The 143,085-nt window shown below is 42.7% G+C and overlaps 3 protein-coding genes across 9 annotated transcripts; 1 reads left to right on the top strand and 2 right to left on the bottom strand.

Moving 5' to 3' along the window:
- Window positions 1-17,447: 17,447 nt before the first annotated feature.
- Window positions 17,448-47,689, bottom strand: C14H8orf89 (chromosome 14 C8orf89 homolog). Of its 6 annotated transcripts, none has more exons than XM_061438989.1 (7): window positions 47,346-47,679; window positions 34,533-34,682; window positions 31,901-32,054; window positions 28,761-28,857; window positions 26,427-26,481; window positions 19,740-19,778; window positions 17,448-17,744 (listed from the first exon to the last, which is right to left on the bottom strand). In XM_061438989.1, exons 2-7 carry the CDS (start codon window positions 34,657-34,659, stop codon window positions 17,596-17,598), a joined length of 621 nt encoding a protein of 206 aa, XP_061294973.1. In that variant the 5' UTR covers window positions 34,660-34,682; window positions 47,346-47,679; the 3' UTR covers window positions 17,448-17,595. The 6 variants fall into 6 exon arrangements, with proteins under 6 accessions (XP_061294973.1, XP_061294971.1, XP_061294972.1 ...); XM_061438987.1 differs by having other exon boundaries at window positions 34,533-34,699; window positions 47,346-47,677; XM_061438988.1 differs by lacking the exon at window positions 47,346-47,679 and adding an exon at window positions 39,965-41,123 and having other exon boundaries at window positions 34,533-34,699.
- Window positions 47,690-52,603: 4,914 nt separating this feature from the next.
- RPL7 (ribosomal protein L7) lies at window positions 52,604-55,892 on the bottom strand. Its single transcript, XM_061438986.1, has 7 exons — window positions 55,809-55,892; window positions 55,025-55,133; window positions 54,590-54,756; window positions 53,972-54,109; window positions 53,763-53,872; window positions 53,222-53,431; window positions 52,604-52,654 (listed from the first exon to the last, which is right to left on the bottom strand). Exons 1-6 carry the CDS (start codon window positions 55,820-55,822, stop codon window positions 53,223-53,225), a joined length of 747 nt encoding a protein of 248 aa, XP_061294970.1. The 5' UTR covers window positions 55,823-55,892; the 3' UTR covers window positions 52,604-52,654; window position 53,222.
- Window positions 55,893-56,120: 228 nt separating this feature from the next.
- Window positions 56,121-86,118, top strand: RDH10 (retinol dehydrogenase 10). Of its 2 annotated transcripts, none has more exons than XM_061438985.1 (6): window positions 56,121-56,276; window positions 59,444-59,635; window positions 80,302-80,400; window positions 81,591-81,736; window positions 83,571-83,702; window positions 83,809-86,118. In XM_061438985.1, exons 1-6 carry the CDS (start codon window positions 56,121-56,123, stop codon window positions 83,930-83,932), a joined length of 849 nt encoding a protein of 282 aa, XP_061294969.1. In that variant the 3' UTR covers window positions 83,933-86,118. The 2 variants fall into 2 exon arrangements, with proteins under 2 accessions (XP_061294969.1, XP_061294968.1); XM_061438984.1 differs by lacking the exon at window positions 56,121-56,276 and adding an exon at window positions 57,148-57,776 and having other exon boundaries at window positions 59,400-59,635.
- The last annotated feature ends 56,967 nt before the right edge of the window (window positions 86,119-143,085 follow it).

Below are 143,085 nucleotides of genomic sequence, written 5' to 3' on the forward strand. Positions count from 1 at the left end.
TCTGGCCCCGGTAAGCTAAGGGAGGAAACAATTTTTGTTCAAGGAAATACATGGATAAGCCTTTTGGGCATGGAAGATGAGACCCTGAAGATTCAAGTAAGCAAGAGAGGTGGCCAGACTTCAGAGGGTTAAAAAGCAGGCATTTGGGGTGGGAGATGAGCAGAGACTGGGATATTAACCAACTCAGTGCTTTAGGAAAAGACTTGAAAACTGGGGTGGCTATTAATTTTATGTCAATTTGTCTGGGCCATGAGGTTCCCAGATATGTGGTTAAACATTGTTCTGTGATGTTCCTGTGATGGTGTTTTGGATAGACTAACATTTAAATCAGTGGACTTAAAGGAAAGCAGATTGCCCACCATAGTGTGGGTGGGCCTCATTCAGTCAGTTGAAGATCTGACTAGAAGAAAAAACTGACATACACACACCTTCACACACACCCCAACAAGAGGAAATTCTGCCAGTGGGTGGCCTTTGCAGTTGAACTGCCCCACGAGATCTTTCTTCCATTTCATTCTGTTGGCCTTCAGACTGAAACTGCAGACTTAGGACTTGTCAACCTGCAGCCAACCTGGTCAACATGAGCCAATTCCTTAAAATCAATCTCTAGATAGGTAGATTAAGATATAGATATAGATTATAGATATAGATCAATCTCTCTTCCTCTCTCTACACATACTCACACACACACACACACACACACACCCTATTGGTTCTGTTTCTTAGGAGAATCCTGACTAATACAACCAGGATGTTTAATATTAAATGTGAAGTTGTACTGCCTTGAAGTCTATCTCCACTCCAATCAAACATCTTCAGTCTGCAACTCACCCACCTGTCTTGTTCAAGTGGTTGTGTATGTGTGTGTGTATATGCTCATATGTGTGAACAAAAGAAAGGGGCAAAGTTCCAAGTCTGTGTTGTCACAACACAAAACAAAAATAACACCCGCAGATGGCAAGAAGACCTTCAACTTGAACCAGTTTGGAAGCAAGAATGGGGAGCCAGAAGACCCCCTTTCTTCTGTCTCCCTGGGAATTTGCACACTGTTGGAGAGAGCAACAGGGTTCCATAACATTCAAGCCAAACTCAAGGAGCTTTTAAGAGATGGGACAGGAAATTGCTCTTCCCACCTTTCCCCACCCCCTCCAAGCTGGACATCTGAGTTCCATAAAATCTGAAATGCTTTTTCTTTCAAATTCCAACTTCAGCCAAGAAGTTGAAAAAGAACTTTTCTGGGTTCCTAGAAAAAGAGCCAAGTGATAAAACTTTTGCTAGTGATCACAGTTTGCTTTTAATTATTCATATTTTTCTCAGAGATTAAGAAAAAAGCCAAATAAACCAAAACAAAACACCAAGAGAAGCAATACACAAAACAATGAGTGAAGCATCTTGATTCTGTAGAAGAGAAAAATGCCCCTCATTGTGGTCCTACTGTCTACGTTACAGTCCCACCGGGCGCATCACTGGCTCACTCTCCTGGGCAGAAATGGAGGGACAGAGTGGGTGAAGAAGAGCATCTTGGGAAATTAATTGCTGGATGCCACCTGTAACCAGCCTGGTATGGTGGTCCATTCACTGGAGTTAGCAGAGAGAACCAAGCTCCTTATGATGGCACAAGATGACAGAGATACTCAAACTAACCAAAAATAATGTCTGAAAATAAATGACTTTCTAGGTGCCGAGGGACGGGATAAAGATCAAATTGAGTTTCAAATGCCTATCTTCAGGGAGGAAAAGCTGATAACTTGGACTGTAGAGCAGTGCCTGGTAGTCCAAACAGAATTCATTTCTAATGTGTTTATTGACAGGTACTTGGAATAGACTGTTGTATACTAGGTGTGTGTCGAAACGGTGGCCTTTTATAGTAGTTGGGAAACAGAAGCAGAATTCATGGTGTTTCGTGCTCGCCTACCAATGCAGGAGACGTAGAAGACATGGATTTGATCCCTGGGTTGGGAAGATCCCCTGAAGAAAGACATGGCAACCCACTCCAGTATTCTCGCCCAGAGAATCCCATGGACAGAGGAGCCTGGAAGGCTACAGTCCATAGGATTGCAAAAGAGCTGGACACGACTGAGCGCACCTGGATCCTACTAGTGCTCTCAGACAAAAACCCCACCCTGCTCCGTCCAGTCTGTCTCATTGTCTCAATCAGAAGGTTTGAGAGGGGCATAATATTGTTCTCAACTGCCTGGAAAAAAATAATCCAGATTCATACCAATCGTTTTTTTCTCTCTAACCTGTGTTACATAGTGCAAGTCTGCATGTGATTCAGAGGTCAAAGGAAAGAAATGTGAGAGTTATGATTTATTTTTAAAACTCAAAACAACACATTCTCAGGGTTAAGTAGAAAGGTCACCATCAACAAAAACATCTAACCAGCCTCATTATTATGTTCCTTTAGCCACATTTCTCTTACTTAATAGAGCATGTCTCCTCTGAAGAAGCATTAGATTTCACAATAACACATGCAAAGACCAAGGAAGGAATCCGTGATGCAGCCAGGAAGCATCTGCCTCAGAGGGAGAGACTACAATTTAAAGAGGAGGATCAAGCCTCTGACACGTGCAGCTTACCTGCAAAGTTTAATAGAGTTTCGGTCAGATACCCCAGCATGCAGCTGTGTGCTCAGTAGCTCAGTCGTGTCCAACTCTCTGCAACCCGCCATGGACTATAGCCCACCAAGCTCCTCTGTCTGTAGCATTCTCCAGGCAAGAATATTGGAGTGGGTTGCCATTTCCTTCTCCAGGGGATCTTCCCAGCCCAGGGATCAAACTTGCATTTCCTGTGTCTCCTGCTTTGGCAAGCGGGTTTTTAATCACTGAACCACCTGGGACACATGGAACTATAAGAAACCCTATTATAGAGCACCCGTATGCCTCCTAGCTGTGGCCGACTCCTGCCTTGGATCACCGGAAGAGCCTGGGCCCAAGATTCCGAAAACAATCGGCAGTCTTATTTACCTAACAAGCAAATGAATGAATAGAGCTTCATTGTCTGAAGTTTCTCTTGAATGAAAAAATGTTTTTGTGACTTATGGATTCCTACCAAGTCTAGATTAAAATCTTCCTTCCAGGGGTTGTATTAAAATTTTCCCTCTGTGCCCTTGGCCACTGTTTCTCTGTCTCCTTTATGCTCCCTCCTCCATCCTATGCCAAATGGGCTACATCTTCTGTCATCTCCTTTCCCTGAGCAACCTCAGCCAGTCCCAGGACTTTATAAATATCATTTCTACACTGTTAACTCTTACAGGAACATGGTCAACCTAGAACTCTCCTCTGAACTCTGAACTTGAGTATCCAGCTTCTGACTCGACCCCTCTCCTTAATTGAGGGCTTCACATCTCCAACATAGAATTTGACTTGCCACCCCAAGATCTGTTTTCCTATTAATAAATGGCCCCAACATTTACTCCTTTGGTCAAACAAAGCCTAGGAGCCATCCTTGAGTTCTGCCCTTCACCCATCATCAAATCCTCTCAACTTACTTCTAAACTATGTTTCAAATCCCTCTTTCTCCTCTGGCATCACCCTTGTGCGGGCCACCACTCTCATAACTAAACTGCTTTGCTTGCTTCCTCAATGGTTTCCACACTTCCACTCATACCTGCCCTCAGTGGGTTCTGCACAAAGCAGCCAGAGAGAGCTTTTTCAGCTAAACATTTTTTTTTAAACTTTACAATATTGTATTAGTTTTGCCAAATATCAAAATGAATCCGCCACAGGTATACCTGCGTTCCCCATCCTGAATCCTCCACCCTCCTCCCTCCCCTCCCCTCCCTCTGGGTCATCCCAGTGCACCAGCCCCAAGCATCCAGTACTGTGCATCGAACCTGGACTGGCGACTCGTTTCATACATGATATTATACATGTTTCAATGCTATTTTCCCAAATCTCCCCACCCTCTCCCTCTCCCACAGAGTCCATAAGACTGATCTATACATCGGTGTCTCTTTTGCTGTCTCGTACACAGGGTTATTGTTTCCATCTTTCTAAATTCCATATATATGCGTTAGTATACTGTATTGGTGTTTTTCTTTCTGGCTTACTTCACTCTGTATAATAGGTTCCAGTTTCATAAATCAGATAGCATCACTTTGCTGCTTAAAACTCTCCAGGAAGATTCAGCTTGCACTTAGGATGCAAGAGAACATAGCTTCCCCAACAATGAGAAAATGGCAGATAATCTATACAATCATAACTTTTCTTGAACACATCAAGGAATTGAGGTCACAAGGCACAGTAGAGACACAAATATTGTTCCAAGTAAGGAAGGAAGAGGTGGCTGCCATTCAAGTGGGTAGAAAGATGTTATTTAATAGTTTGACATATTCTTAAAAGCCAGTGTGGGCTAGCCGATCAGTTTGGAGTAGGTAGGACCACAAGACACAGGAGAATTCTGCACTTGCAAGCTCTTTACCACTGACCTGTAGCTGGTGCTGATGAGAAAGATTGAAGAAAAAGCAAGAGACCAGAGAGAGGCCCTCTTAGTGATACAGGTGTAGCGCTAAAGCCAAAGTCAAAGGCTACGATTGTCAGATTGGATAAAAAGCAAGACCCAACTATATATTAATACTTTCCATCAGAACTCATTTTTTGGTACTTTTTTAGAGCTTTCTTTTTTAATGTGGGCCATTTTTTTAAGTCTTTATTGAATTTGTTACAGTATTGCTCCTGTTTTGTGTGTGTGTGTGTGTGTGTTTGGCCAAAAGGCATGTGGGATTTCAGCTCCCCAACCAGGGATCAAACCTGCACCCCTACATTGGAAGGCAAAGTCTTAACCAATGGACCACCAGGCAAGTCCCAGAAACCCACTTGAAAGATAGGGAAACACAAACTAGTTCAAAGTCAAAGAGTGGAAAAAGAGATATACCATGAAATTGCTACTCGAAATGAAGCAGAAGTGGGTGCATTAATATCAGATGATGTGGATTTCAGACAAAAAAAAAAAAAAAGGAATATTGCCAACATTAAAGGGAGACCTTGCGTCATGACAACATGGTCAATTCATCAAAAAGACATTATGATCCCCCGTGTGCAAGCACCTAACAGAGCTTCAAAATACCTGAAGCATAAACTGAACAAAAAGGAAAATATATATATATATATATACACACAATTATAATTGAAAAATTTGAAACTTCTCTCTAAATAATTGATAGACAATAGACAGGAAATCAATAAGACTGTATTAACCAACACTATTAAGCAAGTTGATCTAACTGACATTTAGAGAACATGCTAAACAACAGCATCTGAATGAATACATGGTCACCTGTCATGCTTATGAAACATATGCCAAGATAGACCATATTCTGAGTCATAGAAAAGCCTCCATGATTTTCATTTTATTTTATTATTGGAGTATAATTCCTTTACAGTGCTGTGTTAGGTTCTGCTGTACAACAAAGTGAATCATTTATAAGTATACATGTATCCCCTCCCTCTTGAGCCTTCCTCCCACCCCCTCATTCCACTCCTCTAGGTCATCACAGAGTGCTGAGTTGAGCATCCTGTGCTTTCTGACAGCTTCCTGCTAGCTATCTACTTCCCACACGAAGTATACATGTCCGTCCTACTCTCTCAAATCGTCCTAACTTCCTCGTCCCCCCCGTGTCTACACGTCTGTCTCTATGGCTGCTTCTCCATTCCTGCCCTGCTAATAGGTTCATCTGTACCATTTTTCTAGATTCTATATATATGCATTCATGTACGATATTTGTTTTTCCCTTTATGACTTACTTCTCTCTATAGGACAGAATCTAGGTCCATCCACCTCACTACAGATGACCCAACTTCTCTCCTTTTTATGGCTGAGTAATATTCTATTGTATATATTACCATATCTTCTTTATCCATTCATCTGTTGATAGACATGTAGGTTGCTTCCATATCCTGAAAAGAGCTTCCATGATTTTTTAAAAATTAAAATTATTCAAAAATTCTGTTCTCTGACCACAATAGTTTAAAACTAGAAATCAACAGAATCACATCCAGAAACATCAATAAATACTTCTTAAACAACCTCCCTGTAAATAATCCTTGGTTAAAAAAGGAATTAGTAAGACATATCAGAAAATATTTTTATTAAGATGAAAAAGAAACTGTAACATCCCCAAACTAGAGGGACATAGTTAAAGTGGTTGTTAGAGGGAAACTGATAGCACAAAATGCTTATATGAGAAAATTAAAAATGGGGAAAAAAACCATGATTTCAAATCAATAAGGTAACTTTCAACTACATAACAAACTAAAGAAAGAAGAATAAATCAAACTCAAGCAAGCAGAAGGAAGGAAAGTATTTCATGTTTTTATTATTATTCTCTCATTGCTGGTGCCAAATATTGGCATGATGGTTCTCAAGCCAACATTTTTATATGACTCATAATGTTCATAACCATCCTTTAAAAAATTCCATTCCAGACTCATTGCATATACCTGATTTGCTACCTATGAGTCCCTAAAGAAAGACATCTCCAGCATCCATCACACGAAATGTTATAGGTAGACTATCAAGAAATATGTGAAGAATTGAATTTCCCACCTCTTCATATATGAAATGTATCTAAACAGCCCACCAGGCTCCCCTGTCCATGGAGATTTTCCTGGAAAAAATACTGGAGTGGGTTGCCATGCCCTCCTTCAGGGGATCTTCCCAACACAGGGTTCCTGCATTGTAGGTGTATTCCTTACCATCTGAGCCACCAGGGAAGTCCAAGGAACAGATTCAGATCAATTAAAATGAATTTATTAGGATCTATAATTTGAACCTTTTAAGGACAGGTTTAGGTTCTTTCACTTTAACTAAAGTGTGAACTAAAGTGTGCATTCAAAAAAATGAATAAGGGACTTGCCTGGGCATCTAGTGGTTGGGACTCTGAGCTTCCACTGCAGAGGGTGTGGGTTCCAACCCTGGTCAGGGAATGAAGATCCAACATGTCCTGAGCCATGGCCAAAAAAAAAAAAAAATGTAATGGAAAAATGAACAAATAAGACGTTTGCACATTCACCATAATTATCACTTTAATGAAAGTCTTCTGCCTTCTACAAAAGTATGAACAACAACTGCTAATGAAAGTGAAAGTGGAGAGTGAGAAAGTTGGCTTAAAGCTCAACATTCAGAAAACGAAGATCATGGCATCCGGTCCCATCACTTCGTGGGAAATACATGGGGAAACAGTGGAAACAGTGTCAGACTTTATTTTTGGGGGCTCCAAAATCACTGCAGACGGTGATTGCAACCATGAAATTAAAAGACGCTCACTCCTTGGAAGGACAGTTATGAACAACCTAGACAGCATGTTAAAAAGCAGAGACATTACTTTGCCAACAAAGGTCTGTCTAGTCAAGGCTATGGTTTTTCCTGTGGTCATGTATGGATGTGAGAGTTGGACTGTGAAGAAAGCTGAGCACCGAAGAACTGATGCTTTTTAACTGTGGTGTTGGAGAAGACTCTTGAGAGTCCCTTGGACTACAAGGAGATCCAACCAGTCCATCCTAAAGGAGCTCAGTCCTGGGTGTTCATTGGAAAGACTGATGCTAAAGCTGAAACTCCAATACTTTAGCCACCTCATGTGAAGAGTTGACTCTTTGGAAAAGACCCTGATTCTGGGAGGGATTGGGGGCAGGAGGAGAAGGGGACGACACAGGATGAGATGGCTGGATGGCATCACTGACTCGAAGGACATGAGTTTGGGTAAACTCCGGGAGTTGTTGATGGACAGGGAGGCCTGGCATGCTGCGGTTCATGGGGTCACAAAGAGTTGGACACGACTGAAAGACTGAACTGAACTGAAGTCTTTTAGTCAGTACTTTCACATTCCAAGAAAAGCAAGCAGGATCTGGGGGTTTGTTGTATACTTGCCTATCAAAATCTGATTCATAAACTTGCTAACAAGTCTTTCCTAAGGTTCAGTTCAGTTCAGTCACTCAGTCGTGTCCGACTCTTTGTGACCCCAGGACACCAGGCCTCCCTATCCATCATCAACGCCCAGAGTCTACCAAACCCATGTCCGTTGAGTCAGTGATGCCATCCAACCATCTCATCATATGTCAAGTATGGAGTTTCATCTTCAACATCAGTCCTTCCAATGAACACCCAGGACTGAGCTCCTTTAGGATGGACTGGTTGGATCTTCTTGCTATCCAAGGGACTCTCAAGAGTCTTCTCCAACATCTCAGTTCAAAAGCATCAATTCTTCAGTGCTCAGCTTTCTTCACAGTCCAACTCTCACATCCATACATGACCACTGGAAAAATCATAGCCTTGACTAGATTGACCATTGTTAGCAAAGTAATGTCTCTGCTTTTTAATATGCTATCTAGGTTGGTCATAACTTTCCTTCCAAGGAGTAAGCGTCTTTTAATTTCATGGCTGCAATCACCATCTGCAGTGATTTTGGAGCCCAGAAAAATAAAGTCTGACACTGTTTCCTCTGTTTCCCCATCTATTTCCCATGAAGTGATGGGACCGGATTCCATGATCTTCATTTTCTGAATGTTGAACTTTAAGCCAACTTTTTCACTCTCCTCTTTCACTTTCATCAAGAGATTCTTTAGTTCTTCGCTTTCTGCCATAAGGGTGGTGTCATCTGTGTATCTGAGGTTATTGATATTTCTCCCTGAAATCTTGATTCCAGCTTGTGCTTCTTCCAGCCCAGCGTTTCTCATGATGTACTCTGCATACAAGTTAAATAAGCAGGGTGACAATATACAGCCTTGACGTACTCCTTTTCCTATTTGGAACCAGTCTGTTGTTCCATGTCCAGTTCTAATTGTTGCTTCCTGACCTGCATACAGATTTCTCAGGAGGCAGGTCAGGTGGTCTGGTATTCCCATCTCTTAAAGAATTTTCCACAGTTTATTGTGGTACACACAGTCAAAGACTTTGGCATAGTCAATAAAGCAGAAGTAGATGTTTTTCTGGAACTATCTTGCTTTTTCCATGATCCAGCAGATGTTGGCAATTTGATCTCTGGTTCCTCTGCCTTTTCTAAAACCAGCTTGAACATCAGGAAGTTCATGGTTCACATATTGCTGAAGCCTGGCTTGGAGAATTTTGAGCATTACTTTACTAGCGTGTGAGATGAGTGCAATTGTGTGGTAGTTTGAGCATTCTTTGGCATTGCTTTTCTTTGGGATTGGAATGAAAACTGACCTTTTCCAGTCCTGTGGCCACTGCTGAGTTTTCCCAATTTGCTGACATATTGAGTGCAGCACTTTCACAGCATCATCTTTTAGGATTTGAAATAGCTCAACTGGAATTCCATCATCACCTCCACTAGCTTTGTTCATAGTGATGCTTCCTAAGGCCCACTTGGCTTCACATTCCAGGATGTCTGGCTCTAGGTGAGTGATCACACCATCGTGATTTTCTGAGTTTTTCTACAGTTCTTCTTGCCACGTCTTCTTAATATCTTCTGCTTCTGTTAGGTCCATACCATTTCTGTCCTTTATTGAGCCCATCTTTGCATGAAATTTTCCCTTGGTATCTCTAATTTTCTTGAAGAGATCTCTAGTCTTCCATTTTACTCTTTTCCTCTGTTTCTTTGCATTGATCGTTGAGGAAGGCTTTCTTATCTCTTCTTGCTATTCTTTGGAACTCTGCATTCAAATGGGTATACCTTTCCTTTTCTCCTTTGCTTTTCGCTTCCTTTCTTTTCACAGCTATATTACCTTTTGTTTTGACTTTAACCTTGGTTCTCCTTTCATTGTAACATGTCCATGAGGGCAGGGTTAGTATTTGCTGAAGGACTGAATGGAGACCAGACCTTGGAGGGCATAGATATGGTCAGTAAAAATTCTACCCATTCAGACACGAGTTTAACCATGTCATGAATGTGGTACATCACAGTGGTTAAAAGTCCTGGCTTTGGGATCAGGAGGACTTGTGTTTGAATCTCACCTCTGCCACTTACTTGCTGAGTGAGCTGAGGCAAGTTACTTAACTTCTCTGAATCCCTTCTGCAATATCATATTTATACTGACATCACAGGGCTGGTGAAAAATTTTTTTAAATGATGGATATAAAGCATTTAGCATCCTAATAAAATATGGGCTTAATAAATGGTAGCAATTATTAAATACTTAATGAAGGGGAAAGTTTGAATTATGGAATTTTTATTATAGAATTATTACTCTAATATACATGTAATAACTAAACTACACATGGTGACTATCATAATGTTTGACAAAATTATCAACAGACATTTCTGAAAAACTATTTAATTTAGGGCAATCAGTGCCATAGGCTAAAAAGAAAAGAAGGCGTGAATAACTACTTAGTTGAAGAAAGAGATCTTAGTACAACCTAGTAAATGTCTTGAAAGGTTCTCCATAAATGACTATGTAAAAATCACTTGAATTAGCATTTCAGTTGTTTGTCTGCTAGAGCTCATAAGTATTTGGAAAAAAATTTCCTGAGTATTTTACTTATAATCTGTGATATACTACTAAGGGTCTATGAAAACTCATTTTTGAAATTTATTTTAAAAAACTTTTATCGGAGTATAATTGCTTTACACTTTCTGCTGTACAACAACGTTAATCAGATGTATGTACACATATGTCCCCTTCTTCTTGAACATCCCTCCCATTTCCCCCGCCCCTCCCAAAAAGCCTCATTTTTTTGCTTCCCTGGTGGTTCAGATGGTAAAGAATCTGTCTGCAATGCAGGAGACCTGGGTTCAATCCCTGGGTTGGGAAGATCCCCTGAAGAAGGAAATGGCAACCCTGTCCAGTACTCTTGCATAGAGAAATCCCATGGACAGAGGAGCCTGGCAGGCTACAGTCCATGGGGTCGCAAAGAGTCGGACACGGCTAAAGTGACTTAGCATGCACCAGGCGCTGAGGTTTGTCAATCCCCTGGCATTATTTTATCCCTTCCTTCAGATGGAGCCAGTAATTAGAAATCTAAGTCAGTTCTGAATTAGGTATTCATGATAACTGAAGAAGGCAGCAGCTCAGAGAACATTCCAACAGAGCCCCATGACTGATACACTGGGAGGGAGCCTGGTTGACTCACAGAGAACAGCCTTGACCTTTCAACCTTGCAAATTCAAATGCAGTTTGTCATCCAATGTCAAATGAATTTGGCCGTGTGTAGGGCTGCAGGATGGAGAGATGAGAACGTGAAAGAGGGGCATTGAAAACCAAAATCCACAAAATGGTTGAGAACGCACATCATTATGCGCCTAACAAATTCCTTTTTCAAGATAATGGCCAGCCCTGTGATTCCTCAGGCAGTTCAGACTCTTAAACAGAAGAGGTCGAAGTGGGAAATTGATGCTAATTTTTTTCTCTCCTTGGCATTGGAATTATGGTTTTGTATTTCTGTTTCATCATCTCCTCTTGTCCCTTAAATGAAATCGTTCTGTTAGGAGTATTGTGGACTGAATTTCCTAGGTGGCGCTAGTGGTGGCAAAGAACGCACTGCCAATGCAGGAGATGGACGGGGCACAGGTTTGATCCCTGGGTCTGGAAGATACCCTGAAGAAGGGCATGGCAACCCACTCCAGTATTCTTGCCTGGAGAATCCCATGGACAGAGGAGCCTGGTGGGCTACGGTCCATGGGGTCGCAAAGAGCTGCACATGACTGAAGCAATTTAGCACACATGCATTGTGGTCTACCTCTCATGCTGATCACCAGAGAAGAAAGGTTGAATTGCAACTGTCTTTCTTTCATTCCAGAAACTTATTCTTTCTCTGAGGACCTTTCTGAGTGGGTCAGGAGCCAGGACTGGACAGAACTCATCCTTTGGGAGAGGCTCAGGGAACCAAACATAAAATTAAAGCACCAAATCACTCAAACTTTGTGAGGAGATGTCCTGGGGGTTTCAGAACTTCCACTATTTTTTCCATCCAGGGAATTTTCAGCAGACCTAGCATTATCCCAAAGAGCATCCTCAAAGTAAGTTTTTTTTTTTTTGGCCGTAGTTTCTAACTTGCTTAATGGCATCATTAATTGAGTAGTGGATGTAAAGACTGGAATGCACTGCAAGCCCTATGAGTTATGACATGCAGTAAGTTTTTTATTTGGCATCTGGAGTTCATTATTAACATCCATTTGAAAGCTTACAATTATGAAATAGAATGACCTTGTAAATAGCCACAAATAGTTTTCCAGTGAATTCTTTGCATGGCACACACTAACTCATGGAAGTTATTTGAATGATAAAGAGTAAAGAAAAAAAAACCTCGATGAGTTTACTCTTTCTCTTATCTATTTTATCTTGAAGTGTTTTTAAAATTTCTTTCCTCCCAAGATAAAGGAAATATTCAAAAGTCCCACCTCCACTTGTCAGAGACACTTCTTATAAGGGTTGCCTCTATAATTACAAAGAGGATTCCTCTCCTTCATTAGTGGGGAACTCAATGGCCAGAAATTCGCCATGACTCAGAGTAATTATGCTCTTGAATATTTGGAAAGATAAACTTTTTTCTAAAAAGAGTGATCATGAAAATCATACTTCTTGCTTTCTTCCCCACTTTTATTGATATGAAGCTGGGTTTAAACCATAACAGGAAAAGAGACTTCTCTGGTGGTCCAGTGGTTAAGACTCTGTGCTGTGAATGCAGGGGGCCGAAGTTCAATCCCTGGTTGGAGAAGTAAGATCCTACATATCCAGTTGTTGTTGTTTAGTCACTAAATTGTGTCTGATACTTTGTGACCCCATGAACTGCAGCATGCCAGGCTTCCCTGTCCTTCCCTATTTCCCTAATATGTATCTTTTAGGATTTAAAATAGCTCAGCTGGAATTCCATCACCTCCACTAACTTTGTTTGCAATAATGCTTCCTAAGGCAACTTGACTTCACACTCTAGGATGTCTGATTTAGATGTTGTGGTTAACCAGGTCATTAAATGAGAATAATAATGATAACAATCATACCTGGCTCACTGGGCTGCTATGAGGAATAAATGAAACAATGTTGGTTAAATGTTTAGTATCTGATATCAAAAGGGCAGACAACAATGGTAATTACTAATCTGTGCATCCTGTAAATGTCACCTGCTTTGTATCCATCCTCAGTTCACAGGTCTCCATGGAGATGTCATACTCCCTCTTAGTAGGTAACAACTTTTACAGTTTACTGTTCTCAGACTTCTAGTAATATTAATACTTCCTTGGCAACTAAGGGAGTGGGGGTGGGGAGCGGAGACAACTGCTTTCAAGACAGAAACAGAATACTATAGTTAAGTCACTCATGACAGACAATTTCAAGTGCATTGTTCATATGTGTCTTTCTTGCATTCATGTTAAACACCGGGCAACAGAGCTGTGAATAAAGAAAAAAGAAAAACACTGAAAGGAAGAGACAGCCTGGCAGGAGTGTGTGTAAAGGAATCAGATTCTCTGCTGTTTTCATTTTTTTTTTTTTTGATGTGGACCGTATTTATAGTCTTTATTGAATTTGTTTACAATATTGCCTCTGTTTTGTGTTTTGTTTTTTTGGGCTCAATCCATGTGGGATCTTAGATCTCCAGTCAGGGATAGAACCTGAACCCCCAGCATTGGAAGGTGAAGTCTTAACCACTGGACCATCAGGGAAGTCCCTCTGCTGTTTTCTTGAACCAAAATAACATGAGTTGGATATTGCTGTTCTTTACTTGGAAAGTGAAGGGGAAAGAAAATGTCCAATGTAAAAGTTCACTGAAGAGAATATGTATCGACATTTGAACTCTGATATGAGTATTTACTTATCTTTCCAAAAACGGAGTAGGGACATACTCACTTTTCCCTAATTTCACAATTGTGAACAGGTCGTACTCTTGCCTGGAAATCCCATGGACGGAGGAGCCTGGTGGGCTGCAGTCCATGAGGTCGCTAAGAGTCGGACACGACTGAGCAACTTCACTTTCACTTTCATTTAAGACATCAGAGCCGCCAGCCTGGCAGGAGAGCTCAGGAATGCTGGAAAAAGTCTTAATGCACTTGCACCACCATCCCTATCTTAACCTCAGCAGTTATCAAAAGAGGACTCCAGTTGGGTTCCTCTCTGCTCCCTGCACCCCAGAGGGCAAACCGTGTCTCAGTGGGGAGCACCAGGGTCTCCCTTCACTCCAGATTCCTTAATCGGGTTCCTCAAGACTATTCGGAGAAGGCTCAAACACAGTGGTGATTTTCTTTGTTGTCAGGAGCCTGCAAGCCCCCCTTTCATCTTATTAAAATTATACCCTTTCTGCCAAGATTGAAAAGAAAATCAGGAATTTGTAACTGTATCTCACTCAACCCCTTCCAAACTGGGGAGAGTGTTTGATCAGCCCTTCTCGGCTTACAGAACTATCCTGTAGGGCGTCTGTTTCCCACACCCGCCCTCCCCCCACGCCAAGATGGGAACCATCTTCAAGGATTAAAATAAAGATTAAACTCCAAGTGGCAGACATGGGGTTCAGAGCTTTATACACATTACTTCCTTAACACTCCCAACACCCCCCAAGAAGGAGGTGTTAGTATTATTGTATGTGTGTTTTTTTTTAACATCTCAATTTTCCAGATGACACTTGGGGAAGCAAAGAAACCTGACCACAGTTAAACAGCTACCAAGTTTCAGGGTGGAGATTTGACCCCAGGCAGCCTGATATCAGGGCTTCCGGGAGATGTGAATTCAGTTCCTGGGTCAGGAGTATCCCTTGGAGGAGGGCATGCAACCCACTCCAGTATTCGCTTGGAGAATCCCACAGATAGAGGAGCCTGGCAGGCTATAGTCAATAGGGCTGCAAAGAGTCAGACACAACTGAAGCAACTTGGTACGCGTGCAGCCTGACATCAGACCCTAAGTGTTAGCCTCTATTCTAACCTGACTCTCAGAACTCCATCTGGCTGGGCAAAGATACTCACTATGTGACTAGAAGATCTAACGTCCACTCTGATAGCAACACACGTGACAGCCAGCAACCAACTGGCCATGTGGGGCTTCAGTCTGGCCCCCTGAGGCCACCTCCCTGACCCTGGGCTGGATCTCAGGAGGGATAGTCCAAATAGGATTGGTAGTTGGGGGGTGGATAGTCATCTGAAATTGTTTCAAGTTTATGTGCCAAATCTTCTAAAATGTAAATCAATTTTTGAATGCACTTAATCTTCTAAAATACATTTGTATTAAATTACATTGACTTGTCATGGGTCAGAATGCCCTTTCTTTTCATCCATCTTTTTATTGTTGCCAAAACAATGCTCTATAAGTATAGACTTCAAATCTGTCACAGCCCCCAGAGTTATCAACTTTAGGATGAGCTCCTTGATGGCATTGTTTCACCAGGCCATTTTTGGGAGATAGGTTTTTGGCTTCTCTTCATGTGCATGTTATCTAGGATTATTCTCGTTTGTGGAGTTGTAGAAAAATGACAGGCTGATATCTCTTTAGTATGAGATTAACAAATGACCCAAGAAAAACACTCCATGCATCAAAAGCATTCTTCCCCTCATCTGTCCATTTTATATAGGTGTCCACTTATATTCCGAGGAAAGTAAGTTGTGTCCGTAAATGTGAACTCACACATTTCCTGTGTTTAGCTCAACAGTTTGGTGGAATCATCAGGTTCTGGTGGCAATTTCTATACTTTTTTAAACACAGGCATCAATCAGGATACAGACCATAAGCATTCTGAAAAAGCTGTACATTAAGAGGTAAAAACTGCTTGAGGAATCACAAATATTTATTCTAAAGCAGACCTTAGTTCAGTTAGGGCTATTTGCTGACAGTGATCATCTATTCAACACCCCAAACCTATCCCAATAGGAGCTAGTTTATAATTCCAATGGGCAGTCCACGCTTATTTTCAAAGGAGAAAAATCCAGATAGAAAAAACAAATACATGTTAAGCACTTGAAATTATATGACTGATTATGTGGGTCTACAATGGACCTAAAGGAGCTTTATAAAGTGTTCCTGATGACCAGGTGTTGTGGAGCTGCTTGTCAGCAGCCATGTGGCACAATGGGAACCCCCTACTATCATCATCAATGAAAGTGTCCATACATAACAGCCCCATGTAACCTCATCTTTCAAGGCGCTAATGAGATCATGTGACTGTAAGTGCTTTATAAACCACAAATTACTACAAAGATGCCAGTGATTATTTAAATTTTGAATATACCTTAAGGTTTATAATATTCCTCCTGATTTCCTGAGGTGGGAAAGTTAAACTCTCTCTCCCCTGATGCTTCACATCCTAAATGGAGTGAAGAAGGAGGAATTAGGGACAGTTGACTTTGTTCACACAGCTCTCCTCAAGTGCCCAACACAAATGGCCCATCAGTTAGATGCTGTTTATGGCTGAGTCTGAGTAGGGCAGGTATGGACCTGCCCATGAGCATTTTTTGAGCTGGAAGGACATTCAAGATGACATTTTCAAAGAAGCTGTACTGTGATGGAGAAAGCAGGGACATGGGATTCAGGACAGCGCAGGTTCAAATACAGGCTGTGGAACCTGAGAGCTCTGGGAACTTGGGTAAGTTATTAAATCACAATTTCTCTGTCTGTGAAAGGGAAAATAATACCCTCATCTTGCCGGACACAGTCGCGAATTCTTGACCTGAAAGAAACGCTAAAATCATCAATGGCCAGCACAGCTGGGTGAGAAAAAAAGTCCCACAGATTAATCAGGAGATTAATAAAGAGAAAAATATTGACAAATCTTAAGTTTCTAGTACTCCAGATATTTAAAACAGATAAAGATGATCTCAAGCATATTTGGTGTTCCTGAAGTAGAGAATTCAAAAATATGGGACAGAAAGAGTGAATACTCAAAGATGCAATGAAAGAAAAAATTTCCAGGGGACTGAACCAGCACCCCTGCATTGAAAAGTCAAGTCTTAACCACTGGACTGCCAGGCAAGTCCTTCCTCAGGCTATCTTGAGGAAGGTTTTCTCCTCTCGACCTAGACCTTCCTCCTCCCGACAGAGGTACAGCGGGTCTCTCTTCCATCCCCTTTCCCTTCAGGGATGCCTTATGTATGCAGGAGCGATGCCTTGTTCTGCCTGGCAGTAAAGGCCTGACTGAGCAGGTGAGCCTGAGGTTGTCGCACATCAGCGATACCTGATGTGCATTTGCTCAATTCTCATGTTCAGTGTTAGGAAATCCACTGCCGCCGTACATTTCAGGCAGCATTTCCTTTCCAAGTTTTATCAGCAAACAAAGCGAATATTCTCATTTTCATCTGCTTGAATACTTATCTCAAAACTGCTTCCAAACTCAAGCAGGGACAAGTTGAGGCTCTCACTGGGTGCTTTCTAACCCCCAAAACAAAGACTCACTCTTGAATCTGTTGCAGCTTCTAGCAAAGCTCATCGTACAGACACTCAAAAAGCATTTATCAAATAGAATCCAAAGGTGTAACTGATGTGCATAAAATTGACAGACTAAAATTTTTCTTAATGCTTATGTGTATCAACTATAAAAATAATTATCTTAGTGTCTCTGTGAGACTAACAAAATACAATATATTTCATATATAACAGAAAACGTTTATTTCCTATTTACATTTCCATTTTTATGTAAATCATTGCACATCATATCACATATCAAAAAAGAAAAGAAAGGAAAAATATAAACTTTAAAAGTCAGTGAAGAAAGCATCATAGTGTATGATAATCAGCAGTCTCGAAGCTCTCGTTTCTTGCTCTTTTTAGATTTTTTGCTTGTTTCTTGACGAATGGTGTCATACTCCAAAATGGCCATGTTGGAAAGTCTCTGTAAGTACTGAGATGATGCTCCAGCGAGAGGATCGCTGAAGCCAGAACCTGTAAACAAACAACAAACAAAAAACACTTATTACAATTGAATTAAGCACACATGAACGATACTCTCTTTAGAGTACAAATGAAGTATCTTTTCCTCAAATGACCATTAAACACCGCTAGGCTGCCGTCTATGGGGTCACACAGAGTCGGACACGACTGAAGCGACTTAGCAGCAGCAACAGCAGTTCTTCATATAACACATTCTTTGAAGTAGAGATGAAAGCCACTTAAGTTTCTAAGCGAGTGGAATGGCAAAGTGAAAGCATTCAGTCGTTCAGTCCTGTCCAGCTCTTTGTGACCCCATGGACTGTAGCCCGCCAGGATCTTCTGTCCATGAGGATTCTCCAGGCAAGAATACTGGAGTGGGTTGCCATTCCCTTCTCCACAGGATCTTCCTGACCCAGGAATCGAACCTGGGTCTCCTGCACTGCAGGCTGATTCTTCACCGCCTGAGCCACAGGGATGACAAGTCATCCAAAAAATATTGAACTCAAAAATGCTCAATGCCGGTATTTAATGATATAAAACTAAATCAGAGTTTGTTATCATCTCCAAATAAAACCATTTCTCATAAATGTTAAGTGAAGTAAAACAGTAAAGTTATAAAATAAGTCACTCACTGAAACAGCAATAATGAAGTTTCTATTATAGGAGAATAATAATAATAATAGATAACATTAATTGAATGATCTCTTGTATGTCGAGTATTTTTCATCTATATCATCTACACATCAATACTATGAAGTCAGTAACTAGTACTGTCTTGGATTACAGATTTAAAAAAGAGTTTAGAAATTGTTAGAGGCAGGATTTAAATCAAGATCCATCATTCAAAGTTCCTATGTAATATGTATAAATTCTTCTATTTAGAAACATACAAGGCTTTAATAGTAATAGACTGATCCATATTTCTTTAAAATACTATTATTTAACTGCAGTTTCAAGTGCCAAAAATAAAAACTGTCTTCAGTTCTCCAATGTAGTTGGTATTTTTGTTTGTTTTATTTCAGTGTGTAATTAGAGTGGAAATTTCAGAGAAAGAGTAGAGGGGAAGAGCTGAGCAGGATTCCAGTTCTTAGCAGTACAATGAACTGGACACTTAAGAGTCTCTGGCTGCAAAAAGTAGATTCTAAGAATTATTGGAGAAGGAAATGACAATCCACTGCAGTATTCTTTCCTGGAAAATCCCATGGACAGAGGAGAAAACAGGGCTACAGTCCATGGGGTCAAAAAGAGCCGGACACAACTGAGAGACTGAGCACTGAGCAAGCATTAAGCAAACCTCAAAACAATTCAAAGAACTGGTATCATACAGACCAATGAAATTAAATTGGAAACTAACAATAAATTCTAAGATTCTCAAATATTTAGAAACATATACACATTCTAAACTATTCACTCATCAAAAATAAACTGTAATAAACATTAAAAATACTTGTAACTAACTGATAAAGAAAAATTACAAAACTTGTGTGATGTAGCAAAAGTTGTACATAGAAAGGTTTATACCTTAAGATTCCTGTTTTAGAAAAGAAGATTGAAAATTAATAAGCTCAATATAAGACATACATTAGGAAAAGAACAACCCAAAGAATATGGATGTGCTTAGTCGCTCGGTGGCGGGTGACTCTTTTCGAGCCTGTGGATTGTAGCCCACCAGGCTCTTCTGGCCATGAAGTTTTCCAGGCAAGAATACTGGAGTGGGTTGCCATTTCCTTCTCCAAAAGAATATGGAAGAAGGATGTAATACAGGAAAGAAAATTCAATGAAGTAGAAAACAAACTTACAAAAAGAAAAATTTTTTTAAAGATAAAAATTCTTCCTTGAAAAAACTAATAAAAAAGGGAAATTCTCTGGTTCAATTAATTAAGAAAAAAAACAGAAGACCTAAATAACTAATATTAGGAGAAGTACAGATGGAACAAAAACTAAACTTCATGCCAATAAATTTGAAAATGTAGACAAAACTGCAAAATTCTAGAAAATATAACTTACCAAAATTGATGGAAGGAGAATTACAATGCCTTAAGAGTCCTAAAATTAAAATGATTGAATTAATATTAAAAAATTCCTCTAAAGAAAACAAGTGATCCAAATAATTTTACAAATGAACTCTATCAGACTTTCAAGGTAGAAATCATTCCAATTTTAGGTCATATCCTTCAGAGAAAAGAAAAAGCAGAATACTCCCCAGTTTATTTCATGAAGGCATTATAATCTTGACACTGAATTCAGGCAAAGAGAAAATTAGTGGTAGTCTCACTCATTAAGATAGATTTTAAAAACCTAGCAAAATATTAAATATGGTAGTACACAAAATGATAATGAATTATGCCTTAAATGTGGGTATCCCAGGGATGTAAAACTGGCTGAACATTAAAAAAAAATCTACAAATGTCATTTTTCACATTAGAAAATTAAACAGAAAATCACAAGATCATTTCAATCAATTCAGAAGAAAATGTTTGATAAAATTAAACTTTCATTTGTTTTTAAAATAAAAAACTCTGAGCAAATTAAAGAGAATTTCTTTATCTTGATAAAGGATATCTATGCAAAACATACACTACACATCATTCTTTATGAGAAAACATTAAGGGAGTTTCCTTTAAAATCAGAAACAAGTCAAAGATGCCTATTTTTCATTTCTATCCACCACTGTATTGGTGGTCCTAGTCAGCTTAGTAAAATTAGAGAAATGAAAGCTTGGGTGGGGGGTAGGAAAAACCTTTGGAAAGAAAGAATAAAACTGACATCATTCACATATGGTAATCTACACAAAGAACTAAAAAATTATATATTTCATATATTAATATATATACACAATATAAAACATAAATCAAGAAATAACAAGAGACTTTATCAAGGTGGATGACTGGAAGATTAAATTGTAAAAATTAACTACATTTCCAAATATCTGCAAGAGAAAGCTATAAATTTTAATCGTAAAAGAATTATGGCAGACTACTAATGATCTTTTCAAAACTTTTTACTCTTTCCAAAACAGAATTTTAGCTGAGGACAAGGCCAGCTAAAAGGGAGAGATTACCTTTCTCAGCTTGCTTTAGAGCTAAGTATAGCTTTGTTAGTGAGTGTGAACCAATACGATATGAGCAAACGTGCAAATTTTAAAACTATAGTCCTCTTATCCTAGACTTCTGGACTTACTGTTTTTGTGGGATGTATTTGATAACTGCTTCAATCTCCTCAATAGTTCTACTACAGCTCTGCACAGCCTGTCCCTTGTTCATGATTCAGTCTGGGTAGGCTGTACGTTTCTATGAACTTACCCATTTTTTTCTAGGTTCCCCAATTTGTTGACATAATTGTTCACAGTAGCTTCTTATAATCCTTTTTATTTCTGTAATCAGTTATGATGTCTCCTCTTTCATTCCAAATTTTAACTATTTGTGTCTTCTCTGTTTTTTTCTAGTGTAACCGAGGATTTGTCAACTTTATCTTTTCTAAAAATTGAGTCTTGGTCCTGTTGATTTGTTTTCTGTTCTGTTTCACTTTGTTGTTTTTGCTGTTTAGTCACTGAGTCATGTCCCACTCTTTTGCAACCCCATGGACTGTAGCCCACCAGGCTCCTCTGTTCATGGGATTTCCCAGGCAAGAACACCAGAATAAGTTGCCACTTTCTTCTCCAGGGGATCTTCCCAACCCAGGGATCAATCCTGCATCTCCTGCAATGCAGGCAGATTCTTGTCACTGAGTCACCAAGGAAGCTCATTTGTCTTTTCTCTAATGTTTATTATTTTCTTCCTTCTGCTAAGTTTGGGCTTAATTTATTCTTCTTTTTCTAATTCCTTGAGGTGTAAGTTTATGTGGTTCACTCAAGATCCTTTTTTTTTTAATGTGTTTGCCACTATAAATTTCACTTAGCACATTGCTTTTGCTGCAATCTATAGGTATGTTGCATTTTTAAATTTTTATTTGTTCCCAGATATTTCAAAATTCCCTTGTGACTTCTTCTTTGACCCATTAGTTGTTTGAGTGTACTGTTTACTGTAGGTTTTTTAAAGACCATCTTTATCAAATTAAGAAAGTTCCCTTCTACTCATAGTTTGCTAAAAATATTTTTAATCATGAATATTGAATCCTATTAAAATATCTTTTACAATTATTAAAGAGAACATATGCAGTTTCTCCTTTATTCTATTAACAAGATGATAGACATCAATTGCTTTTCTAATGTTAAATCAATCTCACATTTCTTAGATAAATCTGACATGGTATGTTGCATTATCCTTCTTATATATCACTGAATTTGAATTGATAAGTCTTGTTTAGAATTTTTATTTCTATTTTCTTAAGAAAAATTGGTCTATAATTTTAAGTTTCTTATAAGGTCAAAGCTAGGTTTTAGAATCAAGGTTAGTGACCTGATAAAATGGGTCTTCAAGTGTTCCTTCTTTTCCTATTTTCTGGAATTATTTATATCACACAGCTTTTTAAAATTGAATGTTGGATAAAGAAGTTATGATACATATATACAATGGAATATTTCTCAGCCATAAGAAGGAATGAATGTGAGTCAGCTGAACTGAGGTGGATGAACCTAGAGCCTGTTATACAGAGTGAAGTAAGTCAGAAAGAGAAAAACGAATATCGGATATTAACACATAACATATGTGGAATCTAGAAGAATGGTACTGATGAACCTATTTGCAGGCAGGAATAGAGATGCAGGTGCAGGGGAAGGACTAGAGGACACAGGGGGGAAAGGAGAGGGTGGGACAGACAGAAAGCAGCATCAACATACATGCATTACCTTGTGTAAAGCAGGTGACCAGTGGGAAGCTGCGATATAGCACAGGGAGCTCAACCCAGAAGGGTGGGATGAGGGGTGGGTGGGAAAGAGGCTCCAGAGGGAGGGGATATGCGTAGACTTATGACTGATTTGTGTTGCTGTATGGCAGAAATCAACACAACAGTTGTAAAGCAATTATCCTCCAATTAAAAATAAATATATAAATGCTGGAAGAATTTACCAGTGCCAATTCTGCTAGGTTGTGGTTTCTTTTTTTTTATATGATACTGATAATCTCTCTCTCTCCTGTCAGTCTTGCTAGACATTTATCAATTTTATTCATGTTTTTAAAAAACTAACATTTGGCTCTTGTTGATTTTTCCTGATTGAATATTTGTTTTCTACTTTGTTGATTTTTGCTCTTGATTACTTTTTAATTTTCTTTGAATTTAATATGCTGTTCTTTTGTTAAATTCTTGAGATTAATATTAAAATCATTGCTTATTAAGCCTTTCATCTTTTCTAATACAGGTACTTCATGCTTTAAGTTTCCCTAAAAGCTATGTTTTTACTATACCTGAGGAGTTTTGACGTATCATATTTTCATCATCCTTCAGTTCAAACTAATATGTAAATTCCACTGTATTTCTCCTTTGACTCACAAGTTACTTAAAAGTACATTTCTTAATACCCAAACCTCTGTGGGATTTTATAATTATTTTTAAGTACTGATTTCTAGTTTAATTCCACTGCAGTCTTATTTGATATTTGTTTTAAAATCTCCTATAATGTCTACTTTCCTTTTCATTATATTCCTTTGATCTTTGTGTATTTTATGTTAATAGAGCATACAAATTTAGGATGGTTAAATCTTTCTGTTGTATTAATCCTTCTGTTACTATGAAATATCACTCTACTGTGCATAATACTTCCTGCTTTGAAGTTTATTTTGTTTGATGTTAGTGTAGCTATAACAAGCTTTATTTTAATTACCATTTACATGGTTTATATTTTTCTATCCTTTTATTTTCGATCTTTCCTGCCCTTTTAAGGTGTGCTTCTTATAACCTGGGTTGAGAAAATCCCCTGGAGAAAAAGGAAAGGCTACCCACTCCAGTATTCTGGCCTGGAGAATTCTATGGACTCTATAGTCCATGGGATCGCAAAGAGTCGGACATGACTGAGCGACTTTCACTTCACTTCACTTCACTTCTTATAACCAGCATATAATTATTTTTATTAGTCTGATGGGTTTTGTTTTTAGCTGAAATATTTAGTCCACTTATATCCAATGTATTTATTGTATGTTTAATTTTAATATTACTAGTTGTTTTCTATTTGTCCTATTTCATATTTCTTTTTTTCCTCTTTTCTTGCTTTGAGATGATTAAATATTTTTTACTTTTCTATTTCCCTATAATCTTGTTACTTGTATCCTTTTCTTTTAGTGGTTATCATACAGATTTTATCGTACCTCTTTGACATATTACAATTGACTTTTTAAAAGAAATTTTATTTCTTGGTTGTGCTATGTGGTGTATGGGATCTTCTCCCCAATCAGGAAGCATAGAGTCTTAACCATTGGACCACCAAGGGGAAGTCCCTACAATCTACTTTAACTTAATTACTATATTTCAAATAATGCAAGGAGCTTACAACATTTTAACTCCATGTATGCCCCATCCCACTTCTATGGTATTACTGTATTTCATTTCTACATATATTTTAAACTTCTTAAGATAATCCTACTGCTACTGCTTCTCTTTCCTTTACAAGTTGTCATGCTTTCATCTTGTATCATTATTTCTTTAATATTTCTTTTAGTGTAGCTCTACTGACAATTAAATCTTTCAACTTCCATTTGAATAATAATGTCTTTATTTTGTTTTTACTTTTAAGGATATTTTCATTGTATATTCAAATTGAGTTTGGCAGTTACTGTCATTCAGCACTTGAAAATACCACTGCTTTGTCTTCTTGCTTCCATTGTCTCCATTGGAAAGTCAGTTGTATGTCTTACCATTGCTCTGCAGAAGAGAACTTATCTTTTTTCTTTTTTTTTTTAATATTTAGCCTTTTTACTATAATGTGACTAACTATGATTTTCTTTGTTGCTATTCTGCTGGAGGTTCATAGAATTTTTGTATCCATTGTTTGGTATTTTTCAGTCAATTTGGGAAATTCTCAGCCAGTAAGTAAATACTGCTTGTCTCACTTTCTCTTGCTCCTCTTAATCTGGAATTAGAATTATACATGTGTAAAGTAGTTTTATCTTATCACATATTGTCTTTGCATATTCTGTTCTGTATTATCTTTCTCTCTTCACTTTAATTGGGTACTTTCATAATGCTCTATCTTTCATTTTACTAATCCTATAATATAGTTTTCCATATTTTACCAATTTTATTGAGGCATATATGATACAAATTGTGTATGTTTAAAATATACCACTGATGACTTGCTTCCCTGGTAAGACAGTAAAGAAACCGCCTACAATGCAGGAGACCTGGGTTCGATCCCTGGGTTGGGAAGATCCCCTGAAGAAGGAAATGGCAACCCACTCTAGCATTCTTGCCTGGAGAATTCCACAAACTGAGGAGCCTGGCAGACTATGGTCCATAGGGTCGCAATGAGTCAAACACTGAGCAACTCTCACTCACTCACTCACTCACTGATGACTTGATATACATATACATTGTAAAATGATTATCATAATTAAGTTAGTTAACACATCAATCATCTTACTTGTTTACCTTTTTGAGGAGCAGAGGAGATGAGAACACTTAAAATTCTACTTGCTCAGCAAACTTCAATACACCAAATAGTATTACTAACTTCAGTCACCATGCTGTACATTATATCTCCAAAACAGCTCCCCATTTTCCTCAGTCCCCACTCACTGATAACCACTATTCTACCCTGTCTCTGTTTGACATTTTAAAAAATTCTACATATAAGTGATACCATGCGGTATTTGTCTTTCTCTATCTGACTTATTTCACTTGTATAAAGTGTTCTGGGTTCATCCACACTGTTACAAAGGTAGGATTTCCTTATTTTTTTTATGTCAAAGTAATATTCCATTGGGTATATATATATACACTACATCTTCTTTATCCATTTATCTGTCAATGGACACCTAGGTTGTTTCCATATCCTGGCTGTTGTGAATAATGCTGCAGTGAATATGTGAGTTCAGATCTCTTTGAGATATGGATTTCATTTCTTTTGGAAATATATCCAGTACTGAGATTGATGGATTACATGGTAGCTTTATTTTTAATTTTTTTGAGGAACCTCCATACTGTTTTCCATATTGCCTGGCGGGGTACAGTCCATGGGGCTGCAAGAATCAGACACGACTTAGTGACTAAACAACAACAAATCATAAGGACCAGGTGGTCTCCAAACAATGATGAAGACCTTCCCTGACATATTCCTGACACCCATGAGAATAGTTACCCATTCATAAATCTTGACTTAGGAATGTTCTTCCTGTTTCTAAGCATATACCCCCATACGCTAGGTTAACTATAAATTTGTCCAACAGCCACTCGGTAATGCAGAGTGCAGCTACAGATGTTTCCAGTCATCGTTCACCCTGGAACTCCCACCCTGTGAATAAGTCACCATATAATAAGCTGATCCATTGATTCAATGGCACTGTCTGCCTTGGTTTTCAGTCTCAAGGTGCCTCCTCATTTTGAGAGGTACTGTTTATTCGCTCCATCTTCCAACATGACATGATAAAGGCATGTATATAGTGAACACAACATGCACTTAAGTTGATAAAACAAGCACAGCTTAAAAGAAAAATTGACAAAACAAAGACAATTAAGTCAGTGGAAAGAAAGGAAGTTTTAAAAAAGATAAGTATTTTCACACCCTTCATAAGACAAGTCGTAGGAGAAAAAGATGATCCAGCTTACCTTTTGATTTCTCCTGAAGTGGTGTCACAGTACATGTGGGCTTAGTCTTCTTTAACCTAAAATTATATATTTTCATAAATTCACTTTATATAAATCCAGGGTACATTAATTTTTTAAAATACTTTGAGACAAGAAGCTTGCTTTCAGTGAAATTCACTTGTTGAAGGACATCATATAAAAATTAAATAAACATTAAAGGAAGGAAACTCCTCCCATCACAAATAACCACATCAGAGGCAGGTATGAACCAACTCAGTATCTTGGTTTTTGCTAACAAATTTTACCAACGGGTGAGTGCTATGTCATCCTTTTCCCACCTTTATCTGAACTTATAACTAATCATGATTCAGGGAATGCTAGAGGAAGGGACTTAAGATTAATTAGCATAATATTTAGATATGCCAGATACCAGTTCAGTTCAGTCGCTCAGTCAACTCTTTGCGACCCCATGGACTGCAGCACGTCAGGCTTCCCTGTCCATCACCAACTCCTGGAGCTTGCTCAAACTCATGTCCATCGGGTGGTGATACCATCCAACCATCTCATCCTCTGTCATTCCCTCCTCCTCCTGCCTTCAATCTTTCCCAGCATCAGGGTCTTTTCCCATGAGTCAGTTCTTCATATCAGGTGGTCAAAGGATCAGAGCTTCAGCTTCAGCATCAGTTCTTCCAATGAATATTCAGGACTGATTTCCTTTAGGATCTCCTTGCAGGCCAAGGGACTCTCAGAAGTCTTCTCCATCACCACAGTTCAAAAGCATCAATTCTTCAGCACTCAGCTTACTTCATGGTCCAACTCTCACATCCATACATGACTACTGGAAAAACCATAACTTTGACTAGACAGAACTTGGTCAGCAAAGTAATGTCTCTGCTTTTTAATATGCTGTCTAGGTTGGTCATAGCTTTTTTTCCAAGGAGCAAGCATCTTTTAATTACATGGCTGCAGTCACCATTTGCAGTGATTTTGGAGCCCAAGAAAATAAAGTCTCTCACTGTTTCCATTGTTTCCCCATCTATTTGCCATGAAGTGATGGGACTGGATGCAATGTTTTTTGAATGTTGAGTTTTAAGCCAGCCTTTTCACTCTTTTTAAGCCAGATACCAACTATCAGTTATTTGTGCTCTTTTTACCTATTAATTACCACAATTGGAATTTTGTCATAATCAACTTCTATTCCTACAAATAACCTAGATAATGAGTAAGTTATTAGAGGAAATACATCATGATCAAATTGGCCGTAGGTAAGATAACTCATAAGCATTCCAAATTTCTTGTAAGTACACTAAACTTACAAACCAGCTATAACTTTTTTCCCCTCTATCCAATCAAAACATATATTCATTCTTAATCCATGTAATACACTAAACAAAGTCAGCCTACATGGCTGCTTGGAGGTATCGGAGCAACTTATTACCATGGCAACATCACCTCTCCTAGACATCAAATATGGGTACAGTTGAGGTAAGTATACCTAGTATTTACACTGAGGTTGGAACTCAAGACCAGCCTTACTGATTGCTATGTAATAAGCTTTTAGTGGTCCCTAAGGATACTCCTCAGAAAAAAAAAAAAAAAAGGATACTCCTCAGATTCTCTTGCACCTTCTGAGAGACAATTTAAATTCTATGATTAATCTTCTTAGTGTGAAGGGCTTTGTGCATGCCTGTGCTAAGTCGCTTCAGTTGTGTCTGATTCTTTGCGACCCTATGGACTACAGCCCACCAGGCTTCTCTATCCATGGAGATTCTCCAGGCAAGAACACTGGAGTGGGTTGCCATGCCCTTCTCCAGGGGATCTTCCTGACCTAGGGATCGAACCTGCGTCTCCTACATCTCCTGCCTTGGCAGATGGGCTCTTTACCACTAGCGTCACGTCCTCAAAAAACACAGAACATACATTTTTAAAAAAACAGTATCAAATATCAGAACAAATATCTTGTGCTTGGCTGCATAGAACTTTTAAAGATAACACTGGTGAGTTGAGAGGTCATATTGTGTCAGTTTCATAATATTAATTTAATGGAATTAAACTTACAAATCATTGCTTCAGGTCTGCTAGTATGACAGCTGATGGCAGTTTATCATATCATATGCAGAATAGTCAACTGTAACTTTTAAATGCACTTCACCTCTAGGACTATTTTCAATTACATTACCACAATACATCATCTTGCAGTTCACTGAAAAATTTTATCACTAAAGAAACTTAAAAACACATTAAAAACACATTAAACTTTTATCAGAGTATAAAATCAAATATCCATATATACAGAGATTTTTTTTTTTTTAAGGGTAAGGGATTGTATACAAGACAGACAAAAATGAGTACTTTCCTGCTTTGCCAAGACTGTCCTTTCACAGGGCGTTGTGCAATATGTAGAGGAGAATAAAATACTTGTAGGCAACTTGATATGTTCTCAGTAGAATGGCTAAAATAAAGACACAGGAAAAAGAAATAATATTTACGTCCACCAAGCACAAACGCTGGGCTGGAAGAAACACAAGCTGGAATCAAGATCGCCGGGAGAAATATCAATAACCTCAGATATGCAGATGACACCACCCTTATGGCAGAAAGTGAAGAGGAATGAAAAAGCCTCTTGATGAAAGTGAAAGTGGAGAGTGAAAAAGTTGGCTTAAAGCTCAACATTCAGAAAACGAAGATCATGGCATCTGGTCCCATCACTTCATTGGAAATAGATGGGGAAACAGTGGAAACAGTGTCAGACTTTATTTTTCTGGGCTCCAAAATCACTGCAGATGGTGATTGCAGCCATGAAATTAAAAGACGCTTACTCCTTGGAAGCAAAGTTATGACCAACCTAGACAGCATATTCAAAACCAGAGACATTACTTTGCCAACAAAGGTGTGTCTAGTCAAGGCTATGGTTTTTCCTGTGGTCATGTATGGATGTGAGAGTTGGACTGTGAAGAAGGCTGAGCGCCGAAGAATTGATGCTTTTGAACTGTGGTGTTGGAGAAGACTCTTGAGAGTCCCTTGGACTGCAAGGAGATCCAACCAGTCCATTCTGAAGATCAGCCCTGGGATTTCTTTGGAAGGAATGATGCTAAAGCTGAAACTCCAGTACTTTGGCCACCTCATGCAAAGAATTGACTCATTGGAAAAGACTCTGATGCTGGGAGGGATTGGGGGCAAGAGGAGAAGGGGACGACAGAGGATGAGATGGCTGGATGGCATCACTGACTCGATGGACATGAGTCTGAGTGAACTCCAGGAGTTGGTGATGGACAGGGAGGCCTGGTGTGCTGCGATTCATGGGGTCGCAAAGAGTCGGACACGTCTGAGTGACTGATCTGATCTGATCTGATCTGAAGCACTTCGTAAACAGCATGGTTCTTAGCCACCACTCTTCCATTCTGTGTCTGAAGAACACTTGTCATAACATGAATGTATATATTCAAATTATTCTTCATTAAAGTAAGTAAATTCACACTCAAGTTAATGTAAAATATTAAGAAATCATTTCACATACAGCCAAATTGTAAATGAAAAAAATAATGAACTGAAATCCGATGAAAAAGGTAGGAAGCCAAATGAAGACTTAAAATCTAAAAATCAATGGGTTAATTCAGGGGATGCTTTCTGGGTTTGCAGTTTCTTTAAGATGGTCATGTGATTGAAAGAAGACTGGTCTGTACTGAGACAAGGCCAAGTGTGCAGCCCTACACACTTTTACTCAAAGGGTGAGCTGAGTGTCAGGGAAACAGGTATCTTGATAATAAAAGAAACTCACTGTCCTTAAGTAGCTTTCACATGCATGTTTTCAATGGTCTCTCTTCTTTCTACATCCCCGCCATCCATCCTCTTTAACTGCTACCATCTGGTCCACTAGCAACTCACTGTCTCTCTTCTACCCTCTCTGATTCTGCATTTGTTCAGGCTAAGTTGCATTCAACTCTTGGTGACCCCATGGACTACAGCATGCCAGGCTTCCCTGTCCTTCACTATCTGCCTTATTTCATTATAACCTCACTTCAGAAAGAATGATTTTGGTTTTTATATTTTATAGCTTGACAGTCTGTCCTCAGATGATATTAAAAACAATGGCAAAAGCTTTATGTGTGTTATTGTTCATTTATGGTGTCATTTACAAAGTGAAAAAAGTCAAAGCAATGACAGGAAAATTAAATAAAATTAAATAAACTATGAATCTAACAAAGAAATATTTTATAATGTGGCCAGTAAGGACTGTTTGAAGATTATGTAGTAATATGGAAAAACTGTACACATGTAATATTAAGTAAAAAGGGCCAGAATAAAAAATTGGAATTATACTAAAATCACAACTCAAATAAAAATCCATGAAAATAGAGGATGATAGAAGAGAAGCTCTAAGAATAAAAATGGGTATGTTAAAATGGGTAAGCTATCAAATAATTGTTTTTATTTTTTTCTCCAGATTTTCTACAAAATTCAAATTATTTATTTTCATAATTCAGATATAAACTATAACTTTTCATTTTTAGTATATTCTAGTTCTTTATATTATAAAAATTTACTTCAAGAGTAATCAACAAGACCAATAACACTAGTTGAAAACTTATATATATTCTAGATATATATTCTAAAATTCCAATTATGTGTGTGCCATGTATAACTAGATATCTTTAAAGCTCCCTACAGCAGGAGAAAATATGAAAATCTGCATTTTCCACTAAAGAGAGTAACTGGCAAGAAAGAATTATATTCATTAGGCAGAAAAACCTCTACATTCAGCAGTGTTACTACAAATAAATATCCAACAAAAGAAAATGCTTCATCTTTTTTAGGCTGGCAAAGTGAATGAGTACTACACATTCAACACATACTTCATGAAAAAATAAATAAAAGCAGGAACCAAATGGGGTATGAGACTATCTTACTAATTTTTAGGTCCCTTTGGAGAAAGAAGTTTTCTTTTAATGCTATCTGATTTGTAGAAGGAAAGGTATTCATAATAATGTTTTTAAATGCCAGAATTCAAAGTCAGTGGGACTTTTCTGGTTAACAAACTCATTTCATCTGATGGCAATACAAGGTCTTCATTAGGCTGAATTCTCATTCAGAATTTCCCCTCACACCACTTCAATCAAACTAGAAATGAAACAAGGTTCTCTATTTAGGGTACAGAAGCTGGTTCCTATTGTAGAGACCTTGTTTATTTATATTGCTAAAACTTTCAATATTCTCATGAGCAATCTATGCTAGAGCAATAAAAGTTGTTTTTTTTTTTTAAAGTTAGTTCTTAAATTCTTTCTGGCAATGTTACTTGAAAACAGAAAAAAGTACCTACTGGTCAAACTGAATAAAAATTGCTAATTGAGATTTTAAAAAATTAAATCCCTTATGCAAAAAAAAAAAAAAAAGTTGTCAAGAAAGAGTTAGATTCACTAGCCAGAAAAATCTCTGTATTCACTAGTGTTACTTCAAATAAATATTCAACAAAAGAAAATCAAGTAGAAATAACCTACCTGACAGGAGGCATCTCGGTATCAGCATGCAGGAGTCTTCTACGAAACTCTAGTGGAGTGGAACTTACACTCTTTTGGCAATTTTGCAATCCTGGTAAATATGGCATTTTGACACATTCTTTGAATTCTTCTAGACCAAATGCTGTGGTGTATTCTAATTTAAAATAGTATTATAACCATCTGTATTATTTCTTGATTAAATGTATATAACTTCTTTTATACTAAATCAGTCATTAAGAAAATAAAATTAAGCTACTATAATTGAGCTAACATCTTTTCCAAGAGAATATCTTTCAATTCCTAGAATAGGGACAGTAGAGAAGAGCTCATTATGGGGCTAAATACTAGAAGAAGGAAGGAGAGCTTCACAGATCTCCCAGAGTCATCACTGTCCTCTGCCTTCATTATTTTGGTCAACCAGAATTCCCAGAACATTAGATACCTTCACATGGAAAAATAGCTTATTCTCCAAAGAAGACCTACAGATGGCCAACAAACACATGAGTAGATGCTCAACACCATTAATTATTAGAGAAATGCAAATCAAAATTACAATGAGGAATCACCTCACACAGAAGGCCATCAAAAAATCTACAAACAAAAAATGCTGGAGAAGTCATCGAGAAAAGAGAACTCTCTTACACTGTTGGTGAGAGTATAAACTGATACAGCCTCTATGGAAAACAGTATGGAGCTTCCTTAAAAAACTTAAAAAAAGAACCAGCAATCACCCTACTGGGCACATAACCAGAGAAAACCATAATTCAAAAAGATACAATGAACCCCAATACTCATAGCAGTATATAGTCAGGACATTAAAGCAACCTAAATGTCCATCAGCCATAAAAGGAATCAGCTATACATTCCTTTATATGGTATAAAAAGGAACTCAGCCATAAAAAGGAACAAAACAGTCATTTGTAGAGATGTGGATGGACCTAGAGACTCTATACAGAGTGAAGTCAGGAAAAGAAAAATATCATACATTAACATATGTATGTGGAATCTAGAAAAGTGGTATAGATGATCTTATTTGCAAAACAGAGACACAGACACAGAGAACAAATATATGGATACCAAGGGGGAACATGCGGGTGGGAGCAGTTGGGAGATTGGGATTGACACATATACCCTAGGGGGAGCCTGGTGGGCTGCCGTCTATGGGGTCGCACAGAGTCGGACACGACTGAAGTGACTTAGCATAGCATAGAATAAACAACTAATGAAAACATAGTGTAGAGCACAGGGAACTCTACTTAGTGCACTGGGGCGACTGGAATGGGAAGGATGTCTAAAAGGGAGGAGATGTATGGATATGTATAGCTGATTCATTCTGCTGTACAGTAGAAAATAACACAAAATTATAAAGCAAATTAATTTATTTAAATTTATGAAATTATTAAATTTATTTAATAAAAATTAGTTTTTAAAGAGTTTAAAAACACTTTCAAGAGTCTTACAGTATCTGGTACTTTAAATCTTTCCTTCTTCCTACTTTTGTGTGATAATCAAGAGGCACAAATATAGGATTATCTGAGCTAGCAATGAGAGAGAAAAGAATTCCATTTCAGGCACTGATTTCAATTTTCTCTCTGCAAAATTCCATACCAAACGTATAAAGAGCAACATCTGAAGTATCAAGATGGCTTCTTCGACTGACCTTGCACATCACTGGTAAAACAGGTTGTCAAAATGTTAACAACAACAAAATTCAAAATGATGACAGTGAGTGGAAAAAACAGATTAAGAGATTAAAGTTTTGGATGATTTTTAAACTTGGAGAATTATTTTTCAAGCTTTCTCTACTAAGTAAATCTAGCACAGAAATAGAAAGAGTATTTAATGGGACTGGAGTTATATGCTCAAAATGCTATTTTGCAACTTTTGATTTTTTTCTTTTGGAAAAAAATTAGTTTCTCTTCATCAAAAATCATAGAGTCTTTTTTCAGCAATTAGATGTGGAGGTAGGAGAACAGACACACTGGTGTCTTCTGAGCACCTTTCCTGGGACACTAGAGGCAACACTGACAAACACAGCAACACACAAAAAATGTCTGAATTTTGCTGTTTTCAAGAATTATATCTCCATCAATAAAGGGGAAGGCAGAATTCAGGGTAAATAGGAAATACAATTGTGTTTGAAATTAAGGGGGAAGCTTTACATTTGTATACAGCTTGACAGTTCTCAGGTTAGTCTTTAGTGAGCAACTATAAGATATAAGATACTTTCCACATAACTCACTCAAAAAGTAAAATTTTGGTTAGAATTATTAATACAAAAAGGTTCTGCTAAAGTTTTGGGTTTTTTTAAATATAAAAAACAACATGAGGTATTTAAAAATAAACACTACGCATAAAAAGAAGTATGATCCAACAGAGATACTACTACACTGATAACAAGCTTAGGTCTTCAGAATTTGTTTCTATCGTGATTTACAGAAATGCCTTCAGTAAGTTATTTCTAATCTGCTTCCATTTCTCTTTTCCATAAGCCTAAGGTATTATCCTTCTTACATAAATGTTACAGAAATTATTTAACATCTCTTGACTGCTTAAAAAGGTATATGTAAATACGTAAATGAGGCACAACTTCTACATTTTATTAAGTAAAATAAGTAAATATGGAAGTTACCTTTCCTCATCTTTTGTGTTTCTAACACTGCTTTCCTCCAACTACTCTCAAAAAGAAAACCACCACCAAGGGTATTTCTGGTGACATTAGAAGGCTCACATTTGATTTCAGGAGACAGCACTGGCATTTTTTCTTCTTCTTTCAACAGTGCTGATGAAAGTGAGATACTGCATCAGATTCACAACACAAAATACAAAAGGAAAAAAAAAGGTATTTCAGAAATTACATTTTTATAATTTGTTTTCCATCATATAAAGTAAATATTAATATAGATTTAAATGAAAAGTTTACTTATAACATGTAAATACAGACCCTTGGGAATTTAAAGCAAGAGGCCTTCAAGAATATAGCTAAAATAAGTTGTAAGACTTTTTTCTTCTAAATATTTGAATGAATCCTTTCAAATTCAAGGTTACAGGTATTTGGCAACATGAAACATTTAAAATCCAACAGCAAGCGTGTGTTGTCACTCAGTCGTGTCCAGCTCTTTGCGACCCCATGGACTGTAGGCCACCAGGCTCCTTTGTCCATAGAAATCTCCCGGCAAGAATACTGAAGTGGGTTGCCATTTCTTTCTCCATCAACAGCAAGTAATAATCTACAAGACAATGTAATGCTTAGGATTCTCTCAAAAATATTACCATTATGCACCATGACCAAATGCAGTTTGTCTCTGAGATGCAAGGATGGTTTGATATATCAAAATTGACTAATGATATATCACATTACAAAATGAGAGATTTTTTAAAGATTACACGATCATCTCAATAGATGCATGAAACTTTTGATAAAATTCAACATCTTTTCATGATAAAAACTTTGAACAAACAAGAAACTGAGAGAAATTATCTCAACATTAAAAAAGGCTATACATGAAAAGCCCACAGTTAACATCATAATCAAAGGTAAAAATTGAATGCTTTCCTCTAAGATCAGGAATAAGGTAGTGATGCCCAGTCTCACAACTTCCATTCAACGTGGCACTGGCAGTCCTAGCCTTAGCAATTAGAAAGAAAAGGCAACCAGATTTGAAAGAAAAAAGTAAAACTGTCCCTGTTTTCAGATGGCATGATCATATACAACTCTGAAGACTCTACCAGGAAAAAAAAAAACTTAGAACTAACAAAGGAATTCAGGAACGTTGCAGGATACAAAATCAAGAAACAAAAATCATTTGCATTTCTATACACTAAAAACAAACTATCTGCAGATTCAATGCAATCCTTATCAAAGTTCCAATGTAAAGCAATTCAAAATTGTAGTAAAAACAATTCAAAAATTCATATGGATTGTAAATCAATGAGGTTTGAACACTCATTCACAAAAATCAACCAAATATGGCTTAAAGACTTAAATATAAGACATGACCCTGTAAAACTCCGAAAAGAGAATGTAGACAAATCATTCTCTGACATAACTTGTAGCAATGTTTAAGTCGGTCTCCCACGGCAATAGAAACAAAAGCAAAAGTAAACAAACGGGACCTAATCAAACTTATAAGCTTTTACACAGCAAGGAAGCCATAAACAAAATGAAAAGGTAATCCGACGGGGAGAAATATTTGCAACTGATGCAAATGATGCAACTGACAAGGCTTAATTTCCAAAATATACAAACAACTCAGACAAGTCAATATCAACAAGACAAACAATCCAATTATAAAATGGGAAGACCACCTAAGTATGCGTTTTTCCAAAGATGACATACAAGTGGCCAAAATGCATATGAAAAGATGCTCAGTATCTCTAATTTTTAGGGAAATGCAAATAAAAACCACAATGAGGTATCACCTCACACCGGTCAGAGTGGCCATCATCAAAAAGTCTACAAATAGTAAATGTTGGAGAGGGTGTGGAGATAAGGGTACCCTCCTATACTGTCAGTGGGAATGTAAATTCGTACAGCCACTATGGAAGACAGTTATGCAGGCTCCTTAAAAAACTAAAAACAGAATTACCGTGTGATCTAGCAATCTCACTCCCGGGCATATATCTGGAGAAAACTAAATCGAAAAGAAAAGAAAACTCTAATTCGAAAAGAAAAGATCTCAGTGTGTATAATAGCAAAGACACAGAAGCAAACTAAATGCCCATTAACAAGAGGAATGGATAGAGAAGTTGTGGAACTTACATAGAGTGGAATACTATTTAGTCATAAAAAGAATGAAAGATGCCATTTGCAGCAACACGGATAGACCCAGAGATTATCACACTAAGTGTTAAAGTAAGTTAAAGACAAATATTATGCAATATCACTCTATGTGGAATCTAAAAAAGTACAGATGAACTTAGTTACAAAAAAGAAACAGACTCACAGACACAGGAAAAAAAAAAAAATCATGGTTACCAAAGGGGAAAAGAGGGAGGGAAAAATTAGGAATATGGGATTAACACATGCACATTACCATATATATACAATAAGGATTTACTGTATAGTGCAGGGAACTATATTCAATATCTTATAATAAATTAAAATGGAAAATAACTGAAAAAAGATATATATATATATACGTATAACCGAGTTACTTTGCTGAACACTTGAAACTAATATTATAAATCAACTATAGTTCAATTTAAATAAATAAAAATTAATATGGAACCACAAAGGACCCCAGATAACCAAAATAATCTAGAAAAAGAAGATCCAAAATAATCCAGAAAAAGAAGATGAAAGTTGAAGACATCAAACTTCCTGATTTCAAAAGATGTCACAAAGCTGAAGTGAGTAAAACAATATAACGCCAGCATACAGACAGACATATAGGGTAATGGAACAGAAGAGACTTCAGAAATAAACCCATACATATATAGTAAACTGATTTTTGACAAGAGTGCCAAGAATACACAACAGGGGAAGGATAGTCTCTTTAACAAATGGCATTGGGAAAACTGGATCTCCAAGTGCAAAAGAATGAAGTTGAACCCTTATCTTATACCATACAGAAAAATCAACCCATCAATACACAACATTCTTTTGAGTATGCTTCTGTTAAAGACACCTTGTTTAATATATATATTGTTGATGCATCAACACTGAAATCACAACCAATAGCACCAAAACTGAGGCCTGAAGAAGATTCTCTAACACACACATATTTTCTCTGTAAGATGCAGCATTGTCTTCCTGCACTTAGGAACAATATACAGCACTGGAGTACGACACATATAGTGAAATCAACAAAAAGCACAATAGTGTGAAAAATATGACCCTGAATAGACAGTGAAACAGAGAAGGCGATGGCACCCCACTCCAGTACTCTTGCCTGGAAAATCCCATGGACGGAGGAGCCTGGTGGGCTGCAGTCCGTGGAGTGGCGAAGAGTCGGACATGACTGGGCGACTTCACTTTCACTTTTCACCTTCATGCATTGGAGAAGGAAATGGCAACCCACTCCAGTGTTCTTGCCTGGAGAATCCCAGGGACGGGGAGCCTGGTGGGCTGCTGTCTATGTGGTCACACCAGAGTTGGACACGACTGAAGCGACTTAGCAGCAGCAGCAGCAGACAGTGAAAAGGACACTTGTTTGTAGTGTGAGGTGAAACAAGACAGAGTTTGACCTCCACTAGGAATTACATGTCAACCAACCCCAATTTTTGCCACTCTGCACATTTGCAAATGAGCAGGAATGCACAAATATCGATTTTGGAATTACAAATTAAGCTTTAATGAGTGGGAGAACTAGCCAATGATGGGATCCATGAATAATGAGGATTGACTGGAATTCATTGCGGTAGTATGCCAAGGGGCAGGAATATTTCAGATGGGGTAGTAGAGGCGGCTTCCTAGATGAGGTGATCTCGAGCTGAGATCTGAACAGGCAGGAAGTAGCCAGAGATGTGTGAAGATGATGAGTGAGTGAGAGCACTCGTCACGTAAAGTGAGTACAAAGGGCCCACAGACCAGAATGAGGTTGGCACGTTCAAAGGCAGAAGATGTGTGTTCAGCACCTCTGCTGTCTATCAGACATCACCCACATGTGGCTACTGAGCACTTGAAATGTGGCCAGTTGGAACTGAGATGTGCTGTGAGAGATACACACCCGATTTCAAAGACTACACGAATGCAAAAACATCTCATTAAGAATTTTCATGTTGATTTTATGTTAAAATGACAATTGTGGATATGTTGAATGAAATACAATAGCCCGCTACGTGTTTTAGTATATGCACTGGAACAAAGAAACAAGTGTCCGTTCATTTACCTATTTTCTACAGCTTTCTTTGGCCTACAATAAGCCCGGCTGAGTAGCTGCAACAGTGGCCCATAAAGTCTAAAATATATACTATATATATTTTACTAGAGTTGGTCAGCCCCTCCTCTAATTCATTCAATAAGCCTTTACTGAGTACTTACTAGGTGAAATTTCTGAAACGTAAATTATATATGCAACAGGAATTCTATTCTCTTTTCAAATGGATTATATCTTGGGGTTCATGCATCTATTTTGGAGGCCATAGCTATAACAGTGGGAGCTGTTGAAGGATTAGGCCTAAAGATTTTTAAATGTTGCTTTAACTTGAGCAATATTAGAAGGCAGATGGGAACGAGAAGGTCAATGAGGAAATTACTGCAATTGTTCAGGTGAATGGTAGTGAGCGTTCACAACAAAGAAAAAGCAGATGAGGACTTGACTATCTGACTTCTTCTACCTTTGGATATGATAGGCATTCTCCACAACTGAAAAAATACCAAACTGAGCTCCAGCTTACAGAGAGAAGGAAGGGAAAAGGGAGAGGCGTTCTCCCTTTCTTTAAAGCTACTTCTGGGAAGTCATACACACAATTCTACTTATATCCCATTGGTCAGAACTTAGCCACGTGGACACGCTGAGCTGTAAAGGGTCATGAAAAATGTCATCCGCTCTGGGCATGATGTACCCAGCTTAAAAATCAGGGGTCCTTTTACTAGAAAGATGAAGGAATAGGCGCTGTGAGTAAACCTTAGCAGGCCTGCCACACTGGCTAAGGCAAAGTAACAATTGAAAAATGAGAACGTGTCATTACTTCCCTCCAAGTCTGATAATATAATGGGCTTCCCTGGTAGCTCAGATGGTAAAGAATCTGCTTGCACTGTGGGAGACCAGGGTTCGATCTCTGGGTCGGAAAGATCCCCTGAAGAAGGAAATGGCTACCCACTCAAGTATTCTTCCCTGGAGAATCCCATGGACAGAGGAGCCTCATGGGCTATAGTCCTCAGGGTTGCAAAGAGCTGGACACGATGGGGGAATGAACATACACACAAGTCTGATGATGTAACACAGGAACTATTCGGCAATGGTCCAGCAGAATATGAGCAGTACACTGCTTTAATTCTCAAACAAGAATCTCAGTACAGATGACAGGAAGGTATTTTTACATATAGAAACAAATGATAGCTGCTATTATCATAATCATCATGATTCTTATTATTATAGGTCAAGAACCAATTAATACCTGGAGTCCAGGAGGCACTGCTTGACTCAGTGACTCTTCCGCTTTACCCTTCTGGCTAAGTGTGCAGTCTTAGATCTTTTCCTGTTCTTAGTCACACTGTCCCATTCTTGCCTTATGGTTTTCATCCCTTCATCTCCTTAAATACTGTAACATTTTTTTCCAAGATGTGTATTATTTTCAGTTTTTCAGCACAGATCTCCCATTTGCTGCATCCACTGGGTCTTGTGGATTCCTTGTATGATTTATAACCTTTGACTGCAAGCTCATTATTTTTTAAAAGTTTTGGGCTCTACCGGGCCTCCAATGTGGTGTGTAGGCTTCTCTAGTTGTGGCTTGCAGGCTTAGCTGCATGTGGGATCCTTGTTCCGCTACCAGGGATTGAACCCGAGTTCCCTGCATTGGAAGGTGGGATTCTGGTTTGTTTGCTTTTTCGGCTGTGCTGGGTCTCCCTTGCTGCGTGGTTTTCCTCTAGCTGCAGCGAGCAGCGGTTACTCTCTAGTTGTGGCGCACGGGCTTTTCATCGTGGTGGCTTCTCTTGTTGCGGAGCATGGGCTTCAGAGCTGCCAGGCTTCAGTAGTTGTGGCCCCTGGACTTGAGAGCACAGGTTTAATGTGGTACACCAGCTTAGTTGCTCCAGGGCATGTGGGATCTTTCCGGACCAAAGATTCAATACCCGTCTTCTGCATTGGCAGGCGACTCTACCACTGGGTCACCAGGGAAGCCCCTACAAGCTCATCTTTAGAGAGATTGCTATCTCCAGGACAACAGTGCTCCCTGAGCTGTGGAAACTGCTATACATCTCTCCGTATGCTCTCAAATGGTCTGTGCCTGGCCCTGGGTTTCAGAGGTATCAGGTCAGTCAATACACCAATTTCTTCTACTGTGGTCCCTGAACCACGTGATAATGTGACTTCACAATAAAAACCATTTTGTGAGGAAGCTAAGTGACAGGGAGAGGCCACCATAGAAAGGTTCCATGTGATATCCACAGCTAAGGTCTCGGTCCACAGCCAGGATCAGCCACCAGATGGAGGAGTGAGCCTGCCTGCAGGTGTTCCCAGACCTAAGCCTTCAAATCTTCCATGCGAGGCCCCAGACATGGCGAAGCAGAGGCAAGCTGTTGCCGCCATATCCAAATTCCGGCACGGTCCCACAGCATCTGTGAGCACAATAAAGGGCTGTTTTGTACCATTACGTTTTGGAGAAGTTTGTGATGCAGTCATGGTAACTGGAACAGGACTCCTTTGTGACTCTCAGCTCCCAGCAGATGCTCAGCACTGCCTTCCTGTGTGAGCTTTCCTTCATTTCTGCCACCTGGGGATTTCCTCCTTTTGGTTCCTAGCTCAGCCACATGCCCATAAATGATCTTAATACACTTTACCCCTCATTTGAAATACAGGGAAGCCAAGTGGAGTCTCTTCCATGTCCGCTTCCTCTGCCACATTGGCCAGAAGTTCCCAGAAAAATGTTTCAAACAATGACATGAAGAACTGAAGAATTTAATTTCTTTTGTATGTAAAGATACTTAAAAGTCAATAAGCAAGTGAAGCCCAAGACAGTGTGTTAATTAAAAAACCAGATAACTCGTTACAGGAAAAAAAAAGAAAAACCCATACATGGCCAATAAAGGTTTGACCTCACTAATATTCAAATAAAAGCAAAATAACATAATGAGCTATGACTTCTGTCCTGAAAATAGTACAGACTTTTTTCTCTACTACTAGACAGTGTAAGATGGGGTTCAAGGAAGCAGGTACTCTCAGAAGATTTCACTGTGTTAGTGTGATATTTCCAGAGAGAAACCTAGCCATACTTATGTCTTTATAATTTTATATATTTTGGGCTTCCCAAGAGCCTCAGATGGTAAAGAATCTGCCTGCAATGCAGGAGACCAGGTTCGATCCCTAGGCTGGAAGATTCCCCTGGAGTAGGAAATGCAACCCACTCCAGTATTCTTGCCTGGAGAATCCCATGGACAGAGGAGCCTGGCAGGCTACAGTCCATGGGGTCGATTTTTTTTTTTTTTAATATACGCTGGACCCAGAAATCCCACTTCCAGTTTATCCTAAAGGAATGATCAATGATACATGCAAATATTTACCTTCAAGGACGTCAAATCCAACAATTTTTTATAACAGAAAAGCAAAAAGACTGAAAACAGCCCAACATCAAAGAGTAGATGGTAATATTACCTTTATTTTTAGCTTTGATTAAACCAAAATAATCAAATGAACTTAAAAAAAGGCAAGCTGTGGATTTATTGAGAAAGCTAGTTGCTTATGTATCCACAATGCCAGTCACTGTGTTAGGAGTTGAAATACAAAAATGAATAAGATGCAAAGTGTACACTCTACTCAGGGGAACAGTAAATGAACGATTACAGTTCATTATGATACACATTGATGATAAATCTATGCTTAGATTGTGTGGGACAACAGAGCTTTTGCTGACCTAACCAAATTAGGGCAGTAGGAGAGTTTTGCTTTGGTTTTTTTCTTAATCATTTATTGATTGTTGGCTGTGCTGGGTCTTCCTTGTTGTGCGGGCTTTCTCTAGTTGTGGGGAGTGGGGGCTACTCTCTAGTTACAGTTCACAGGCTTCTCTGTAGTGGCTTCTTGTTGCAGAGCACGGGCTCTGAGGCGCATGGGCTTCCGTAGCTGTGGCACGTGGGCTCAGCAGTTTCAGCGCAGGGGCTCAGTTGTTCCGCTGCATGTGGGATCTTCTCAGAGCAGGGATTGAACCCGTGTCTCCTAATCTGGCAAGCAGATTCTTTACCACTGAACCACCAGGGTAGCCCAAGTTTTGTTCTGTTTTTGAGCAAGGTATCTGCAAGCAAAGCCCCACAGATTTTGATAAATAGAAATGAACTGTGGCAGAGAAGGCTGGATGCCCCAAGTTCTTTTTTCCTCTGGAGAATAGAGTTGTTCCTAGAAAGTGGCCACCTACCCTTGATTAGAATGCAGGTGAATGCAATGTGTAACACTTTCTGCAAGAAGCTTACAGGAAGCAGGCCTGCTTTTTTTTTTTGAAGCCATTCAGCTTGTGGGATTTTAGTTCCCTGACCAGGGACTGAACCCGAGCCCTCTGTAGTAAGAGTGCAGCGCCCTAACCACTAGACCACCAGGGAATTCCCCTGGGTCTGCTTCCTCCATACTTCCTCCTTTCCCTCCCACAGGCTGCACTTAAACCGACAGTGAAGCTAATGAATGGAAAAGCCTTGATCCTAGTACCAATGGGAAAAAAGCTGCCTGCTGATCAGGAACATCTGCCTTGGAAGTGACCTGTAAGAAATAAATTTCTACATTATATAAAAAATGTTTGGGACTATTTGTCATTATAGCTAGCAATACCCTAATACATAGGGCTTCTCTGGTGGCTCAGATGGTAAAGTATCTGCCTGCTATACAGGAGACATAAGAGACTTGGGTTAGATCCCTAGGTTGGGAAGATCCCCTGGAGGAAGGCATGGCAACCCAATCCAGTATTCTTGCCTGGAGAATCTCACAGACAGAGGAACCTAGTGGGCTATATAGTCCATGTGGTCGAAAAGAGTCAGACATGACTGAAGTGTCTTAGCACTCACACAAATACATGCAATCTTTTATTCCCGAGGGTGAATATATTAGCTCTCTTCCTTAAACATGTTCATTAAGCATATACTATCTACAAGTCTATGCACGATAAAAGTGCTACGTGCATGACAAATACAAAGGTGAACTAGAGATTCTGCCTTCACAGAATTTCCAGCCCAGAAGGAAAGACAGTAGCCACTCACACAGCTATAAGGCAAAGTGCCACATTAAGGTCTTAGGAGAGCTAGACAGATAGATATATACATTATCTCACATTAGAAGAGTTCAAAGCAGGGAGATATAATTTTCATGAGGGGGCTCACAAAATACTTGAAATAAACTGGAAAATGACACTTAGATAGAATTTAGATCAGCTGAAATGCAGGTAGAGGCCCTGATGGGGAAGATGTGAAAGGAGGGGGACTTCTTGGCAGTTTGGTAGTTAAGACTTCACCTTCTAATGCAAGGGGTGAGGGTTCAATTGGGAGTTAAGATCTGATATGCCTCATGGACATAAACATCAAAACATTAAAAAAAAAAAGTAATATTGTAACAAATTCAATATATGCTTTAAAAATGGTCCACATTAAAAAAAAAAAGAAAAAGATGTGAATAAAGCCCTGGAGAGTCAAAGACGCCAAGCAGCTCTGTTTTAGACAAAATGAGTATAGGACATGGGGGTGGAGATATATAACGTGGATCTAAGCTACAGAAAATTGAGGGCTATAGGTTTGGTTCGGAGATGAAGTTCTGCTTTGTTTTTTAATATCTACTTGTCTGGTCACACTGGGTCTTGGTTGCAGCATGTGGGGTCTTCGATCTTGGTTGCAGCATGAGGGATCTCCCATTGTCATCTCACTATTTGAGATCTTTTACTTGCAGCATGAGGGATTTAGTTCCCTGACCAAACCCAGGCCCTCTGCATTGAGAGGGCGGACTGTAGCCACTGGACTACCAGGGAAGTCCTAGAGATAAAGTTTTTAAGAGTTATCTATTTACTGGTGAGAATTGAGAACAAGATTGGACTAGATTTGCAACGGAGATTTTTGAGGGAGAAGAAAGCCAGACTCCCTTAAAATATATGATGGGTAGGAAGATAAAGAGGATGCAGAAAAGTGACTAGAGAGGGAAATAATCCAGAGGAAACCAGAATCATGCAAAAAACGGAATCATGTCCAATTCTACAGGAATTAGTAGAGCAAGAAACTACATATTAATAATACTGTAACACCAAACACATAATCTCACTGAATCCTCAAACCACCCAATGAAACAGTTCCCTGTCAACTACTGACCAGGCATTCAGACCCAACAAAGAACACAAGCTTTGCAGTTAAATGAACCTGGATTCTAATCTTGGCTCTGCTCTTTAAAAGCTGCATAATCATAGGGTCATGGAAAAATTAATAGTGCCTCTGACTCTCACAGAGTTAGTGAGGATTAAATTTTTAAATGCATGCCAAGTGCTCAGCACCGTGCTGGACATGTAATAAACACTCAATAAGTGGGAGCTATTGTTTTTAAATACTAATAAACACAGGTTTGTTTTTTTTTTTCACCACAGCCTGTTTATGGAAATGTAAATCAGTAAAGACATTTTGGAAAGCAGGATTCCACCAACGTCTTTTTAATTACATTTGACCCAGCAATTCTGCTTCAAGGAATTCACTTTATAAAACTGTTCCCATGTGTAAGAGTGTTCACTATTGCATTGTTTGTGATAAAGAAAAACTGGAACCAAATTTAAGGATGTTTACATAAATTATGATATATCTATACCATATGATTATACATCTATATGACACATTTATGAAATATTCAATGAAGCTCTAAGTAAACTGATATGAGGGGCTTCCCAGGCGGTGCCAGTGGTAAAGAATTCACCTGCCAATACAGAAGATGTAAGAGACGTAATGTGGGTTTGATGCCTGGGTTGGGAAGATCCCCTGGAGGAGGGCATGGCAACCCACTCCAGTATTCTTGCCTGGAGAATCCCATGGATAGAGGAGCCTGGTGGACTACAGTCCATGGGGTTATAAAGAGTTGGACATGATGCAAGCAACTTAGAATGCAAGCAAACTGATATGAAAGGTATTCTCCATATCTTCTTAAAAAGGTAATTTCTCAAAAGAATCCATATGATTTCATTAATGATCAAAAACATAAGTGTAAAAAGAATGAAAGAATAAATACTAAATTAACTCTATGAAGTGTTGGAAAGTAAAGGAGTAGAAACTAAGGGGTTTCATCTTTAAGTCTGTATACTTCAGTGCTGTTTGAATAAGAAATACAACTGTATTATAACGCAATTTCAAAAATATAAGAATTTGAAAAAAAATGTCAGAAGTATTTTAGAAGAAATGCCATGTAATGTAAGATTTAAACTCACCATTAAAAATGTAGATGGGGTGAATTGTGGGGTTAGGATTGACATACATACCCTATTAATACTGTATATGGAATAGATAACTAATAAGAACCTACAGGGAACTCTACTCAGTGCTCTGTAGCGACCTAAATGGGAAGAAAATCCAAAAAAAGAGGGAATATATGTATACTTATTTTTTTTATATTCCGTCTTTTTATATGTATACTTATAGCTGATTCACTTTGCTGTTCAGCTGAAACTAACTCAACAAACATTATAAAGCAACTATAGGCTCCTCTGTCCATGCGATTCGCCAGGCAAGAATACTGGAGTGGGTAGCCATTCCCCTCTCCAGGGTATTTTCCTGACCCAGGGATCAAACCTGGGTCTCCTGCATTGCAGGCAGATAGATGCATTACTGTCTGATCCACCACGGAAGCCCAAATGATCCAACAAAAATTGATTTAAAAAACAATGTAGATAAAAAGTCAATAAAGATAACAAACAGGGATTCTTACACTTCAGAAAGTATAATACCCTGAGTGAGTGAGTGAAAGTTGCGCAGTCGTGTCCAGCTCTTTGCAACCCCATGAACTATACAGTCCATGGAATTCTCTAGGCCAGAACACTGGAGTGGGTAGCCTCTCCCTCCTCCAGAGGATGTTCCCAACCCAGGGATTGAACCCAGGTCTCCCATACTGCAGGCGGATTCTTTACCAGCTGAACCACAAGGGAAGCCCTGAAAATGGTTGTAAATTTTCATTTATCTATGGAAAAGCTCCAGTTTTCATGTCTATGACCCTAGGAAGGCTGTAGAATGAGATGACCAGTACGACAGAACAGACCACCTGCATCGCACAAATCTTTTCTAGCATTTTTAATCCCTCGAGGAAAAAAAGTAATAAATACACAAATTATATAGGTAAATCATAAGTGGGACAAGGAAAAATGGCAATGAAAAGCGGGCCAGAGCTATGTGACTAACACGGTCGGCATCCAAAGTGCTGCTGGGGAAGGAAGGGAGATGCCAAAGTAGTCGAAGAAAATAGAAACACATTCAATCCCCTCTTCAGTTTAAGCCCTAGGAGGGTCGGAGGGCGAACCCGTAAGGGTGTGTCCACTCGAGGGCCCACTGAGTGTGCTGGGAGTGCGGGAAGGCCTCGATGCTAAAGGCAGGTCTCTTCGCCCGATCTTACTCGCACGTCTCTGCACCGGCCCCGCCCGCAGCCTCCGTCAGGTTCTCAAGCCCGGTCCCCCGCCAGTCCCTCGCCAAGAGAATCAGGAGACCACGTGCGTCAGGAAGCTGGTTCCCCTGGATGGGAGGGGGCCGGACCAGCTGACCTCAGCGACCCACCTCCCTTGCAGGCCTAACTCTAGGCCACCCCTACCCCCGGGAGGTCCCTGGAGGGGGCCCCCCGGCACCGGAACCGGTGGCACTCACTGTCCCCGCAGCTCGGCCGTGGACGAGAGAAGCTTCTTTGCCGGCCCGGCCCGCGGCGGCGGCGCCCAGGTCTGCGGTTCCCGCAGCGGCTTCAGCGGGGGCAGCGAACCGCGCTGGAGCCAGCGGCGGCCCGGCGCCGAGCCGAACCCCCGGCCGGGACGGGCCGAGCTGCGGCAGCGGGGCGGGGCGGGCGGCCGCGCGCTCGCTCGGGCGCCGCTCTTGGGGCGAACATGCTCGGCGGCCGGCAGCCCGGCGACGCTCTGGAGGGCGGCGCGCCCGCCGCTCAGCCCCGCCCTGCTGGGCCCGGATGCGGGTGATACGGCTGCCGCCCCGCCCGCCCGCTACGCGCGCCCGTTGCTAGGCGCCGGGAGCTTCCCGGCGGGCGGTCACCTGAGGGCGTGCGGCGGGGGTCAGGGTGCCGCACCAGGATGGTGCTTGGGCGGCGGGAGGCAGCCAGGACTTACTGGACAACTACTCTAGGGTGCCGCCGCCTGCGAGATCACGGCTGCAGGGGGTGGGGTGGGAGGAGTCTGCGGAAACGAGACTCAGTCCCGACAGCAGGTCAGTGCGGCATTAAAGTGGTGCCACGTACTATAAGATGGAGTGGGTAGTGGGCACTTGGACAGGGTTGGTGAGGTGAGGCTCTCTGGGTTGCATTTTAAGATTCAAACTAACCAGGCTCTCCAGAGTACTGATGAGTCTAGACCAGCAGTACCTGACTAGCCAATCTCTGTGACTCAGTCGTCCCGAGTTCCCGTTTCCCTCACCGTGCCCTCAAGAATTCTGCGTTCTACGCCTCCTTTGTCGAGGTTCTTTGGTAGAAGGTTCGGCGGGGAAGCCTAGCAGCCTGACTTAGCCTATATATGCTCTTACCAAGTTGTTGTAAATCCTATTTCTTGACCTCTCCACTGGGGTTGCAAGTTTAGCCCTTCAGATTCCACAAAATCCGAAGTGCTGAAACTGCTCTCAGCATACCACTTTTCCGTTTTCATTAAGCTCGATACTAATCTTTCCTAGCTCCTCTGATTAAGGACTCACATTACACATTACAACTCACATTACACCTGGAACCTAAACCCTTCGTTGTGTGATCCCAGGGGTCAGGAAGGTTATTAGTCCGTTGACTAAATATGAGGTAATGACAAACCTAGACAGCATACTAAAAAGCAGAGACGTTACTTGGCCTACAAAGGTCTGTATAGGCAAAGCTATGGTTTTTCCAGTAGTCATGTACCGAAGGGAGAGCTGGACAATAAAAAAAGGCTGGGCGCTGAAAAATTGATGCCTTCTAACTGTAGTGCTGGAGAAGACTCTTCAGAGTCCCTTGGACAGCAAGATCAAACCAGGCAATCCTAAAGGAAATCAACCCTGAATATTCATTGGAAAAACTGATGCTGAAGCTGAAGTTCCAATACTTTGGCCACCTGATGCTGGGAAAGAACGAAGGCAGAAGGGGACGATAGAGGATGAGATGGTTGGAAGGCATCATTGACTCAATGTGAGTTTGAGCAAACTCTGGGAGATGGTGAAGGACAGGGAAGCCTGGCATGCTGCAGTCCAGAGTTGCAGAGTTGGACACAACTGAGCTACTGAACAAAAAAGTGGTATACTTAGTAGGCTGCACATTAAAAATCATATGGCGACTTTGAAGGGAAAAACCCTAGGCCTACCTCTGAATCAATTAAGAATTCAGTTCTGGGGTTGCACTCAGACAGTGGAGAACCACCCACTCAGATTGTTAATATCAGTGTATTAAATATACACTAATACTTAATGTGTCAAATGCTTACTATTAAAAGGTATGTTTTGAGTCTGCTATTGCCCCCCCCTCCCCCTTGGCTATCATCAAATGGCTACTTAAAAAGCTTGAGCCAATCTAAAAAACCAAAGCCCTTGCAAGGCACCAGGCACTGTTTTAACTGCTAGAACAGAGGTTAAGACTCAAACCTGATTATACTCAAACATGGAAGTGGCTGGGTTAAGCAACAAGTTAACAAATGGAAATTTTTATTTCTGATAGTAACAAATGCTATGAAATACAAAAAAGTTTATATATGAAGAGATGTGTCTGATATCTTTTTCCAAAATGAAAAAAGTATACAGATCTCGTGGCTGAATGTTCTAGACATAAGATTCCAAGTGCCAAGACTCTACATTAGAAGCTTATCATTTGAGGAACAAAAGAAAATATAGCTGAGTCATAAATTAAGTATCAAGGAGTGTGTAAGTCACTCAGTCTGTGACTCTTTGCGATTCCACCAGGCTCCTGTCCATGGGATTCTCTAGGCAAGAATACTGGAGTGGATTGCCATTCCCTTCTCTAGAGGATCTCCCGAACCCAGGAATTGAAGCTGGGTCTCCTACATTGCAGGCAGACTGAGCTATCACAGAAGCCTAAGGATCAAGAAGAAGCCCTCTCAAACATCTCCCTGCCCTAATTTCTAGAACTTTTGAGTAAGCTGCTTTATGTAGACTTTATAGATGTTACCTTTTATTAAGGGATTTGAGCTTCGGAATTATCCTGGATATCCAGGTGGCCCAGCATTCATCACAAGAGACCACAGAAGAGGGAGGCAGGAGGTTAAGGGCCAGAAATGATAGAAGCAGAGACTATATTTTGAAGACGGAGGAAGAGGAAATTGGAACAGATTCTCCCCTAGAGCTTTAAGGTGGTAGGAAGGGGTGTTGACTTGATTTAGCCCAGTGAAACTGATTTTGAACTTCTGACAATTTGTGCTTTAAGTCACTTAAGTTTGTGGTAATTTTTTATAGTAATAGAAAACAAGTACTTAGTGTAAACTATGTCAGGCACTGTGTAGGATTGGAAAAAAAAAAAAACTGCCCACCTTAAAAAGTTGACTGACTTAGAGTAAGATTTTGGCTGGCTGGTAACAAATCTGTCAACGAAAACAGCAGGGGCAGAAAGTTGTCAATCTTCCCCAGGAGGTGGTTTCCAAGGACATAAGAATCTGTCACATCTTGGGACATCCTTGTGTAGCACTTATCTCACCATCTTTAAGTCTATTTTGCCCATTAGACTAACACATGAAAGCAGAGCTATTTTCCTTTGTACATCCCTCTCAATGCTGAAGTTACAGAGCAAATAGCATTTACTTAGCACTTTGGACCAGGCACTAATGACCTGACATACTTTAATCTTCACCAAAATTCTATATTAGTTACCACTATTTCCCTTATTTTGCAAAGGAACAAGAGATGAAGTAATTTAATGACTCAAATTATTAAGTGGAAAAGTGAAAGTCACTCAGTGGTGTGTGACTCTTTGCGACACTATGGACTTTACAGTCCATGGAATTCTCCAGGCCAGAATACTGGAGTAGGTAGCCTTTCCCTTCTCCAGGGATCTTCCCAACCCAGGGATCGAACCCAGGTCTCCGGCAATTGCTAGCAGATTCTTTACCAGCTGAGCCACAAGGGAAGCCCAATTAAGTGGAAGCTGGATATGAATTCAAGCAGTTTGGCTCCAGAGCCAGCACTCTTAATCATTTACCACAAAGAAACCCTCAAAGATAAGCCAAGACCAGGGTAACACTGCTAAAAGCCAGTGAGTGCAACAGACAGTTAAACTTTATGGCTAGGGTAGCCAGGAGATGACCTAATAATAATAAAGCTGGAGCTTTGAAGGCTACAACTGGAATGTCCTTACATGAGATCAATCTTTGCATAAGTGGAACCTGGGTGCCCAGAGTTTCTTCAACGAGGTGATCTCGTTTCTGGTGATCTCATAGCAAGTGAAAGATTTTGGGTGAGTTTAAGTAAAATAAGGCATTAAGCTGCATTTCAGCAGGTTCTAACAGTTCACAAAATATTCTCATGTGTTTTTAGTCCTTACACTCCTGTGAAGGCAGATGGTATCCTCCTCACTTACAAACTCTCACACACTTCCCTATCCTCTGAACCCATTTGGAAACTATGTGGAGAGTTGAATTTCTAGGATTGATTGTCTGCAGAAGACCTGTACAGCCCAAACAGTTTCTCTCCTCTCCATATATCTAGGATCTTCCTATCCTCACCAGCTTCAAAAACCTGGCTACTTTGGGAGATGTGTCAACATCCAAGGACTGTAACACATGCCCCTCAGTGTTGATAGTGGGGGAGACTGGGTATTGGGCACAGGAAGATACATGGGAAATTTGCTGTGAACCCCAAACTGCTCTTTTTTTGTATAAGAGGCATTGTTACAATACCATCCCACATAGAACACCATTCCTATTACTATTGCAAATCCTACATTGTTTCCCTCTACCCTCCCACCCTCCCATGCCTAAGGTAGTTAGCCAAACGCCACCTGAACCACTGTCACAGTAACCAGGCGTTTTCTTCTGAGCCACTTCAACCTTTCAGGATACTGGGATGTGCAAAGACTGGGGACTATCAGGTGTATTTACTTATCAAGGCAGTAAAATGAAATAGGTAATTTCAGAGCTTAAGACTTTCACGCTCCACCAAGAAATTAATGATTTTTAAACATAGATCCAACTGTTTACCAAAACATTAAATTTCTTGCAAAATATCTGATACTCATTATGTAACATTGGTTATAAACAACCTTCTTAATTTCCTTCAAGGATTCATCAACCCTAAACTCACAGATAAACAGCTTTCAAGACCCAAGACTGTATTTAAATATACTTAACTTTCACATACTAAAAAGTAATGATTCTGGTACAATATTATAAAAATTCATACTGCATCATACCCTTGGCTCAATCAGTGAGGATAGTAAAACTTTTTACTTATATGTATTCCATGTTATGTAGGGAGTGTTATTTATAAATTACATTCACAGGCACAAATTTCCTTTCTTCTTGTTACACACAATACATAGTAGAAATATTAAACACTCACTGAAGTATGGGTAGAAGATGCAAAGCAAAAATAAGAGTGAAATGCAAAAAGAAAACTGACATTAAGATTACCATTTTATAAGCAAGTCAAAACCTGAGAAAATGGAATTTCTGCAACATTTTTAATCTGTAAACTGAACTTTTTATCATGCACAAAAGTCTGTGACATAGGCTTTCTTAGATTAGACCCAGTTTGGCCAACTGAAATGGAAAATCAGGATTGTTTTTTGTACAGGAAAATTTTCAATAAACCCAAGGAATGTTTTTCACAAGACACAGGCTGGACCGTAAGTTTTGCATCCAAGAGGCTAGGCTGTTGATTTGACTTAATCTTCTCGCACCAAGATTTGCAAAGGAAAGATAAAAGTCAACCAAGACAGTACATTTCAATTTGTTTCGATTGTTTATTAACCAGATTACAATAATAATCCTGGTAGATACCTGAAAGGAAAGAAAAAAACCCCATTAAACATAATAATTAAAAATTAACATATACCAGGAGTTATCAATACCAATTGTTTCCTACTTAAAAGTGGAAACAGAAAAAAGAAACAGGCCTTTTCTTCTCTCCATAATGTCCTCAAAAGGGAAAACCAAATCAACTGTGATCATATTACATGGTTGATTTTCCCCCACTAAATGCCAACCCAATGAAATCCTTATCAGCATTTAGATCAATTTACTCTGCTGCTGCTGCTAAGTGGCTTCAGTCGTGTCCGACTCTGTGCGACCCCATAGACAGCAGCCCACCAGGCTCCCCCGTCCCTGGGATTCTCCAAGCAAGAATATTGGAGTGGGTTGCCATTTCCTTCTCCAATGCATGAAAGTGAAAAGTGAAAGCGAAGTTGCTCAGTCGTGTCCGACTCTTAGCGACCCCATGGACTGCAGCCCACCAGGCTCCTCCGTCCATGGAATTTTCCAGGCCAGAGTACTTGAGTGGGGTGCCACTGCCTTCTCCTCAATTTACTCTAGCATTAAGTAAACTTCTTTCTGGATGTAGTTGCTCACCTTAGTTCATCCTTCTAATAAGCCTGTTGATCTGGTCTTCCCTGTTGCCAGCATCTCCACCTTCTACAAAATGGGTGGTCTTTTTCTTCATTCCACCTCGTGGAGAAGACAATTTAAAGGGCCACAGGAAGTTGTTTGCTTCTTTGAAACGTTTTCCAACGGTATAGATCTCATGAATCAGATCCTCCATGCAGATGATTCCATATTTCCCTGAACGTGTTTAAAATTATTTAAGATTATTAAAATTGTTTATTTTGAGACTATTACATTTTAAGCATTAAAGAGTATATATAGGCTGTAACAAAGTTAAAGGTAAATCAAGAGTGAAATTAACAAAGAAGGAAATATGAGGCTTTACATACAAAGATACAGCTCAAGCCAGTAAAATCACACCTTCCCTTTTTCCATAAACAGTATAGGGAGTAAGGGAAGGTTCTTAAACAGTAAGAATAGCCAGGCTGTTCTCAAGACACCAAAAAACAGCTTGTCTGATACAATAAATTTTATAATAATTACCTTTCCCCAAAAAGGCAGAACCTACCAAGAGATCGAGCAATCAATGCGTTGTCTGTCAGGGCAATTCGCTTTTTGTTGATTTTGCCGTAACCACGCTTGTAAATCAATTCATTTACAGACTTCAGATTTGGGTACCTAAATACAAAAAGAAAAATAGGCATAGTGACTAAATAAGACTATCACTGTCAAAACCTCTATAATTCGTTTACCAAAAAAGAAGTCAAAGACACCTACCCCCATGCAATGTATGGCTCCACAATTCTCAGCATGTTAATTGACGCCTTGTTGAGCTTCACAAAGGTGCCGTTGAAGATCTGCCGGAGGCGAAGGAGCTGCAGCACCTTTCGAACCTTTGGGCTCACACCATTGATACTGCAAGGAAAAACACAGAAAATTCCTTTAGCTTTTATCAAAACTTTTACAATAAAAAGACAGGGACTAACATTTTGGGGCAACACGTCACACCCAAATAGGAATAATCTCCTGTTACAAGACCACTTTTTCCTTTAGTTATAGCTGTATTCTATCACCTGTCAACTTGCCTCCCCTGCAAGTAAACAGTCTTTTGATATGTATTTTTCATATTCAAAAACTTCCCCAATGCTCTTATTACTTCCTTTTGTATAGATCTCTTTTAAGTCATTCTCCAGGACACTGAAATCAAATGCTCAGAGAATGGACAGATGCTTTGAGCACAGGGCTTATCATCACTAAAATACTCCCCTACCCCATTCCACTTACCATTCAAGTTTCTTTTCCAGTGTATGAGAACCAAGGTCCCCACAAATGTGAAATTTTGCTGAGTGGACAGCTTTCCCTTTAAGAATAGAATGCAATAAAAACTGAACTTACCCTCTGATCCTGATGACAAACGCCAATTTGGGTTCCGCGGGTACATAGAAGTTACCGGCTTTTCGTGCCATCCTAGCCATTCGAATTTCAGTTCTGTACATCTGCCTGTATTCCTTGTGGTAATGCTTAGCTTTTTCATAGATAAGCTTCCTCCTTGCCTTTCGAAGCTGAAAAACCAACATTATTCTTACTCATTTGCTTTTTGGCTCCCAAACACAATTAGCAATACCAGTTAAGAGAATACTCTTCTCTTGAAACTTTCTCACCACCATATATATTAACATTCCAAGAGAAAGACACCAACTTCATTAGAAAACATCATTCTAAAAGTTAACCACACTGGTACAGTAGCTGAAATAAGCCTTGTTAAAAATATCCAACTGATTTTCAATCACAGGACCTCTTCCTTACTGGTGCGTCAAAAAGTTTACTTACCATCTTTTGGGCAAACTTCTTTCTCAGTCGCTTGATCTTAAGCTCTGCGAAATTCTTCCGCTTTTTCTTAAGGGTTTCTGGCACAGCAGGAACCTTCTTTTTCTTCTCTCTGACAACAGCAGACAGAGAAAGAGTTAAAAGGCCCACACCACTACATCACTCCCCGTTCAGTACTGAGCACGCTCTCAACGTACCTTCAACTGTTCTAGTATGCTAGCCTGTAATCTTTACGTCTAACAAGGGCCACTGTCTTTAAAACGAGTCATAAAGACAATAAACTCCCATTTAACCTACAATCAGTGCCGGGGTCCCAAGACAACAAAAATAGCGACAGCGAAACACAGAGTAAAAGACTGCCCCAAGACACTGATCCTTAGACTATTAGTGCGACTCGCAAACCACCAACCACCACCCCGATTCAAACCTCAAGTTCCACATGTTTAAGCAAAGGCCTGATACCAGGGACGGTTAGGGCAAAAGCCAGCTAAGGAAGAACCCAATTCAGAGGTTCTGATCCTCCCTCCTAGAACGAGGAACTGGATAATCCGCCAACCCCATATATATTCAGCTCTCACACCTTGTTCCCGGTACCTCCAAGACCTCCTCCCCAAGGCCTCCTGAATCTCATTTTAGCTTGAGACCACCAGTAGTGTCACAGCGCGTCACAAACACACAGATATGTTGTCAAAGATACAGGCTACAGACGGATCGAGGGAGACAGAGACTGGAGGGCTCTGGTTTCGGGGATGGAGGAGGATACTCGAGACGACGAGGAGAAACTTACTCGGCACCCTCCATGGTTCCAGCTGGGAAAGAGGAAGTTGGCGCATGCGCGCTGTCCACTTAAAGACAGCGAGCGTGAAGCCCCACGACTCATAGGTGTCTCGAGATAAGCCAGAAAAGAACTCGGAACTAAGAGCTCGACTCGCAGACGCAGAACCAAGAACTGCCTGACTCAGCCTCTTTACGATCAAGTTTCGGGTTAAATGTGTATGGGAAAAATGAATGCATTGGCTAGACTAATCGATACGATGAGAGCAAAGAGTGCCGATTCCTTGACTATTCGGGGTCCTAATCTTTAGGCTGCGTCGACAGGATGTGGCTCGACTTCTACCCAGTGATACATGCGAACGACACGCCGGCGGGGCGCGAACTACAAATCCCGGCATGCATCACGTTCAAGGCCCGCCCGCCGAAAGGGCAACGCCGGTCAGCGTCTGAAGGGAAGCGCGGCGGTGGTGGTCCGAGCCGGGTAAATGGGGAGCCTCTAGGCCTTCGATCCAAAGGGCCAGCTACGATTCTAGGCTGCTTCCGGCTTTTGGCCGCCTTCCCGGCCCTTCGCTAACACCAGCAGCCGACCGGCACGCTAGTTGCCGCGCTGCCGAGGTCCTTGTCTTCGTTCCTCCAGACAGCAGGGCTGTCTTCCGCAGCGCCTGATCGCCGGCGGAGCCGTCCAGAACCCCTGGGTTAACGAAAGTGACTTAGACGGGGGAAAAGCGAGGACCGGACGGCCGGAGGAGGACAGCCCGGGCACTGCCGACTGTCCGGCCTGGCGGGCGGAGGTCGGGACAACCCACGGCGGGGTGGGGGTGGGGGCGTGAACCGCGATGGGAGGTGCAAGGAGGGCTGGAGGCTGCGGCCACGGCCATGTGAGAGGGGCTGCCCCGCCGCAGCTCGGCGGACGGCGGGCGGGCGGGCGGGGGGCTGGGCCGGGGGCGGGGTGCGCCCGGGGGGCGGGGAGGGCCGAGCTGGGGGAGGGCCGATGCCGCCGCCGGCTCTTCCCGGTCGCGGGTTATATATCGCGGAGCGTGGAGCCCGCTCAGCGGCGGCTGGCGGCTCAGCGACTCGCCAGCGGCGCTGCGCTGCGGAACCCGGTGCCCGAGTGACAGCCGCGGGGGGGCGCAGGGCCAGGGTCCACGAGACCGCGAAGGCAGCCGCAAGCCGGGGGGAGCGCTCGCCGGCGCCGATCGAGTCCCCTCTTCCCGGCGCTCCCGCTGCCCCGCACCCCACTCTCCCATCCTCTCGCAACTTGGGTCAAGTTGACAACTCCCGCGGCGGCCGGCCGACCCGTGCCGTCTTCGCCGCGCGCCCCTCGCCCGGAGTGAGAGGGACCCGCGGCGGCGCCTTGGCCATGAGAGCCGCGCGCGCCGCCTAACTCGCGGCTGTCACCGCCGCTGCAGCGGGACCGGCCGGCGGGGCGGGCGCTCCGGGACCGGCGGGCGGCAGCCGGCAGGAGGCGCCGAGCCGGGCACAGCCTGGGGCCACCGCGCCGAGCCCGGGCGGGAGTGGCCCCGCGCGAGCGGGGAGCGGCGCCGCGCACTCCAGCCCGGCGGGCACCCCGAGGGCGGGCGCGGGGCGCAGCCTTCGGGTCCCAGCAGCTCTGACCAGCGCCCCCGGGGCAGCTCGGGGAGGGGGGCGGACGCCGGCGCTGGGCTCGTACTGGGGCTCCCCCGGGACGTCGCGATGAACATCGTGGTGGAGTTCTTCGTGGTCACTTTCAAAGTGCTTTGGGCGTTCGTGCTGGCCGCTGCGCGCTGGTTGGTGCGGCCCAAGGAGAAGAGCGTGGCCGGCCAGGTGTGCCTCATTACGGGCGCCGGCAGCGGCCTGGGCCGCCTCTTCGCGCTCGAGTTCGCCCGACGCCGGGCGCTGCTGGTGCTCTGGGACATCAACACCCAGAGCAACGAGGAGACGGCGGGCATGGTGCGCCACATCTACCGCGACCTGGAGGCGGCCGACGCCGCGGCGCTGCAAGGTAACTCGGACCGGCGCCCGCGGCATTGTTGGGTCAAGCCTCTTCCCACCCCCGCGCCCTCCCCCTGAGGGCGCCGGAACCCCACTGTCACAGCCGGTCCTGCTCTCGAGGAAGAGCACCCTACCCCCTGCAGCCCAGGCTTCCGCGAGTGGAATTTGCCCCCTGATCAGGGGCATGAGCCCTTCTGTATCAGAAGGGAGAAAGTGTGCCAAAGCCCGGTCTTAACGGAGGTCCAGTCCCTTTGGGGAAGACTGTGGGCTTTCCTAAGCCCTCAGAGTCTAAGCAGGGCAAGGGAACTTGGGACCCCCGGTTTGAATCCTAAAGAGATGTCTCAGTCTCGTTTGGGAAGGAGAAACTAGTGTCTTTGGGAAGTTGTTCTCAGACTCTCTCATTGATACATACGCGTAAGTTACTGCTGTCTGAAGGGCTGAGACGAGGGCAGCATTGATGATTTCACTATAGGTTTAGCCACGGGAAAATAATTAACATTGTTGCACCGGAGATGTTAAGTCAGTGCTTGAGTTACATACTCAGCCCGATTGAAAGACACCCGGCCTCTTAAGGGAAAACGCTTGAAGGATTTAAGCCTTATTGTAAAATTAATTCCATGTTTTTGATAACCTTAGGAAATCTGCATTTCTGGGTATTTATTAACTAACCTGAGTCTGAGACTTAAAAAAAAAAAGCCAAAGTGGAAAACATAACCGACCATAAGTATCGGTCTGGATTTGATAATGGCTCTTGCTTTTTGACAATTTTTTCATTTCCAGAGAAAACACCGAATTATATTGGGAGAATTAACTTGTACACCACCCCTCCCCGATATCGATCATTTGTCACCAAAATTTTTGGCACCTGTCTTTTATGTCAGAAAATCAAAGGTTAAAACTGGTACATCTTCATTGGTATGAGGGTAGCAAACAGATTTCTGTGCTCCCTGCCCAAACCTAAAAGAGAAAGGTGGTTGTTTTCCAGAGAAGAGATCAGGTTTTTAGATTGAGTTCTTATACAGGAAAATCACACATTTACCTGTCAACTCAGTTTATGTAAGGCTGCTGCTTGGGGGTTTTAGCTACTCCAGATAGGACCAATCAGTGTGATCCTCACTTTGTTGTAACAAATTCGGTTCATTTCTGGACTTTGGCTGAGTTCAGATTATTAATTACAGTTTTGATTTGTGAGCCTCGGGGCTCGCAGACAGACTAAATAGAGTAAGAGCTGCTTCTGACCACTGTTCCCCCCAAAGAGGAGTCTGTGTGTGTGTGTTTGGGAGGAGGAGGTGTTACTCTCTGGGCTGAGATCTGTTCATTCCAGGTGTCTTTAGCTCCAGAAAGCCAATCCCATGAGGTCTGACTTGTATTGGGCTGGTCACAATTACATGATTTTCCCCTAAGCAAAGTTATCCAGTAAATTGCTATAATTCCCAAAGACTAGAGGGAGGAAGGCAGCTGTAAGTGCAGTCATTGGCAAGCCTTATGGTGTTAGAAACTTGAAGCTCACTGTAGTATTTTTGTTTTGTGTGATCTTTGTCCTACTATGGCCACGTGACTCATGTTTTGCACCCCCCCTCCTGTCCCTTCTCTGTTCCATTTTTTTTCCCTTCATCTGGACTTCTGAGGACAGCTGGGAATGGTGAGGAAGAAATTCTGCCCCACTGTAACTTGCAGGTTTTTACCTACACCTGTGATGTGGGAAAGAGGGAGAACGTCTACCTGACAGCGGAAAGGGTCCGGAAGGAAGTCGGTGAGGTCTCTGTCCTGGTCAATAACGCCGGTGTGGTGTCTGGGCATCACCTCCTGGAATGTCCCGATGAGCTCATTGAGAGAACCATGATGGTCAATTGCCACGCACACTTCTGGGTAAATATAAACATCCTTGTTTTTATTATTGGGCCATACTCAGCAAGAAGGTTGGGAAAGAGCGAGATTTCAGTACCAGCCTGAAAGCCACCTGCACTCTTTCACCCACAAAGCTTCCTTCCAACTCTCTCTTCACCCCCTGGTGAATTACAGTGTATGCTGGTTACTATTAAGTGGTTGTTTTCCTCCCCCCGCCCCCCACTCCCAATTCAGAACTTCTGGAGAGGGTAGAGGACTGAACATTTTGAACTAGTTTGAAAGATTGCCATAAAAATAACAAGAGGGAGTATAAAACCCTGGGTTTGTTTATTTTACTTTCTGTTGAGTTTGTAAAACATCAGTTGTTCTTATGAATTCCTAAAGTCAGAGTTTAGGCTTCCAAATTACTGCTGAGCCACATTTCAGAAAGCGCCAAAGATTCTGAGATCAGCATCTGTGGTCCGGTGGGAGTGGTCAGGCCACCCTGGCAGCCACTTACCATCCACTGACTATCCCCAGGGTCTGTGGCATATTGGGGCATATCTCAGAACTTTCTCAGCTTAGAAGATATATCTCTAAGAAGTCACTCTGAAAGGACCACAGAGTCCCTCTGTAGGGGGCAGAGGGGTTGAGACCTGGCAAAACAGGGACTTGAACCATTTCAGCCTCCAGTCATCATAGAACTATTACCTCATCTAAATAGATGAGAGAGAGGGCCTTCTGCTCGGGGGCATAACTTATCCTGGTGTGCCAGCTGACCTTTTCTAACAGTAGGCGTGACGCTCTCCCCTTTAACTGTACGCTCTTGACCCACTTTATGGTCTTCTAACCCCCTTTTACTTTTGTAGGCAGGTGGGATCCAATAAAGAAGGGATAAGGAAATAGGATTTTTGTTTATTTGTTGTCTCATAGGCGGATTAGTCTTCTAACAGAACACAATAAAGAACTGTTTCTCCTAAATAGGTCACATTAAACCTCATTAATTTTTTAGCAACTGCTTAAAAACTTAATCTGGCTTTAGAAGTACTCATTGAAACATTGCTCCTTGAACAGTAAGCCATTTCTCTGATCCCCGCAGAAGCTCATTTCAGTGTTGTATATTCAAGCGTGAGCTTTAAATCATTTCTAAAGCTCTAAAAATGAATGTATAAATGACAGACGCTAACTCATACCTATGTTTTAAGCGCGTAAGGTTGCCGAATACAGTTTGGAGGGCTTCAAGTGTGTTTTGTGTGTGCGCGTGCACACACGTAGATGCGTATGTGTGGTGCGCAGTGGGAATGGGACACTGAATAAAAATTCTGTTCCCGTGGGGGCCGCAGAAATGGGGCAGCTGATCAGGTGGGTAAAAGCCAGCGCAAGAGAATAAACTTGGCAACACAGTTCATCAGGAATCTTGTGTGTTTATAATTTGGAGTAAATCAAATAGCCACCACTTGAAATAAAAGATGTACATAAATTGCAGGTAGACTGTAGTTTTCATATTTAAAACCTGGTGAGGATGAGGTTGCCTTAGCAACTGCATCTGATTTCAGTCCATTTGTCATTCTTAAACAGAGCTCTAGCCATCAGTTGACTAGTTATGAACCATGGGCACCAGGATTGTTCTTTTTTTCCCAGTCACTTCTGAGATGATGCATTTCCAAACTGTGAACCTTTACCTCCACAAAGTACTCTGAAGTTTAACCACCGTGCCCAATTGCCCTGCTTGATTATTTTGCTGAATTGTACAATGTCACACATAACCAGATTTTTAGAAAAACCCTGTACAATCTGAAGTTAGGTACTAGTAAGAGGAAAGCTTCTTTTTGTCAGACATCCTATAAAAAGAGAGCCAAGTCAAGTATCTTAGGCATAAAAAGTCCATAGCCTCAGCTTTAAAAATGCACATCAGTTGATAGACTTTCTAACCTAAGGAGGAAATTAAATTTTGAACAGAAAAATTTTTGTGGCACCAAATCTCTCTCTCTACCAATGAGGAATGTGCCACCTTCCCAGAGTCCTTCCTTTGCTTGGAAATGTTGTTTAACTGCACAATTTAGGGAGTTCTTGGACGCTTTGACAGGAATGACGTCACTTCATATTAAACTATGGGAGGCTCCTGAATTCTCCAGCTGTTTTTCCCTTAAGCATCTAAACCTCAGAATTTATTTTCAAAATTGAGTCAGAAAATTCATTTTAAGAGTTGGAGTTTCTGACTTCTTGCCAAGACTTACAAACCATTTAGGAAGAAATCTAGCAAGCCAACATTTAGAAGACAACTTACTATAATTTTATAGTGATTTCTTTGGGGGAGGGCATCGAGTAGTCTAAGAACCACCTGAATTCAGCTTCCCTTCCAGTAGTCCCCTTAGGTGAAAATGTTCGTGGTAACTGTTCCAAGATGTACTGTCGTGTGCTGCTTTCCTTCCAGAAAAAGGTAACTAGCACAGTGTCTTTTTACTGCATCCGGGTGGGGAAAAGTAGTTGCCCCATACATTTTAAAGAGTGGATCATCTGAGCCAAGACTCGTTCAGTGATTGGAACAGGTCACCTTGAGCCAGACTTTTTAAGTAGCAGTTGATGTCTGTGTTCATAACATAATCAGCAGTGTGTTGATCCTGACCCAGCTCTACAGTCATAGGCAATGAACTAGAAACCGCGTGGATGTTCACTGTGGGTGCTCCGATTTCAAACCACCCCTTGTACCACTCCCCCGGCCTGGAAGGCCGTCTGCTCCGCTCTAGACATCTTTTCAGAGCTAGCTCAGGTTCTTCCTATGACCTGCATCCTCACTCTGGCCCTTTTCTCGTGTTTTGATGTGTTGGAGCCACAAGGATCCTGAGAGACCATCTTGTCCAGCCCTTTGTTTTCTGATGAAGCTGCAGCTGAATAACTGAGCTCTTCTTTCTGTTGATCTCTCGCGCTGTTTGTTGTCGTCCTCGTCGTTAGTGCCTGCTGTGTGCTCTCTGGGGTACCTCCTGATCCATTGCTCCCCCGGAGCCCCAGGTAGATGGCACGCTGTCTGAAGGCAACTTGTTACGGACCTCTGTTTGTTTTCCTCTGCCAGGAACAGAACTCTACTCTTAGTCACTTAGTAAATGTTTGATAGTAGAGGCTAGGCTTCTGCTTAAATATTTAGAAGATCACCTACTCAGAGAATGCTCCCATGAGTCTGGCTTCTGAAGTTTCAAAAGGTAAGCACTATGTTGGACTAATTCAAGCTGCGGAAGATTGACAGGATCTCAAAGTGAGGGATCTTATGTTTGTTACCGCGTGTCTCTCCTTTTGTTTTCATCCACAACTTTTCCATTCTCCGGCCCACCTGTAAGCTTGCTTTTTCCTATAGTATATTGACTCTGCTTGTTGGTGCAAGGCTGGTGGTTGATAGATAAGTTTAAATCAGCTCAGTTCGAATATATGGCAGTCATTCCTGTTTCTAGCTGAGCCTCAAGGAGAGGATTCTGGCCATGGTTCATTTCTTTTTTGATTTTTTTTTTAAACTTTTATACTGGAGTGTAGCCAATTAACAAGGTTGTAATAGTTTCACATGGACTGCAAAGAGACTCAGCCATACATGTACATGTATCCATTCTCCCCCAAACTCCCCTCCCATCCAGGCTGCCACATTACATTGAGCAGAGTTCTATGTGCTATACAGTAGGTCCTTGTTGGTTTTGCATTTTAAATACAGCAGTGTGTACATGTCCATCCCATACTCCTTAACTATCCTTTCCCCCCATCCTTCCCCCATTCCCTGGAAACCATAAGTTCATTCTCTAAGTCTGTGATGCAATTCCTTTCTTGCTTCTCAGCCTTGGACCTATTTCCATACCCATTAGAAGTGTTTGCAGTACTTAGCATTATTTTGCACAGCCCTCCGGTCTGCTCTGGGCTTACTTGGTGGCTTAGACAGTGAAAGATCTGCCCTCAATGCAGGAGACCCAGATTTGATCTCTGGGTCAGGAAGATCCCCTGGAGAAGGGAACAGCAATCCACTCTACTATTCTTGCCTGAAGAATCCCATGGACAAAGGAGCCTGGCAGGCTACAGTCCATGGGCTCACAAAGCTATGATACTCAGGGTTCTTCTAGCCCAGCAGCTCTCCTCGGAACCTTGTCTTGATTACCAGTCAAGAAGTAATAGATTTAGTGGGTAGGTTTTAATCAGCATCATCTGTTGTGCAACATTCAGTTAGGACAAGAACATGGGAATGTGTGCAATACAATGCTCTTGACTTTTGGCATAAATCAGAGAAACCATATCTATTCAGACTCACTCTGTATCTGGGTAAGAGGCAGAAACTTGAAAATACTTCTCTAGTATCCTTTGAAATATGGAGAACTGGCCTCCACATAGGAGCTACAAACCCATGTTTCTCCAAAAAACATTAATATTTTGCTTCACTTGTTATTTTTAAAGGGAATCTTTAAAAGGAAAAAAAAAATCATAACTTGTCATTTCTAAAGGACAGAATTTATCTGTAGTCCTTTTTGACCAAAGAGCTGCATTTGGCATTTATACATGAGCAGCGAATTGATCCCCGATTAACCAAAAGGGGGAAGCAAAAGCATTTAACTCCAGGCCTTTTTATGTTCTAAAGAAATTTTGCATGGTAAAGGGCTAAATCTGTCAAATTGCTAGTCGGTAATTTACTTCTATTGATATGATAGTCAGACAAGATAATTGGTAGTTAATTAATAGACCACTTAACTTAAAAGGTTTCACAGTTTTAAAATACTAATTACTGAATTGGGCATTTATCTATATCCAAGTGTCTAAAGTCTATTTAGTTAAAATCCATCCAGGAAAAGTAAAAGCCTACCAGTTAGATCTGAGTAATGTAGCACTTAAAGACATTAGTGCTATGGTTGTACCTAATATCTCATGAATGGTCCCTAATCATTAATGTTGAAGTTCTTACGTGATTTATTGGTTTTTAATCTCAAATACTGTATTCCTCTGTCCTCTGGTTAGAGAAATCTAGTTTTGTTTGTGGCTTCTTGGATTTGGAATTTTTAAAAAAAATCACTTCTAAAGTATTCTTATAAAACTATGTAGCTGATACTTCCTCCTCCAAAATGTAATATTAAGAATTCTTAGGGTAAATATTTTATAGAGTATTGTTTTCCTGTCTTAGGACAGCGACTAAAAATGTGAAAGTCGTAATGCATTTTCAAGTCTGTACTAAAGCTGGCTTTTGTTATTAAATAAATTCATATGCATAAACATCAAATGTTTTGAGCTTCTGCAATAAACTTTTTGTGTCTTGGACCGAATTGTAAACTGACATAGGGTCAGCATACTTCATGTTATTCTCATGGTCACAGTTAAAAACCGAGTAAAATGTCTCTTAGATAGCAACTGCTTGGGTACCTGGAACTCTGTACATTCCTATCAGGGTCATTTCATAGCCTTCTTTCCTAACATAAAATAAGATCACGTGCTCATTGAGCTCAAGTGTCTATATTTGATACATTACATGCTGGACCCAAATCTAGTGCTACTAGAAATAAACATCTATGACATGATAAGTAACCGGTGTGAGCAGGGAACCATCCTACAAAAATCTTCCTAGCACCTTTGATATATGTTGTAATCTGGTTATCTCAGTTGTTTGGAAAACAACTGCCAAGTAACCGATGTCATATGAGAAAATGGCAGGGGCTTATTTAATGGCCACATCCAGTGTGTGGCATGACCTTTCTACCGAAAGTGAGCCCGTCAAGCATCTCTTTGAGATGCTGGCGCTCTTGCTGCCATGATAAGCCCACTTTCTCCTGCTTCTCCTCTCATCTTCCCAGTTCTCTCTTCTCCCTGCTTCCAAGATCTGAGGGCTGTCTAGTATGGCATGCTCAGACCGCTTCTCACTGTGCTCCTCAAGCTGGGTAGTCTCTTTATTTCAGTGGCTTTGACTGTGATTTCTGAGAGTTCCCAAGTTCATACAACTGTCTTGCCTCTTCCACGCATTCCCTAAAACCAGCAAATCTCAAAATGGAAAGCGATTCCTCTTTGCCCCGTCTTGAATCCCCTGGTGTGTGGCAGATGCCAGGCCTGGAAACATCAGCAATGTCTTTAATCCTCCATCCTGCACACACTCGTGGGTCACCAAACTGTGTACTTTGATCCTCTCCTTTCCATTGCCACATCCTCCTCTGTGCTTCCGTCACCTCTTGCCTGGTCTCTGCAAAGAATCTGTGAGCTTCTCTCCCTGTTTCCAGCCTTTGTTCGCCAACCTGAGGGTACCTAAGCAGACTTGAATTGCTCGTATGCCTACTTAAAGATTATGCTGACTAGAACCTTACCCCAAGCCCTTGCGTGACCATATTGTTCACAGAGTGAAGTCCAGGTTCGTTAGCATGGCAGCTCCAGCCTTCCAAAGCCGATTTCCACCTGCCTGCCAAGCCCATCGCCTCACTGGGCCTGAAGGGGCCGGCACACTCACCTCTCCTACCATTTGGGTCCCGTCTTCCTCGGGGACAAAAGTTGAATAGTTCAGACAAAATGTATCACTACTCCTGAGAACGAAAAACGAACACATTTGAAATCTTTTCACATTAACTTCATAGGGTCTTGATATACCAAAGGGGGCAGTCTTTGTGAAATAGAATAGTTGCATGTTCCTTGTTCAGGGAATGGCACTCTCTTGTTTGATTATGTGCTGTTTAATCTTGGTTTTTGGAAGCAAAATTGATGTTCTTTTCTCCTTCATTATTTCTACATCCAGGGCTTTATCCAGTATCTGCCCAAGTAGACATTAACCTACAGGGCACGTCAGAGTGGCAGCATTCGTTAACCTGCGCTAATGCTGACACTGCCGGACTAGCTTTTTCAGAAAGACTGAGTGGGGAGCACCTGGCAGAGTCCTCAGCCATTCGATTGGCTGCAGGATCAGGTCACCGTGGCCCAGAGCGTGGCTGCAGACCCTGTGCTTAAATGCTTAACTGCTCACATTCTCAGTGTATTCTCTTCTACATTTGTCTTTTGTTGTTGCTCAGTCACTGAGTTGTCTTCGACTCTTTGGGACCCCATGGACTGCAGCAGGCCAGGCTTCCCTATCCTTCACTATTTCCTGGAGCTTGCTCAGACTCATGTCCATTGAGCCGGTGATGCCATCCAACCATCTCATCCTCTATCACCCCGTTCTCCTGCCTTCAGTCTTTCCCAGCATCAGGGTCTTTTCCAATGAGTTAGCTCTTCGTATCAGGTGGCCAAAGTATTGGAGCTTCAGCATCAGTCCTTCCAGTGAATATTCAGGGTTGATTTCCTTTAGGATTGACTGGTTTGATCTCCTTGCAGTCCGAGGAACTTTCAAGAGTCCTCTCCAGCACCACAGTTTGAAAACAACATTTATCTTTACCTTAACCATTTTTCAGATTTTCAGGATCTTTGGCAAATTCTAGTGAATTGACTTGAGTAATTTGAACATACGTAAGATGTGACAATCGGAAAACTCCTTCCAAGCAGTTTAATACCCTCAATAGGGAGGGGGAATAATTTTTTTTCAGTAGGAAACTCTTTTTTAATGTTTTTTTTTCCCCCTTGAGTTAAGGAATATTAATAGCAGATTCATCTAAAATTCTTGTTCTAGTTCTTTCAGAAACTGAAATGATGATAAGTAGGCAACTTGTCTCTGCCTAATCCGGCAATCTGCCTATGTGACTGGATGGAGAGATGATGTGTGTGGTTCGTGCGCTTGTGTGGGAGTGCTCAGTGAGGAAGAAGGCTCCTGACCGTGGATGGTGCAGCTACAGCCTCTGGACTTGGAAAAGTGCTCCAGAGGCTGTGTTAAGTCCAAAACACCGGGGATGGTTTTGGACCCCCAAATTGTACTATGCTGAAATTCCACTAGGGGGTGTCCTGGCAGGGTGAATTTATGTCTTCCTTCCCCACACAGAGCCACTAGTTGTTCCAAGATAAAGGGCCTTTTGTTGTTCATCTCTGGAGTGTGACAAACTCTTGAGAGTCCTTAAGAAATAGGGACCTGTTCCCTGCCTCAGCTGCAGGGGTTAAATCCAGTGTTTTGAGCCTGTAACTCCAGGGATCGGATTAAAATGTGTTAATCTCCCTTGGTTTAATTAGTGATTTCTTATCTCAGAAGTTACTGGTGTAGTTGGCTATTCAAAGAACTAACCCCTTCTTAAAGTTCTATCAACTGACCTAGGCAGAGACCCCTTGTAAGCATAACCAGAAAGTTACTCAGAGGATGGAATCTTTTAATTCTTTCTTTGAAAATATACAGTAGACAGGTAAAGCATACAGCTGGGCCCCATGATAGGGCTGTCTCAGAGAACCTCCCAGATTGTGGTCTAACCCTGATCAGACACCACTGTTTAGAGTAATTGTTGTCAGAGCATGGCCTTAGGACCTAATCTCGTTCACCCTGCCATACCTGGCCAGCCAGTTCCCATCACCTGGACCTCTGGGTTTGCACAGGCTTACGCCATCACAGCACCGGCGGGCATGCCTTCTGACATGCCTTCTGACAAAAGGATGCCACTGTCTTTTACTTGCTCTTATCCAGCATGGCCTGCTCCCGGGGTGTTTCTTTTTCTTTTTCACTTTATTTGTCAAGTCCCTCAAAACTCAAGTTCACACCTGTCAGGGACCATTTTCCTAAATGCTCTGAAGCTAAAATTAAGTGAATCACAGGGAGAAAAAAAAAAAAAATGAATATCCTCTCATAATGATGATAAGACTTCCAACACGGCAGCAAATGCTGCTAGAATATTGAACAAGGAAGGGCAATTACTGCCGCAAACTTGAGTGCTGTCAAATGAGCCCAACTGACAAGCCACTTACAGTGAATTCACATTTGGAAACACAACATGACTTGGTGGGTGAAACTTCCAAAGATCCCACAAAGATGTGTGAAAGGTGGCAGCAGTGTTAAAATTGGAAGCACTGGCATTTTGGGGGGCTTGTGGAAACCAAAGTGTTTCTCATTTGCCGCTTGCATAAAAATGTGAATTTCTTGCCTTGCCTTCAAATGGCTTAGTACTGGAATTGCTGAATATTAACACGGTTCAGCTTCTCAGTGTTACTCTAAACAATGAGGCTCAAAATAACACTTCCCAAATCAGTGTAACTGGGAAAATATTTGTGGTGTAACTTATGTAAGCACATGGGTAGCTTGAGGACAAGTGAAAACTTCAAATTCAAAGCCTGAATTTTTTCCCACCTGCAAATTGTAATTAACATACTGCCCCCTACTGATTTCTCAAGGTTCTCTTTAATGAGGATAGTTCTGTAATCTCTCTGGAAAGAGAAACCTCAGGTCTGATAAATTATTGTTAAATAGTTCAGACTGACTTAGTATTTTTATATTTGCTGGACTCCCCTTCATCAAGCAGTGTCATTTGTATTTTGAAACGGTGGTTCTCTGACCCTTAGAACAGAACTGAAGAAAAGGATTAGAGAAGAGGTGTTACTGGAAAGTGTCTGTTGTTTCTGAGCATCTCCCAGGATCCTGGAGGAAGAGAAGAGGTGTTACCGGAAAGTGTGTGTGGTTCCCGAGCATCTCCCAGGATTCTGGAGGAAGAGAAATGTTACTGGAAAGTGTCTGTTGTTTCTGAGCATCTCCCAGGATCCTGGAGGAAGAGGGCGGGCAGCTTTCAGCCCCGGGTGTGTGAGACCGCTTCTGGTGGTCCAGGGCGGGGTTTTTGCCGGAAGTGTGGTCTGACACTGCCCGGAGGGCAGGGGGCCTGGGAACCATACATGGTAAGAACCTGGAACTGGCAGGAACTTGAAGAAACAACATAACCAAAAATAGATAGCACTTCTAACCCAAGTACCCTATAAATATATGCTTGATTAGCCTTGGGTGCATTTACTGTACTTTTATATAGCGCTTAAATTTTACAAAACCCTTTCATGAACGCTCTTCTCTCATTTGCTCCTCACAGCAACTCTCAATTAAGTAGAGCCATTATCCACATTTTTATGGATGAGGAGACAAACCGAGAGAGGCTATGGGACTTGCGTAAGGGCTCCACTGGGGAAGGAAGAATCTAGGACCTAGACCCTCAGCCCAGGACCTTAGTTTGTGTGTGAGCACTCAGTCATGTCAGGCTCTTTGCAACCCCGGACTGTAGCTCATCAGACTTCTCTGTCCATGGAATTCTCCAGGCAAGAATACTGGAGTATAGCCATTCCCTTCTCCAGGGGATCCTTCCTGACCCAGGGATCGAACCAAGGTCTTCCCACATTGCAAGCAGATTCTTTACCATCTAAGCCACTAGGGAAGCCCAGGACCTCAGTGTAGTAGCTCTGCAGATACTTCTCCAGGCCACATGTTCTAAGGTAAATTCTCCTGTGAGTCACTTAGGCTTGTGCCCTGTGGTATAATGTATGAATACACCTTTAAATGTTCTTTTTTTTTTTTTAATTAGCATGGTTAGTTTAGCAATGACTAATTAATCCTAATATCCCCAAAAGTCTGCTCCATAAATTAGATAAGCATGTAAAATTATAAAGAACCAGTACCACACTACAATTTTATTACTAAAGCCCAGTTCATGTGTTTTTCCATAATTTTCTGTCGTCTGTAGCTGAGGTGGTTACTTCATTAAGGAGAGTGTGGTATATCCTTAGCCACCCAGCTTCCTTCTCTTCCTAATTTGCAGGTCAGCACTGACAGACACAGAAAGTAATGAATAAAAAGGGCTCTTCTAGATGGACCGGCTGAAGAAAGTTCTGTAAATACTTGGTACTGAAATGTCAATTAACAGTGTGATTTGAGTTTTGGTTTTTGTTGGTTTGTTCTAGGCTTATCTCCTGGAAAATGTAAAACCTTTATTCTGTTATATAATAATCTTATGAGATCAGAATTCCAGATAACTCCACGAGCTTTGCTTAGAAAATGTAATCATGGATTCTCAAAATTGTGCAGCTTTGGCCAGCTGATAGTGTCCCAACTTGTGGACTAAGCATCTGATTTTTAAAGGAATAGTTCTTTTCCTATTAGGGTTTTCTCGTAGGCTAATCAAAGCATGAAAACCTCAAAAAATAAATGTGGAAAATTTTTAAAGGTGAATACTGAGGCTAAAAAGGTCTAAATTCCTTGCCTTGAAAACTAAGCCATCAAAGCTCTGTAGATAAGGGGAAAGGATTTTGAAGTCTTCTGGATCTCTTTTTGAGAGCTTGTTCTAATGCGGATGGGGGTGTCTTAGTCCATTTGGGCACCTTGAGCAGAGTACCATGGACTAAGGGGCATATAAAGAACAGGAACTTTTTGCTTACAGTTCTGGAGGCTGGACGAGGTCAAAGTCAAGGCTCTGGGAGATGGGTTGTCTGGTGAGGACCCATTCCCTGGTTTCTAGACAGCTGTCTTTGCTGTATCACATGGTGGAAGGGGGAAGGGTCTCTTTTACAAGGGCACATATCCCATTCATGAGGGCTCTACCCTCATGACCCAGCAACATCACATTGGGCATTAGGTTTCAGCATGAATTTTGGAGGGACACACACATTCAAACCAAACAGTCAACCTATAAGCTCCCATCGTTGTCCATACAAATCTCCCAGGGCTCTTGACATCAATATGAACTGGTGTTTGTCTGACAAAACATTATTGGGGAAAGGATGTGTGGAGTGAAGAACAGGACCTCTCAACCCCAGATACCCTGGTTCAGAGAACACAGATAGGAGAGAGGGCAGAGAAATTAGTCTGCCTTTTTTGTTGAATTTCTAGGAGAAATCTATTTGAAGCCACTTGACGTTTGGAGTAGACATTAGCTGGCTCACACTGCAACCTTCTGCTCAGCCTGCGGTCCAGAGCAGTAGTGTTACCTGCCAGGCTGCACATTAGGAGGCTTAGGCCTCTCCTGGACCTCCTGGGTCAGGGTCTGCCCTTGATTTAGATGCCAAGTGGTTCTTGTCACACCACAGTTAGTGGAGGAGCTGCTCTTGAGCGTGTATTTCCGTTCCCACCTTCTCAGTAGTCTCTGCATGTTTTTTCCCCAGAGCTAGTTAGTCCTTTAGGAATTTTGTAGACTAGAAAAATGCCAGACCATGGATGCTGGGGTCCATCCTTGTCTAGGATTTTGTTTGTTTTGTTTTTGTGGTTCCAGGCCATTGTTAAAAGATGCTCTCTTGCCCACTCCTCCCCTTGGTTGCTGTGCCCAGGGTGGAGTTTCATAGTGTGCTGAAGAGCTATGTTCTTCCTGCCTAGGACCAAAACAACTGAAAACAAGTTGCAGGAGGGCAGAGGCCTTGCCTCTTGTGCATCCCGCTCCTCCACTCCTGGTCCCTGCAAATTGTCAGCATTATTTACCTTCAACAGTATTTCTGAAGTGAGTGCTAGAGTGGTGAAGGTTTTGACATGTAAACCAGAAAGAATGGGCTTTTGAGCCTAACCCAATCAACAAGTGATTGAATATAAGTTGTGAATTTAAGTTGTGATTTTTTTTTAAAAGTCTAGAATGTCTTTCAAAGCTAGAAAATGTGATGACAATATGAGAATTAGAGCTCAGAAAAAATCATCACTGGACCACATGGAACCTAATTTACTAATGTGCGAATTCCTTCTAAAGAGTGGTTCTCATGGGGACTCTTCCTCCCCAGGGGCATTTGGCCACATCTAAAGACATTTTCCTGGGTCAGAACTGGTGCGGTTATTTCTGGCATCTAGTGGGTAGAGGCCGGAGATACTGCCTAACATCCTACAATGCACAAGACAGCCCTCCCACAGCATAACATCATCCAACACAAAATGTCAGTGGCGCTAAGGGCAAGATGACTCTCTTCTTAGGCTCTCAAATGCAGCTGCACAACAGAGTCACCTGGGGAACGCTGGCTCCGGTGCTGGACTCCCTCCGGGATATAACTGGTCCAGGGTGTGCCCCAGCATCAGAAGGAACTTCCCCAGATGATTCCAATGTATAGCGTAGTTTGAGAACCGATTTCTAGAAAACATGGCTTTTACAATCCTTAAGTTTGTTTCAGAAGGGCTTCCCAGGTTGCTCAGTGGTAAAGAATCTGCCTGCCAGTGCAGAAGATGTGTGGGTTTGATCCCTGGGTTAGCAAGATCCCCTGGAGGAGGAGATGGCAACCCACTCCAGGATTTTTGCCTAGTAAATCCCATCGGCAGAGGAGTCTGGCAGGCTACAGTCCATGCGATTGCAAAGATGTTTTTAAACAATACCTAGCACAATAGAGGTGCCTCATAGACCCTCATACACAGTGAGTTCTGAATTGTTACAGTGCATGCCTAAGAATAAGGAAAGTTTTTAGGAGTAAGCTCTTGATGAGATGTACCTTGAGTTTAGGTAAAGATTTGATTTTTTACAAAGACTCCTACAATAAGCACCCTAGAAGGTAGAGAAGAATTTGAACTCTTTGCACATGTGAAGTACAAGAGATGACAGAAAGTGATCATGGGGGCCTTGCTGGGCTGTGGTTTGGCGGCGGGGGTGGGGTGGGGGTGGGGGGCGTCCTGCCACCTAGGCAGTGGCTGAGCCCTTGTGCCTGTGGATGAGCCTCCCGGAAGTGGTTACCAGTCTCTGGAGCAGAATTGAAGCCCCTGCCCTTGGGAAGATCTGTCTTTATTACACTTTCGGTGATGTGAAAGCAAAGCAAAGGGATTAATGACAACCTGTTGTTAGCAGACTATTTGCAATTTTTCGGGCGATTTTCACTGTTCTATAAAGAGTTATTAAATTGGGGAAGGGGCGCGAACTGGAGCTCATGGCATACTCCTTTGATCATCTAGGACTCAGCTGGGGGAGGGTCAGGGAATGTAGCATTTCGGAACCAGTGGGCAGCATTCATTGTCTCGCTCTTTTTTTTTTTTTTTCATCGTTTCTTTTAACACACTGGGCATCTGTGGACTCAAGTAAAAGACAGAAAAATGATTGTAATTTTTTTTTACTAGATGAGAGGCATGGATTCAAATTATCTTACTATAAAAGGCACAGTCATGACAACATATAAATGTTTAATGAACAGATATTTTTGCTGCTCACCAGATGCTGGCAACTGCGCTAATGGAGTTGATACCTTACTGAGTCATTTATGAGAGTCTTAGGCAAGTAATACCTCAGTGTTAAGACTTGTGTATTGAACATGTGGGAATCGAAGGATGAATGATTGGATATAAGCCATCATCACACTTTTGAGCTAAGAAATCTTGGCTATCTCCTTTTTGTCTCCCAAATGAGTTAAGCCAAGAGAGGTCAATTAACAAGGAAGGTTAAGTGATTGACAGAACTATGTGGTCTCTGGACAGTAAAGGCCAGTGTACTTTCCAGACACATTGAGTTTTTAAGTCCTTTCCTTTCTGGCATTTCTGCACAGTGAACTCTGAAGTGTCAGGGAATGTTGATATCTGAATCCCTGCCTCAAGCTAGATCCATCCTATGTTTTAACAGTGGGAAGGCAAGTTAATGAAGCATTTATTTTTGCTGAATAACTAATGGTGTCATCATCTAGGTGTTCCTTTGAAAAGCCCAGCTCTTTTATTAGCTTCTTGGTTGCAGGGCAACTGCAGGAGTAGACTCATGCATGTGTGTTAGGTATTAACTGCTGATGCCTCTAAATGTTAAACCAATCCCTGTGGGCTCAGAATAATCAGAAAAAGGACAGTAGATGTAACATTGATAGGAATTTGATGATTATGACATATTCTCTATAGCTAAAGAGAGAATATTTTATATCAAGCACATAGAGACTTTGATCTTGTTAAGTCTGAGACTCATTCCAGCCTTCAGTATCTTTGAGACTCTATTGCACAGCTTGTCAGGAGATCTTTCTTGTCTCTACAAACATACCCAAACAGGAAAGGGGAAAAAGGGCTGTCATCGCATTACATGAATTTCTGAATTTGTGTTGGATTCCTAGATGGCGCAGTGGTATAGAACCCGCCTGCCAGTGCAGGAGACACTAGAGACACCGGTTTGATCCCTGGATCAGAAAGACTCCCTGGAGAAGGAAATGGCAACCCACTCCAGTACTCTTGCCTGGAAAATCCCATGGACTGAGGAGCCTGGCGAGCCACAGTCCATAAAGTCTAAAAGAGTCGAACACGACTGAGCGACTTCACTTAGAAATGAAAGTTTTCTGTGTTATTTTTGGACATTCAGGTGAGAGAGAAATACTTCAAAATGATTTTTTTTTTTTTTAAGATGCCTTTTCTTGAATTAACCGCAGGACAGTCAGGTAAATGCACAAAAATAGAGGATGTAGCCTTTTCCTACTGTGAGAAATGAGCTTTGCTCCTCGCTCAGTGTCCATTAACCTCGAAAAACTCGCAAATATGGAAAACATATTCTGAGTGTTTTACCTATACCTTTAAAATGTCATCAATCTCGAAATTTCTCGAGTCAGACTTTGCCGGATACCGCATTTCTTCACATTCTCTTTTGTTTAACTTTAGGTTAATTTGTCCTGACAGTGCAGCTGCAGGCTCTGCATTGCAGTCTGTCATTAAGAGCACCAAGAATGGTCTGGAGGGTTGGAACTGTTGGGAGTTAATTTGGCGTAAACCTAACACTCAAAGATTTCTCAAGATATGACATGTCATGTCTATGTCCAGTCACACTTCTGTTTAAGAAGTTCTTGTTTATATTATAAATATGACCTTTACAGTTATCTTTCAAAGGTCCCAATGCTTTGAAGAGGAACCCTGAGGAGCTATGGAGATATTAAACTTGCGAAGCATGTTTTCATAGCAATGTCAGTGTCCATTTGAATATCCTTCTTCTTTCTTTTCTTTTCTTTTTAGTCACATAGCAACCCTGTCAGCCAGTTGCAGGTTATGATATTGGAGTCTTGTGATAAAATTCAACACAGGTAATCAAAAGTCTCTTATCACACTTTTTAGCCAGAGTCCATTACTAAAAGTTTTCTCTTTTGCAGATAAACTAATCCCACTGGGTCCCTTCCAACTCTAAATTGTCTCACTGAACATACAAATTGGTATATACTGGTTGCTGACTCAGCCCCCCAACCCCTGCCCCGCTCAAGAGTCAACCATGTTTTCCTGATAACAAACTAGATGTCCTCCCCCGTGTCTCAGACATTTGAATAAGAGGACAGATCTTGGAGTGCGGGCTTCCCTGGTGGCTCAGTCAGTAAAGAATCTGTCTACAGTGCAGGAGACCCAGGTTCTATCCCTGGATGGGGAAGAGAAACGGCAACCCACTCCAGTATTCTTGCCTGGACAGAAGAGCCTGGCCGGCTACAGTCCATAGGATCACAAAGAGACTCAGCAACTATACCATCACCACCAAATAGGACCTGAAGTCCCCATCAGCACAGTCAGGCTTAGGCTAAGCATCAGGCTAACCTTGCCAGCTACCGTTGGGACCTGCTAACTGGTGACTGATGAAATGTACTTCCTTTAGAGATCCCTTGACTAGCTGGTAACTCCTGATAATTCATCCTTCAGCGGTGTTCAGCAGGCTCTCTGAGTTGCCCCTCTCAGATTCACTGTGAGCAGCCCGTGCGTGAATTTACACTCAAACCTTTTGGGTGTGAGCCGCAGATTTGCTCTTTATGTTCTTCTAACGAGTCTGAGACAAAGTTGAAGATCACGAACCTGAGCTTGAACTGACTGGTGTCATGGCAACCAGCACCTCGCCTCTTGCTGGTCCCCCCTCACGCGTGCTACGATATTTGTGCACATTAGTAATTCATTACAAAGTGCCAGGTTTCTTTGTGCTGTCAAACCGTGTCAAGGACAGAATATGATGTGCTATCTCAGATGTCACCCACCAGACTGTCGAGGGCAAGAGTAATTAGAAAGGAAAACTTGTCGGGTTACTCTGGAAAGTTCCTGAGAACACGATGCTTTCTCGCCACCCATTTACAGCCTTTTTTTTTTTTTTATTCCTAACATGAGGACCAGGCTTCGTGTTGATCAAAGCGTATGTGGTAATGCGCCCCAGACACAAGGCAGGGGTTTGGTTGTGGAAAGAACGCCTGGGCAGTAATTGCTCGCCTCCATTCAGGCAGCAAAGGAAATGATTAACAGCCTCAGTGCTCAGTCACGTGGATCAGGCTCCAGCCTGAGCCATGCAAACTTGGGTTTAAAAAGAAACCTGAGCGGCCCTGGTATGAAAGCTTTTCCCCCAGGCTTGCCTCCGCCCAGCACCCAGGAGGAGCTGAGTGGTGGCCGCCAGCTTTGGAAGACAATCAGTAGGGGTCCCAAGGCCACCCAGCCCTTGAATGGCTCACTTCCCCTCCCAGTTTCCTCAGCGCCTGGTGTGTTGTCCCTGGTCTGCTAGGAGTTGTAGTAACTGTAGTGTTAGACCTGTAAGTAGTGAGCCTTTCTAGATGAACATAGGCCTTTGCCTTGGAAGGTAAAAAAGCATAATGACACACTGGGTTTTGTTTCTATAGAAGGCCAAATTTGTCCCTGGATGGGGAAAAGAAGTCACATATTTTACAAGAATCTTTGACTTGCCACACCCCTTTAAAAAAAAAAATCAACCCCTCCCTCTAAAGAAAGTTTCATACTAAAACAAACAAACCTGTGTCACACTTTACTAGCTACTTAAAATGAAGCCAGTTTCCCTAAAAAATATGTTTACAACACAGAGTTGGAAAAGACTTTAGTCACATAGCTATATTTGGATCCTTTTGTTTCTCTTGTTCTTTTTTCTTATTTCCTTTAAGCACAAACCCAGCAGCTTAAATGTCCCTCCAAACTGCTTTGTGGGGTGGGAGGGGAAGCAGGTTCAAATCAGACTTTTTAGCATATGCAGCTGCAGCACGCTACTTTTGTGAAGGATGAACCAGAACTGTTTTCTATTTGTTGTACTGACGTAACACAGTTTGGTGCTAGTGAGTATGCCAAGTTGCTTCAGTCATGTCCAACTATTTGCAACCCCATAGACTGAAACCCATCAGGCTCCTCTGTCCACGGGATTCTCCAGGCAAGAATAATGGAGTGAGTTGCCATGCCCTTCTCCAGGAGATCTTTCCAACCCAAGGATCGAACCCACATCTCCTCTGTCTCCTGCATTGGCAGGCAGGTTCTTTACCACTGGTGCCATCTGAATATAAAAGTCTGCTTAGAGACAGGAATGAGACCTGCTCACGTGTTCCCCATCATTGCTTGGCCAGATTATAATCAGGTCCTGCATGTAATAGGTGTTCAAGAAATACCGGTTGAAGGAATAAGTTAATTCCAGCAGGGCTAGAGGGGACATGAATCCGTTTTAGAACCTTGCAAGAAGTTAAAAACAGTGAGGAACTTAAAACAGTTACCTGCCTTCATATGTGCTGGGATATGGATTAGTCCTTTAACACCTGCAGGCACCAACATGGAGAAGTTATTAGAGCCAGCCCACTGGGCATCTGGGTTTCTGGGGAGGGCTGGCCACCTGGTAGAGTTAGCATGGACACAGGCTGGGGATGACCACGGTCAGCGACTCGGATTTGTCATAACCACGTAGCAGATTCCTGCTAGTATTCTGTACTGTGTGTAATCGCTTAGGATTTACTCTCAAGTCCTTCTAGTTTCTTAACTTAAAAATAGGACCTTCATGCTAAATCTATCCTTCTCTTCCAAGACGAGGGAAACTATTAATACTTAGAAGTGATCTCTGAATAACGTCAAGACTAAATTTTATACTTTTGAGCTAATCTAGAAACAATTGATTATAATCAGATATTTAAAAGAAGACTCATAGGCATGAGTACTGAAGGATGTGTTTTTAGTTTAGATTGACGTAGATAAGTTTCCCTGTGATGTTACTTTATTGTAATTCTGTGATATAGTGCTCATGTACAAGTTATAAAGCCTAGAGTTTGCAGGTGCTGTAAACTGAAAACAATTAAAAAAACCCAAATTACCACAGAACATATAATTATTTGTCACAGTGAATGATACTGGTTATATGGACAAAGTCAAGGTGAGTGGAACAACATTGAAGACTTAACACTCTTAACTACCTGTGTTAGAGAATTTTTAAGGGGCTCCGATGACATAATTAACATAAAGCACTTTGAAAAGCATGAGAGGCTATGTAAATACGTGATTGATATTACAGTTTGAGTTTTATAAGAAGACTTTGGGGGCAGATTGTCAGAAAAGAGTTGAGTTCACGGGTAAAACTGTACAGATGAGAATAAGCATGACCCAGGCTTCCCTAGTAGCTCAGTTGATAAAGAATCTGCCTGCAATGCAGGAGACACCTCTTCGATTCCTGGGTTGGGAAGGTCCGCTGGAGAAGGAATAGGCTACCCACTCCAGTATTCTTGGTCTTCCCTTGTGGCTCAGCTGGTAAAGAATCCGCCTGCAATGAGGGAGACCTGGGTTCGATCCCTGGGTTGGGAAGATCCCCTGGAGAAGGAAAGGGCTACCCACTCCAGTATTGTGGCCTGGAGAATTCCATGGGGTTGCAGAGTCGGACATGACTGAGCGACTTTCAGGGAACAACAGTGCAGAGCCCACCATGGATGTAAGTGGGGACCAAGGGGTTATATGATGATCAGGAGTCAGACTGGGGAAGACCTTGGGCTGCTTCACAAAATTTCATCTGACAATGCATCACGGGTTGGAACATGGAAAAAACTTCAAAATTAATGGAATGACTGTTTGATCTTGTCCACACAAAAGTTATCAGAGCAAATCATATACGTGTGCAAAAATTCAGTGATGTCTTAACCGGAAAATCCTCTGAGGAGGGAATGCAACTCTTCTTTAAGTCCACTGGGTAGTGTTTGGGCTTTTTTTTTAACTTCATAAATCATGCGAAGCTGTGTTGGCAGTGGGATATAACTCAGCAGTAGATGGATTGCTCTTTGCTGCTTTCTTTTAGGAAGCAGGTTATAAAACTGTTGGGAGCCTAGTGGAGTAGTTAATAGATTATCTTAAGCAATTTGAAGTAATTTAAAAAAAGAAAAATTACAGCTTTGTGTCTTGAAGGCATGAAAGCTAGAGGGAAAAGAGAAGTTTAGTGAAATGAGAAATGGATGCCACCTCTGGGTCCACTGCCCTGGAGCTTCTGCCACATGCTCTGTCCCCCTAGGGCTGGTCACCTGCCTCCACGGGAAAGACACTCCCCAGGAAACCCCACAGCAGAGCTGGGTCAGTCAGATGCCATGAGCTGTTGTCATGTAAAGTTAGCGTTAGGACACAGTTTTCATTAAAACTATTCTGTACTTTTACCCTCTTTCTTTACACCTAAAATACTTTACCTCCTGTGAGTAGACTCTGATAATACAGCTTGGATGTTTGAAGATGCTGCTGGAATATCTCAGCCTTCATGGGTCTGTTGCTGAGTAGACGTAGTCATGAGGCAAACATTACAGGAGCCTCCTATTTGTGGGCAGCGGGAGGTCCCTCCCAGACCATGAGATGCTGCACTCAGCTGTCACAAGCATGAAAAGATCTCTGACCCAGGAGTAGTTTAGATTAGCAGATAACTCACTTGAAAGGTGATAAAGAGCCTCTCCTAATGGCTTTCTTTTCATCTCTGGACATGGTCCCCGAAAGCGCTTGTGTTACAGTCTTGTGGGTCACGGCTTGTGATAGGCTTGCCATGCCAATGACACGGTGCTAAGTGAACCAGGACGCTTCAGGGATCGTCTGTTTTTGATAAATGGGAAATATTTTAAAACAAATTGGGGAATGTAGCATTATATGGATAAAACTTTGTTTCATGATCTTGAGTTGGTGGGGTTTGGTTTGGTTTCGTTGTTTGTTTTTTAGGTGAAATCCATAGGTCATTTCTGAAGCTTACATCTTCCTTTTCTTGCAGACCACTAAGGCTTTTCTTCCTACCATGCTGGAGATTAATCATGGTCATATTGTGACAGTTGCGAGTTCCTTGGGATTGTTCAGCACTGCTGGAGTTGAGGTTTGTCATTATAAAGCATCTCCTTCTTTCAATCCGTTCATCTCGTCACAAATACACTACAGTCCTAGAAGCATGCCTGCTGCCCTCATTTTCCTACGAGCCCCTGGAAGCTACCTGTGTGCTGTTTGTGGAGTGCACCCCAGCACCCACCACCTCTACATATTCTGCCATAAACTTACACTAGTTTGACAGACCAGCGGCAGCAGCAGGAGTAGGTGGGCCGGTCCTCAGTGTGGCCCCATTCTCATTAGCAGTTTTACTTGACGACAGTGGGAAGACACAGGGTCAAGATGAGACTGGAGGGCACTGGCAGTGCCCCAGAGAACAGATAAATGAGGCTAAAGGTTGACACTCTGTTTTGGTCAGCTTGTCAAAAGTGAGCTATCTTGTGTTATCTCATCAGATGAGATGGTTAGGGTGGGTATGAGGTGTCCGCATGTTAAGTCTGTGGAACTGGGCTTAATCAGACCCTGTTCTTCACCAACTTCAAGTTACAAAGCATGCATGTGTGTGTTGTTCCGTGTTTGTCCCACGGGTGCCTGAAGCAGAAAATAGGAAACATCAGCCCATGCGAATATGCAAAAGGATGCGCAAGGACGGCTTCTGTATTGTACATTTCCATTCCTACATTTAAAGTTGGATAATGGAGAACTTCTTTTCTATACCGTGAGTCCTTAGGTTGAGTTCTAGTTGAAGTTTTACAAGGTGGAGTTATCATTTCCATTTTCACTTGGCCCTTAAAAAGAAAATTGGATCATAACAGCTCATAACTCCAGCTCTAGTCTCCTTTGTTCTCCTAGCATTAATTTAAACAAACTGGTTTTTCAGTCTCCTTTACTGAACAAGAGGCCATTTGTAAATTTTCCAGACACTTCAAAGTGAGCCTCTCTCCATTTTTAGCCCCAGCTTGTTAGCTTTCATAGACTCCTTTGTGGTAACTTCCCCCAAAGTAATCTGATACTTCGTTGATGTGGCAAAAAGTGTTCATCTGTTTCTGCTGTTGCTTTGAAAATATTATTTCTGCACCAAACCACATCAGATACCCGTCTTTTAGAATGCTCTCCTTTTTTTTGCTTAGTCACCTGTAACCTTTTGTATCAGACTTGTAACCTGAGTAACGGGGCAACCTGGGGCTTGGTCCGGAATGTGCACTATGCTGAGTACCTCTGCCCTCTGTGCTTTGCCCCCAGGACTACTGCGCCAGTAAATTTGGAGTCGTGGGTTTTCATGAATCCCTGAGCCATGAGTTAAAGGCCGCAGAGAAGGATGGAATTAAAACAACGTTGGTCTGCCCTTACCTGGTGGACACTGGCATGTTCAGGGGCTGCCGAATCAGGTCAGTAAAGGACCCGCCTCAATGCTGACGATTAGCAGTTCTAACAAACCATCTTTTCATCTTGGGAGACTATGTGAAATCAGTCAGATCTCCAACCGTAAGCAGCCTGGCACTTCCACAGCTGACATTTTAGCTCACGTGTAGTTTTCATTGGTCAAGGTTTGTCAAGTTGATGCATGTGTGATTGACAAGCAAGGGCTGGTATTAATTTGCAGAAGGCAAGGAGCATCAGTAGGAAACGACCTCTCTGTCCTTCAGGGAGCAAATACCTAGGATTTTACTTAGAAGCTACTACTTTGGAAGTGATTTTCTTTCTTTAACATCAGTGTAGTTAGTGCACAGTCCCTCAGTCATGTCCGACTCTTTGCAACCCTATGGACTGTGGCCCACCAGGCTCCTCTGTCCGTGGGATCCTCCAGGTAAGAATCCTGGAGCAGGTTACTATGCCCTCCAGGGGATCTGCCCAACCCAGGGATTGAACCCGCGTCTCTTGCATCTTCTGCATTGGCAGGAGGGTTCTTTACCACTGCACCACCTGGGAAGCCCCTTAACATCCATGTTTGCACATAAATGTGACTTTGGTTTGGATACAGAACAGTGTCACTGCCACTGAGGAGGGTGGCCTTTCTTCCAAAAAGACCCTTCCCACATTTGGGAACTTCCTTTTTGCAGAGAGTGTCTGTAGCTAGAGTCACTCTGACAGAATGAGAAGAAACATTGAGATTTTCTACAAATGAAATAAAACACCCCCACACTTTGAAAGGAGGCACGTGGGAATAGCCATGTCAAGTCACATCTGACTCGAGCTACACAGAATAAACAAAGCCGTGACTCACGAAGAGGATACTTGCGGAGACATGCTCACTGCGAGATCTTTGCTTAGATGAATTTGAAAGACAAAGTGAGATAAGTGAGCCAGTTCCCCGTGGGTCAGGGCCAATCTTGACACATCCTGAACCTGGCCCGGCTGTGAAGTAAGTGGAGGTGGCTTGAATCATTTCAATCTCAGGCTGAGTCCAGGTCCAGACTGGGAGTGGACTGGACCCCACCTCTTTTTCTGTGTGTGTGTGTGTGTGTGTGTGTGTGTGTGTATTTGGCTTTTGCCTCTTACAAACTTAAGAACCAGTTGCAGAGGGTCTGAGGAGCTCTGTCTCCTATTTAGCATCACAGCGGGTGTCCAAAGCTCTGGGGGCTGGACAATGAAAAGTGAGGGGGGTAAATTCTGTTAAGTTACTTCTACGGGAAACTGGATGAATTCAGCTGAAGGTAGGCTGTCTCCCGTGCACTTCATTTCAGAGACACCACCCCTCTCACTCCTCCCCCCACCCCCCAAAAAAGCCCCGGGCTTTTCCTCTCCAGGCATCCAGGGAGGCACACAGCTGAATTTTCTTTCTCTCAGGAAGGTTTATGTCGGTGTTTACACACCATCATTTGAACTACACTTAATGCTAATTTGGCATCCTGTTTGGGTTTACTGTTTGTTATGTCAGATACCCTCTCTTTTTTCAATTGAAAGAAAAAAATAATAATAATTTGAAATACATTCCAAGGCATTTTGAAAACACAACTTTCTCACTTTACAGAAAAGCAGACCAATTCTGCTTTTCTTTTATTAAAAAAAAAAACAAAACAAAACTTGTTTTCCAGACAATGCAAATAAAATATGTTCACAGTAGGAAAATTTGGAAAATACAGTGAAAGCACAACGAAGTGAACAAAACCGATTGTAAATCCTATTGCTCAGGTAACATCACCCTTGGTGTTTTGATACGTATTTCCAGCCTTCCATATTTTATGTGAATTCTTAATTTAATCTTGAATGTGTAACTCCCAGGAAAGAAATCGAGCCTTTCCTGCCCCCTCTGAAGCCCGACTACTGCGTGAAGCAGGCCATGAAGGCCATCCTCACCGACCAGCCCATGATCTGCACGCCCCGCCTCATGTACATCGTGACCTTCATGAAGAGGTGAGTGTGAGGGCCTCCCCCCTCGGCGGGCCTTCCCACACCCACCCTGTAATTTAACAAACACACCATATCTCACGTTTGCTAACTGTGACTCTTCCTTTTCCAGCATCCTCCCTTTTGAAGCAGTTGTGTGCATGTATCGGTTCCTAGGAGCAGACAAGTGTATGTACCCCTTTATCGCTCAAAGGAAACAAGCCACAAACAACAACGAAGCGAAAAACGGAATCTGAGGGTCTTTTTTGTATGGAATATCATTTCTACCAGAAGACGATCAGGATATCTTAGTCCAACCCACATCAGCTTGACTGATACTCTCTGGATTCTACATCCATGTTTTTTTTGTTTTTTTTTTCAAATCAGCTTTTTACAAGAATAAATAAAGTGTAAATTAACTGACTAGAGTACTTGGAAATCGTGATCAGCAGAAGTGAGCTTAAGTCGTTGCCAACGGGGTCCTTTGCAGGCAGAACCCTAAGACCAGTCCAGTCTTTTAGACAACGGCTGTGTGACGTCGCCAGGCCACCATTATTATTATTATTTTTGGAATGAACAGGAAGTCTCAAGATGATAATGTCTGTGTTTCATGTGTTTGTTTTCCTTCATTCCCATAGAGTTTATTAATTCTTGTAATTAATCTCTAGCAAGTTGACACCCTTGCAACTTCAAGGACTGACAGTGCTGTATTTTCTCATGTTTTCTAAGTTTCAGCTTTGCAAAGCCTGTGTGGCTCTTTCATGGTGTGTGTATATATACAGCCCTTTTAAAAAGGCATTTTGAAATCTCCATCAATTGGAAGTAGAGGATGTCTGATTGTTACAGTAAAGTCATGTGATCAGGTCTCTTTGTTAAAGTCACAACGACCGAATTGTTGGTCGAATTTTAAAATGTATATCTGAGGTCTTTCCTTACGGAGACCTATTTATCCAAAAAAAAAAAAAAATCATAGATTTTCTACCTGTGAATTTTGCTGCATACAGAAAGTGCCCTTTCCTAAGAAAGTTGCTGTGTTTCATTTCTTTGGTTGGACTTTGATCTAGAATACATAGCAGCTCTGCAAAGAAACAGTTTCTAAAAGTGAGAACTTGTGCACTTAAAAACGTCCCTGTTTTTGTGCCAACTATAATTAGCAAGGGGGAAAAAATCTTACACTATGGAATACATACGGAAAGGTGTAAAGATTCTTTTGAAAGTTTTATTCACATTGTAGAACAGCAAATGACATTTTTACAGTATTTTTTTGTAAAGCAAACTATTTTGTGCCTTGAATTTGGTAAATGTGTATTAGTGAAACGTTGTAAAAGTGAACTTCTACCTCTGTATCTAAATGTATACCATCCACTTGTAAATTACTATAAACTATTATGTGATTGCTCTCTTTTTTAGAATGTCTTGTTTAAATAGCGGCCAATGTTTTAGGCTATTCAAATAAGCCATCTTTTACTAATTAATTGGGAGATTTTATAAAGGAGTGATTAAATTTAAAGACAACTTACATACAAATGACTGTGTGATCATTAGTTATCAGCAGTGTTATTGGGACAGACACTGTGTCCTTATTTTCTTTGCCATATCACTCAGTAATGAAACATGTTTGAACGGGCTTGTGTTCAGGGACACTGGTAGGTTAGGGAGCCCTGCACTCACATTTCCCATGTTACCATCTTCCCAGATTAGATACTTTATCATGGGCTTGTTGGTACTAAAGGTGGGGAAATAGAAAGAACCCCATTACCTGTGTGTTGTCTGGCTGCACCACAGATGAGTTCTGCCATGTATCCACACATAGGAAAGTACTGCCTCACCGCTAGTGTCCCCAGCACTCGTCTTAAGAAATAGCTTTATTCAGTGTTTAAATTTCTTTGTATAAATGATAACTAAACTTGAAGCCACTGAGGCACTGACTATCTCTTATTTTCCATTTTGGATTTTAAGTACAGTTGACCCTCAAACATCATGGGGGTTAGAGGATCAACCCTCCATGTAGTGAAAAATCCATGTATAATTGATAATCAGCCCCCTGTATCCATGGTTCCTCTGTTCCCCCAACTCCCATCTACTGATTCCACCAACCATGGATTGTGTAGTACTATGGAATTTACTACTGAAAAAAAATTTGTGTGTAAGTAGATTGGCACAGTTCAAAACATACGTTATTCAAGAGTCAACTGTGCTTTGAAGTAAACCTCATATAACAACATGAGGTGGAGACGTATTTTCAGGGGTTCTCCAGGTGTGCCTGTCAGTTAACTCCTAGCACCCTCTAACCATCCTATGAGATATCTGTTCCAATAAAGCAAGTCTGCCCTACATTTAATTTCATTCTCATATGTTGTAATTTAAACCTTTTTCTATTCTTGTTTGTTGTTGCCCTGACAAGGTTGTCCGTCTCTAAATTCAATAAACAAAATTTAGTTAACTTTTTGGTATAAGTCTTCAATTCCCATGTCCCGGCCTTAGTTCAGTTACCTCTGTGACTCTTCCTTGAATGTCATCCAAATTCTCTTTCCCATCTTTAGCTGTGAAGTTGGGAAGGGGACTGAGTCAGAGCAAGCTCAGGGCTGCAGGATTCCTACCTATTGCACTGCTTGACTTCAGTCTCCTGTTCTTAAGCTATAGGTACATTAATGATGCTCTTCTCCCCAAAAGTGAACTCTATTCTAGTCAACCCTGCCCACTTCTGTTGATCATTTAAGTAACTGCCAAGGCTGCTTTTCTGGCTGATTATTCATTGACACCCCCAATTCCACTTTGAGATTAATGCTGACTTGGAATACGTTACCTTTTTCCATTGTCTGGCCCTTTCAGGCACTGTTTAGGGCAACTGGGCTCAAGGCTGACCCCCTAGGGAGGCCACTTCTGTCCCCTAGCTAGAACTGGTTCTCTCTAACCTCTCAAGCAGTTTAATAATAATCATATTGAGTGGAACCCAGGAATCAAAAGTTTTGAAGGCAGCAAAGATAAATTCCAACTACTGTTTCCCCCTCGATCTACCAGGTCTGTTGTTCTGTCACAAAAGATTAAATGAGCTTGACAGGATTGAATTACATAAAGCCAGGCTGGTGGGTGGGTTTTTGTTGTTGTTGTTGTTTTTAAGTATCCTGTTTCCTTGAAAGGCTAACAGCTTTCAAATTTTTCCCCAAGTTGAAGAAAAAAAGTCAAATGTCTTTTTCAAAGTTTTCTTTTCCAACTGGCAGAAAGAATTTGAAATTGGTGTTGACCTGAATCTTGGAAATTTGCTTTTGCCTCCAACAAAATATAAAATCAGTGGGGGCTGGTTGGGGGGTTGCGGGTGTAGTCCTTTCCATGCCAAATTTATTGCCTGTGTCTGATTAAAAAGAGTAGAGAAAGCAAGGCTGTGATGGGCCAGAAGTGGCTGGGACGGGGCGGGGAGCATAAAGCCAGCATTTGTCCACACTCAGTTAACAGATAAACCAGGCATCTACTAGGCCCAGGGACTCAAGTAGCATACAGTTTGCACGCAAGTTCAAATACATGTACCTTTCTGGGCATATACCACAGATTAACCTCAGGTGTGATAAGGTCTTAGTGAGGTGGGGAGGCACCTGAGATAAGCCCTGCAGGTTGGTGATGCAACAGATGGAGATGAGGGTGAGAGCGTGATGCTGCAAGGGATAAATTAAATGATCAGGAAAGGCCCAGGGGTTGAAAAACAAATATAATACTCATCATGCCTGAAACAACATATGAAGGGAGTGCCATGCAACCCCATGACAAAAGGCCCATTTTGAAAAGAAGCCTTCATTCTGGGAGGAGGAAGGGGTGCTTCATTTGATGGAGAGAAGAGGGAAGCCCAGGGAGGTTTTTTTTGCAGGGAAGTGACAGGAGCAGAGTTGGGGAGTTAAGAGCATCAATCAAGTTGTTGTAAGAATTTTGAGCTGCTGGGAGCCAGGAGAGCGGTCAGGAGGGAAGCTGTGGTGCTGAGCGGTGACGGGCCTGAGAGCCAGCCTGGCAGTGAGACTGGAAAATAACACAGTGAGAGTTTAGGAGGTAGGAGAACTCTGTAAGACCGAACAGCTGATTGCCCACAAGATCTGGCTTAGGCTCGAGTGACTGGAGCCTCTCGAGTCAAAAGCCAGGTTGTTTTTAGTTTTGTTTTTACTTTTTAATTTACTTTTTTTTTTTTTTATCTTTGGGCCATACTGTGTGGCATGTGGGATCTATTAATAATTCCTTGACCAGAGATCAAATCCGTGCCCTGTGCATTGGGAGTACAGAGTCTTAACCACTGGATCTCGAGGGAAGTCCCTGTTTTTATTTTTAACTTACAAAATTTTTTAAATTGAAGTCTAGTTGATTTACAATGTTGCATAAGTTGCAGGTGTACAGCAGTGATTCAGTTATACACACCTATATATCTTCTTTTTCATATGCTTTTCCTTAACTGGCTGTGTGGCACAATGGAGAGCACATTGGACTTCTAGCTGGCCTAGATGTAGTTATTCATATGATTTTCCATTATACACTGCTGTGCTCAGTCATGTCCGACTCCTTGAGACGCATGGACTGTAGCCTACCAGGCTCCTCTGTTTATGGGATTTTCCAGACAAGAGTACTGGAGTGGGTCACCATTTCCTACTCCAGGAGATCTCCCCAACCCAGGGACCAAACCCGCATCTTTAGCATCTCTGCATTGGCAGGTGGATTCTTTACCACTGTACCACCTGGGAAGCTCAGAAGACATTGAATATCAGACCTAGAGATTATCATACTAAGTGAAGTAAGTCAGACAGAGCCAGGTCATTTCTAAGTGGGAACAGCCGAGCCAGCAGGGAATCTAAGAAAAACTGCATTCGAGCTGACACTCCATTTCCAACAGAAAGTGGGACATTAGCCCTGGCCCCCAGGAGAGAAGTGGGTGCTGGGACTGTGGACGGAAACTGGGAGTGGGGAAGCACAGAATGAGAAGGTCCAGGGCTCAAAACCTGGGGAACATGAGAGAGCAACTGAGGGGAGAGTCGTAAAGGGTGACGTCTGAGCAAAGTTCCAACGGGAACTTCCTCCTCCCAAGGAGAAACCAGACTAGAAACAATTATCTCCTCTGCCTGGACCTAATCTCCAGTCTGAGTCACACTTAAGAAACCTCCGTCTGGCCCAAGAAAAAGAGTCTGTGTGGCCAGCCCTGGGGCAGAAGCCCAGAAGGTGAAGGGCAGTGTTAACAGATAGCACATGGCGGCTATCTACCGGAGTATTTGGGCTCCTAGTAACTGAGTCATTGTTGAAATGACCAGAGGAGAATTTCTATGTGAAGGCTGGAGACTGTGGTCTGACCATTTTGTTGGCTTGGCCTCAGAAGCATGACTTGCTTAAATGCATGAGGCCATGTTTCATGAGAACCCGGGGGAAAACCAAAGTGCTTTCCAAGTATCACCAAATGGATACTTGTTAGTTCAAGTGAACTCCTTGTGACTTGCCAAAAAAGATGGGACAGAACCAACTTCTATCAGTCTGCTCAACGAGACAGTCTCCTCTCTGGTTCCCTCAAGTACTGAACTCTTACACAAGATCTACTCCAGGCAGGTCCCCAAGATCAAGATGAACATCCGGGGACTCCCCAGTTCTCCCAGGATTCAAGGCCAGAGCTGTCTGTGACCACAGTCCTAGGTACTCTCTCGTGACTCTTCCTGGGCCTTGCAGTTTCTATCATACAACAGTGCTTAACACATTTCCCTGTCTCTTTGGACAAGTATTGAGGATATGTAGTCATGAATTCTACTCACTGGGTCTCTAGTTCTCATTTAACTTGCTGCATTTCTGTAGAGCATTCCCAAGATGTCTTCCAAGAGCTTCCAACAAGCTTTTCAGCTGTCAAATGTTGAAATCTTTCTAACCACTCACCGAAAGCAAGAGAACTGATTAGCAAGAAAAACAAAGCATCTTCAGCTCAGATTCTACGTTTGAGGTTTTCCTGTCAAGGTGATTTAAACCATACTGCAGGGAGAGATGTGTGTTCACAACAGCCATGAAAAATGCCCCCTTGCCTTGCCCACACGTCCTGGGTGGTCCACCTGGATTCCTCAGCAACCTCCCCTCCCCCACAGAGAAGGAGCCTGGCTCCTCCTTTCCAGCCCTCTGCCTGTACCCACGCTGTCACCCCAGCTAGCCTGGTTCTGTAAAGGGCATGTGTGATCCAGGAGGCCAATGGGCAGGTTGGAATCCTGGCAGCAACACAGGCATGTAGCATCCTGAAGCCATAGATTCCCCATGGAAGCTCAACGTTGTGTGGATCAAAATGTGTCCCCCAACCCCCCAAAAAAATAACGTGCTGAACTCCTAACCCCCTGCTGCTGCTGCTAAGTCGCTTCAGTCATCTCCAACTCTGTGCAATCCCATAGACAGCAGCCCACCAGGCTCCCCTGTCCCTGGGATTCTCCAGGCAAGAATACTGGAGTGGGTTGCCATTTCCTTCTTCAATGCATGCACGCATGCTAAGTCGCTTCAGTCATGTCCGACTCTGTACGACCCCATGGACAGCAGCCCACCAGGCTCCTCTGTCCACGGGACTCTCTAGGCAAGAATATGGGAGCGGGTTGTCATTTCCTTCTCCCCTAACCCCCTGGTTCCTGTAAATGTGACCATATTTGGAAATAGGGGCCTTGCAAATGTAATCATGATGAGTTTGTATTATAAGAAGGGACACCCTCAGTCCAATCACTTGGAGTTCTTCTGAGAAAGATGGAAACCTATGGGGAGAAGATTGTGTGATGACAAAGGCGAAAATGGGAGGGACACGGCTACAAGCCAGGGAATGCCAAGGATTGCCAGCAAGGACAGTGAGAAAGAAAGGAGGAGCAGATTTCCCCCCAGAGCCTAACAAAAAGGAATCAAGCCTGTCAACACCCTGATTTCAGATTTCTAGCCTCTGAAACTGTGAGAGAATACATTTAACCAAAACCATCTACAACTTCTTTTATCTTATGATTTAATATTGAATATAAACCTCTCGGTCAAAAATACATAAAAGGGGGACTTCCCTGGTGGCTAAGACTCCACACTCCCGATGCAAGGGGTCTGAGGGCGATTCCTGGTCAGGGAACTTGATCCCACATGCCAAAACTAAGAGTTCACATGCCACAGCTAAGACCTGGAGCAGCCAAATAAATAAATATATTTTTTAAAGAGGCATAAAAAGAATTTCCCTGATGGTGCAATGGTTAAGATTCCATGCTTCCCCTCCAGAGCATGGGTTCGATCCCTGGTTGGGGAACTAAGATCCCACATGCTGTACATTTATTTATAAATGATGTGTTTTATTTAGCGCACAAAAAATCGCCTTGTATATGTATTTAAATTTCACTTCATTGTATATATTTTCTTTTTAATATTTATTTGTATTTATTTATTTGGCTGTGTCAGATCTTAGTTGCAGCATGCAGGATCTTTGTTACATCATGTGGGATCTTTCCTGGATGCTCCCAAGCTTAACTGCCCTGTGGCAAGTGGGATCTTAGTTCCCAGACCAGGGATCAAACATTCGATCCCCTGCATTTCAGATCGGATTCTTAACCACTGGACTACCAGGGAAGTCCCTGTGTGTTTTTTCATTAGGTACACAAAGAAATGTACTCATCGTAGATTTACTCTTTTTAACGTGTGAACTATTATTAAAGTTTACTCTCATTCCTAATATTAAAAAAAAAAAAAAAAGCATCCAGTCTGTGACACTCTGCTAAGGCAGCCCAAGGAATGGAGCATATCAGAGTCTGCTGACATACAGCCTGTGATCAAAACCAGGTCTGCCTCTCACTGGCCATTTATCCTCGGCCTTTTCCTTAACTTCTGGAAGTCTCAGTCTCCTCAAGTATAAACTGGGAATAACAGTAGTACTGATCTCAAGAATATTGTGAGGAATATTCAAGTGGACTCACGTAAAGCACTCAGTATTGTGCCTGCTACCAATTATAAATGCTGAAGAAAAGGCATTAGGTTGAATTATATCAAAATGCTGTGACAATTATTTTTACTTACAAAAAAGGCAATTTCATAGGGTTCAGCCTAGCAGTAATGATAGTCATGGTGGTAAGAACAGAGGCCTTGTTTGTAATGCCGTTTGGTTTTTCCAAAGCAATTCTCAGCTCTCTGACCCCAACTGGGGGTCCTACAGTTCAGTTTCAATTCTGACACCTCTCAAGGTGACCACAGACCCGCAGGTTAAAGGCTAAGTCCCACAAGACTGCCCCCACTTCAGATGCCAGCTGCAAATGGGAGCCCTGGGTTACCCACACATCTGCCCAGCTGACTCCACAGTCAGGGGTTCCTGCAACACCCCCTTGGGGTTGCTACTTCGCTGGAACTCATAACTCAGGTAAACACTGTACTTAAGATAACAGTTTATTATAAAGGATACAAATCAACAGCCAGATGAAAAGGTTGCACAGATGAAGGATGCAGAGGGGAAAGGTGGTACCCTCTCCAGACACACCGCCCTTCCAGCATTCAAGGTGTACGCTCACCTGAAGGCTCTCCAAATCTCATAGTTCCAGAATTTTCACCCTTGGCTATTCTGAAACTACCACAACATTGTTAATTGGCTAACCTGCTCAGAAGCTCAGTCCTGTCCAGCTCTTTGCGACCCCATGGATTGTAGCCCACCAGACTCCTCTGTCCATGGGGTTTCCCAGGCAAGAACACCAGAGTGGGTTGCCATTTCCTTCTCCAGAGGATCTTCCCAATCCAGGGACTGAAGCCATGTCTCCTGCATTGGCAGTCAGGTTTTTCACCACTAGTGCCTCCTGGGAAGTCATACAAAATAAAAAGTTAAAAAAAAAAAAAAAAGAATTTTTATTCCTTGGCAGTCCAATGGTTAGGACTCGGTACTTCTACTACAGAGGGGTTCGATCCCTGGTCAGGGAACTCAGATTCCCCCAAGCTACATGGTATGGCCAAAAAGAAAAAGAACTTTTATGGTGGTTTTATTATGTAGGCAAGATTGACTAAATCATTGGCACTGATGAATTCAATTTCCATCACCTCTTCCTACCCAAGAGGTTGCTGGTGGGAGGGGATGAATGGCAGTTGAAACTTCCAACTCTCTAGGCAAGGCCAACCCCCTCCTTGAAACCATCTAACTGCCAACTTCGAGTCAACTCATTAGCATAAACTCTGGCTTAGTTGAAAGGGGCTTGTTATGAATAACAAAAGACACTTCACTCCTGAAATTCCACAGGTTTTAAGAGTTCTATGCCAGGAACTGGGGGCAAAGAACAAATATATATGTCTTTTTATTATAACACAAAAATCTGTTGTTGTTTTGTTTGTTTTAGTCACTAAAGTCCTGTCTGACTCTTTGTAACCCCATGGAATCTGCTATGTTGCAATTATTTGTACATCTGAGGTCAACCGTCCTATTTATTCATCTCAACCGTCCTAGTCCTAGCAGATCAAATAGAGCCAAGCACACAGTTAGACGCTCAGTTAATGTTGACTGAATGACCTTTGTGTTTTTCACATCTTACCTGGTGGCCATCTCATCCATGCAATAAAAAGGAACTTTCCCAAATCTTGTGCTCATTAAAGCAGTTGTTTTCCTGCTCTATTGCTTCTAAAGGAATTATGAGGACAAAGGAATTTTGTATTCACGTGCCCTTGGTAGACTTTACTCCAATCAACCTCACCAGTACATAAGGTTCTAAAGACGAGAAAAGTTTGTGAAGCACCTATAGATGCTGTTACACCGATGCCGGCCCTCCCAACCCCTCTGAGTATCTCACCAGGCTTGGAAAGTCAAGAAAGAAAAACAAAAGTTAGCCACATTTTGTAAAAGATGAACATTAAGGCAGACACAGAGAAGTTGAATCGGACCCCTAACACATCATTTTCTTCTGTCTTGAAGTGACAATGGAAAGCTTATCTTTTTCAGGAGAAGAAGAAAAGAGAAAGAAGAAATAGATGCTTCTATTGTCCAGAATCTGACTTTTCATTTTCTATGGCTTTGCTCTGACTTTGGCAACAGCATTGTCAGACTTTTCTGGGCGCTACAGCAAGATGGATGCTAGAGGATCTTTGCCACATTCCCAGGAGGGGACCGAAGATGCTTTTTTCATGACAGCCTTTGGAGTCCAACTTGCTGCCCTCAGCATTCCTGAAGCAGCGGAGGGAGATTCCCCCCACCCCTGCCCTGCCCCCTCAAGCCATCTCCCCACCCTCCTACCCCCGCCCACCTTGGACTGTGAGCCGGGGAAACAGAGAACCTGGCCAGGGAGTGAAGAAATGAATCCGGCTGTCACGGAAGGAACTAGACAGAGCAAAAGCTGTGGCCCCGGGGGAGATTCCCTAACCAGAGTTCCTCCAGCTGCTCTGACTTCCTGCTCCACCACCGCCTGGAGTCTGTCCCTGAGGACCTTCCCGAGGCCAGCTGAAAGCCAGAAACCATCCCTTCTTACCTGCTCCAGATGCAATGCAGCGCATTCTGGAGAGAGGGGCCAGCAGGATCCCCTCTCTGGGATGGAGGTTTCAGGAACAAGTTTCAATCGCAATTCTAGGTTTTAGCTCCGAGAGCCACAGGATAAAAAGGGTGCACAATCTGGGTTCTCAATGAAGAACTGTCCATTTGAAATTACTTCTCTTAGAAGGGAAGAAGTAGTCCTTAACGGATGGGAGAAAAAAACTTCACAGATCAGTTCATTGTCAGCTTAAGAGGAAGGGAGGAGGAGATGGTGGACTACAGAAACATACACACAGTTGTAGGATTCCCCAGGCCAGTCTACTTGGCCCTCCCAGGCAGTGGAGTGTTGTAGCCTGAAGCAGATTCCTTAATCAGCCTTGGGATTTCTAGTATTTTCTCATTGTATAAGATCTCCAAAAACCAGATTCATTTGCAACCACACCAGCTACAATCTGGGAGGTGGGAAGATGAAAAAGGGAAAGAAAGAAAATGTTTCTGTATTTCTAAGTTCAAATATGTTATTTAAAGAGCACACCTCAGTCTTAGAAGAACAGGTATTTCAAAGACTGGAACACCTGCGTGCTATTGTAAACAGCTGCATGCTGGAATGTAAAATGCTGCAGCCATTATGGAAAAAGTATGGTCCCTCAAAAAATTAAAAATAGAATTTTCATATGATCCAGCAATTCTACTTCTCTATATATATCCAAAAAAATTAAAAGCAGGTCTCAAGGACTTCTCTGGTGGTCCAGTGGTAAAGAATCCACCTGCCAATGCAAGGGACACAGGTTCAATCCCTGGTCTGGGAAGATCCCACATGCCTTGGGATAACTAAGCCCCTGTGCCACAATTACTGAACCCATGCTTTAAAGCCCACCAGCAGCAAGAGAAGTCACCACAATGAGAAGTTCGAGCACCGCAATGAAGACCCAACACAGCCAAATACAAAAAAATAAATAAAAATTTAAAAATAAAGCAGCGCCTCAAAGAGGTATTTGTAACCTATGTTCATAGCACTATTCACAAGAAAAGTTACAACCAACCTAGACAGCATATTGAAAAGCAGAGACATTACTTTGCCAACTAAGGTCCGTCTAGTCAAAGCTATGGTTTTCCCAGTAGTCATGTATGGATGTGAGAGTTGGACTACAAAGAAAGCTGAGCGCCGAAGAATTGATGGTGAACTATGGTGTTGGAGAAGACTCTTGAGTGTCCCTTTGACAGCAAGGAGATCCAACTAGTCCATCCTAAAGGAAATCAGTCCTGAATATTCATTGGAAGGACTGATGCTAAAGCTGAAACTCCAATACTTTGGCCACCTAATGTGAAGAACTGACTCATTGGAAAAGACCCTAATGCTGGGAAAGATTGAAAGCAGGAGGAGAAGGGGATGACAGAAGATGAGATAGTTGGATGGTATCACCAACTCAGTGGACATGAGTTTGAGTAAACTCCAGGAGTTGGTGATGGACAGGGAGACCTGGCGTGCTGCAGTCCCTGGAGTGGCAAAGAGACTGAGCGACTGAGCTGACTGACTGATTGACTGATAAAGTGAAAGAAACCCACATGTCCATTGACAGATGAGTGGATAAACAAAATTTGGTATAGACATACAATGGAATATTATTCCACCCTGCAAAGACAAGAAATTCTGAGACATACTACGACAGGGATGAACCTTGAGAACATGATGCTCAGTGAAATAGACAAGTCACAAAAGGACAAATACTGTTTGAGTCCACTCATACGAGGTACCTAGAGTAATCAAATTCACGGTGACAGAAAGTAGAATGTTGGTTGTTAGAGAATGGTTAGGAGGCCAGGATGCGGGGAAAGGAAATGGGAATTTATTTAATGGGTACAAAGTTTCAGTTCTGCAAGACAAAAAAGTCTAGAGACTGATTGCACAATGATGTGAATATGTGTAATGCTATTAAACTGTAAACTTGGGAATTCCCTGGTGGTCCAGTGGTTAGGACTCCATGCTCCCATTGCCAGGGCCCAGTTTCAATCCGAGATGGAAGTAAGGAAACTAAAATCCCACAAATCCATGTAGGGCGGTCAGAAAAAAATTTTTTTGAACTGGAAACTTATAAATGGTCAAGATGGTAAATTGTACCATACTCGTGTATCCTAAAAGTGCTGCACTCAATATGCCAGCAAATTTGGAAAACTCAGCAGTGGCCACAGGACTGGAAAAGGTCAGTTTTCATTCCAGTCCCAAAGAAAGGCAATGCCAAAGAATGCTCAAACTACCGCCCAATTGCACTCATCTCACACGCTAGTAAAGTAATGCTCAAAATTCTCCAAGCCAGGCTTCAGCAATACGTGAACCGTGAACTTCCAGACGTTCAAGCTGGTTTTAGAAAAGGTTTTAGAAAAGGAACCAGAGATCAAATTGCTGACATCTGCTGGATCATGGAAAAAGCAAGAGAGTTCCAGAAAAATATCTACTTCTGCTTTATTGACTATGCCAAAGCCTTTAACTGTGTGAATCACAACAAACTGTGGAAAATTCTGAAAGAGATGGGAATACCAGACCACCTGACATGCCTCCTGGGAGATCTGTATGCAAGTCAGGAAGCAACAGTTAGAACCAGACATGGAACAACAGACTGGTTCCAAATTGGGAAAGGAGTATGTCAAGGCTGTATATTGTCACCCTGCTTATTTAACTTATATGCAGAGTACATCATGAGAAATGCAGGGCTGGATGAAGCACAAGCTGGAATCAAGATTGTCAGGAGAAATATCAATAACCTCAGATATGCAGATGTCACCACCCTTATGGCAGAAAGTGAAGAGGAACGAAAGAATCTCTTGATGAAAGTGAAAGAGGGCAGTGAAAAAGTTGGCTTAGAACTCAACATTCAAAAAACTAAGATCATGGCATCCAGTCCCATCACTTCATGGCAAATAGATGGGGAAACAGTGACAGACTTTATTTTTGGGGGCTCCAAAATCACTGAAGATGGTGAGTGCAGCCAGGAAATTAAAAGAGGCTTGCTCCTTGGAAGAAAAGCTATGACCAACCTAGACAGCATATTAAAAAGCAGAGACATTACTTGGCCAACGAAGGTCCGTCTAGTCAAGGCTATGGTTTTTGCCAGTGGTCCTGTATGGATGCGAGTTGGACTGTAAAGAAAACTGAGTGCTGAAGAATAGATGCTTTTGAACTGTGGTGTTAAAGAAGACTCTTGGGAATCCCTTGGACTGTAAGGAGATCCAACCAGTCCATTTTAAAAGAAATCCGTCCTGAATATTCATTGGAAGGATTGATGCTAAAGCTGAGACTCGAATTCTTTGGCTACTGGATTTGAAGAGCTGACTCATTTGAAAGGACCCTGATGCTGAGAAAGATTGAAGGTGGGAGGAGAAGGGGACGACAGAGGATGAGATGGTTGGATGGCGTCACCAACTCAGTGGACATGAGTTTGCGTGGCTCCAGGAGTTAGTGTTCTGCAGTCCATGGGGTCACAAAGAGTCAGACACAACTGAGTGAGTGACTTAACTGATCTGAACCGTGTATTTGTGTGTGTGTGTGCTCAGTCACCTCAGTCAAGTCTGAGTTTTTATGATCCTGAGGACTGTATCCCTCCAGGCTCCCCTGTCCATGGGAAGTCTCCAGACAAGACTACTGGAGTGGGCTGCCATGCTTTCCTCCAGGCGATCTTCCCGAACCAGGGATTGAACCCAAGTCTCCTGCATTGCAGGCAGATTCTTTACCACTGAACCACTGGGGAACCCCACTTGTGTATCTTACTACAATTTAAACAAAAAACACTTGGATGGCCCGGCCTTTGGGGCCACTATGAAGAAGGTGACATTTCACCCGTAAGTGACCATAGCAGATTTTCTCCTTACGGGATGCTATCTTTGCCTGTGACAAGAGAGGAAGAAATCACAGGGCAAGCACTACAAGCTGATGCCCCATGCTGAGCAGTGAGGATGCAAAGGTGACCAGGACACACATCCTTAGGGGACGGAAGGCCGGACACTCAGAGGAAATGACTGCTGTATGAACACTGCAAAGGCTGTTGCCAGGTGTACTTTCTAAGCCTCTAACACTGCCGGCTCCAGTTTCCAGTGACTTCTCCAGCTCCCAGACTGCACCCCACTCACAACATCAAACATGCTCACATGAAATACAGCACCTTTTCCCCATGAGTCTCTAGAGATGCTCCTAGGAAAGTGCTCATGGCCAGAGACTGTTCCCAGGTCATCAGGAACACCCCTCAGTCCTGAGGGACAGCCGGTTCTGAGCAACCTTGGGAATTCAGCTTCTGTTTACACCTCTATGTGGTTGATCCCAGCTTGACCAGGGCTTTCTGCAAATCAGGGTTGAGTCTTGGTTTCCTCCCAAGGCTTGGCACCGAGAAGGCCTTCAGGGCACATGAGCTATTGCTTTGCACCACTATTTTCCTTCCCAAACTGAGGAGAGAGTTTTCCAAGTTGGGAGCCAGCTCTCTCACTGGTCTGGGGTGGAAGGTAATGAGGCCACTGTGGTTTTTCTCAGGAGTCCTGGCCCTTCATCTGGGTTGGAAATGACCTGAGGCATGACCAGAAACCACTAAGCTGAGGCCCGGCCGGGACTGACAGCTCACAGAGTGGGCTCAGACAAACAGAGAGGGGACCCAGAGGCAGGGGCAGACCACCAGTCATCCTGGCTCTGCAGAGTGGTCCAGGTGCTAACACAGAAGTCCCCTAGTAGGAAACAGGACTTCTCTGGGCTCCAAGGTCTTTAGGCAGCCTTTTCTCAGCCATGCTCACACACCTGAGTCATAGCAGCCCCACCACAAACTGGTACAACCGCTCTGTTGCCGCATCCAGGGGACACTTCCTGATAGGTTGGTACTCAGTTTCCAAGCACTTAAAATCCTCAGATGAAACTTCCATTCACGTTGTTGTTGTTATTCTGTGTTCTGTAGCTTCATCTTATCCATTTTTTTCTTGTTTTAGTTCTACCTGTTTATTGCTACCAATCCATCTCCCTCCACCCCACCTTATGCGTGGATGCTCAGTCATGTGACCCCATGGACTGGCCTGCCAGGCTCCTCTGTCCATGGAATTTTCCAGGAAAGAATACTGGAGTGAGTTGTCATTTCCTTCTCCTCATCTTGTCGATTTTTAAATGTGTATCATCTCATTCATGTATCCCTCCTCCCCTACATGCTTCCCCCCACCTCTGTCCCCAACATTCTCCTGGATTTACTATCTCCCTGGGGGTCTTTGGGCTTCCCAGGTGGCTCAGTGGTAAAGAATCCACCTTCCAGTGCAGGAGATGCAGGTTCAATCCCTGGGCCTGGAAGATCCCCTGGAGGAGGAAATGGCAACTTGCTCCAGTATTCTTGCCTGGAGAATCCCAAGGACAGAGGAGCATGGCAGGCTACAGTCCATAGCGTGGCAGAGTCGGACATGACTGAGCATGCGGGCCACATGGGGATCTTTGAGCTTTGGCCAGGTCATTTCTACCATTTTCCCACTTTCAATGTGGGGTCCCAGGCTCACACCTTCCATGGGGCCCCCAAATTGCTCCACCAGAAGTGCAGTCTCCTTCTCTCCACTGAACTCTCCGAGTGCCAGGTCTGTGCTGGGGGTACTCACTGTTCACATCTCTGCTGCAAGCAATTAGAAGGTAGGGATCTTACTTTATCCATCTTTGTATTTCTCCTCCCATGTAACTCCCCCATGCCTCACACAAAATTTATGCTCAGAAAATGTTTACAGAAAGAACACATGCAACTCAACTGTATAAAACCAAACAGCCCAATTAAAACACGAGCAAAGAACTTGAATAGACATTTCTCCAAAGATCTGCAAACAGCCAACAAGCACATGAGATGTTCAATGTCATGAGTCATTAGAGAAACGCCAATCAAGATCGTAATCAGATACCACTTCACATCCACTAGAGTGGCTATCATAATAAAAATAACAATAAAAACAGAAAACAAATTTTGGCAAGGATGTGGGAGAATGGTACACTTGCACATTGCTGGTGGGGATGTAAAATGGTTCAGCTGCTGTGGAAAACAATTTGGTAGTTCCTAAAAAATTTAAACCAAGAATTACCGTGGGTGTGTGTGTGCTAAGTCACTTCAGTCATATCCGACTCTTTGTGACCCTAGGTCCTGTAGCTTGCCAGGCTTCTCTGTCCATTGGATTCTCCAGGCAAGAATACTGAAGTGGATTGCCATTCCCTCCTCCAGGGATCTTCCCAACCCAGAGATCGAACTCAAGTCTCCTATGTCTCCTGCATTGGCAGGTGGGTTCTTTGCCACTAGTGCCAGCTGGGAAGCCCAAGAACTGCCACATGACCTAGCAATTCCACATCTAGGCATATACCCCAAAGACTTAGAAATAGGTATTTAAGTGAAAACTTGTACAGGAATGTTCATTGTAGCACTCACTATTCACAATAGTCAAAAGGCGGAAACAATATGCGTTTCCATCAACAGATGAATGTGCTCTACAGGCTTCAACTTGAATGAGCCTTGAAAACATTACTCTAAGGAGCCAGGTGCAAAAGATGACACATTGCCATGTCATTTGTTTGTATGAAATGTCCAGAACAGGCAAAACTGTAGGTACAGAAATTAGATCAACAGTTGCTTACAACTAGGAACAGAGATGGAGGCTGGGCAGTGATGGCCAAAGTGCATGAAGTTTTTCTTTGATGTGATAAAAATGCTCTAAAATGGACTTTGACGTTGGTTGCACAACTCTGTGTATAGACTAAAAATCACTGAATTGTACTCGTTATTTATTTATTAATTTTGGTCACACTATGCAGCTTGTGGGATCTTAGGTCCCCAAACCAGGGATTGAACCCAGCCCTTGGCAGTGAAAACGCCGAGTTCTAACCACTAGACTACCAGGAAATTTCCTGAATTACATACTTTAAATGAGTGATTTGTATGGTACATAAATTTTATTTCAGTGAAGTTCTTTTTAAAAAAGAATACGTGAACATGCTTAATAAACCTTTACCATTCAAGTTTTCACATTCGTGGTTTTGAATATTCATGCAGCGTACTGAAGAAGACATGCCATTATTTAAAATTTGCTGGGGCCCAATTTGAATTCCACAAGTCAAGAAACTGGCATACTTAAGGGAGTTCTTGGACCAAATGAGAAGACCAGATGCCAGCTAGATTCCTTTATACTCACAAGGCATTAATGGCTTTTGTACATTAAGATAGAGAAGAAGTGATAGAAATTTTAATACCATTTTGTTTCTCTGTGAAAAAGAAATGGCCCCAGTCAGTGGGGAAGGGAGTCATATAAGCAATAGGTATAGCCCACGTGCAGGGCAGCAAAGGAGACACAGACGTAAAGAACTGACTTTTGGACAGAGTGGGAGAAGGAGAGAGTGGGACGATTTGAGAGCGCAGCATTGAAACATATACATTACCATACGTAAAATAGCCAGTGAGAGTTTGATGTATGAAGCAGGGAGCCCAAAGCCAGCACTCTGTGACAACCTAGAGGGATGGGGTGAGGAGGGAAGTGGAGGGGTGGTTCAGGAGGGAGGGGACACATATGTATGCCTATAGTCGATTCATGTTGATGGATGGCAAAAATGATCACAATATTGTCAAGCAATTATCCTCCGGTTAAATAAATAACAATTTTAAAAAATCTATAGGTATAAAAAAGTGACACTGTCCAAGAGTTAGAATTCCATGAAAGTCTTCACATCTTCCCAGGAAATATTGAGTATCTGTTGTTGTTGTTGTTTACACTCAGTTGTGTCCGCCTCTTTGCGACCCCATGTACTACAGCATGCCAGGCTTCTCTATCCTTCACCGTCTCCCAGAGTTTACTCAGACTCATGTCCATTGAGTCAGTGATGCCATCCAACCATCTCATCCTCTGTCATCCCCTTTTCCTTCTGCCTTCTATCTTTCCAAGCATCAGGGTCTTTTCCAATGAGTCTAGTGTATTTAGAATCCTAGCTTTTAGAGACTCTTTTGGTTACCCAGTGGTTAAGACTCTGTGCTTCAAATGCAGAGGATGCAGATTCAATCCTTCTTCAGGGAAACTGAGATCCTACATGCTGTTAAAAAAATCTAGAGGCGGAATGTCAAGATTTGCAGGGCTTATCCCACAAAATTGGCTCCAACCTGGAACTGATACCCAAACAAAGCTCACTGATTGGAGATAAAGATCTTTCTATGCAGGTACCATACCTGTGGAGCCGAGGATTTCCCAGCCCTTGGCAAGTAAGCCTCATCTAATACTCCGGGTTAGTTATAGACGACTAGGAAAGTGAAGCTTTGCTGGAGAGGAAAGTGCAGGGGTGATAAGGAAAAGATAGACAAGCAACAGAGTGGCAGTGGACCCTCCTGCTGCCAAGGCAGCCACTGTATACTTACAGGATAACAAAACAAAATTCATCCTTTGTATGTTGTTGAAGCTATCAGTTCCTTCCAACTCTTGTGTCTGCCCCCCACCTTCAAACAGCTGGGCTGTGCCCTGCTCTTGGCCACAGGAGAAGAAAACCTCACAGCAAAGGAGCTGTAAGCAGATCTCACTGATAATCAGGGAAATGGGATTTTAAACCACAAGGAGGGACTTCCTTGGTGGTCCGGTGGCTGAGACTCTGAGCTCCCAGTGCAGGCGGCCTGGATTCAATCGTTGGTCGGGAAACTGGATCCCACATGCCGCAACCAAGAGTTCACGTGTGAAAGTGAAAGTTAGTCGCTCAGTCATGTCCAACTCTTTGCGAACCCATGGACTGTAGCCCACCAGGCTCCTCTGTCCATGGGATTCTCCAGGCAAGAATACTGGAGTGGGTAGTCATCCCCTTCTCCAGGGGATCTTCCTGACATGGGTCTCCTGCATTGTAGGCAGATTCTTTACCATCTGAGCCACCAGGGAAGTCCAAGAGTTCACACGCTGCAACTAAACAAAAAAAACTGTTTTTATTAAAAACCAGAATAAAACCTCAAAGAGATACGATTTCATGCCTATCACTACTGGCAAAAGTGAAACAACTCTAACAATACCTTGTCCAGAGTGTGAAGCAACAGGAACTCTCATCATTGCTGGAGAGAGTGTACCACCTTTGACATCTCCAGAAAAATTCAAGCGGCACACACAGCGTTACCCTACAACCCCACCCTAGATAAAAAGCCTAGAGAAATCCTCACATACGTGCACAAGAGGATGCGAACAAGAACAACCAATGTAATATACTTGTATAAACAGACTGGAAATGATCAAAATGTCCCTCAAGAGGAGAACAAACACACTGTGATATGCTCGTTCAATGGATTATTATAAAGCAGTGAAAAAAGGAACAAACTATGGCTATATGTGTCAACCTGTGTAAGTCTCAAAATGTATTATTGAATACAATAAGGACATTGTAGAGAGATGCAGTATGTCATTTATTTACAGTTCAAAAATATGCAAAATTATTTTATGCTTATTCTTGGATGCGTATATTAAATATAAGAATCACTATGAAAGCATCCACAAAATGCTAAGCACCAAAACGAGATAGTACTAGCCCCAGGAGAGAGAAAGGAATAGGATCAGATGAGGGTTGAATGTGCAGGGGTTTCAACTGTATAATGTTTTTGGTCTTTTTCTAAGTATATATGTATATGTGCGTTCGTGCTAAGTCACTTCAGTAGTTTTCCTATTCTTTGCAACCCCACGAACTGTAGTCCACCAGGATCCCCTGTCCATGGGCTTCTCCAGGCAAGAATACTGGAGTGGGTTGCCATTTCCTCCTCCAGGGGGTCTGCTCAACCCAGGGATCGAACCCAGGTCTCCCGCATTGCAGGCAGATTCTTTACTGTCTGAGCCACCAGGGAAATCCTATTTACACATACACCTGAAGGAAATAATGGAAAATCATTAAATTCTAATATACTGGGTGGTAGAATAACGGAGTATGCTGACATTTTTATATTGACTTTTATTCTTGTTTTGCATGTTTGAGTACTTCCTGGTTTTCTAAAAGTCAGAAGATATAAAAGCAAAGAAATCCGTGAATCCCTTCTTGCATTTGCCTTCTAAAAATGTATGAATTTGAAATATTCCTTAGAGGAAAGAAGAACGTACACAAAGCATTTGGGATCAGAGGGTTTAAGAAGAGTAAAGTGATCCCACTCACCCTTATTCCATAGAAATACTCCCAGGGCTGAGGATCTCACAGGGGGAAGATGGAGAAGAAGTCGAGAAAGAACATTGATTCTGGGGTCTGAGGGTAAAGAGCCTCCTGCTCCTACCCGTGCAGAACTATGGGGAGATGGCAACAGCCAAGATAGTCTGGGAGGATCTGAGTTGGAAGAGACCCGTGCCCTGCCCCAGAGACTTTGCTGGGCAAGCTGCTGCCTTAGCATAAGACAGAGGCAGTAAGTGGGTTCAGAGCCCTAGCATGACTTTTATGATCTCAAGTCTGGAGTTAGACAAAACTACATGGCAAACAATGCAAATGTGTGTCATTAAGTAGCTCTGAGAGTTGTGGTCCTCCTAGACAAGAAGAATATATGGGAGCGGGGGGATTCTGAACAGAGTGTATGTGTGTACTAAGTCACACAGTCGTGTCTGACTCTTGGCAACCCTATGGACCATAGCCCACCAGATTCCTCTGTCCATGGGATTCTCTAGGCAAGAATACTCTAGTGGATTGCCATGCCCTTCTCCAGGGGATCTTCCCAACCCAGGGATCAAACCCGAGTCTCTTACGTCTCCTGCATTGGGAGATGGGGTCTTTACCACTCGTGCCACCCGGGAAACCCCTCTAAACAGAATCAAGCAACAAATAAAAAAGATGAAGCAACTCTGGTGCAGGAAGTTACAGACTCAGACCACATAGAGACCTGGGTGACATATACCTAGAATCCTGGAGATTCCAACCCCCTCCACAACGCAAGAATTCTAGTCAACGCATCTGTGAGTCACAAGGAAAACTGGACCCTAAGTCCACAGTAAAATCACCTCAGTCCACTGAGATGGGTACTACAACTTGCTAGTTTCAGTTTTGCTGTTTCCTCCATGTGTAAGTGTCTTTGTCCTTAGAAGGGATTCAACCTAAGTATTAATACTCCTCTATTAGGATTTGCAGTGATTTGTGTATATTGGGCATCTTGAGTGTTTGTAATGTTTAAGAGGCGTTGGCATTAAAGAATCTAATATATTAGCCTCATGATTCCAATTTAAAATGTGTAATTGAGTAATTGTTTAGATTTGTGATTTTATTAGGTTTGTAAACAATATTGGAATGTTTATGAGAACTTGAGATGCATTGGATTTTTAAGTTTAATTTATTATACTTATTAGGATTGTTTTAGTCTTGGGGAATGTTCTGATTGTTAGCTATTTGAAGTGTTTATAAATAAAGCCAAATATGTTACATTTATAAATCCAATGTAAAATATATAAGGGGATTTGATTAATACAATGTAAAAAGCCCCTTTAAGACTGATTGTTAAAATTTACTAGATTTATAAATAAAATAATGAGTTGTCAGTTGAACTTAAAAGCTTAAGGAAAATTAGGGGGTTTTCCTCAAAGTATTATTTAAATTGAGCAGAATTTTTTTTAAAGTAACCACAAGTATTGTTGGGCTTCCCTGGTGGCTCAGATGGTAAAGAATCGGCCTACAATGCAGGAGACCCAGGTTTGATGCCTGGGTCAGGAAGATCCTCTGGGGAAGGGAATGGCAACCCACCCAGTATTCCTGCCTGGAGAATTCCATGGACAGAGAAGCCTGGTGGGCTCTAGTCCATGGGGTCACAAAGAGTTGGACACGACTGAGTGACTAATACACACACAAGTAATGTCTCTTTCACACACCGATCTCCCCTCTAGGACATCACACAAGTCACTGATCATTGCACTTTATAGAAGTGGCAGAGGGGCTGCCCAGGGCTTTGCAGGTGGCAAGGGAGGGCAAGCCGGGCACCACTACGGGCTGCCATCTGGGGCCAAGTGTTCCTCTCCCTGATTCCTGCTGCTGTGTAAACACAGAGGCTCCGTGGAATCTTTTTCCAGTGTTCAATTTTGAAAATTTTCAAACACACAAAAAATCAAAAAACATACAGTACAATAAACACCCATACACCTATCCCTAGATTCAAAAGTTGCAAACTTCATGCCATACTGATTTTATTTACATCTATTTATCTAGGATTCCCTGGTGGCTAGACAGGAAAGAATCTGCCTGCAAGGCAGGAGACTTGGGTTTGATTCCTGGGTTGAGAAGATCCCCTGGAGAAGAAAATGGCAACCCACTCCAGTATTCTTGTCTGGGAAATCCCATGGACAGAGGAACCAGGCGGGCGACAGTCCATGGGGTCACAAAGAGTCAGACATGGCTAAGCAACTAACACTTTCCGTCTGTCATCTATCTATCATCTGTTTATCTATCATCTAACAGAAACACCATAAAGCAATTTGCTGATATCACGACACTTCATCTCAAAATGCTTCACTAGAAATCTCCTAAAAGTAAGGTTTTTCTCTAATAGAACCATACCACCATGTTGCACCTGACAACATGAACAAGGATTTCCTGGAATTCCCTGATGGCCCAGTGGTTAGGACTCTGTGCTTTCACTGCCGAGAGGCAGGTTCAATACCTGGAAGGGGATCAAGCTGTGAGGCAGAGCCAAATCAAAAGCAAACAAACAGAAAACCTAAGGATTTCCTAAAATCATTTAAATTCTTAGTCCATGTTCAAATGTTCTCAAATGTATGTCCCACCGATTTTTTCACCGATTTTTTTTCATTTGGGTCTGATTTATTTAATTCACATGCTTTTGAGATACATATCCGTAGTGTGATGCATCAGTACATTGTTTCGTTGTCATTGTGTCGTGAAGTCGCTCAGTCGTGTTCAACTCTTTGCGACCCCATGGACTGTAGCCCACCAGGCTCCTCCCTCCATGGGATTCTCCAGGCAAGAGTACTGGAGTGGGTTGCCATTTCCTTCTCCAGGGAATCTTCCCAACCTAGAGATTGAACCTGGGTCTCCTGCATTCCAGGCAGACGCTTTAACTTCTGAGCCATACATACCCCAAATCTGATATGATTAGGCCCAGATATCTAACCGATTATATACCTAAATAGAAAATTGTGGGTTTCCCAGGTGACTCAGTGTGTAAAGAATCTGCCTGTGATGCAGGAGACTCAGGGGATGCGAGTTTGATCTCTGGGTCAGGAAGATCCCCTGGAGGAAGGCATGGCAACCCACTTCAACATTCTTGCCTGAAGAATTTCATGGACAGAGGAGCCTGGTGGGCTACAGTCCATAGGGTTGCAAAGAGTCAGACACAAATGAAGCAACTGAGGCTGCACACCAGAATATCATGCTGTATAATGTATTGTACTGCTACATCATATTCTATTATAACATATATATGTTTATATATCCATTCAACCAGTTGTATTATTTTTCTAGTTTTTGCCTAAGTAAATGGTGTTTTCTTTTTTAAAATTAATTAATTAATTTTTTAGTATTTTTGGCTGCACTGGGTCTTTGTGGCTGCACTCAGGCTCTCTTTAATAGCGATGAGCGGGAGCTACTCTTCGTTGAGGCGCACACGCTTCTCATTGCAGTGGCTTGCCTTGTTGCAGACCATAGCCTCTAGGCCCACAGGCTTCAGTAGTTACAGCATGCCGGCTCAGTAGTTGTGGTGCACGGGCTTATTGCTCGGCAGCACGTGGAATTCTCCTGGACTGGTGATGGAACCCCTGTTCCCTGCATTGGCAGGCAGACTCTCATCCACTGTACCATCAGAGAAGTGCAGTGCTTTCTTAAACTACTTTCCAAGCAAGAGTCATGCATTGCATGTCTCTTTATATTATTTAATCTGGAACAACTCTTCATCTTTATCATTAATTTCATGTAGCTGATGTTCTTCCAGGTTCAGTTGTCTTGAAGAATGTCCCGAATTATGAATTTGTCTTTTTTTCCTGACACTATTTTAATGTCCCCCTATCTCTGTTTTTCCTGTAAACTAGAAGTTAGGCCAAAAGGGTCATTTAGGTTCAGGTTAAATATTTTTGGCAAGAATGCATCATAGGTGATAATGTACTAAATATTGTATCATATCAGGAGATTCGTAATATGGGATCATCCCGGTAGAACTTGTTTAAGATGGCAATGTGCAGGACTTCCCTGGTGGTCTAGTGGTTAAGAATCTGACTTCCAACACAGGGGACTTGGGTTTGATCCCTGGTTGGATAACTGATCTCCCACAGGCTGTGGGGCAAGTAAGCCCGTGGGCCACAAGAGAGGCCCGTGTTCACCAAAACTAGACAAGCCCAGATGCCACAACAAAGACCCAGTGTAGTTGAAAAATCATAAATAAATAAATAATTTTTTAAAAGAATGGCAATGTGCTTTTTAAGTGTTGGAACACAGCAAACACAAAACAAACATTGTCTATTATCAACCCCATTTTACAGATGAGGAAACTGAGACTCCTACATTTTCAGCTAAAGTTCTTCAGATAACTTACCTTGTGAGTGGCAAAGCTGGGACTCAATCCTAGGCCCTCTGGTTCCAAATACAGACTTCTTTCCCTTCACTAGCCAAATTCCCATCTTCACAGAACTAAAAGTGAAAATTGCTCAATTTTGTCCAACTCTGAGTGGGTAGCCTTTCTCTTCTCTAGAGGATCTTCCTAACCCAGGGATCAAACCTAGGTCTCCTGCACTGCAGGCGGATTCTTTACCAGCTGAGCCACCAGGGAAGCCCAAGAATACCGGAGTAGGTAGCCTATCCCTTCTCCAGTGTATCTTCCCGACCCAGGAATCAAACCAGGGTCTCCTGCATTGTAGGCGGATTCTTTACCAACTGAGCTATCAGGGAAGCCCACAGAACTAAAAGGTACCTTACAAATTATTCAGTAATTTACTAGTTCATTTCACAAATAATTAATGCAAGCTTACTGTGAGCTGTTTGGGCCTGGTCTCAGGTCCATAGGATGCTTCAGTGATAAAACAAGTCCACAGGAAACTTACATTGTCATGGTGTGAGATGGACAGTAAACACAAACCGAAAGTAAAATTACAGAATATGTTGGCTTCCCTGGTGGCTCAGACAGTTAAGAATCTGCCTGTAATACAGGAGACCCGGGTTCAATCCTTGGGTTGGGAAGATCCCCTAGAGAAGAAAATACCCCTTCAGTATTCTTGTCTGGAAAATCCCATGGACAGAGGCACAGTCCAGGGGGTCACAAAGAGTCAGACACCACTGAGTGACTAACACTTTCACAGAAGATGTTACATGATCTGGAGGAAAATAAAGGGGAATGGGGTGGGTCTCACTGAGAAGGTGAGTTTTGAGCAAAGACTTATAAGAGGGGAGAGGATGAGCCATATAGAAATTTGGGGGGAGAGTGTTCTAAGCAAAGGAAACAGCCAGGGGACCTTCCTGGTGGTCCAGTGACTAAGAATTTGTGCTCTCAATGTAGGGGGTCGGAGTCTGATCCCTGGTCAGGGAACTAGATTCCACATTGTCACAACTAAGAGTTTGCACATCCATGTCCCATACCTAAGACCTGATGCAGCCAAATAAATAAATAAAATATTTTCAAAATAAATAAATCTACACATAGTTCAAGGTGAGGTCTAGTAGAGGAACTTGAATTGGAAGCTGTGGGAAAATGAGGTTTCCAGTCTTTGCGACCCACATCCCTGATTTACCAACGCGGAGATGGGTGGACACAGCTGAGCATCTGGGAAGTTCTGGAAGCCCAGAGAGTAGAGTAAGGAACCATGTATGAGTCTCAGGCCTGCCCTGGGAAGGCCATGGATCTTCCTGCCTGCCTTGGGCTGGGGTTCTCCAGGCTGGATCTCCAAGGTATCCACTGAATTAAGAGCCTGGGCTGTGCTCTCGTGGGTGGGTCATTGGAGAAGTCTGAGCTTGAAGAGCTCACGAAGCTAATCAGAGCCAGAGGGACACTGTGCTGATCACAGAATGCATTCATTCACCTGCTCCTCAGATGAGGACGTGGCTACAAGTGTGCAAGCATTTGGACCAGAACCTTAGAGCTCCTGCTGCTGGATGAAAGGATTATCCAGAAGCAGTTGACCTGTCCCGCCCGGAGCATGGATGGCTCTAGCCAAGCACCCCAGATGTGCCTTTGAGACCAGAACTGGTTATGCTGCTGTGGGTCGCATCCCACCCTCATTTTCACTCTCCGTCCATTGCCCAGCTTCCTCTCCTGGCTAGAATGTTCTCTGGCAGCTAAAACAATTTTTGCTCATTGGGGCTGCAAAGCAGGCTGTGAAACGAATGATAAATGCAGACCTTCAAAGGGACTTTCTTCTCTTCCCCAAAGAAAGAGATTTCCTGCCTAGGATTTCTAAGGCTTGAGGGGAGGGTGTGAGAGAATCAGGGGAGCTGAAGGAAGCGCAGGTGTGGCATAGGGAGCCATTGTTAGGACAGGTTCCAGGCGGAGTCCCAGAAGCATTTCTTGAGGGTAGAGGTGAGGTTGGCCAACCCTCATGCCAAGGGGACTGAGGTCCAGTGAGAGGCGGGGCAGGATTCAGAGATGGTGTGGTGGGTGCTGAGATAGAGGTGGGGGAGTGGATTTTCCTTTCTGCCTATCATGCCCAGGCAGCTGTGGTCCAGGGGACTACACTGGCCTTTCACATTCTACCTCTCCCATTCCATGTTCCTGGCCCCATGTCTGATGATCAGAGCCGCACATTGTTCAAAGAGTTTCATCAAAGTTTTGCTTTGACACAATAGGAGCTATGAACTGAGACCACACTCTTTTTTTTTGCTTTGAAGACAGCCAAACAACAGATAAGAGAGTCCCTATGTAGTTCAATGGAAGATGGTCCTTAAAGAACTTGAAGAAGGCTGGGGAGCTGAGCAGGATAAACCTGAGCTAGATGGGCCGTGGCTAGCTGAAGCTGACATTCAGAATGCTGGGGACAATAATTGCACACCCTGACCGAGTGCTGGCTTTCATATAGTTACTCATCTAATCTTCACAACAACCCCATGAGGCAGTTACTATTATTAAGCCCAGTTACAGGCAAACACAAAAGCACAGAGACAGGCAGTGACTCATTCAGCCCAAAGTCATAGAGGTGATGTAGAGCCAGGCTTAGAACACCCATAATCTGTTTTCGGAGTCTGCACCCAGCTGCTCCTCCTTCTCACTTGCCCACACTTTGAGTCAGGGGCTGATGGCCCAGTTTAACAGAGGAGGTTGGGCTCCAATTCCTCTGCCACACATGAAAGTGAAACAGGACCCAGAAAGCCAGTCTCACGTCTGATGATGAAGGGAAACCAAGGGAAGAATCAGTCTCCGGTGCATTTTCCAATGAAGCACAACCTCAGACCAGACAATTGAGTCAAGTCCTGCCTCTGGTTCAACAACACATAGTGAAGGAAAAGATGCTCAGTGTCATTCATCAACAGGAAGATGCAAATCAAAGCCACAGTGAGATATAACTCCATACCCCCTAGGATGGCTATCATCAATAAGTCAGAAGGGGCGTGTTGGTGAGATGTGTGTTGGTAGAGAAATTGGAGCCCTCATCCATTGATGGTGGGAATGTGAAATGGTGCAGCTGCATTGGAAAATGGTCTGACAGTCTCTCAAAAAGTTAAATACAGAGTTACTATATGATCCAGCAATTCCACTTCTAGATACAGTCCCCCAAAGAACTGAAAACAGGGATTCAAACAGATTATTGTACACACATGTCCATAGATAGCCAAAAAGCAGAAAGAACCCAAATATCCATCAATGGAAGAATGGCAAAAACAAAATGTCTTATATCCTTTCAATGGAATATTATTCAGCCATCAAAAGGAACAAAGTATCAGTACCTGCTACAATGTGGATGAACCTTGGAAACATTATGCTAAGTGAAAGAAGCCAGATACAAAATGTCATCTAGTCTATGATTCCATTTATATGATATCTTATGCGGAAGAGGTAAGCACACAGAAACAGAAAATAGATCCGTGGTCGCCAGGATCTGGAGGGAGAGAGGCCTGGGGAGTGCTTTCTTAATAGATATACGGTTTCCTTTTAGAATGACTCAAACCTTTTGAAACTCTGTAGAGTCGATGGTTGCACAATGTTATGAATATACCAAATGCCACTGAAGTATTCACATCCAAATGTTATTTGAATTTACCTTCATTGAAAAAAGAAGTAACACCAAAATGTACAGTATAGAAAAGAGGAGAAACGTAGTTTGGCATCTGCTTTTCTGAAAACCTGAGTGTTCGGGTGAGTGTGGCCGAGTGTGAACCATGGACACCATGATAACAATGACTAACATGCCTCCTCTGCCCACAAGCTGCCCTAGGGCCTCACACCATTGACCTATCTGCTCCTCACAACACCACGAAGGTGACGGCCGGGGAACATACAGTCATCTGTACGGGTAGAAAAAGGCAGAGCTGGGATCTGAAACCACGCACTATACGCTAGAGTTCTCGCCCTAACCCAATTAACTCTGCTTTTCTGCGGGAGTAGCAACAACGTTGAGAGGCACAACAGCCACCATTTAATCGGTTACGCTCTTAGCGGGTGCTAAGAAATTTGTTTTTTCACAGGTCCATTCCACAAGCATTTATTAAGCACCTACTCTGTGCCGATTGCTTTTCTAGGAGACAGACCAGGTCCCTATGCTCACGAAGCTTACATTCCAGGAGAGAGAGAGACAACACAATAATAAATGTGAATACTGCATGAAGTAAGGGCTAGTCAAGAAAGAATAGCAAAGGATAGGGAGTGACAGGGTAGGCTGGAGGGAAACAAGTGTGGTGGGGAGATCCAGGGAAACTGCTCCGAGAAGGGGATGACACTGAGCAGACTTGATGAAGTGAGGGAGAAAGATTGGCAAACACTGGGACTTCCCTGGTGGTCCAGTGGCTAAGACTCCTAGCTCCCAAATGCAAGGGGCCTGGGTTTGATCCCTGGTTTGGAAACTAGATCCCACATGCCACAACTAAGAGTGTGAGCCACGACTAAGACCCAGTACAGCTAAATAGATAATTTTTTTAAAAAACTGGCAAAGACCTCAGGGGAGAAGAACTCAGGCAAGGGACCAGTAAATGCACAGGCCCCAAGATGAAAGTCAACTTGAGGAGCAGGGGGGAGATCTGTGTGCAAGGGATGAGGGGTGGGCAGCAGGGAGGGGAGCAGTCATCAGTTTCCTGCACAGAAGTCAGAGCACAAGGGGACTCACAGAGAAATGTGCAAGTTTAATGAGAAGTCATATACTATTAACATCTCCGTGAACTCTTACAGGCAACACTATGTGAATGTCCAAGTCACTCAGTCGTGTCCGACTCTTTGCGATCCCATGGACTGTAGCTCACCAGGCTCCTCTGTCCATGGGATTCTCCAGGCAAGAATACTGGAGTGGGTAGCTATGCCCTCCTCCAGTGGATCTTCCCAACCCAGGGATCGAACCTGAATCTCCCGCATTGCAGGCAGATTCTTTACCATCTGAGTCACCAGGGATAGGCTGCTTTATGAGGCACATACTATTGTTATTATCATCCCTGTTTCGTATGGAAAAAACAAATCTGAAGCTCAGAGTGGTTAGTTAACAAATTCAAGATTCCACAGGAGTAAGTTTGGAGCAGAGATTTGACCCAGGACTTGTGATTCCAGAGCCCAAAACCTTAAACAAACACACACACACCTCAGCTACAGGCCTTTTAGCAACACAAGCTCAGCCTCAGGCTGAGCCGGTTCAAGCCCCCAGTAGAAGTGCACACTCTGCTTATACTCTGCACCTGAGGCAGAACTTGAGGTGCTGGGAGGACGATGGTGTGAGCCCTGGTCCCACACAGTCTCTGCTCCATCCTCCCCCAGCGTCAGAGTAGGATTAAAGCCTCGTTTAGAAGTGAGGAAAACTGAGACACAGACAGGTCTCCACATTGCCAGGGGTACAAAGAGGGTCAGGTGATGGAACTGGAACTCGGACCCAGACAGTTTCAGACCAGAGGCAAGGAGTTCACCCACAGACCCACATTACTTTTATCATGGGTCCCTGATGGCATTAGACTCGTGAACTTCAGATGGCCTCACCTTGGAATTCCCTGGCAGTCTGGTGGTTAGGACTCTGCACTTCCACTGCATGGGACACAGGTTCAGTTCCTGGTGGGGAAACTAAGATCCCACAAGCCTCGAGGAACTACCAAAAGATTTTTTTTAATTTAAAAAATAATTATAAAACCAAAACAGGATCTTCCCTGGTGGTTCAGTGATAAAGAATCCACTTGCCAAATGCAGTTCGATTTCTGGGCTGGGAAGATCCCACATGCCTTGGAGCAACTAAGCTGGCGCGCCACAACTACTGAGCCCACACTCTAGAGCCCAGGAGCTGCAACTACTGAAGCCCGCGCACTCTAGAGCCCGAGCTCCGCAATAAGAGAAGCCATGGCAACTAGAGAGTAGCCCACACGCGCTGCAACTAGAGAAAAGCCCAAGCAGCAACACACACACAAACAAAACCAATGGCTTCACCTCCCTGATCCTGGACTCCTTACCCCTGTGGGAGGGGTGGGGACCATCCAGTCATCCTGCTCCTCCTTCCACATCCCTCTTCCCCATTACCCTGCAACTCAGAGATTTCTTCCATCTCTGTGTGCACACATGTCTGCATGCATGCATGCTAAGTCGTTTCAGTCATGTCTGACTCTTTGCAACACTATGGACTGTAGCCCACCAGGCTCCCCTGTCCATGGGGTTCTCCAGGCAAGAATACTGGAGTGGGTTGCCATGCCCTTCTCCAAAGGATCTTCCCAATCCAGGCATTGAACCCGCATTTCCTGTGGCTCCTATATTGCAGGCAGATTCTTTACCGCTGAGCCACCAGGGAAGCTCTCATCTACCACCCATGACCTGTTGCCAAATCCTGCCAAGACGCTTCAAGCCTACTCATTCCCTCTTCTCCACACGCAGTGCCCCTGTGACTCTGTCATTCTCTCACAAACTGGGAATACAAAGACAACCAGATGCAGCCGCACCCTCAAGGAGCTTACCATCCAATGTGCAGAAAGCAATGAGTAGGCAATTCATATTTGGTGAGTAAATCCATGAGAAAAGAAGACACATGGTCACACCTACAAATGTGTGTGTTGAAGGGAGGCATATGGGTGACATCTAGGTAACTTGAGGAAGTCAGGGAAGGCTTCCTGGAGGAGGTGATATCTGAATTGAGCCTTGATGGCAGTAGGGACAAGAGACAAGGCCCAGCTCAAGAATCCCCAAGAATCCTGTGCTCTACATAGTCTCGATCCTACAACTTTTGTTCAAAGAGTAACTGGAAGAGGACAAAACAATGTTGACAGACCTGGGTTCAAATCCCCACTCTAACACAACCCAGAAGCCTTGGGCGGGTTGTTAAATCTCACTGAGGCCTTCTTTCCTCAGCTGTAAAATAGAATAATGCCTACTGTGTGTAGCTGTTAAAAGAATTAATGATAACATATGTCCCAACCTGACACATGGCAGTTATTTAGTAAGCGGTTGCTCTTGTTATTAGACTCTACTGCTAAAATACCTTTACCCTCAAATCTCAATTTCTGTAAGAAATCATCTGAGATCCAAGAGTGGAAATTAGAATCTCCTCTTTCAGATCTGTTTCATTGCTATCAGTGGACCTCTCAGAGTCTGCCTTGCATTAGTGATGTATGGTTTGTCTGACTCTCCTAATAGATGCTCAGCTCCTGAGAATAATAATTGTGTTTCATTCATTTTTTTTGTAAAGTCTTTATCAAATTTGTTACAATATTGTTTCTGTTTTATATTTTGGTTTCTTGGCCTGGAGGCATGTGGGATCTTAGCTTTCTGACCAGGGATCGAATCCACAGCTCTAGAATTGGAAGTACAGAGTCTTAACCACTGCACTGCCAGAGAAGTCCTTGTTTCATTCATTTTTAGCCCCTTCATGCTCAGCTCAGTCCAGGCTTATCAGCATTAATCAGATTGAAATATGGACCAAATCTTGTCCTGGGGGATGCCTGAAGCAATTTGGGGATGGAGATGGGGGTGGTGTGTCATTCTGGCCATGGGCCACAGCAGGCATAGGCCAGGGGATGGGAACCCAATGTTGAATGTGCAGTGATGGGGGATGGGGATGGGAACAGCATGGATCAGACAGAAGAGGTGGAAAATACAGGAAAGAAAAGGTGGACATTAGTAAAACAACATACTTCAAATTGTCTGACCATATAAATTGGAGTCACTTTGCTTCTCATTTAAAAATCTTTCATAGGGACTTCCCTGGTGGTCCAGTGGTTAAGAATCCACCTTGCCAATGCGGGGGACATGGGTTAGATCCCTATTCCTGGAAAATTCCACATATCATGAGGCAACTAAGCCCTTGCACCACAGCTACTGAGCTCGCATGCCCTTGAACCCATGCTCCACAACAATAGAAGCCGTCGCAATGAGAAACCCCTGCACTGCAACTGGAGAGTAGCCCCCACTCACCGCAACTGGAGAAAGCTGGTGCACAGCAATAAAGACCTAAATATATAAATAAATCAAATTAATTTAAAAATTCCTCCGCAAATAGGCAATCCTCAAAAGAAGAGTTAAAGAAACACTCATCGTATGAAAAAATGGCCAAACTCACGAGAAGTAAAAAGTGAAAACTGATACAAGACACAAGAGCTGCACTTCCCTGATGGCCCAGTGTTAAAGAATCCATCTGCCGGTGCAGGAAACACGGGGCCGATCCCTGATACGGGAAGATCCCAGATGCCATGGAGCAGCAAAGCCCATGTACCACGACTACTGAGCCTGTGCTTGAGAGCCTGTGAGCGGCAACTACTGAGCGCCCTGGAACCTGCGCTCCACACGAGAGAAGCCACCACGGCGAGCAGCCCATGCACAACTAGAGATCAGCCCCTGCTTGCAGCAACTAGAGAAAGCCCTTGGCAGCAACTAAGACCTAGCACAGTCAAAAATATATATAATATATAATCACATATATTATATATTATATATATTTTATATATTTTATATATTTATACTATATAATATATAGTATTATATATATATTTTATACTATATAATACATACATACAATATATGTATTAATAATATATATAATAATATATACTAATATTATATACATATATATTTTATATATACACATATATAAAGGACAAAAGAGCTCAGAGCAGTAAAGACAGAAACAATGTTTGTGCCTCACTGGTAGCCCTGTAATCTATCCCAGCAGGATATAAATTGATCCAACATTAAAATGTGCCTACCCTTTATTTCTACAATCTTATTTCTAGGAACTTCTTTTAAGGAAATTATCAAATAAGAATGACATAGCATGGACAAAATGATTTATTACAGCACTGCCTATTAATAATAGCCCCCAAATGCCAAACAGTGAAATACCCAATGATAGGAGGCTATTAAATGATGGCACAATATTATGTAACCGTTAAAAAGAACATGGCAAATCTGTATTTCTCAACATCGAAAGATTCTGTGATATGGTAAAAGTAAAAACAGAGCAGGTTACAAAATGACAATATCTTATTTTTTGTATTTGTATATTTATATACAGAGAAAGAGAATTCAAAAATGCTCTCAAAATGTACACTGTACACCCGTGTACAGTGATTACATACGCATACTTTCTAATTTTTCTGCAATTAAATAAAATAAATTTTGTGTTCCACATGGGGTGTAAGTGACCTGGCCCTCGGGTAAAGCGAGTAACTCCTTCTAGACGGTGAACACCTGGCCACCCTTGTACTCACCCAGGATCCCAGTTACTTGGTCCCCATCAGGACACGAGTCCACAGCCACCAGCACAGAAACTCTTCCCAGACCAGAGTGGGTCACGCAGTCTTGCCTCTGAAAGCAGAAGAGGATCTGTGAGCAGGTGGGCAGGTTTGTGAGGACAGAGGTGGGGCTGTCCCCAGAAGCTCTCCTCCGGAATTAGGGATTGTAAACTCACACGGGCAGTCGGACAGCCCAGGGTTTTTCCTCACAAAGTAGGGATGTGCAATGGTTGGGGAAGAAGGTAAGACCCCCTTACTCCAGGAGGTCACCAAGTTAAGACCTCATTATCACAACTAGTCCTTGCAATGACAGGTTTTGTCAAGCTCAGATAAGAGAAATCTGATATTTGATATTAACTGATCACCAGCCAGTGTGAGAACTCCTCCCTGCCTGAGCAGGCTCCAAGCACCAGCATATGTTTGAAGTAAATCCTTGGGCTTGAACTTGCTCCAGTATGCAAAGCTGACACCTCTCTGGATGAATGGAGAAGCAAACAGGATGGAGTTGAGTAGAAAAGCAGGAAGATGGTCCTTAGAGATAGGTCCTACTTCCTCTAAGAGTCCACCAGAACTTTTCCTTCTATTATTCATTGACAGTGAACACTTCCTGCTCGCTACTATTGTCTTTTTATGTCTTTTCAGGCACTTCGTAGTTCAGATGAACTTTATTAGATTGACCATGCCCCCAAGGGAAAGGCCAGTTTCACTGGTCTTTTTATCCCTCCACCCACTCCACATCCACCCCTTCAGTACCAAGCAAGGTGTCTGGAGCAATAAGATCACTCCTTCAACATGTACTTACTGAAGTCTTACTAAACGATGCTAGGAGAGTCTATAGTGAACAGGGCAGACGCACTTTCAAACTCATTAAATATTCATTCTAGTAGATGGGCACCAGACAGTATATGAACAAGCAAACAAATGAGAGAACTTAGTAGACTTACATAATTTTAGCTACGTATGTTCAGCAACTCTCAGTAACACTGAGAATAATAAAAATAACAGTGACATCAGGCAAGCAATTCCATCTGCCATTGCATTCCGTGAGCACATTTAAGGGCTTCCCCGGTGGCTTAGTGGTAAAGGATCTGTCTGCCTATGCAAGAGACACAGGTTGGATCCCTCACCCAGGAAGATCCCACATGCTGCAGGGCAACGAAGCCCATGCACCACAACTACCGAGCTTGTGCTCTAGAGCCTGGGAGCCACAGCTACTGAGCTCACGTGCCACAACTTCCAAAACCATTGCGCTAGAGCCTGTGCTCTGCAACAACAGTGAGCACACTCAGAGAAAGCATGAGATGGACAAACGGCATCTGCTGTCCTGTCCTGGGCATCTCACCTTGCTGAGTGGGACTCATGTTTTTTCAGAAAGCATCACTCTTAAATAAAAGCTATCTGGTGCTCAATCAAAGGAAACAGTGATCTGTTCCAACTTGGAGGGCAAACAGTTCTGTCAAACTTACTGAGAGATGGTCAGTGGTATTTCAATATGGTGTCTCCCTGGGTTGTGGGGAGGGAGGAGGGTTTTAAGGATTATTTCGATTACATGTCATTTCCACAGTGCATGTGAACTTGAGGTTTAATCCCTGATGAAGTTTGACTCCCCTGTGTGTATGCTGTCTGATAATTTTCCTAACTCCATCTATGGTATCTGATAACCCCATACCATTTCTTTTATGAGGGCTCCATGGTGGCTCAGATGGCAATGAACCTGCTTGCCAGTGCAAGAGAATTCCAGAAAAAACATCTACTTCTGCTTTATTGACTATGCCAAAGCCTTTGACTGTGTAGATCACAACAAACTATGGAAAATTCTTCAAGAGATGGGAATACCAGACCACCTGACCTGCCTCCTGAGAAATCTGTATGCAGGTCAAGAAGCAACAGTTAGAACCATACATGGAACAGACTGGTTTCAAATTGGGAAAGGAGTATGTCAAGGCTGTATATTGTCACCCTGCTTATTTAACTTATACGCAGAATACATCATACGAAATGCCAGACTAGCTGAAGCACAAGCTGGAATCAAGATTGCCGGGAGAAATATCAATAACCTCAGATATGCAGATGACACTACCCTTATGGGAGAAAGTGAAGAGGAACTAAAAAACCTCTTGATGAAAGTGAAAGAGGAGAGTGAAAAAGTTGACTTAAAACTTAACATTCAAAAAACTAAGATCATGGCATCCAGTCTCATCACTTCATGGCAAATAGATGGGGAAACAATGGAAATAGTGACAGACTTTATTTTCTTGGGCTCCAAAATTACTGCATGTGGTGACTGCAGCCAGAAAATTAAGAGGCTTGCTCCTTGGAAGAAAAGCTATGACCAACCTAGATAGCATATTCAAAAGCAGAGACATTACTTTGCTGACAAAGGTCCGTCTAGTCAAAGCTATGGTTTTCCCAGTAATCATGTATGGATGTGAGAGTTGGACTCTAAAGAAAGCTGAGCGCTGAAGAATTGATGCTTTTGAACTGTGGTGCTGGAGAAGACTCTTGCGAGTTCCTTGGACTGCAAGGAGATCCAGCCAGTCCATCCTTAAGGAAATCAGTCCTGAATATTCATTGGAAAGACTGATGCTGAAGCTGAAACTCCAATATTTTGGCCACCTGATGAGAAGAACTGACTCATTGGAAAAGACCCTGATACTGGGAAAGATGGAAGGTGGGAGGAGAAGGGGATGACAGAGGATGAGATAGTCGGATGGCATCACCAATTTGATGGACATGAGTTTGAGCAAGCTCTTGGAGTTGGTGATGGCCAGGGAAGCCTGGCATGCTGCAGTCTATGGGGTCACAAAGAGTCGGACACGACTGAGCAACTAAACTGAACCAAACTGCCAATGTAAGAGACATAGGTTTGATCCCTGGATCGGGAAGATCCCTTGGAGAAGGAAATGGCAACCCACTCCAGTATTCTTCCTGGAGAATTCCCTGGACAGAGGAGCCTGGTGGGCTGCAATCCATGAAGTCACAAGAGAAGGACATGACTCAGAGACTGAACAACAACAAATTTTTTATGAAGTCCCTATTTTAATCAGTATTATAATGTGTCAGTATCTACTCTACACACTGCAACTAGAAATGAGTCCAAAGAAGTCCCACTCTCAAAGAGTGAATGAAGTCTTCTATTTGCAGGGTGCTTTGTATCTATAAAGTATTTTTATAAAGTTGACCTAATGGTTATCTGCCCAGCATCTCTATTCTTTTTCTGGGAATTGCACTCCATTGCACCCATACTTTTAGAAAATGCTCCTTTTCAGGATACAACTCTGAGTTTGGAATGGAAACTGTCACTGTTTTCCAGTATCTCGTACCTTGCTCCTCAGTGGATTTAAAGTGGAACTAAATGCAGAGTTGCAGGCACTTCTGGTGGGGAAGCACTGAGATCTGGTGTGGTCATGGCAGGGGCCATGCTTGCACGCCATGCAGAGTAAGGGAACATGCAGGAAAACATTAATGTTCAGCTGGGAGCACAAATGAGTGAGATACGGAGGAGCCTCCCTGCAGCAAGCATTCCCACCACCCAGAGGATTCCCTGAAACATGTGATTTCCCATCAATTCTTTTGCCTGAGCCAGTTCAAGATTGCAACCAAAGCATCTGAGATATGCCTCTACTTATCATGTGTTCCTCACCTTGAAGAAGGCACTCAAAGAGGTTAAGCAAGCTCAGAAAGACCAGGAAGAATTGCAACACTGCTTCAGAACCTGTTTCACATCCTTGACCCTTGTAAGGGGTTTCCCTGGTTTTAGTCTCACCTCCACTCAAGTACAATCTGCACACTCTGGTCCGTGTCTTTCAGAATGCAAAGCTGAGTGCATGGCACGTCCGGGTCCAGTCCTCTGGTGACAGTCCCACCTGAGACTCCTCCAGCCCATCTTTCCAGGTTGCACTCCCTCCCTCGGCTCATGTGTGCCCCCTGCGACTCCTCATCCCTAGAGTCAAGCGCTCAGGCTCTGTGGGTGCACTGCTGCCCCTGCCAGGAGCTCTCTCTTGCCTCCACCTCGTTCCTCCAGTCCCCACACAACCAGGTAGCCTCGCTGCCATCCACCAGCCCAGGCAGGACCACCCCTCCTCCTTCCTTTGCACCTCTCTTGGATCTGCACCCAACAAGGCACCCATCTCTTTGTTTCTTAGTCTCCTCCTCTGCCTTCTAGAATCAAGGTTCAGGGGGCCAGAGATAGTGACGTCATCTACCTCTACACCCTGGCCCAACGTGTGGCACACAGTAGGCACTCACTCCATGTTTGCAGAAGGGGCGAACAAGAGGATAAGGAATATGGAGTCGATGCAAATATTAACCTCCAAGCATTTATACTTCATTAATAATCAGCATCAGTTTGGGGTCGAGCAATGTGCTGCTCTGAAGCCAGTGAGAGCTGAACAGGCAAATCTGAAATACCTTTTCAGAGATTCATCTTCACTCTGTGTACCCAATTAACGTGGGACCATTAGTCCCTTCTCAAGCTGCCAGGATCTATTAAGCCATTTAACTTATCCTCAGGCACTTCAGGATCAGTCCCAAGGGCACTTTTTTCAGGCATGGGCAGCCAAAGCCTAAGTGACTTAAGTGGTGAGCTTTCTATCACTCCCACTGGGAAGCCATCCACCGAAGCGAAACTTTAATGGCTCTAAAGGGCCGTGAAGCAGGAAACCTACAGCTCCTACAGCCTCAACCCTTAAAGAAATGCTCGTCTGGTGCCCTTCCTAAGGGCTGGCCTTCTGAGTAACTGGAACAGGAAACCACCCTCCGTAGAGTGATAGGAATGGTCCTAGGAAAGTCCCCAGGCCTAAAGGATGTCCCTCAGCCACGCACTCCACTGCCTGAAATTCCCCCCATTAATCACTTAGCAAATAGTTATTGAGCACCTACTAGGTGCCAGGCACTCAGGGATTCTGACACAAATCATTACACATTTATTATTTTGAACTAAGTTAGAGCTTTATGCTGAACTCAAAAGCAATTGTCCCTTTGAGCATGATCCACTAAGCGTTATCAGTCATTAATACCATCTTGCCAAGGAGACTACTGGGGCAGGAGACAGCTGTATGGTGGGGTTTTAGGATACACAGGGGTGCAAGTTGCTGGGGAACAAGAAGGGGTGTGGTCTTCTAAACTAACTCCAAGTGTGCTGATTGGACACTGTGGTTGAGGTTAACCATTTCCATTTCTTTCTCATACCCCTTCCTGCCCGCTGCAGCCACCTGGAGTTGCTAGATGAGAGAAACAAGCAGAGTTGACCTGTCAAATATACTTTGTTTATAGGATCAGCCTGTATTCCACAGCTTGGTCACACTTTTAATTCCATCGGGAAATGCCCCAGATTTGCATTTGGAGAGTGTGTGCAAGCAGATCCAGGATTCCTAGTTTGGGCATTTAGTTTAGCCTCCGTGTACAAAACTAAGGCCAGGGTCAACTCTTTATGTGGTGGCAGTTATAACACAACAACTATCATTGTTGTTGACAGCTGTCATTGTATGAAAGCTATCATTTATTAAGAACCTACAAGGCGGCAGGCATTTTAGCAGATGCTCTATTTAATCCATTTTTCAGAATAATGTCGAGGTATGCATTTTGAAGAAACCACATATTTTTGTTTTGTTTCTGACGGCATGGCTTGTGGGATATTAGTTTCGTGAGCAGGGATGGAACCTGTGCCCCCTGGAGTGGAAGCGCAGAGTTTCAACCATTTCACCATCAGGGAAGTTCCAAGAAACCAAGTCTCAGAAGGGCTATTTGCTTAAGGTCACACCTCAACCGCTGAGGCAGGGTTGCAACACAGTCCCTATGTGGCTCCAGAGCCCATTTTCTTTAATGTTAGGCTACATAAATCATGGGTACAGTTAATTTTTAGTACCATCCTTGTCTAGACCCGGAAGGGCAACATGAATGATCTGATCAGATCTTGGAGAGGGGAAAGGGTTTGCCCCCTGAGACCTGTTATAAAAGTAAAGTTACAAGGGACTTCCCTGGTGGTCCAGTGGTTAAGAATCCTCCTTGCAATGCTGGGGATGTGGAAAGCTTAATCCCTCGTGGGGGAACTAAGATCCCACATGCCTCAGAGCAACTAAGCCCGTGTGCTTTGACTACTGAGCCCAGGTGCTTCGGAGCCCTTGAGCCACAACTAGACAGTCTGTGTGCTGCAACAAAAGATCCCATGTGCTGCAATTAAGACCTGAAGCAGCCAGATAAATAAATAAAATAACAAAGAAAAGTTCCTCTAAGCAGAGGGGTTGGCTCAACCACGACCTCATTAAAGATATGGAAAAAGGAAGAGGGTTAGGTGGCCAGGAGAGGACTCCTACAACAGATGAAATCAGGAGTGCACATGTCTATATTTTTGGCCCTGTTGTCTTAAGGAAGTGATGTGCCACTGATGAGCAGTATCTGCTCTGGTGGAGACAGATGTATCAGGAAGTGTCCCAGCCTGATGAAACCAGTCACCACCACCTTCTCCCACTGGGTATTGGTTCCCTGTAACATGCAATTCAGTGGACAGAGTTATCTGATTCTTAATGATTCAGCTCCTTTAAATGACCAAACTGAAATTGTGATTATTCATCTTCTTTCATCATCTTATGGGCTTCCCTGGTGGCTCAGACGATAAACAATCTGCCTGTAGTGTAGGAGACTGGGTTTGATCCCTGGGTTGGGAAGATCCCCTGGAGGAGGAAATGGCAACCTGTTCCAATATTATTGCCTGGGAAATCCCATGGACAGAGAATCCTGGCAGGCTACAGTCCATGGGGTCGAAAAGAGTCAAATATGACCGAGTGACTAACACTTCATCATCTTAGGGCCTTAGTTCAGCTCAGTCACTCAGTCGTGTCCAACTCTTTGAGACCCCATGGACAGCAGCACGCCAGGCTTCCCTGGCCATCACAACTCCCAGAGCTTGTTCAAACTCATGTCCATCAAGTCAGTGATGCCATTCAAACATTTCATCCTCTGTTGTCCCCTTTTCCTCCTGCCTTCAATTTTTCCCATCATCAGGGTCTTTTCTAAGGAGTCAGTTCTTCACATCAGGTGGCCAAAGTATTGGAACTTCAGCTTCAGCATCAGTCCTTCCAATAAATATACAGGATTGATTTCCTTTAGGATTGACTGGTTTGATCTCCTTGCACTCCAAGGGACTCTCAAGAGTCTTCTCTAACACCAGAGTTCAAAAGCATCAATTCTATGATGCTCAGCTTTCTTCTTAGGGCCTAGTACATCCAGATATACCAATAATAGCCCTGAGACCCACCACTGAGGTCTATCTGGATGCTAAACTGGCAGGCCCCAGGTGACCCTCTAGCCAGTCTCAGGCTTTCTTTAGGTGGTACGGCCCTGCCAACTCTCCCTCCCTCCTTAGGAATTTGGTGCCTTTGCACTGGCCTTGATCCAGCTGCACTCCTCACCGGAGACCCAGGGACAACCTGGTACCCACAGGGGTGGGTGTGCGTCTTGCTAGCTTCTTTCCCATTTTCTTTGTATTCTGCCTTCTATGATTTCATGCACCTTCACCCGATAAACCAATTCTCATGTTACCTTTCCCAGGCATTAAAAATAAAAATAGCTTTTGAAGTGTTAAAAATCATTGTAATTTTTCTTATAGAAAATATGTATTTCAACTGTATAATTAAGTATCAGTTCAGTCGCTCAGTCGTGTCCGACTCTTTGCGACCCCATGAATCGCAGCACATCAGGCCTCCCTGTCCATCACAAACTCCTGGAGTTCACTCAGACTCAAGCCCATCAAGTCAGTGATGCCATCCAGCCATCTCATCCTCTGGCGTCCCCTTCTCCTCTTGCCCCCAATCCCTCCCAGCATCAGAGTCTTTTCCAATGAGTCAGCTCTTCACATGAGGTGGCCAAAGTACTGGAGTTTCAGCTTCAGCATCATTCCCTCCAAAGAAATCCCAGGGCTGATCTCCTTCAGAATGGACTGGTTGGATCTCCTTGCAGTCCAAGGGACTCTCAAGAGTCTTCTCCAGCACCACAGTTTAAAAGCATCAATTCTTTGGTGCTCAGCCTTCTTCACAGTCCAACTCTCACATCCATACATGACCACAGGAAAAACCATAGCCTTGACTAGACAGACCTTTGTTGGCAAAGCAATGTCTCTGCTTTTGAATATGCTATCTAGGTTGGTCATAACTTTCCTTCCAAGGAGTAAGCGTCTTTTAATTTCATGGCTGCAATCACCATCTGCAGTGATTTTGGAGCCCAGAAAAATAAAGTCTGACACTGTCGCCACTGTTTCCCCATCTATTTCCCATGAAGTGGTGGGACTGGATGCCATGATCTTCGTTTTCTGAACGTTGAGCTTTAAGCCAACTTTTTCACTCTCCACTTTCACTTGCATCAAGAGGCTTTTTCGTTCCTCTTCACTTTCTGCCATAAGGGTGGTGTCATCTGCATATCTGAGGTGATTGATATTTCTCCCGGCAATCTTGATTCCAGCTTGTGTTTCTTCCAGTCCAGCGTTTCTCATGATGTACTCTGCATAGAAGTTAAATAAGCAGGGTGACAATATATAGCCTCGACGTACTCCTTTTCCTATTTGGAACCAGTCTGTTGTTCCATGTCCAGTTCTAACTGTTGCTTCCTGACCTGCATACAGATTTCTCAAGAGGCAGATCAGGTGGTCTGGTATTCCCATCTCCTTCAGAATTTTCCACAGTTTATTGTGGTACACACAGTCAAAGGCTTTGGCATAGTCAATAAAGCCAAAATAGATGTTTTTCTGGAACTCTCTTGCTTTTTTGATGATCCAGCCGATGTTGGCAATTTGATCTCTGGTTCCTCTGTCTTTTCTAAAACCAGCTTGAACATCAGGAAGTTCACGGTTCACGTATTGCTGAACCCTGGCTTGGAGAATTTTGAGCATTACTTTACTAGCAGGTGAGATAAGTGCAATTGTGCGGTAGTTTGAGCATTCTTTGGCATTGCCTTTCTTTGGGATTGGAATGAAAACTGACCTTTTCCAGTCCTGTGGCCACTGCTGAGTTTTCCAAATTTGCTGGCATATTGAGTGCAGCACTTTCACAGTATCATCTTTCAGGATTTGAAATAGCTATTGTATATTATTTATAAATATAGCAAAAGGTCATTTAGTTAAAATTAAATTCTAGAACTTTTCAACTTATAAGAAACAGAGAGAAGAATATAGTGAACTCCTACATCCTCACCATCTAATTTCAATAATAATCAACATTTTAATCAATCTGGTTTCATCCATCCCCTACACTTTTTTGCTCTGAGCACTTTTAAAATAACCAGAAGACATATGACTTTACCCACAAAAACTTACATATGTGCCCTTAACAGATAAACACGTTTTAAAAGACATAACCTGAACTTCCCTGGTGGTCTGGTGGTTAAGACTCTGTGCTTCCAATGCAGTGGGCATGGGTTCAGTCTCTGGTTGGAATATAAGAGCCCACATGCAGTACAGTGTGGCCAAAAGATATAAAATAAAATAAAATAAAAATAAAGGACATAACCATAATGCCACTACCACCTTTAACAAAATAAACAAGAAACCCTTAATATACTCTAATACTCAGTTCCAAAGTTCAAATTTCCCAGATCATTTCCAAAATGTCTTATTGTAACTATCTATTCCTAGTTCTCTGAAGACAAATACAAGAGTTCATACAGATTATGAACCATGTTGTTTTAGCTTTCCTATTTTAAAATTCCCTGTTAACCTTCCACTAGATAGTTTTAGCATCCATTGATGATCATTTCTAAATCCATTATCTTATCAGGGGTTGCAAAAGTCATGATTTTTTAGTTCTGTTATTCCTTGTTATTAGGGAGAATTTTGATGTAAAGATGAACTTTATCTTACCAGATCTTTGGCTACTATGACATACTGTTCATGAAGGAAAGGTGGGATATTCTCATTTTTATCAATTTTCATTGGTACCCAAACAACCTCTAATAGTGACCAATAAGGAGCTTGTTTTTTAAATCATTATAAATTTTGAGTTTTCTATTTTTGCCACCTTTCAATACATTGCAGTCATTATTCTTTTTGATGCTAAAAGTTTCCCATCTTTGGCCAGTAGAACTCTCCAGTTGGCTCCTGGGCCAGGTTTTTTTTTTTTTAATTGCATTTAATTTTTTTGGCTGTGCCAAGTCTTAGTTGTGCTACAGTGGGGTCTTCAGTTGTAGCATGTGGGATCTAGTTCCCTGACCAGGGATCGAACCCAGGTCCCCTGCATTAGTAGCATGGAGTCTTAGCCACTGGACCACCAGGGAAGTCCCCGGGCCAGCTCTTGATGGCTTCCCTGCTTTCTGGCACAATCATGTAGACTCATCTTGGACGTTTCTTCCTCCGATCAGAAAGCAACTCTTTTTCCAAGGAGCTCTGGTTCCTTTCAGTGTTCCAGGCATCTTTAAAGGACTCCCATTGGGATGGTAAGATACCTACCCTAGCAGAATCGAATAAAACTGGGAATTAGAAGCACCAAGATGAGTAAATAAGACAAAGGTTTTCTTCTTTGGGGATGGAGAAGGGTGGGATGAGGGGAGAAAGGAAGAGACCCTCACACAACTCTCCCTGCCCTGCTCATCCGTGTCTCTGAATCTCCACTCCCCGTACGCTTTAGTCTTAGGACTAGAACTTTCCATTGCAGGAAATACAGGTGAAAGTTCGGTCAACTCGGAACCCTGGGGCCCCACCTGACCTGCCTCCGCAAAGAGCCCGTAGCCTTTGTGCAGCGTTACGTCACTTCCCACCCAGCCCTTCCTGAGCCAGCTCCCTGATGTCTTCCAATAACACAACCGGCCTCATCCCAGTGACATCAGGGAAACTCCCATTTCCAACAGTTTCTCCTTCAGCTGCAAAAATGTGCAGCGGTAGACGGGGTGTGGGCTTCTGAAGTCTCTGCAGGAAGCAGAGTTGTTTTCTCAGCACCCCCTCTGAGCGCATCTTCCGTGAGGGCTGTGGTTGCTCAGCTGGTGTGGAACCTTCGCAGCCCCTCACCCGGTCCCACCCCACCCACAGGGGTCAGGGAGGGCAGACCCCACACCAAGTGGAGGCTTTTGGAGGACGACAGAGGACCAGCACAGAGCAGCAAAATCTAACGGAGGCTGACAAGGGGGGGTGCCTGAGACCCGTCCCCCCCCGAATTTCTTCAGTTTTGTTTGTTTCTTCCACCCCCTTGCTCAAAAAGACAATAGATATCACTGCACTTAAACTGACATGGGGTGAAGAGAGTCTGAAATTCTGCCACACTCCATCAGTGTGTTCATGAATCTACAATCACATTTCATATGGTTATCACAGTCTGCTGGTGTTGCCAGCCGGAATGTTTATCATGACAAGTTCCTGAAACCAAGGAAAGAAGTCCCCATTTAATAACACTCAGAAACCAGCTAGTCCTGGCAAAGAACTCTGAGGACCTACTGTGTGCCCAGTGTGCTTTCCCATGGGTTCTGTTTTCTCCTCCCAATATCCCACGGTGGACTCAGGTCAGGTCTCAGTGTTCTGAGGCCATCTGCTCCCCTCTGTTTCTACTTTCCAGACTCTGCAGTGAACCCTCTTAATTGGGACCAGAAAATCCATGATATTTTTCCTTTTAGGAACAAAAAGTTGCATAATTATTGCTGTTATAGTATTAGAACCACCATGCTTTGACTTCTGTTTTAGACCTAGAGAAATAGACCCTGGCTCTGTGATATTGTTGTTGTTGCTATTGTTCAGTCGCTAAGTCCTGTCTGACTCTTTGCAACCCCATGGACTGTAGCATGAGGGATTCCCCATCCTTAACTACCTCCCGGAGTTTGCTCAAACTCATGTTCATTGAGTTGGTGATGCCATCCAACCATCTCATCCTCTGTCACCCTTGTCTCCTGCCCACAATCTTTCCCAGCATCTGGATCTTTTCCAATGAGTTGGCTCTTCCCATCAGGTGGCCAAAGTACTGGAGCTTCAGCATCAGTCCTTCCAATGAAGATTTAGGGTTGATTTCCTTTAGGATTGACAGGTTTGATCTCCTTGCTGTCCAAGGGACTCTCAGGAGTCTTCTCTAGCACCACAGTTCGAAAGCATTAATTCTTCAGCACTCAGCCTTCTTTATGGTCTAACTCTAACATCCTGACCTGACTACTGGAAAAAATCATAGCTTTGACTATACAGAACTTTGTCAGCCAAGTGATGTCTTTGCTTTTTAATACGCTGTCTAGGTTTGCTATGGCTTTTCTTCCAAGGACCAAGCATCTTTTAATTTCATGGCTGTGGTCACCGTCCACAGTGACTTTGGAGCCCAAGAAAATAAAATCTGTCACTGCTTCAACTTTTTCCCCATCTATTTGCCATGAACAGGTGGGACCAGCTCTGCGATATGGCTAATATAAACTCGGCAGAATAGAGTAAGTCAGATCACACCTTCCTCTGCTCATAGATCTTCAATATCTTCTCATCTCAGGCTACTAGTCAAGGCCCTTATAATGGATTTCAAGGTCCAACTGACCTCATGTGTGTCACCCAGCTCCAGCCACAGGTGGGGGACACATTTCCCATCGTGGTCTCTGTAAGTGCCTCTTCTTGGGGATGCGTAGGGCTCAAGATCCTGCAACTCTCCTGCTCGGTCCACTCCACTCCAGCCATGTCAACCTCTTTGCTCTCCCCTGACACCCAGCCACATTTCTGCCCTGGGGCATTTGCACTTGCTGTTCTAGTGCTAGTAGCTGGTGGAAGCAAGATTCAAATCCAGGCATCAGGTCTAGAGCCCACACTCTTTACTGTGAAGCTCTACTGCTTTTTCCCATTTAAATATTTTCACACTGGACTCCGTCTTTCCCTTTTGCAGGAGAAATGCCCAGTAATATCAAACGATAGCACCCCACTTTCTAGTTCATCTGTGGGTTCTCACATGAGCTCAGAACCCTGGGCATTAGTGAGAATGACTCCAGTAAAGCAAAGGAAGCTTAGGAAGGCGGGATGCCTCCCAAGCACCTCCTCGGTTTATGATTGTGTCCCGTTTTCTTATCTTAAGCCTTGGGAGCAGGACTCCTCCCATGACTTCAAATCTCTTTTGAAGTCATGGGAGGCTGCTGGTTTTAAATTTAATCTTGAGAAGGCCCTGCTGGGACAGGTATGTCCACCTTGCCATTGGCTGGATGTGTCTGTACTTGGGTGATTATCACATCTGCACTTGCCTGGCAAGTCATGCTGCCCACCAGTGGGTATGGCCACCTTCCCTGCAGTGGGCATCTATGTTTATTATCTCATTTCAACTTTACCCCACTTTGTAAAGTGGTTCTTAATATGCCAACTTTACAAATGAAGAACCTTGTCTAATGCCACCAAGATTTATAAGTAGGCATGACTCCAAAGCTCATGCCTTTTCCAATTAGCTACCCTGCCTTTCAAAAGTAGGCTGTCTCTCTGTCTTTCCCAGCCTTCAATGTCTAGATCCATGGTACACAAAATACATAAAAATGCAAATAGACACTGCAATGCTTTGAGGTCTAAACAGTATTCAGCCTTACTTCACTTAACCTTATTTTAACCTTATTAAAATTTACTTGGGCTTCCCAGCTGGCTCAGTGGATGGAGAGTCCGCCTGCAGTGAAGGAGACTTGGGTTCGATCCCTGGGTCAGGAAAATCCCCTGGAGGAGGGCATGGCAACCCACTTCAGTATTCTTGCCTGGAGAATCCCATGGACTGAGGAGCCTGTTGAGCTACAGTCCGTAGGATCCTAAAGACTTGGACATGACTAAAGCAACTTAGCATCCACAAACCTTATTTAAAACCTTATTTTTACGTATGTATGTATTTCGGCCATGCCACAAGGCTTGTGGAATCTTAGTTCACCAACCAGGGATCAAACCCAGAGCCCAGCAAAGAATGCGCTGAGTCCTAATCACTGGACCGCCAAAGAGTTCCCGAGCCTTTGTTAACTTTTGAAGACGCTGGCAGACTTCCCTGGTAGTCCAGTGGTTAGGAGTCCACCTGACAATGCAGAGGATGAAGGTTCAATCCTTGGTCTGGGAAAAGCCCACTGTGCCATGGAGCAACCAAACCCGTGGACCACAACTACTGAGCCCGCGTGCTGCAACTACTGAAGCCTGAGACAGAGCCTGTGCTCCACAACAAGAGGAGCCACCTCACTGAGAAGCCCACACATTGCAAGGAAGAGTAGCCCCTCCTCACAGCAACCAGAGAAAACCTGAGCACAGCAATGAAGACCCAACGCAGTCAAAACAAAGAAAAGAAGATGCTGACATCTGGAATCCACTCCAGTCTGGTGTTGATCAAAGTATGCCGCTCTTCAGGACTTGATAACATTTTAGTTGATATTTAATATTTTTAATTTTAATATTCTTTAGGAAAAATACACCAGCATGCCAAACCTATTATTTAAGATACTAATTAGGATGAAACTGTGTTTTAAATAGTTATTAAAAATAGTAGGAAACTAATGGGTCTTGCCTGGAGAATCCCAGGGACGGGGAGCCTGGTGGGGTCGCACAGAGTCGGATACGACTGAAGCGACTTAGCAGCAGCAATGGTACCACAGATTCACAGAAGTGGCAAAAATCAAGACTGCAAATGACAACTATGAGAAATGTGGACACTCCAATGTATAATGAGCAAATGGCTCTCCTCTCTGTCTATCCAGCCGCTATCCTGACTTTTTAGCAAATTAATGCCAATGATTGTAAAGCAGCATGGGGTTCTCTAGAATTGTCTATCACTGGCTTTTATCACTATCTAAAAATGGAGCTACGGTTTCCTAGTCTCTGGCACCTTAAAAACAAAATAGAAAACATAAAATGAAGAACATCTTTTCCCCATCACGTAGGAGTCCCATGAGATTTACTGAAAAACTACCTTTATCACTACACCAGTTTTTGGGAACTAATAATCCACCCCAAGAATAAACAGTAAATGGGATGACGATTTTCTAGGAAGCACAGAATCTGGCTGCAGTAGCAGCAGCAATGAGCCCAGAGAGATTTTTTGGCAGCGCTCGAGGGCCGTGGAAAACCGTGAATTCTGATTAAGAAAGCACTCATCTGTTTATCTCCGTGGGAGTCGGGGAGCGCCTTCTGTGAGGCATGAGGGTGTCGGTCTTATCTGGGGATTTCCTTTGGCATTACAGAAAATGATTCAGGGGTGCCTCCGTTCCCCAGAAGGACCGGCAAGAGGCCAGCCAGGCGGCCTACTCTGTGGGGTCCGGATTTTCACTGACGTTGGCTCAGGAACCCTATCAAAATGATTCATCTGTTGCCTGGCATGGCTTGGAGGACAGCTCCAAGCCGGGTTTCCAAGAGTAAGTAAAAGCCATGGTAAGAACAAGCACAGTGGTTCGTGGAATTTCTTTTACAAACAAGGCTGCTCCATGTGCAGAAATGTTCATCGTAGCACTGCTGGCAACAGCAAAAAAGTTGGAGGCAGCTGTGTCTATGAGTGGGAGACTGATTTAGGGTACTGTGGTATGTCTGGTATGGCGTGTGATGAAATACAGTGAAACTATTTTTGAAAGATGACAGTAAATCTATGTGAATTGACAGTGAAAGATGTCCAGTATGTTTCAACAGAAAGAATAAGCCTCAGAACCATGAGTAGAGGTGTGTGTGGGAGAAAATTTGCCTGCAGATGATGTGGGCAGAGCTGCTTCATGAGCTTGAGGAGGGGGTAAGAAATGGATTGTGTGATGTTGCCCCTCTTTTCATGATCAGCCATTCTATGAACGCAAAAGAGATTCTGACTGAATAGTGGGCTTGTAACTGAACTTGTTCCTACGACCCTCTTGGGGGAACCTGAACCTTTTATCTTTTTCTGGAACTGGGAAGAACTGCCAGTGAGCCTCACCCCTTATCTAAGGAGGTGATCAGACTCTGTGTCCTGAGGACCAGCCAGAATGACATTGCCCAGGTGATATTGAAGGGTTTAGTTGTCCGACTCTTTGTGACCCCATGGACTGCAGCATGCCAGGCTTCCCTGTCCTTCACTATCTCCTGGAGTTTCCTCAAACTTATGTCCATTGAGTTAGTGATGCCATCCAACCATCTCATCCTCTGTTGCCCCCTTCTCGTTTTGCCTTCAATCTCTCCCAGCATCAGTCTTTTCCAATAAGTCGGCTCTTTGCATCAGGTGGCTAAAGTATTGGAGCTTCAGCTTCAGCATCAGTTCTTCCAATGAATATTCAGGGTTGATCTCCATTAGGATTGACAGGTTTGATCTCCTTGCTGTCCAAGCGACTCTCAAGAGTCTTCCCCAGCACCACAGTTTGAAAGTATCAATTCTTTGGTGCTCCGCTTTTTTTATGGGACAACTGTTAACATCCATATGTGACTAGTGGAAAAACCATAGCTTTGACTATACGGACCTTTGTCAGCAAAGTGACATCTTTGTTTTTAATATGCTGTCTAGGTTTGACATTGAAGAGGGTGGAGCCTATTCCACCCCTGGGACTGGACTACTTCCTCTTCCTTCTTTCACAATGTCCGTGACTCCCAACCTGCACCTGAATTCCCCAGGGCACATCTCTCTTCCCTGGGCATTTCCCTAAACTTGAGGGCTTCCCTTACCTCTATACTTCAGTCCTATCAAGTCATCCTTCAAATCCTTGTTCTCTGGGAGGAAACCATTAAATTTCAGGTGTCTCTGCCAGGCCACACATTTGCATGTTAACTGGGATTTTTCTGGGAAAAAACTCCTTACCCAAAGCAAACCCACACATTCTTTCAGCCTGGTGCTGGGAATAAAAAGCAAGCCTTGTCTGGTGGAAGACCTCCTGCAGGGTTGGAGTATGGTGCAGGTTGGGATTTCAGACAAGAGGGCAGCAAAAGATGTTCTGGGAGAAGTGAGTTTCATCCACATGATCAAAGCAGACCAAGTAGGCTCTGCCCCAGCATTTGTGGGAAAGTGTGTTCCTGTTGTCTAGTCGCTCAGATCAGATCAGATCAGATCAGTCGCTCAGTCGTGTCCAACTCTTTTCGACCCCATGAATTGCAGCATGCCAGGCCTCCCTGTCCATCACCAACTCCCAGAGTTCATCCAGACTCACGTCCATCGAGTCAGTGTGCGATCCAGCCATCTCATCCTCTGGCATCCCCTTCTCCTCTTGCCCCCAATCTCTCCCAGCATCAGAGTCTTTTCCAATGAGTCAACTCTTCGCATGAGGTGGCCAAAGTACTGGAGTTTCAGCTTTAGCATCATTCCTTCCAAAGAAATCCTAGGGTTGATCTCCTTCAGAATGGACTGGTTGGATCTCCTTGCAAGGGACTCTCAAGAGTCTTCTTCAACACCACAGTTCAAAAGCATCAATTCTTTGGCGCTCAGCCTTCTTCACAGTCCAACTCTCACACCCATACATGACCACAGGAAAAACCATAGCCTTGACTAGACGAAACTTTGTTGGCAAAGTAATGCCTCTGCTTTTCAATATGCTATCTAGGTTGGTCATAACTTTCCTTCCAAGGAGTAAGCGTCTTTTAATTTCATGGCTGCAGTCACCATCTGCAGTGATTTTGGAGCCCAGAAAAATAAAGTCTGACACTGTTTCCAATGTTTCCCTATCTATTTCCCATGACGTGATGGGACTGGATGCCATGATCTTCGTTTTCTGAACGTTGAGCTTTAAGCCAACTTTTTCACTCTCCACTTTCACTTGCATCAAGAGGCTTTTAGTTCCTCTTCACTTTGTGCCATAAGGGTGGTGTCATCTGCATATCTGAGGTGATTGATATTTCTCCCGGCAATCTTGATTCCAGCTTGTGTTTCTTCCAGTCCAGCGTTTCTCATGATGTACTCTGCATAGAAGTTAAATAAACAGGGTGACAATATACAGCCTTGATGAACTCCTTTTCCTATTTGGAACCAGTCTGTTGTTCCATGTCCAGTTCTAACTGTTGCTTCCTGATCTGCATACAGATTTCTCAAGAGGCAGATCAGGTGGTCTGGTATTCCCATCTCTTTCAGAATTTTCCACAGTTTATTGTGATCCACACAGTCAAAGGCTTTGGCATAGTCAATAAAGCCGAAATAGATGTTTTTCTGGAACTCTCTTGCTTTTTTGATGATCCAGCGGATGTTGGCAATTTGATCTCTGGTTCCTCTGCCTTTTCTAAAACCAGCTTGCTCAGTCATGTCCAACTCTCTGTGACCCCATGGACTGTATGTAGCCCACCAGGCTCGTCTGTCCATGGAATTTCCCAGGCAAGAATACTGGAGCTAGGTGCCATTTCCTTCTCCAGGGGATCTTCCCAAACCAGGTATCAAACCTGTGTCTCTTGCATTGGCAGGTGGATTCTTCACTGCTAAGGCATCAAGGAAGCCCACCAGGGATAGGAGCATGCATGTGTGCTAAATCACTTCAGTGGTGCCTGACTCTTTGTGACTCTATGGGCTAGAACCCACCAGGGTCACCTGTCCATGGGATTCTCCAGGCAAGAATACTGGAGTGGGTTGCCATGCCCTCTTCCAGGGGAACTTCCTGACCCAGGGATTGAACCCATGTCTCCTACGACTCCTTCATTGCAGGCAGATTCTTTACCGCTGAGCCACCAGGGAAGCCCACCAGGGTTAGAAGAACTAGGTTCAAATCTTGTGTCTACCACCTATTCCCTGGCTGACCTTAGGCAAATCAAGTCACTCAAATCTACAATTTCCTCATGAGTGAAGTAAGGATAAAAACAGTGCCTGCGTCCTAACCCATGGGATTCTAGTTGTACTAACTGAGGTGTCTTGTATTTTACATTCCACTTCACAACACCCCAGTTGAATGTTGCTGAGGTGTCTGCTAGCTCTTCTGGAGGCAAAATGTGACCTTATAGCTGGTGCTCCCTTGCCTTAGTGGGTTGGGCTCATGACACGGCAGATTGACACTGTAGTCAGGGCCAACCAAGAGTGTGAAATGTGGCCAGATGCTCAGCCTCCTAGGCGAGGTGTCTGGGTCCAACTCTGTGACCTTGGGCGGGAGATTAAACCTTGCAGGACTCCAGTGTTCTCATTTTTAAATGGAGTCAAAATGAAACTCACCACCTTGCTGTGTTGAGAGAATTAAATTCATGCAAAAGCGACATACATGATAAGCTTCTTGACATCAATCTTGGAGATGATTTTTTGACAGCAAAAGCAAAGGCAAATATAAACAATTGGGACTATATCAAACTGAAAAGCTTCTGCACAGCAAAGGAAACCATCAACAAAATGAAAAGGCAACCTACTGATGGGAGAAACTATTTACAAATCGTATCTGAGAAGTGGTTAATATCTAAAATATATGATGAACACATACCACTTAGTAGCAAAAAGAACAAACAATCCAGTTTTCAAAATGGGCAGGGGATCTGAATAGGTATTTTTCTAAAAAAGATATACAGATGACCAACAAGTGTATAAAAAGTTGTTCAACATCACTAGTCATCAGAAAAATGGAAATCAAAACAATGATGATATCACCTCATACCTGTTAGAATGGCCATTATAAAAACCATAAGAAAGAAATGCTGGTGAGAATGTGGAGAAAAGGGAACACTGTGCTCTGTTGGTGGAAATGTAAATTGTTGCTCCCACCATGGAAACAGTATGGAGTTTCTTCAAAAAATTAAAAATAGAGCCATTTAAAGAAATTAATAGATTAATTTTTAAAAATAGAATAGATTAAATTAATAAAGCCATTTAAAAAATAAAAATATTTTAAATTTAGAAATCCATATTTTATGGATCATAAAAATATGATCCAACAATTCTTCATTTTATATGATCCAATAAATTCCTGGGTATTTATTAAAAAAAAAAATCCCAAAACACTAACTCAAAAATATACCTGCATCACCATTTTATTGCAGCTTTGTTTTCAACAGCCAAGATGTTGAAACAACCTAAGTATCCATTGATAAATGAATGGCAAAAAATTATATATATATATATACACACACACACACACACACACACACACACACACACAGGCTTCCCAGGTGGGGCTAGCAGTAAAGACTTTACCTGTCAATGTAGGAGACAAGAGACTCGGGTTTGATCCCTGGGTCAGGAAGATCCCCTGGAGGAGGGCATGGCAATCTACTCCATACTCTTGCCTGGGAAATCCCATGGACAGAGAATCCTGGCAGCTACAAGTCCATAAAGTCACACAGAGTTGGACACGCCTGAAGCAGTAGCATGGATGCACACACGCACATACGGGCTTCCCTGATGGCTCAGCCAGTAAACAATCTGCCTACAGTGCAGGAGACCTGGGTTTGATCCCTGGGTGGGGAAGATTCCCTAAAGAAAGAAATAGAAACCCACTCCAGTATTCTTGCCTGGACAATCCCATGGACAGAAGACCCTGGTAGTCCATAGTCCATGGGGTCCCAAAGAATTGGACACAACTAAGTGACTAGCACTATACATACATACATACATACGTATATATATATATATATACACACATAATTCAGCCACAAAAAGAAGAAAATCTTGCCATTTGTGACAAAATGAATAGATCTTGAGGGCATTACGCTAAGTGAAATAAGTCAGACAGAAAAAGACAAAATCCATATAGTCGCTTACGTGTTAAAGCTAAAAAAATCCCCAAACCAAACACCAGAAAACTTCACAGATGTAGAAATCATAGATATAGGAGCAGATCTGTGGTTGGCAGAGGCAGTGGGTAGGGGGCATGGGAGAAATGGATGAGGGTAGTCATAAAGTGCAAACTTCCAATTATAAGACAAGTAAGTCATGAGGCTATATATACAACGTGATGACTATAGTTAACATTATTATATTTGTAAGTTACTAGGAGAATTGATGCTTTTGAACTGTGGTGTTGGAGAAGACTCTTGAGAGTCCCTTGGACTGCAAGGAGATCCAGCCAGTCCATTCTGAAGGAGATCAGCCCTGGGATTTCTTTGGAGGGAATGATGCTGAAGCTGAAACTCCAGTACTTTGGCCACCTCATGCAAAGAGTTGACTCATTGGAAAAGACTCTGATGCTGGGAGGGATTGGGGGCAGGAGGAGAAGGGGATGACAGAGGATGAGATGGCTGGATGGCATCACTGACTTGATGGATGTGAGTCTGAGTGAACTCTGGGAGTTGGTGATGGACATAGAGGCCTGGCGTGCTGCGATTCATGGGGTCACAAAGAGTCGGACACGACTGAGCGACTGAACTGAACTGAACTGAACTGAGGAGAATAAATCTTAAAAGCTCTCCTCATAAGGAGAAAAAATGTATAGTGATGGATGTTAACTAGACTTATGGTGGTTATCATTTTCACAACACATACATATGTTGAATCATGTGGTACAACTGAAACCAATGCAGTTATATGTCAATTATACCTCAATTTCTTAAAATTCCATGTAAAAGCAGGTGAACAGTGCCTGACTCGAGTGGGTTCAGTGTGCGCTGTCAGTAGAGACCACTGAGGAAGGTGATGTGATGACTAAGGCTGGGTGGTGGGTACACCAAGCATGTGGGACGTTAGAGAATTCTATTTCATTTCCCAGCAGAAAGGAGCTGAGAAGAAGCAATACATGACTAGTAGTCCCTATCACACTGATTCTCTGACTATAGTGTCAGTGACCAGATAAAGAGGTATCAAACCCCAGAATGTGAAGCTTCACATTCTGAAACAACACAAATACAAATATACTAATAAAACTCACTGTGGGGTATTTAGAAAGAGCAAAGCTGGAACTCCCCTAGTGGTCCAGTGGCTAAGACTCCGAGCTCCAAACGCAAGGGGCCTGGGTTTGATCCCTTTTCAGGGAACTGGATCCCACATGCTGCCACTAGGAATTTTCAGTCTGTAACTAAAGATCCTGCATGTCAGAGCTAAGACGGCAGCCAAATGAATAAATAAATAGATATTTTTGAAAAAAAAATCAAATTATACACAACTATACTATATACTATACATATAAGAAGAGATGGCAAGAATACACAGAAGAACTGTACAAAAAGATCTTCACGACCCAGATAATCACAATGGTGTGATCACTCACCTAGAGCCAGACATCCTGGAATGTGAAGTCAAGTGGGCCTTAGAAAGCATCACTACGAACAAAGCTAGTGGAGGTGATAGAATTCCAGTTGAGCTCTTCCAAATCCTGAAAGATGATGCTGTGAAAGTGCTGCACTCAATATGCCAGCAAATTTGGAAAACTCAGCAGTGGCCACAGGACTGGAAAAGGTCAGTTTTCATTCCAATCCCAAAGAAAGGCAATGCCAAAGAATGCTCAAACTACCGCACAATTGCACTTATCTCACACGCTAGTAAAGTCATGCTTAAAATCCTCCAAGCCAGGCTTCAGCAATATGTGAACCGTGAACTTCCTGATGTTCAAGCTGGTTTTAGAAAAGGCAGAGGAACCAGAGATCAAATTGCCAACATCCGCTGGATCATCAAAAAAGCAAGAGAGTTCCAGAAAAACATCTATTTCGGCTTTATTGACTATGCCAAAGCCTTTGACTGTGTGGATCACAATAAACTGTGGAAAATTCTGAAAGAGATGGGAATACCAGACCACCTGACCTGCCTCTTGAGAAATCTGTATGCAGGTCAGGAAGCAACAGTTAGAACTGGACACGGAACAACAGACTGGTTCCAAATAGGAAAAGGAGTTCATCAAGGCTGTATATTGTCACCCTGCTTATTTAACTTCTATGCAGAGTACATCATGAGAAACGCTGGACTGGAAGAAACACAAGCTGGAATCAAGATTGCCAGGAGAAATATCAATCACCTCAGATATGCAGATGACACCACCCTTATGGCAGAAAGTGAAAAGGAACTAAAAAGCATCTTGGTGCAAGTGAAAGTGGAGAGTGAAAAAGTTGGCTTAAACCTCAACATTCAGAAAATGAGGATCATGGCATCCGGTCCCATCACTTCATGGGAAATAGATAGGGAAACATTGGAAACAGTGTCAGACTTTATATTTCTGGGCTCCAAAATCACTGCAGATGGTGACTGCAGCCATGAAATTAAAAGACGCTTACTCCTTGGAAAGAAAGTTATGACCAACCTAGATAGCATATTCAAAAGCAGAGACATTACTTTGCCAACAAAGGTTCGTCTAGTCAAGGCTATAGTTTTTCCTGTGGTCATGTACGGATGTGAGAGTTGGACTGTGAAGAAGGCTGAGCGCCAAAGAATTGATGCTTTTGAACCGTGATGTTGGAGAAGACTCTTGAGAGTCCCTTGGACTGCAAGGAGATCCAACCAGTCCATTGTGAAGGAGATCAGCCCTGGGATTTCTTTGGAAGGAATGATGCTAAAGCTGAAACTCCAGTACTTTGGCCACCTCATGCGAAGAGTTGACTCATTGGAAAAGACTCTGATGCTGGGAGGGATTGGGGGCAAGAGGAGAAGGGGACGCCAGAGGATGAAATGGCTGGATGGCATCACTGACTCGATGGACATGAGTCTGAGTGAACTCCGGGAGTTGGTGATGGATAGGGAGGCCTGGCGTGCTGCGATTCATGGGGTCCCAAAGAGTTGGACACGTCTGAGCGACTGACCTTATCTGATCTGATCTGATACTATATATACTCAGCAAACTGTAGAGTGTTAACACAAAGTTGGTTACCATAATCCTTAAAAAAAAAATAAAATTGAAAAAAGCAAAGCTAGGGACTTTGACAACCAGTTTTGAGGATAAATAAAAATCAGTGGGAAAAAACTACTCTAAAATGAATTAAATTTATGAAGCAGTTGAATTCTGAGTATTTTCCTGCTGATCTTGCCGGGGTGTGGGGGTGGGGTTCCAGGAATACCTGGGAACTTCAGGTGTCATTCAAACAACACTCCTCACACCCAGTTGTTTTCACACCCAGATGGAAGACAGGGAGACAAGATGTTGCGCCATCCTTCTTTCAGCATCAGTGATGAGTTGTGTGCTAAGTTCTGGTGGGCAGTATAGCAGTAAAGCCTCTGGGATTTTGGAGGAAGGCTTGAGTTTTGAGGCCTGGGGTGAGTAGGCAAGGATTCAAGGAGGGGATGGTCTCTGAATCAGACCAGATGAGGAAAAAGACTTTGTCCAAGAGAAACTCTTTGGTACCAAAAAAGGATCCATTTTAAGCCTCTTTAAATTTGGTAGGAGATGGACTAGAAAGAAAAGAAGAGGAGAATTTTAGGGATTAATATGGCAGAGGGTCAGTGGGCAAGGGTTTCTTGGACAAAGTAAAACCAGAATCTACCCACTGGCATCACCTTCCTGGAGACCTGGAGACCTCGGGCCTCAGGCCACCACATCCCTAGCAAGAGGCACAAACTCAGACAAAGGGATACAGGTTTCCATGTACCTTCTAGACCAGACTTCAGTTGACTTTCCAAAAATATTTTTTCAGATATTCCAACTCCATAGATATCCAGTCAACTTGGGGACAGTTCAAAACAGTAAACAAAACTCCTTTGTTCCTATTTGTGTGATCAGGAGAGCATTATATATAGACTTGTGACATAGATTCCGGGGGCTTGAGCTTTGTTGTTTTTATTTTTCCCCCTAGTCAGCATCTGAGGATGTGCATTTCTAGCCCCATAGAGAGAAATGACATGTAAGAGTGAAAGGTAGAGACATTTGCAGTTTCTGGTGTGCTCATGACTCTGGGAGGTGGAGCCCATCTCCAACAGGGTGGTACCTTCAAAAGCCCAAGGAGTTTAACTCAACAGCCTTTCTGTCCACTATCTCATTAATGGATACTGTCGTTGTTTACCATGTTGTTGCTTACTGTGGGCTGAATGTCCACCCCCCCGCTTCCAAAAATGAAAAAGACATGGAACCTGTGAATGTGACCTTATTTGGGAAAAATCTTTTCAGATCTAATTAATTTAAGGATCTTGAGATGAGTTCATCCTGGATTAGGGTAGGCCCTAAAACTAATAACAAGTGTCTTTATAAAAGAGGAGAGAATCCCCAGGCAGTCCAGTAGTTAGAAATCCACGATTCCACTGCAGGGGGCCTGGGTTCGATTCCTGGTCCGGGAAATAAGATCCCACAAGCCACATGGCATGGCCAAAAATAAATAAAAAAATAAATCTTTAAAAAAAATTAATTTTTAAAATGTATTTATTTATTGACTAAACTGGGTTTTCATGGCTGCGTGGGCTTTTCTTTAGTTGCAGCGAGTAAGTGCTGCTCTCTAGGTGTGGTGCTTGGACTCAAGAGCCCAAGCTCAGGAGCTGTAGTGCACAGGCTTAGGTGCTCCTCGGCTTCTGGGATCTTCCGGGACCAGGGATTGAACC

The sequence above is a fragment of the Bos javanicus genome, chromosome 14 (genome assembly GCF_032452875.1).
Source record: "Bos javanicus breed banteng chromosome 14, ARS-OSU_banteng_1.0, whole genome shotgun sequence".
Taxonomy (NCBI): domain Eukaryota; kingdom Metazoa; phylum Chordata; class Mammalia; order Artiodactyla; family Bovidae; genus Bos; species Bos javanicus.

Bases quoted from the DNA above. Each gene is read 5' to 3' on its own strand.
- RPL7 (XM_061438986.1), bottom strand. The intron at 54,110-54,589 runs GTAAGTTCAGTT...TTTTCCTTGCAG, and splicing joins TTTGTCATCAGGATCAGAGG to TATCAATGGTGTGAGCCCAA. The intron at 53,873-53,971 runs GTAGGTGTCTTT...TTTTGTATTTAG, and splicing joins GAGCCATACATTGCATGGGG to GTACCCAAATCTGAAGTCTG.
- RDH10 (XM_061438984.1), top strand. From the start codon at position 57,488: ATGAACATCGTGGTGGAGTTCTTCGTGGTCACTTTCAAAGTGCTTTGG. The intron at 59,636-80,301 runs GTAAATATAAAC...CTTTTCTTGCAG, and splicing joins ATTGCCACGCACACTTCTGG to ACCACTAAGGCTTTTCTTCC. The intron at 83,703-83,808 runs GTGAGTGTGAGG...TTCCTTTTCCAG, and splicing joins ATCGTGACCTTCATGAAGAG to CATCCTCCCTTTTGAAGCAG.
- C14H8orf89 (XM_061438989.1), bottom strand. From the start codon at position 34,659: ATGCCAGTGCTGTCTCCTGAAATCAAATGTGAGCCTTCTAATGTCACC. The intron at 28,858-31,900 runs GTAGGTTATTTC...TCTTTATTTTAG, and splicing joins ACCGAGATGCCTCCTGTCAG to CCATTCTACTGAGAACATAT. The intron at 19,779-26,426 runs GTAAGCTGGATC...TTTTAATTTTAG, and splicing joins ACTTCAGGAGAAATCAAAAG to GACTCTTAAGGCATTGTAAT.